Source organism: Eucyclogobius newberryi, unplaced genomic scaffold (genome assembly GCF_026437365.1).
Source record: "Eucyclogobius newberryi isolate DKJ021-1_F unplaced genomic scaffold, fEucNew1.0.hap1 SCAF_10, whole genome shotgun sequence".
In the NCBI taxonomy this organism is placed as follows: Eukaryota; Metazoa; Chordata; class Actinopteri; order Gobiiformes; family Gobiidae; genus Eucyclogobius; species Eucyclogobius newberryi.
In genome coordinates this window covers 10660664-10780998 of record NW_027315724.1, presented here as the reverse complement: position 1 = coordinate 10780998, position 120335 = coordinate 10660664, and the positions used below count along the sequence as shown (strand labels likewise).

The window sequence follows — 120335 nt, the reverse complement described above, 5'->3', positions numbered from 1 at the left end:
TCAGTGTTTTCAAGGACAAGTCACGCCTATTGGAATTTATCTGCGGAGCTCATATTTCACTCCAGGGTTCAGAATAAGCGGCATCGCATCGCAAAACGCGACGCAATTTCTCTCAAATGCGATAAGTTCGTCAGAAAAAAGGGCTTGTGTATCGCAGCTTTTGCGATTCAAAAATGTGTGTTCAATTGTATAACCAAAACCCCTAAAAGTACTGATCACTCGTCAATCGATCGTCAATAACGGCATGACACAATGTAGGATTCTGTGTTGACATGACGAGTCCCGCTGCTGTCTCAGATCGCGAGTCTGAAAGTGGGAGGAGCCACGTGCGGTAAAGTTTGCGTCAGATTCAGACTTATGATGTCAATAACTCCTAAACGCAAAAGTCTTTGCAAATTATTCACATGCCAAAATACTCATATTTACACTCCCAAGTGACGACAACCTCGTTTTAACAATCAGATGCGTATTTTGGGCTCAGTGAATGAGGCTCAGTGACTGATCCGAATGTGCAGCCGGAGCCGAGGAGTGCTTAGGAACCGTCATCAAATGTGAAGCCGGAGCTGAGACGAAGTACTTAGGGACCATCATCAAATAGCAAAACGAAAAATGGAAACGTTTTATAGCTGGAATGGAACGTCAAATAGAGCGGTACAATTTGAATAACACAATAAATACACCATGATGGCCACTACAGCAACCTTTATTTTTCCATCAGAAGCTTAACATTTTTTTTTTTGTGAGTGTAAAGACAATTAATATGTGAATAAGACTCCTGCAAATAGTCATCTGATTGATGATATGGAAGAAAGTTGTAAATAAGTTAATCTAACTTGGTGTTAATTAATTTGTTCAATAACTAATTTTATTTGCAAGTTTTCTTTTTGGGGGCTGGAAAAACGCAAAAATCGAGGACTAAACAAAGACGGATATGCTCGTGAGTGGTATCGAAAATTAGAACTCCGTGAGTTCTATTTTTGAGTGAAGATTTCATGAAAAAATATTGAAAGACGGCTCAGTAGCGCCACCTCAAAAATCAAATAACATGGGGCCAATGGGAGTCCGACGCCAAAAAAAGTGGCTGTAAAAATATGACGCTTGCTCCAAAAAATAGTTCATGGGAGGACATGTAAAAAATAATATCATGACCCCGTCCTAAGTCATACAGGAAGTCGGCCATATTGGATAAACTCTGCGCTGACAAAAGTGCACCTCGTCGTACATTTGGCATTTTCTCTTACAGTTTTCATCGAAATCACTTCAAACTTGGCGAAAAGACACAAAACTTAATAACAATGAAATGTTATGAATTTGAAGCTGATACGCCTTCGGGTATAGTCATTGTGATTTTTTTAAACAAAATTGCAATTTTTGGAAAATCAAAAAGAATATATACGTTTCTTAGTCTTACTTTTACGGGAAACTTTTAATAGAGCGTTTGTGTTTATTTCCAAGCTGAACGCAATAATATGCAAATGTAGAAGCTAGCTAATAAAATGGCTCTCTAGCGTCCTCTCCAAATTTGATTTTTAAAAATTCATAAAACACTATTTATTTATCGTAGACAACTGAAAATATTTTTAAGGAGGTAATCTGAAACCAGGCACAATTTTAAAAAAAATAAGTGACTCTAGCTTGAGTTTTTATAGCTTTGAGTGATGATTTACTAAATGCTAATCCGGGGCTAGCTGCTCTCCATTCATTTGAAGGTCCCATAACATGCAAAATCGACTTTTCAGAGCTTTTAACCTTCTTACATTGCTATTTGTGCTTCATATATGTACCCAGTGTTTTTTTGATTGATTCCCGCAGTTTTTAGCTCAGATCTCCTTTCCTCGAATCTCCAAACTGACGGGCGGTGGGTGCAAGACCGCGTCATAAGGGCAAGCACGCGTCATCATCCCCCCTCCCCCTCCCCCTCTCCACCCTCCCGCCTCCCGTCTGCCACCTCCCGCCCCCTTCCCCCCGGCTCCGCGCTGCTCCAGACTCCAGTGTCTCCCTACAAGCCCATTCTGCTTCGATTTATATCGCACTCTTTACTATCATCACAATGGTGAAGGTTTATGTGGCAGTTGATGCAGCAACCGGGAAAATAAACGGAGAGAAGTTCTATCCGATACCAAAAAACCAGGAAATAAGAGCGCGAAGGATCTGTTCTGCGCACACTGTAGAATAAACACGAGTTTTATTTAGTCTCAAAGTAGACTCTTTCTCACTCACTCGCGCCGAGCGGCGCACCGCGAAGCTTATGGCCCGTTCAGACCGGTGCGTCAAAAGCGTCCAGTTTACATTCAAAGTCTATGTAAACGCGCATCGAGCACCTCCTGCGTTTTTGCGGCGCGGCTTCCGCTTATTTGCGGCGCGATTCGCCGAGGAGCGCGGCGAGGCGGGCGCACTTTTGCGTTTTCCGCTCGAGACGCTTTGACGGGCGTATAAGCTTCAATGCATCAAAACGGTTCGCCGCAAATAAGTTCAGAATTTTGAGCTTTTCTGCGGCGCGGCGGTGCAGCAGCCAATCAGAGATGACGCTCCGGTGACGTACGTACGCATTTTGCCCGGGCAAAATCACGTTTGTCCCGGGCAAATGACACACATGGCGGACGAAACGCTGATAGTGGCGGTGTGCGGGCTGAAGGAGTTTTATGACGTGGGAACGATGGAGTACAGGAACAGGAGAAAGAAGGACCAAGCCTGGAGAAAAGTCAGTGAGGAGACGGGACTGTCTGGTAAGTTTTTACAGCTTTTAAACGATAAAAAAATTTGTTGATAGTTGATGGATCCAAATAATTTGTGGATCCATCAACTATCAACTCAGTTTTATTATTAATAATACTATTTTTTTCTAGTGTGTTTGACAAGTAAATGTGTTTATTCAGAGGAATTCTGCAGAAAGAGGTGGAAAAGCTTGAGGGACACCTACATGAAGGAGAGGAAAAAGGAGAGGGAAAAGAGGAGTGGGTCAGCAGCAGGGTCAGCAGCAAAGTGGCGCTACCCTGGGGTCATGTCCTTCCTCGACCCTTTCATCACTCCCCGTGAGTCTAGCGGAAACATGGAGAGAAGGGTCGAGGAGGCAGAGGACCCCAGAGAGCCTGAAGACGCAGCAGAAGGGCTCTCCGAATTAGGTTTGTTGTATGAAACTTTAAAAAAAATATTGGCTCCATATAAAATACGTATGCCTCATTAAATATGATATTTAATAAAGCAATAAATGTAATTGGCTGAAATATAACTGCTGTGCAATGTTCTTTTTGAAGATCAGGAATTGAATTGCCGCCCTTCTGGGCCTTCAGCTGCTGGCCATTCTGCTGCTGGCCCTTCTGCTGCTGGCCCTTCTGCTGCTGGCCATTCTGCTGCTGGGCCTTCTGCTGCTGGGCCTTCAGCTGCTGGCCCTTCTGCTGCTGGGCCTTCAGCTGCTGGCCCTTCAGCTGCTGGCCCTTCTGCTGCACCCACAGGTGTGTGAAATCCTTTGGTTTTAAAAAATAACAATTTCCTTTTTTTTTTAGCCCGTGTCATCTAAATTGCTATGTGTATTCTTTTTGTTTAGGCCCAGCGAGGAGGAGGAAAAGGCCCAGGGATCAGGAGCGCAGTTATGAGGAGTATCTGCTGGAGGGGCTTATGGCTCGCCATGCTACTGCTGCTCCCCCTCCTCCTCCTCCTCCTCGTGTCCCTTGTGGCGATGAGCAATTCCTTCTTGGTCTCCTTCCTCTCCTGAAGACGGTTCCTACTCAAAGAAGGGAAGAAATACAATTTGGAATTATCAGTGGGTATATTCCAACACTAGTTTTGATTTAAATTTTGAACCATTGGAGAATGTCGATTCGACATGAGCTGGAACCTTCTTCAGGAGAGGAACGAGACCATGATTTCTTCTACGTGTCCCTCAAGCTCTCCTCCATGCTATGTTCCTTCTTTCGCCTGTTCCTTTATTCCACCGTTCCCACGTCATACAACTCCTCCCTTCAAATTTTTGTAAATAGTTCTTTGTAATTGTGTTCTTTTTTTGTTGTTATTGTAAATAATAGTTCTATTTTTGTAAAAATAAATGTGTTTGTTATAAAACGTGTCTCCTGTATACCTCTGCACTTTCTTATATATAATCCTGGGTAGTTAAATTTTATTAATTTAAAGCTGTACTTAATGAATTATCCAAAATTTAAACTAATAAACAAAAAGATGAGCTAATCACTGCTTTATTGATTTAACTTTATCTCATTCTATGTAAACAGCCTGGCATTTGGGCTCAAACTTGACAGATCATGTGGTCTTTGCAGACGTTGACTATAAATATGAAAAACACTTTATAAAAACACCATATACAACAGGCTGTGGACAAATGTACATAAACAGACTCAAATTAAGCTCTTTGTTGTTTAGTGCGTGGCTCTTAAAAGAGCCGTTGTGGGTCAGTCCTGTGGAGGACATGACTACTCTCTGGGCTGCCATGGCACTGCTCCTTCTTCAGAGAAATGGGCCTTGAACGCCTCCCTCACCCTCAAGGCCTCTCTTGGATGCGTTATTTGCCCCGATCCGCCCCACACCTGGAAGTGGCTCCTCCTGTGCTCCAGCTCCCCACGCTCCAGGCACATGCTCCGGCGCTGTGGCCCGCATGAAATTGTGGAGGAGACATGTCGCCTTCACGCACTTCTCCACAATTTCAGGGTGGACTTCCAGGCGCCGCAAGAACATCCTCCACTGTGAGGTCCAGATCCCGAAGGCGTCTTCAACCACCAGCCGTGCCCGAGAGAGGCGGTAATTGAAGACCCGGTTTTCTATGGGGAGGCGCCCACTTCCAGGGAAGGGTCGCATCAGGTGTCTTTGCAGCGGGAAGGCTTCATCCGCCACAAAGACATGCGGCTGTGGGCCTCTGCCTTCAGCCCCGGGCAGGTTCTGGTCAGGGGGCAGCTGGAGAGTGCCTTCACGCAAGGCCTGACCAAAGGCTGAGTTGGACAAGATCCCCCCGTCACTCGTCCTCCCGTATCCCCCCACGTCGATTACCCGGAAACGATACCGGGCATCGACCACGGCCAGGAGGACAACGGAATGATCCCCCTTATAATTGAAAAAGCGGGATCCTGAGTTGGGAGGGGCCTTCAGCCGGACATGTTTCCCGTCAATAGCTCCACAGCAGAGAGGGTAGTTCCACCGCTCCTGGAACTCTGCTGCAATGGACCTCCAGTCCTCTGCTGTGAGCACAGCCATAAAGTCTGCCACGAGACAGTCCCAGATGACAGCTGCAACTTCAGGGACGATGGAGGAGACTGTGGACACACCAACCCTGAAGCTGCTGGCAATTGTCCTGTAGGAGTCTCCAGTGGCAAGAAAACTGAATAAAAAACAAAAAAAACAAATAAATAAAACAAACTATACATAGCCTGAATATAGTTTACTTGTACTTTTATCAAATATACCCCAATCAATTCTAAAATGGTGCACTAGAACAGGCAATATAAAGACATTTAAATAAAAATACACTTGCTGTTGTATGAGCGTCGAGCTCCGTTTAAATATAGTTCAAACACCATCCACTATTTACCCTGGTTACTTTTATTAGCTATGTATGAATACACTCTGTTATTACATGAATAATTACTGACCGAAGACAGATGGACAGGCGCTCAGCAGCTGGAATCGAGCGCCTGTAGTTGGTGTCCTGGTGGGTTATCCTCGCACCAATGCGGGACAACAGGTCGTCGAACTGGGGACGGGACAGACGAAAGTAGCACTGAAAGCGCTGGTCGTCGAGCCGCAGCTCCTGCAGCAAATGGTGGAATTCACCAAACTCCGTTCGCCTCTGTAGTATTTGGTGAACCCACGCACGTCGCCGCCGAGCCCGGCGCCTCCGAATGAGGGTTTTCAGAACCAAATACGTGAACACTTCTGTCTCTATATCCGCCCTTTTCACCAACAGAGAGAAGCCGCCAAACACAACACCTCCACTGCGCATGCGCGCGCGGCAAACGCGCGTCTGCTTATTATATTTCGTCTCTGCTCCGCTGCGTCGAGAACGCGGCGTATTTGCGTTTTTCTTCATGCGTACTTGCGTCCAACTTCGCCAATACGCGCAAATAGGCGTTTGCGGTCTGAACGGGCCATTACAGCACACAGCTGTGGGGCACACACTACGTCACGGGTGGGCGGGGCACACACGCGCTCTCAGACTACGTCACGGGTTGGGCGGGGGAGCCAGATCGCTCTTCGCAAGGGTGGGGGCGAATATCAAACCAAGCCGTTTGCATTTCCGGGTTGGTGAGGGGGTCCAAGGTCTGGGTGATATTTCTTAACTATTATGTTAAGGGTGTTGCACAACCCTTATTATTATCAATTATACACTTAGGATAGACTACGAAACGTGAAAAAAAGAATGTTATGGCACCTTTAATAGCTTAGCATTACCTCGACATTAGCTACTAACCATGCATTCCTATAGGTGCTGCTGTTAGCTTCACGCTATGCTATTGTAGTCCGGGTCATTTTGTAGTCCCACTCCATTTTTGTAGTTCGTCCTCTTTATTTGTCTTCCTGCTGCTTTCTTGGTGCGAAGTATCGCGAGATTTGGTAGCGCCACCGCAAGACTTATACATATATATATATATACATATATATATATATATATATATATATATATATATATATATATATATATATATATATATATATATATATATATATATATTTATATAATATATAACAATATATATATATCCATCCATACATTTTTTGCCGCTTATCCGGGGCCGGGTCGCGGGGGCAGCAGTCTGAGCAGGGACTCCCAGACTTCCTTCTCCCCTGAGCATCACTGCAGCCGCTGCACCGATCCGCCTGTCGATCTCACGCTCCATCCTTCCCTCACTCGTGAACAAGACCCCGAGATACTTGAACTCAACTCATACTTGTATATATATATATATATATATATATATATATATATATATATATATATATATATATATATATATAATATTTTATATATATATATATATATATATATATTATATATATTTATAGCAGTAAAAGTTATCACAGAGCTAAAATCAACACGTATTAGCTACCCCTCTGAAGAGGCACAAGGTACATTTTACGTTGTATTAAAGCACAAATGTTGTATTTTGTGTAACCAAATTTATGTGTATTTATGACAATGTCATATCAAGCTAACTTTTCCTCTGTTTGGCTAAGGTGTAAGAGCATGGCATTTAGCATTTACGCACTGTCTTTTTGTGTTTCCCAGCTTTTACGGTGTATTTGCAAGATTTACTGCCATTAAATCTAAAAATCATCAGTAAAGCGTCAACCTTCATTCTGGGGGTATGCTACATATTATATATTATAAGATAAGATAAGATAATCCTTTATTGTCCACACATGGGGAAATTTCATTGTTGCAATGCAGGTAGATACAGAGGAAAAGGACAGATAACTTATAGGAAGTTTAAAAAACACTCTTAATAGAAGAACTCTTATAAACAAAAACTCTTATAAACAAAAACTCCTATAGACAAAACCTCTCATTTCCTAATAAGGAATGGAGAGTGAAAATAAATAAAGATAAAAATAAATTAAAAATTAAAATTTAATTTAATTAAAAAAAACAGCTAGCTTAAGTCAAGATAATACTAATGATAATGGTAAAATAAGCACTCTATTTTCATCAGTTATATGCACATGAATGTGACATTATTGCACATAGTTAAGTCAGCATTGCACATGTTCAGGGCTAGCAGTGCCTGTTATAAAGTCTGTTATATATATTATTATATATATATATATATATATATATATATATATATATATATATATATAACCCTATATATATATATATATAGTGTGTATGTATATATATATATAAGGTATTATATATATACTATATAATATACATCCATCCATCTTCTGCCGCTTTATCTGGGGCCGGGTCGCGGGGGCAGCAGTCTGAGCAGGGACTCCCATACTTCCTCTCCCCAGACACTTCCTCTAACTCCTCCGGGGGGATCCCGAGGCGTTCCCAGGCCAGCTGAGAGACATAGTCTCTCCAGCGTGTCCTGGGTCTTCCCCGGGGCCTCTTCCCGGTGGGACATGCCTGAAACACCTCCCGAGGGAGGCGCCCAGGAGACATCCGGAACAGATGCCCGAGCCACCTCAGCTGGCTCCTCTCGACGTGGAGGAGCAGCGGCTCTACTCCAAGCTCCCCCCGTGTGACCGAGCTCCTCACCTTATCTCAAAGGGAGCGCCCAGCCACCTGGCGGAGGAAACTCATTTCGACCGCTTGTTTCCGACCCAAAGTCATGACCATAGGTGAGGGTAGGAACGTATACCGACCGGTAAATAGAGAGCTTTGCCTTTCGGCTCAGCTCCCTCTTTACCACAACGGTCCGATCCGCCTGTCGATCTCACGCTCCATCCTTCCCTCACTCGTGAACAATACCCCGAGATACTTGAACTCCTCCACTTGGGGCAAGGACTCCCCACCCACCTGAAGAGGGCAAGCCACCTTTTTCCGGTCGAGAACCATGGCCTCGGATTTGGAGGTGCTGATTCTCATCCCAGCCGCTTCACACTCGGCTGCAAACCGTCCCAGTGCATGTTGCAGGTCCGGGTTTGATGGAGCCATCAGGACAACATCGTCTGCAAACAGCAGAGATGAGATCCTGTGGTCCCCAAACCGGACACCCTCCGACCCCTGACTGCGCCTAGAAATTATGTCCATAAAAATTATGAACAGAACCGGTGACAAAGGGCAGCCCTGGCGGAGTCCAACATGCACTGGGAACAGGTCTGACTTACTGCCGGCAATGCGGACACAGCTCCTGCTCCGGTCATACAGGGACCGGACAGCCCTGAGCAAAGGGCCCCGGACCCCGTACTCCTGGAGCACCCCCCAAAGGACACCCCGAGGGACACGGTCGAAAGCCTTCTCCAGATCCACAAAGCACATGTGGACTGGTTGGGCAAACTCCCATGAACCCTCGAGCACCCAATGGAGGGTATAGAGCTGGTCCAGTGTTCCACGACCGGGACGACTATCGGTCGGATTCTCCTCTCCAGTACCTTGGAATAGACCTTACCCAGGAGGCTGAGGAGTGTGATTCCTCTGTAGTTGGAACACACCCTCCGGTCCCCCTTCTTGAACAGAGGGACCACCACCCCACTATATAATATACATATAATATATATAATATATATATATATATATATATATATATATATATATATATACACACACACATATAATAATATATTTTTTATAATATATAATAATATAATAAATATAATTAATATATATATATATATATATATATATATATATATATATATATATATATATATAATTGACATATATATACACACGGTCGTGAAAATGTTCCATGAAGTAGTTTAAAAGTTTGTGCTGTTTGTGAGGATGAGATGATGTAGGCGGGGGGATTAGAGGTGTGCTCTTTGCGGTGGCTCGTACGCCGCGGTCGCAAGGGGGGCGAGGGTCTTTAATTATATTAGGTTTCCTTGTGTGTCGTTTGGTGCCATGTCAATCTTTAATAAATACAAAACACATTTGTTTACTAATGTATTTAATAAGAATAATGAACATGAATGAACATGAATGAACTTGTTGAATAAATGTAAATCTGATTATAGCTATAAAAGTAATTTGACCTGCAGTCCTAATGTAACAAACATACAAATAGAAGATTAATACAACACAAGGAATCTGGTTTGATTTTAGCCACAGTTTGAGTTAAGTTTTAAAGCTACAATGTGGGAGTTTTGGAGTCCATGTACTGTTCATTATTATTATCATCATCATCATTATTATTAAATTCAGAATCAGAAAAGGTTTATTGCCATTGTCAAAGAACAGAATTCACAAACATCAGAACTTGCTTTGGTGATTCAGTGCAACATAAAACAATGAACAATGATAAAACAACCTGTATAAGTCAAATAGAACAAACTGAATACTGAATATATCTAGACTTTGTTCCCATGGCTGCACAGTCTTCTGGTGAAAAGGACAACTTTAGTAAACTCCTCCGTTCAGCTCCATCGTTGACTGAGAGACAACAGAACATGTCACATTATTAGATTATACAAGTCATAGAACATACACTTCAAATGTTTTAGATTATACAAGTCATATAACATACACTTCACATGTTTGTCCTGAAGCTGCTGGAAAACTGTTTTACAGACACATGTGACACTTTTGTGTCACATGTGCCTCTTTGTAGAACAAAGAGTGTGCAGTGTCTCTTTTGTAGAACAATTATTATTTAGTTTTTTTGGTCATAACAAAACTAACAGACATTTTATAAATTCAAATTACTGATTCTACTCACTGTTTACTTTTAGTTGAGGCACAAGTTATTATTAAAATACCTTTTGCTTATGGAGTCGTCAGGAGTTTACTTGAGATGACTCTGTCTGTAGTGACCTGTAGAGCTCTGGTCAGCACAGACAGAGACCAGACTCACTGGTCAGGACGGTCAGCTCTGCTCTGGACGGCTGCTTCACTCTGTAGAAGATGAGAAAAATAATCATTAGAACATCGATATATAATGTTGTAAAAACTGGAATATGTTATTGACACAATTACATTTCGCTCTGTAACACAAAAGTTCCTCTTTTCACATTCATTTTTAAAGCTAGAACCAAAAGTTGTTTACTTATGCATAAGTTTAAACCTTAGAAGTTAGAACATAATTCACACGTTTTCTAAATCTCTACATATTCCATGGAAGTAAATGACATTCATATAGAAAACAAGCGTGTGGTTTACTGCACACTTCATTATGAAATTGGTAATAAAATCTCAAATGTAGTCTCTGCCCCTATGAGCACCTTTACATTTATATATGTAAGATATTACCCATTTCAGCAGGTTATATTTGAATTATTGGTAGTTTTTGATTACACATAATACAAACACTCATCACTTTATTTACCCTTCTTTCTCTAATTTCCTTTGGGCTGTGCTTAACCTGTTGTATCTTATAACATTTTGTAGGAGAAATAATGAGTTATTTATTTGCAGAAGCCAATGCATCTTTGTGAAGCTAAACGTTCGCTTACGTTAGCTTGTGTTAGCTCGTGTCAACTTGTGTTAACTGTGTAATCGTTGATATACACCTCATATGGAACGATATGTGAAACGTGAGGAATGACATACAAACACAACTTACGTGTATCGTGGTCTCGTCGTGTCACAAGGAAAAATCTTTATTTAAGAAGAAAAACAGGTAAAACACCGATGCAATTCAATCTGTTTTTGTAATACCCAAAATCACTACAGCAATTGTCTCAAAGGGCAAATTATATACACAGGGTGGGGCTTGCCCTGCGTGGGCAGGTCCAGAGAATAGGTGACCCTGAGAACAAATGCAGTGTTTTTTCTCACCGCGAATCAACTTTGTAAACTACCTGAACACCTGAACATTAACAAATATACAAAAGAATATAGGTTTACACCTATAAACGTCACAAGGGTTTTCCTCTGGAGCCATAAAGGCTTCACACATTGTATGAGATGAATTTCAAGCATGAGAGCAGCCAATGTACCTGAATGGAATGACTGCAATAGTTAATTCGTAAGCACGCCTATATATTGACATACTAATAATTGGGACAGCATGTGCGTACAGGCTTTACCCACTGTATTAGTGGATTTAGAGATCATTCCAAGCTTCAGCGAGTCAGTGAGTGAGGAGACGTCTAACAAGGTGTGTGCATTGCAAAGAAGTATAAATAGTTAAACATTTATTTCACAAAATTCAATTCTGAATGCTCTCTTGTTTTTAAGATTATATCAAATTACCTTTTGAGTTGAGCTTGAGCTAAGACATAGGCCTAATTAAACCAGTAAAATATGTAACTGCCTATATATGTGTTCAAAGTCAAATGTGTTAAATCTAGACCTATACAGATCTTGACAAGTAAGCAAAAAACAAAAAAATCATTGGTTTTCACGAAAAGCTAAGATTGGAAGCAAACCATAAATTGACTCTTTCAATACGTGACCATCCATCATCTTCTTATCCAGGGCCGGGTCGCGGGGACAGCAATCTATGCAGGGACTCCCAGACTTCCCCCTCCCCAGACACTTCCTCCAATTCCTCCGGTGGGATCCCGAGGCGTTCCCAGGCCAGCCAGGAGACATAGTCCCTCCAGCTTGTCCTGGGTACTCCCCGGGGCCTCCTCCCGGTGGAACATGCATGAAACACCTTCCCAGGGAGAGGCCTCGGAGGTATCTGGAACAGATGAAGGAGCAGCGGCTCTACTCCGAGCTCCTCCCGTGTGACTGAGCTCCTCACCATATCTCTATGGGAGTGCCCAGCCACCCTGCGGAGTAAACTTATTTCGACCACTTTATCTGCGATCTTATCCTTTCGGTCATTACCCAAAGCTCATGACCATAGGTGAGGGTAGAATGTAGATTGACCGGTAAATCGAGAGCTTTGTCTTTCGACTCAGCTCCTTCTTCACCACAACAGTCTGATGTAGCGACCGCATCACTGCAGATGCTGCACCGATCCGCATGTTAATATCGCGCTGAATCATTCCCTCACTTGTGAACAAGACCCCCGAGATACTTGAACTCCTCCTCCTCCTGGCGCAAGCATCTTTCCTGTAGGTCAGTGTTTCGTATGCATCGTCCCTGATAAATAAACAAATAAACTAAAATAAAATAAAAGTTGTCGTTTAAAATGTAATAAACCCACAAACGGAATAAGTTCCCACCAAAGTAATAACTTTGCCTACCACAAATGTAATAATAATTCCCACAAATGTAATCATTATAATTTGTGGGAATTTATTACATCTGTGGGACAGTAAAAATCAGAGCTTACTACAAACGTAATACCTAAAGGAAAACCCATATAAAAGGCCTGTTATTAGGCCTGTGCCAGGAACTGGCCATGCAAAATTGGTTTCTTTTCATCGTTATTTTTCTCGGTGGAAGATGGCAAACTTGAAGTCCTCAGTGTAAGGTAAAACTTTTAGGTGAATAGGTCCGGCATAAAGTAGTAATCTTTAGTGGTAAAATGGTACTGTCAAAAACAGTAATATCAAATTGCCCCCCCTATATTTTGTATAGGTCGATCAGTGTAGCACTATCTATAGTTATTCTACTTGGCCTTAAAATTAGGGAGCAAAAACAAAAACTAAACATTGTATTTGCAAACTCTGTACTTGTTATGTGCACATAATTTTTTAACAAATCAATGTTAATATCACCAAGAACCAAAGTCAACCTCTTTCTACTCCTCTCAAACAACTCAGAGATCCTCTTATTGAACAGACCCAAACTACCACCAAGTGTTTGATGAACACAAATTATGAATATGTTTTTACTTTGAGTTTCAATTTTAAGACATTCCATAAAATGTTCAACTAAAAGGTCATATCTACAATGACGTTACATTCGAACCCTGCCTAAACAAACAAAGCAAACTCAACCTCCTCTTTTGTTAAATCTGTTCTGAAAAAAACATTTTATATCCATCCAGTTTTTCTAACAGTTCTTTCCCTCTTTTATCCACATCTCTGAGACAACGATGTGAATTTATCCTCAAATTTGTTCAAATAGTCTTTAATCTTGGAAAAGTTGCTTTAGAGACTCAGGCTGTTTTTTCATTTACACGTTGAAATCCTCCTCAGAATAATATTCTCAGTCCAACTCAGTGTTGCTATAGAAATGGACCTCTTAATCAATGTCATTTCCTATCTTTGTATTCTTCATCAAGAAAAGTCTTAAAGGTTGAATGGCCGATTTTTTTGGCCCAAATCTGAGTCTTATTTCCTCGTGGCGTGGACTGCCGAATAGTCCTGCCACGTATCAATCATAAAACGCAGCTACCGCTCACCTGCAGCCGCATGTGGCTCGTCCCCACGTTTCCGCGTTTCTAAGCGCATTGATCTATCATAATATAGTCCCCTTAGTGTACGGGACAAAATGAAGACGGAGAAAGACTGTTCGCGCTGACTCAGAAGAAGACGTAAATCTACGGGAGACGAGAGATGCGAGGCGATCCGTCGCACCAATAAACAAACGCACGTGTGTGTTGTATCAGTCCGCACGGGGGAGTGCGCATGCGCACTTCTGCCTGAGTTCTCAAATCGCCGATTTGCGCCTTTAAAGTGTTTGTTTTGTTCTGTTTTTATATTTTCTACTAGTCATGGATAAAAAAAGAGACATAAACAAGCTAATTAAACACCTGAGACAATCCAGCACATAACTGCAGGGTGCAAGATGCTGGCAGGGACAGCATACATGGAACGTCATAACCAGGTGGCTAGCATAGTGTACAGAAACATTTGTGCAGAGTACGGGCTGGAGACCCCAAGGACAAAGTGGGAAACACCTCCAAAGGTGATGGAGAACGACCGAGCAAAGATCCTCTGAGACTTCCAGATACAGACAGACAGAATTGTAATGGCGAACCAAGCGGACATAGTGGTGGTTGACAAGGGTCAGAGGAAAGCCGTGGTGGTGGACATTGCAGTACCATGGGATGGCAACATCCAGAAAAAGGAACATAAGAAACTAGAGAAATACCAAGGCCTCAGAGAGGAGCTGGAGAAGGCCTGGAGCGTGAAGGTATCATATTTGTTCGGACAGTTTTTGAGGAAATATATGACAAGCAGCTTTGACTGTCAATAATTATCTCTTTGCTACTGAAGAACTTAAAACTCGTAGGTCGAGTGTAAGCATTTAACTTGGTGGTGCGTCCTCAACGTCTTTGGCTCCTGTGATGACCCTGGCATAGGAGCGATGTGTAGTCTCCAGATATCACCACATCCTCCATTCTGTGTATTGCTTCAGCTGCTCCACTGCTTTCAAAGTCTTCAATCCTCTTGTCCTTACCTTTAATTACTTTTTCAGTTGTTTCACTTCATCAATCAGCTCTTCTGCTGTTCCACCACTTAATTTCACCTGACATAAAGTTCAGGGATGGTTTTACTTCTTCCATGTCCTTTGCTAGATGATTTGCCATTATTCTTTTTGAAGTGATGGTGTACAAGATTGTAGAAATAATCCTGTACCTTCACTACCTTCAACAAACCTTATCAGTTGTTCTTTTGGGATTTTTGATGGACTGAGAAAGCTGATCAGCATTTTCAGCCAGCTGCCAGCTTGCAGGTTCAAATAATGTTCAAAGAAATTACAATCACAATCCAGCATTAGCCAACTATTTTTCAGTTAGTCACACTCATCCCTTTGGAGCCTTTAGGGATCATCTCAAAATAGGTTGAAGCTTAAAAGACGATTTTTTTTCGCCTCTCTCTGACAAAAAAAATGTCTCAGACAAAAAATTGTCTGGCATCACATAAAATTTTACGCGTTGATAAAACGATAGTAGCTTGATAGACCTTGCTCACCTCTAGTGAACATCCCTGAACATATCCTTTGGTATGTTTATCAGTAGAAGTTATGAACTCTCCAAATAATGTCACCTGTCGCGCATGTTTGTTTACTTAATCCACATGTCTACGACCATCCCATTCAACCAAAATTGTGAGATGACCACATTGAGATAGTCTCAAGAGGATGCTCTAGTGAGAAACTAATGTTTCTTGTCAAAACCTGTAATTGTCAATTGCCTACGTTTAGACCTTAGACGTGCTGTCAGAATGACAGAAGCAGTACAGGTGCTTTCGTCTCAGTGAGAATCTCACGTCTTCTGTGATTGGCCGAACACACCCACTTTTTATTTAAAAGATGATCAATATCCTTATTAATTTCCTTCATTACAATATAGTTCTATGTGGAATTAGGACTTACTTTATACCTATACTCTCTGCATGTTTTTGGCATCAAACTTTTTGTTCTTGTATTTGTGTGTTGTGTTCGACCAGAGAGTTTCATAATAATAACGAATCAGAAACTAATCACCGACCACACTGTTCACTCCAAAGTTTCATGTCAGAGGTTCTGGTCCAGACGGGACGACGCTTGGATCCGGATCCAGACCGGAGTCCGCCTATTAGTGACCTGGGGCATAGACGACACCTCACTCCCTCTCCTCCTGCTAACACTACCGGGCTGGTGTAAATGTTCTGCTTAATATCCTTCATTCAAACATATATTGCGCGGTGATCGCTAACACAGGCATGTACGGGGCCCAGAGCTCTCATCTCGCCAGCCTCAGGGGAGAAAAGGAGCACAAACATGACTTCTAACAGCAGTACTAACAGTCTCTTTTTAAAATAAGTTCAATACCTGGAGAGTGTTTATTACAAATAAATGCAATTTGTGCGTTATATATTATAGCGCTGTGTGCGCTGCCACACTAGCAGCACAACTACGCTGCTGGCGCAGCAACAACCCTACTACGTTAGTGGCACACGCTGCGCTTGCACTTTGCATAAGTCAGGTTGCCAGACTAGGGGCCCTATTAATGCCTCGGGGCCCTAAGAGGCTGCTTAGTTCGCTTATAGGCTGGGTCGGCCCTGACCTGTGCACTGTTCGGCAGCATCAGTCACCCTAGTTCTCTCTGTGTGAAAGCAAGCAAGCCCTCCAGCTCAGCTCCGGCCTCTTCCTCTTCTCAAACAGAATTATTTTAATCAAAGAATGTCTCAGACACTCGGACTATCAGCACAGGAGCTAGGGCTGTGTACTTACCCCCTGCTCTTTTCCCTGTACACAAACTGCTGCACCTCTGGCCATGACTTCGTAAAACTAATCAAGTTTGAGAACGACACCCTCATTGGGCTCATCTTTGACGGGGATGAGTTTGTCTACAGGAGGGAGGTGAACCGGCTGGTGTCCTGGTGCAGCGGTAACAACCTGGAGTTCAACGCCCTTGAAGGCAGTGGTGATGATCGTGGACTTCAGGAAAGTCCCAGCCCCCCCTCACCATCACAGACTCCCCATCACTACTGTGGACTCCCTCCGCTTTCTCAGCCCCACCATCATCCAGGACCTCAAGTGCGAGCTCAACATCAGCTCCCTCATCAAGAAGGCCCAGCAGAGGATGTACTTCCTGCGGCAGCTGAGGAAAGCCAAGCCGACAGCTGAGATGATGGTGCAGTTCTACACGGTCATCATTGAGTCCATTCTCACCTCCTCCATTAGTGTCTTGAAATCTCAGTTGGACTTTGTACTTTTTTCTGTAGTTGGTGATTGTTGCTACGGCGCATTTGAACCGTCATTTGTGGGTTTTTGTGATTCCATCTGCTGACCTTACCAATAAAGGAATCTATTTTGTTGTATTGGAAAACCATTTATTTTGTTGTCCCATTCCATCCTCTGGAAACAGTGGCAGTAGCTCATTGTGTGGGGATGTGGCCTTTTCACACGGTGCACTTAGGTTTTCCAGGTGTGGTTGAATTTGTGGAGCATTTTCCTTTGATCTTTCATTTATAGAATTGCCTTTTCCATATTTGGGCGTCTGGACATCATGTGATTGACACATACAATGTTATTTTAAGATTAGATACATTTCACAAAACCTGCAAATCAAAGGGTTAGATAGTTACTATGCGAGTCATGTTTTAGCAAAGCAGTACACGACTCAACAGGCATGTTTGAGATTTATAGTATTTTAACTCAAATGCAACAATTTATATAAAAACTTGCAACAGAATTCTGACTTTTGTAAATTATAATCTCTGACAGTAAAAATGACCTGTCCTGTAGGGAAAAGGGTGGCATATTCTATAACTACAAACTTTTCCCAAACCCAGATAGAGATAGAGAGTGCTACATCAATCTGGCTTCACCCTTCAGCCAGTTTATGACGTAGGTTTGCTGTGAATCAAGTTACACAAACAGTGTAATCACAAGAATCATACAAAGGAAAATATTCACATGTAACTGATCAAGCCCACAGTTCATAGAATACCTCAGCTGTGCCAATGTGTGCTTTTATTCCAGGCACAATGAGCCCAGAAATAGAATACAACTCATTTGAATATTCTGTAAATGTCACTGGAACCTGTGGAAGGGTCAGGTCAGCAAACTCAAGATTAGAGGCAGTAAATCACATTTTAAATCACACAAATGATCCACAAACACTGAAGGGCATGTTTCACTAAGCAACCCTCTCCATTTCTCCAGGCTGGGGACTGGTTCAAAGGGGACACACAGCGCCCCTTTGTGGCTGGATTAAATCCACCGCCCAGTGCTTGTGCAAGGTTAGTGTTAGCAGTGTTAATAGTTAGAGCATGCACATTTACAGACAATCAAAAAAACAAATCCAACAGGACAATCACATCATACATAAACTCGCAAATTCAATGTTTTAGCTTAGCAGTTATTTGTACTCATTAACATACACAGTTGCGTATAGCGTAAGAGTACTCTCATATTTTAGCTGAGACATACACAACCTGCAATAAAACAGTTATATACAGATACATATAGCTTCGGTGCCTCGGGGACACTTGCCCGCCGCCTTGGAGCCTCTGGGGATGGTCGCCCCCCGGCGCCTCGGAGCCTCTGGGGCCGCTCACTCGCCGCTTTGGAGTCTCGCCTCCACTGGGGACGCTCGTCCGCCGCCTGGGTGACGCTCGCCGCCTCGGTAGCGGGGCGATGTTTAAGACCTTTGTACAAGTGTCACGAAACTAAAATATACTCTATTCTCTATACCAAAAAACTGGTCAAGAAAATATAACGTTTGTTCTTTTTATGAGATTTTTGTTTTAATTATTCATGTGCAATTACTGTCGTGATCACATGCAATGGTATTTATGTATTTATTTTTATCTTTATTATTTTTCCCCTCCATCCCTTGTTGGGTAATGGGAGGTTTTGTCTATGGGAGTTTTTGTTTATAGGAGATTTTCTACTGAGAGTGTTTTTCAAACTTCCTATAAGTTATCTGTTCTTTTCTTCTGTATCTACCACTGTATCTACCTGCGTTGCACCAATGAAATTTCCCCATGTGGGACAATAAAGGAATATCTTATCTTATCCAATATACTTTTAACACCTGTACTGTGAACCGTTCTGACCCTACCCCTTATCCTAACCTACCTTTCTGTTTGATGTGCTTGTTGAGTGTGTGCAGGGATTAAGCAACTAGAGAAGCTTTATTAAGCCCTACACGGAGAAGGAGAAGGGGATTTATGTGTGAATGTATAGGCCAACTCTATACCCAACTAACCAATCCATTCTGTCGATCCAGAGAACAAATACAATTCCAAATCAACCAATCTCAACATCACACCACAAAAACCAAAGCCTCTAAACCGACCACCAAACAAACAAACAAACAAACAAACAAACGTCACTTACCAGCACAGCCAGCTAGCTAGCTACCAGTCAGCCAACAACCACAGAACCAAGCTACAGACACCGCCAAAACAAGCCACAAACCACTCCTGAGTCCATCCCGACACCTCAGCCCCAAACTGACACGACCACGACAAACTAAACTGACTCGACAGACCAAACCGACACGACTGACTAAACAACAGGAATGGTTGGCGGGTTTTCCCGCCAACCTTTGCTGAGGCTGCTTTGGTGGCTGTACATTTTGTGTGGAATCTGTTGGACGCTGCTTCCATGTGCTCACGTCAAGCTCCCGCTAAACTCTCAAACAGGAAGTAGTGAACGGATGTGACGTACTTATAGGCTCCACCCCCCGCACCTGTGAAATTTATTAAGTCATTTTTTATTTAGTTTTTTAAAAATTTGGTCGGGACAATGCATGGTAATGAAACATACTATACATGCTGTAAACACGGCAGGCTGTAGCCATGGACGACGTCAGCCTGAATTTTACAACTCTCTCAAATAAAGAAACAAGAATATTACCGAAGCAAATACGTTTTGTTATGATCATAATCTTTAAATTAGATATTATATCCTCAATGTATTTATTGTTGCCTGTGCAAAACGTTAGAAATAAACAGACACAATGGAAAATAGAAAGGTAATAAAATCATTTTTAAAGTTCCTTTTTGAAAATTTGGAAATTCTATTGACCTAAGTCATAGCATTTATATTAAAATTAGGTTATAGGTTATAGCCTGTTTAATTGTGGTGTGTTCACTTGTATTTGTTTGATTAGATTAACAGAGACGTGACAAGGGTCGTCATACCACGGCCTGCAGTTACAGTGAATGGCAAATAGATGGCGCTCGTAGACCAACTACATAACAATAGCAACATTTTTAAACTCAAATGATGTTGTTCCTGATGTTTGTGTGTTTTTTCAGTCAAAAGACATCAAAGAAGCTGATACAGACCTGTCCAGTGTCTGAAGATGCTTTGCCTCCTTTGTCATGTGGACTTACAACACCCTCCGGCTGTGGGGATGAGCATGGACCTCTGACCTTTTCTTAGAGCTCCGTGTGTTGGCAGACACAGAGGAGTGAATGCCCGAGTGGAGAATGACGCTCCAGTGGCCAAAGCCGTGGGAATTGTAGAAAACGGACTTTAGTCTGTCTTCGATCATACAGGTACTTTTGGGCAAGCGCTACAGCCACGCCCTCTCTTGGGTGAAAACAAAGAGTATTAACAGATAGGCGGGAGATACAAACTGTTAAAATGTTATCGTTTTGCTCCAAAATACAACAAAATATTGATAATGGCGACACAGCAGCCATGAACGGAGAAACTGGTGAATATTTAAATTCAATGCTGATATCCAATCGTGTTTAACACTATATACCTCCTTCCCTTGGGATTTCATTAAAATATTGTGCTCAGATGACCAGAGCAGCGCCTTGTCAAGGTTTCTGTTTTAAGACTCCTTGTGCTCCTTGTGGGCCTCCATTTGGCTTCAGAATTCTTGTCTTATTTTAAACACTAATAAACCATCTCAAAATTCTTTAAACCCTCCAAGCACATCCAATTTTAGTAAACGGACAGAACATCAGGAATGTAAAAGAATGTAAATATTTAGGTCTAAGAAGTGACGCTAAACTTACTTTTAGAAATCATATTAAAAACTAGGAAACATACTGAAGTTCAACTTGATTGTTTTTAAACAAATTAGAAACTTGTTGACCATTGAGGCCTCAAATACATAACTAAATGCCGTGATTGTCTCACACCTTTGATATTTTTTAACAAGCTGGTCCCAGGCATGTAAAACATCTTTAAAACCAATTGAAATATTGTATAAAAGGGCACTGAAAATCCATGATAAAAAGTCTTGCCTGTACCATCCCTGGCCTATTCTTACTAAATATAAAAAGTTGAAAAAGATTCAGTTGTAGTCATCTGGACTCTGTTTTTAGGAAAAAAACTAAACGTTTCGACTCTCATTTGAGAGTCATTCTCAATCTGCGAATCAAGACCGGAAACTCAGATCTTACTCTGAGTAGGACCTGCCCATTGGGCGGGACCTCCTGTTAAAGGGAGTATTTAGTTTCACTTGAAACTGTAGTCTTTGTTTTCTGACTGGAAAGGTTGAAACTTAAACCACCGTTTCTTTTTAGGGACATAATTTGTTTATTTTTTTAAACAAATATTGCCTCTTTAACTCTTCTTTCAAACCATCTTTTCTCCCTGCTTAGAATCTTCACCTCACTGTCCTCGAGTGGTTAGTGGCTTTAAAGGTCCCATAACATGCAAAATCGACTTTTCAGAGCTTTTAACCTTCTTACATTGCTATTTGTGCTTCATATATGTACCCAGAGTGTTTTTTTGATTGATTCCCGCAGTTTTTAGCTATATTACAGACTATCTCCTTTCCGCGAATCTCCAAACTGACGGGCGGTGGGTGCAAGACCGCATCATAACCACAGGCACGCGTCACCATCCACCCTCCCCCCTCTCCACCCCCCTCCCCCCGCCGGTCTCCCGCCTGACGCCTCCCGCCCCCTTCCCCCCGGCTCCGCGCTGCTCCAGACTCCCGTGTCTCCCTACAAGCCCATTCTGCTTCGATTTACGACGAAACACGGCTCAAAGAGGCCCAAAACTTCCTTAATGATATCGCACTCTTTACTGTTATCACAATGGTGAAGTTGTGGCAGTTGATGCAGCAACCGGGAAAATAAACGGAGAGAAGTTCTATCCGATACCGAAAAACCAGGAAATAAGAGCGCGACGGACATAAGACTTTTTATATATATATATATATATATATATATATATATATATATATATATATATATATAGATAGATATATATATATATATATATATATATATATATATATATATATATATATATATATATATAGATAGATAGATAGATAGATAGATAGATAGATAGATGTATAGATATATCTGTTCTGCGCACACTGTAGAATTAATACCAGTTTTATTTAGTCTCAAAGTAGTGTTGATCTGAAGTTCTATCGTTTCTCACTCACTCGCGCGGAGCGGCGCGGGGGGCAGCTGACAGCTGTGGGACACACACGCTGAGACTACGTCACGACAATGCAATGACTGCTACATCAGTGTCAGGGCTTTGAATGATCACATCCTGGTGTCCAGAATCAGCTGCATGCTTAGCATGTCGTAAAAATCTTGTGTCTGCCTCTTCATGATCATTGTGCAATTCAGGTACGTCCAGTAGTGTGGCATTGCCATTTACAACTTGCACTGCTTGGCATATCCTTCCACATGCTAAGTGGAGTGTCAATGACTCGGTGACTGAGCTGAAGCAAGCAGTTTTCCAGCACTCGCAGATAAAGACTATCAAGGTTTCTTTGGTCTTTCCATGAGCAAGACATTTTGTCCACTGTTTTGGAATCTTTTGTTCTTTTCCATATATCTGTATAACCTGTGATCAAGCCACAGCCCTCCGTCCTCTTTCTGCCTTCTTGATGCTGATTTCTGGGTATGTGTCTGTGACAAAGTCAATTCTTGTGCTTCTATACATCCTCCCAAGTGATATCATCCTACTGAGGAGCAAGTCAGCTAATTCACTAAAAGTACACGGTATTGGTTTCAGAGACTGGATTAACGCCATCCCGTCAATGATTAGAGCACTAAAATCTGGTGGAATGGAAACTAGGGCATCTTCACTACGAGCTTCCAATAAGTGTAGCAAGACAGATTTTGTCGTTCTAGCCAGGCTACCATCAACACTTGCCAGGGGCAATGACATTGGCCCCAGGGAATATGACAGGATTTCTCTAAGTTGGATGTTTCTGTTTTGGCTGATGATCAGAAGTCTGCCAAATAAGCCTCTGTCATTCATGAGAACTGCCTCCTTACCCAATTTTGTAGATCCTTTGGTTTTGGCTTGATGAGTAAAGGTTTTAAGCTTCAGACTTTTGATGGGGGAGAACATATCTTTCTCTCTGTCTACCAGTCTTTCCTGCATGTATTTCTCAAGGGCGACTGTACCTTTTTCCTTAGCATTCAACAGATCATCTTTAACCTCAGCGGTTGCTTGGAAACCAGAACTGAGAAACAGTAATTCCGAGTGGTTGTCGAATGGATTGATCATGTTTACTATCATATTTGTCACTGACTTGATAGATTCTTCCTCCTTCTTTATCCTAGACTGATCAAACTCCTTTGAAGCCCGTACACTGTCAGTCAACCCAGCCATTGACTCACATTGCCTAGCAACTGCGGCTTTTTCTGGCTGTGCCAACATCCATTGCTGTATTGCACCTCTATTGACCGTTTGCTCGATTGCTTTGTCGCATGCAATTGAGGAGAAAACATGACTGTCCTGTCGCTGTACAGTCCACTCACCACGATGTGTGACACTTTCAAAGACATCAGGGTGACTCTCGGATAGGTTTTTCATTTCCAACCAGTATGCTGGTAGGTACCTGGCATAGTTCATCCGGTCATATGAAAAATACCAGGGCATCATCTCTCTGACAACAGATAAATGAAGGTCCCAACGAGACTCACGTGTAGCTCGTAGAAAGAGGAGTACCAGCTGCACCATGTCTATATAGGACGACCAAAACTGGAATGTTGGATTTCTTTGACCTTCATCTTCTACATACTGCGTGTAATCACCATTTGTAATCATCCTGTAATCATCATTTTGTCAGCAATTCCAGAGCTGAGGTCTTCTAGGAGGGATCCAGTTGTATGTTGAAGTGACATATCTCGTGTTGCTTCTTCATAGCTGTTAGCTTTTTCATCATCCAAAGAATTCAAGAAAGCTCTCCAACGGAGTCTTGGCAGGGCCTCATACATGAGCTTATGTGCTCTGATACTGCGATCATAGTGATGTCTAGAGAGGACACCATTTACTGAGCCTGTTGCAACAGCGCCTGATTCAATTAGGATATCCTGAAGACCAGCATCTTGATAATGTTTCCCAATTATTGCCAAGAAGGACATGAGTGTATGTTTGAAAGCGGATAATAGTCCGTTCAGCAAGGTATGGGTCATTCCATCGGATCTTTTGTGCCCGGTCAAACACCAAGACAATACATTTTAGATCAAGTGTGTCAGCCATGTCAAGACTTTGTTTGAAGATTGTCTTAACAGTACCCATATCAGTTGGTGATGCCTCAATACATGGTAAGTAGGAGATAGCTGATTTTGGAAGGACATCTCTCCTGATTGACATATTGAATCCTTTCCAAGTACACGTCGGGACATCTTTATCCTGGTTGACAGATTTGATACAAGTATACAGGCAATCAAGGAGTTTGGACTCACTTAATCCATCGCTCACACCAACATTTTCATGCGGCGATATACAAGCAAATTGAGGCCCCTTTGGCTTTTGTTTGTGATAGTGTTCAAGGTCAGTCTGTGGAACAAATTTCAGTCCTTTTGGAAACACAGGTCTTGACGAGGACTTATCCGTTTCCGAAAAGGAGCTTTGAACCATTATGCCATTTGTATAGTGGGTTGTTCCAGCTCCAGTTATGGTTTCCTCACTGAAATCAATATTGCCCCAAACTAGTACTGTGGGTCTTTCCTTACTGAAACCAAGTGGGACATCATTTCCTTTCAACAGCTGAAGCTGAGCTAGACTACTTTCCAGTTGAAATATTGTGTCAAATGACGCAGTATGACCTAGATTATTCAAGATGTCTAATACCTGAGAGGAGCCAGTTAAATGACGGATGGTTAAACCCAGAGGGCTAATGATTTTGGTGTCTGTCGACATCCATTTGAGGTTAAATAGACAATATCCTGACAAATTGATAGGATTCTTAGATTGGTTTCGTCTGGAATAAGCTCGTCACCCATAACAGGCTCGTTAGAAGCCCCAATAATCCAAGCAATTAACTTATACAACTCATCAGGGATGACCTTACGAGCATGGTCAACAGTTAAACTATCAGCGGTCAGGGACCACAGGGTTTGAATGACAGGATGATCTTTTAGAGCTTTATAAACAATGATACCAGCCCAAAACAGAGTTTTTTTTAAAATGTCCTGTGACTTGTCCATCCTTACTGTTGGCTTAAGTGGACTGGAAGATGACACATCTGTATCAGTTAATGTTGTCAATCCCTCGGTCTCTGATAATCCAGGAATTATCCCAATAACATCAGATGTAGAAAGGGTTTCTACATAAACAATGTCACTCATATTCCGCTGTTGTGGGCGTTGGAAGGTGATCTGTGGATAGACTACCGAGAGATGACGTTTCAACTGATCTGTTCTGAAAGCAGACAAAGAATATTATTTGAGTTTTTTTCAAAATATTTTTGGGAATCAAAATCTAAAAAAAAAAGTATGATGCTGGTCCTTTCTCATTGTCTTTCTCATGTTGGTATAAACAGAATAATGCACATTTGAATTTATATTGACATTTATACCACTTGGTGTCATTCTCAATCACTTCTACCTGGGTTTAAGCAGGGTATACAATAAAAAGTATTAGGAAAACCTTCTTACCTAGAAGATGTTGCATCAAGATCCTCATGCTTTTTCACCATTTTCTTGAACAGTAGAACAAGCTTATTCATTCTCATAATTTCACCACTTTCTATCAGCCGTTTCTCAATTACATCTTTGCAGAAAATGTTGTATGTTGTGGTGTACGGATGGTTTGGGGTGCTGAAAGAGACAGTAAAAAATGGTTTTAGAAAAAGGGAAAATTACATTTTTTCCAGGAAATGAATGGAGTTGACAAATACATACTTTCCAATGTTGTGTAACTCTAATAATTATTGTTATATAATGTATAACAGAGATAATCTGTGGCAAATCATAATGAAAATAACATAAATGTTCATTTTTACCTCATCTTCCCAACTGTCTTTGATAAAAAGCGAGTGTAGCTTTTATAGCAGTTGTAGTGGTAGTGCACTTCTATGGCGATGCAGTCTCTTTCTCTAATGTGGAGTAATATTGACTCATCCCGTTTCACTTCGGCAGCTTCTCTGAGTTTTCCTGCAAAAAATTAAAATTATCGTGAGTGCAAATCTATTTATTTCACCAGAAAATAAATTTTTACAAGCCTGCTATATTTCATGAAATGTTCTTGAATGAGAATTCACATACATGATTCAGTTTCAGCCTGGGCAAGTTTGTCTTTCTGTCGGTTTCCTCTCACGGTTATGAAGCAGTCCTTCTTTTTGCAAACTGCAGGAAGAATTGTGGTTTGTCCTGGGAGCTTTTCTACTCCACTACTCGCAGATCTGAGTCTTTTGGGCAAAATACAATCTGAATTCTCATCACTACTGGAATCTTTAATGATGACACAAAGAATAAAATCAATGATAAATAATTTATCACTTTATACACTATTAGTACACGCGTGAAGGTGATTGATTTCTACTCACCATTGCTAGATTTAGTGGGGGTTTCTGATGGTTTACACGTCTTTTTCCTTTTTCTGGAAAAAAATAGTTGCCGCTAATCGGTGTATCTCTTGTAACACGACGGGTGGTACTGCGGCACTGATCCTCCGAGTGTCTCGTATTCACAGTCCAACATGCTTTCCACTTTTTCAACGGCATTTGCTTCTTTTCCGCCGAGTTCAAGCCATTCCTTTGCAATCCTCCGAAAAGTATTCCATGTTGGTTTGGTTAGGACCTTAGTCTGCTCATCAAAAGTGTCGAGGATGTGCATACAGCACGGATATTCTGGTTCATGTCGCTGTGAAGATGCGGAACCTTGCCGATCAGCAGCCATGTTTGTTTACATACAAACTGCATCACGCAAATTGCGCGCAAGGTTTGCAAGGTTTAAAGGTGCCATAACATGCTTTTTTTCACGTTTCGTAGTCTATCCTAAGTGTATAATTGATAATAATAAGGGTTGTGCAACACCCTTAACATAATAGTTAAGAAATATCACCCAGACCTTGGACCCCCTCACCGACCCGGAAATGCAAACGGCTTGGTTTGATATTCGCCCCCACCCTTGCGAAGAGCGATCTGGCTCCCCCGCCCAACCCGTGACGTAGTCTCAGAGAGCGTGTGTTCCCCGCCCACCCGTGACGTAGGCCCCACAGCTGTGTGCTGTAAGCTCCGCGGAGCAGCACGGAGTGAGTGAGAAAGAGTCTACTTTGAGACTGAATAAAAACGTGTTGATTCTACAGCGTGCGCAGAACAGATATATCTATAGATCTATAGATCTATATATATATATTTATATATATATATATATATCGCGCTCTTATTTCCTGGTTTTTCGGTATCGGATAGAACTTCTCTCCGTTTATTTTCCCGGTTGCTGCATCAGCTGCCACATAAACCTTCACCATTGTGATAATAGTAAAGAGTGCGATATCATTAATGACGTTTTGGGCCTCTTTGAGCCGTGTTTCCTCGTAAATCGAAGCGAAAGGAGGGAGACACAGCCTGCAGCAGCGCAGCGCGGAGCCGGGGGGGAAGGGGGCGGGAGGCGGCAGGCGGGAGGCAAGAGGGGAGGGGGGGAGGGGGGGGAGAGGGGGGATGATGACGCGTGCTTGCCCTTATTACGCGGTCTTGCCCCACCGCCCGTCAGTTTGGAGATTTGAGGAAAGGAGATAGTCTGTAATATAGCTAAACACTGCGGGAATCAATCAAAAAAACACTCTGGGTACATATATGAAGCACAAATAGCAATGTAAGAAGGTTAAAAGCTCTGAAAAGTCGATTTTGCATGTTATGGGACCTTTAATCAAAGCTCATTGGTCAAAATAGCGTCACTGCCATATCACTGCATACAATTAGTCCGCCGCACTAACAAAAATAGGTCTGTCTTTGGGAACCGATTGCAAGAAAGCTGCAGCGAATATTTCTGTGGAATTTTATTTTGGGGGTTATTGTTACGAGCTTTATATTAAACAATGTCAAAATTGTATTCCCCACCTCGGTGGACCAGAACTAAATGATAGAAATTCTAGCAGATGGCCTATGACACAAAAGTGGACTAAAGTAAAAAAAAATGTTATTCTTATATTTAGCAAATTCTATATTCATAAAAGTACATTTTCATCATCAGTATCCCTTTTCCCCCCTGTTGTTATTAAACAAATTGAGACATATTTGCTAACCATCTCAAAAAGTTTAAACAAAAAAGCCATTTCCACCTATGAAAACTGTATGTCTTTGAAAAAAAAAAAAAGCGCGCAAGCGGGAGGGAGAGAGATTTTTTTCACGTTTTTCACTTGGGTTACACCTCACTTTTTGCAAAACCTCAGTTAAATTATGTAGAAAAGGCCTTTTTGTTAGCTCCATGGTCAAATCGCATGGTGTGCTGTCTGCTGTAAACACTGCACACTTGCTACGCTCCCGCCCACTTTCTACATGCTTCCAATCATATACCAGTTCAACAAAAATAACTGATGAGACAGCAGGTAAAGAGAACAATCATCCAATCTGAGATAGTAATAGTGCAGAGGAGAGAGTCAGTGTCCGCTCTGCACACGTGACACGTTTCACGTTTAAAAAATTTAAATATGAAATAAAAAAAAATAATAATAAATTGAGGCCATTGCAGGATTCGAACCCAGATCCCCTACACTCTAACCCTTCGATGTACCCGCTACTGGTCGGCACTAGTTCATATAGGGAATCGGGACGGAAGTTACTGAATCCAACATGGCGGCGACCAAGACCGGTCCATGGATCTATTATATTATCAGCTCAGGCAATAATTTTCTCTCTTGGATCCAAATCCGCTCTCTTGGGTCCAAATCCGAAGTGTACCCTAACCCTAATCCAGTGTCTGAAGCGTATTCAGGGCCGCCACATAATTAATAAGATAAAGATTTGGGCCGCCCCGAGGGCCGCCATATATTGGATTCTGTAACTTCCGTCCCGATAGCTTCCGTCCCAATTCCCTATATGAACTAGTACTGACCCTGAGCTAAACACTCCTGAGATGTGAGACTCGTGTTTGATATATTCTTAAATTACCAAATTCCCCTTTTTTAAGTCTCAAACACATCCGGGGCTTTTGGAAAAACATCCGGGACTCAAGCCCCAAAGCCAGCACCCCGCTCCGCCAATGAGTGAAATGATCAGAGGGAATTCTGAATCTCAGTGTGACTTGGATAAATAGCAAGTTTGGTAGAAGAATATGGAAGTAAGTTCGTCCTTGTGACTTACAGTGGGAGCAGGCGTGACATTAAACACAACTGTTGACCCAGACTTGTCTAAATCTGTGACTTCTACTGCCATTTCTTAAATGTATTATTTATTCATACAAGGGAGAAGGTCAAATATAAATTACAGAAAAAACAAAATCGCAATAAAATGAATATAAAACATCCAATTAAACAATCAATAAAGTTAACTAATATTAATTGTGTTTGCCATTCTGTTTGCATAAATGAGAAACTTTAGAATTTTCTTTGTCTTAACCCTTGTGCTACCCTCAAGCACCACTCTACTAAATATATTAAAACAAAAAAGAGTCGCAATTACAGAACTCTATACTCTGTATTTGGGCCTTGAAAACCCTGCCACGGACAACATAAATGGATATCTTTGAAACATACTTCTGGCAGATGGGAATAAGGCTATCACAAAAGACCAGATGATACAGTCTGCACAGACAATTAAGGACTGGACCGACACCATGACTAAGATACGGAAAATGGAAAAAATTACATATTAATAATATGTAATAGACTAAATTGAACTTTTGTTTTGGACTTTGTGCGCCATAACTTTCTTTTTTTACCACACCTTCCTAAATTATAAAAAAAAATTCTGGTCTTGCCCTGTTTGTTTTTGTTGTTTTGTGTGTTTTTTTATTTAGAAAAATGAAGCAAATGTGAATGAAGTGCTATGAATTCATTCCAGATGCACTGTATATTATTGACGAACCAAAATTATAAGCTCGAGTTAGCTTAGCGTAATAAACTGTAGAACCTTAAAATAATATCTCAAACTGAACCAAGGGTTACGTTTCCCTTCCTTATTTTTTATTCATGATCTACACTGCACAGGTGTCAAAGCCTTAGACCAAGCTTTAGAGCCAAACTAAACTCTCAAACTTGTGCTATAACATCCCCCGTGTTCCTGTGCGCTCCGTGTTTTCATAATAGTAACCTTAGCAGTGAGTGGGAGGTAAAGAGCATGTTCTGTATGTTTTTCTCATGGTGATGGTCACGTGCTGGTGTTGGCTTAGACCACACCCTGCAGAGACAGAGGAGAATAGTGAGGGAGAGGAGAAACAGGAGTATGGACAGAGGCAGGTACATGGGTTCTCTTACACTGCCCAAAACCACAGACTCCATGATTTCTACCACGTCGAACACAGCCAAGATGGTAACACAGGGAAAACTCCAGATCAACTCTGTGGAAAATGTGGAAGGTTAGTGAAATTACATGCAAAATATTTCAGTACAATGACATTTTTTTTTATAAATATGCTAAAATATGACATGAGCTTGGTTTTGAACAAACTTAGTGCTGGAATAGTTGTGGTCTTGACATGTTAAAGATGTTAAAGATTTAGTTACATTCAAATAAGGGAAAATTTACATATATTAATGCTTATGGAACTACCTTTTGGACACTTTAGAATGGGTATTTTGTATTTTGCTGCTTAAATGAAAAAAGTAAAAGCAGCCAAATTACATAAAAATTTAAATAGCTACAAGGTTCAAAGTTGAAATGCATCTTAGTGTTGGCATTGTGATCGAGACGACTGCAAAAACACAGACAACTGTATTACAAACTAAAGACAGCTAATCGAAGTAAATAAAAAAAAAAATCTTAATGTTCTGCCAGGTAAAAATTGGTATAAATTTAAATAAAATGCCACATGGCCACTTTTCAAAGATAAAAACATGACAATCTGCTGCTTTTTACAGTGAAATGTCACTATGGCTTATCAGTTTTGCACTTTTGAACAGGAAGTGAGTGAACTTATTTTTATTGTTAATCTGTTTTAGATTAATATTGCAGTTTACAATGATTTACAATTTAATGTAAAATTATAATCTACTTATTATGTTATAGTGAAATACCGTGAGCATGAAAAAAGCATGTCTTCATTAATCAAAAATGTATATTATTATCAAAAAAGTACATTTAAAACATAATTTAGTTAAGGACCTTTAGAGTTAAAAAAAAAAAGTGTTTCCACCCTATCATGTAGGGTAGAAAGGCGTACAGTTCAGAGTGTGTCTTTTACACAGGAGCAGAAAGATGGTGGTGTACATTAGACCGGCATAACTAATCAGCCACATCGGCAGGCTTCAGGTTACAAAGTGTTGTATACGACGGTGTGTACAGAGTAGACCGGGGTGATTACACATGCTTTGAGATGTGGAGAGTTTATCAATAGCTGTTAAATGTGAACTATACTTCATACTAAAAAAGTATGTGTATGTACAGTATGTAAGCGAACATGGAGTGAGTCAGAGAAGCCCTTGGAGAATCACTGAGCTCTTGGATACAGCAACAGTCCCAACGTACAACAAACCGCTATGGATAATGGATATACATGTTTATTATCAAAACCTAAAAGCAAATAAATGAATGCTCTCAAGTAACAGTAACAAAAATGTTAAACAATTTCAAACTTCTGTATAATAGGTGGTGTTTACGTTCTGAAACGTTTGATTCAGTAAGCCATGTTGAGTTAATTTTTCATCATTCTGAACCCATGGGTAGAAAAATGTTGTTGTACCTGTAGTTTATGGGATTCTTCTATTAGTTTATAAGTTCATGTTTCAGTCTAAAATATTGAAGCTCTTGTTGTAGTTTACAATGTGCACTTTGAACAGAATATATGGCAAATTTGTGCTGTTTTTTTTATACAAACAAACACAAAAAAGAACACGACCCGAGAGCAAAAGCAAATAATCATAATAAGTCACTGGGATAGGCTCCAGTCACCTGCGACCCCGAACGGGAACAAGCGGTAGAAAATAAATGAATAATAATAAAAATCAACATGAACCCAATGGCACAGTATGACAAAACATACAAGTCCCATTTAGTCCAAAGTCTGTCAAAGATGTCCATTTACAAATGATCTCTGAATGCCTTTCCCCCCATTTGTTTAACGTCCGTTACCATGTCAGTCTAGTCCTTCAGGTTTGGGGAGGTTTGTGTCAGCCATTTCATTGTGATGGCTTTTTTCTTGCTGCCAAAAGTACGTTCCAAATGTTTATTGTGTCCATGGCAACCGGTAAGTTTAAACCTGGAGGTTTAAGATTCAATTTACCGACACACACACACACACGTGCACACACACACGCGCACACACACCACACACACACACACACACACACACACACACACACACACACACACACACACACACACACACACACACACACACACACACACACACACACACACACACACACACACACACACACACACTTATATTTTATGCCTAAACTAGTATGAGCGTAGTTCCACTGTTCAAAAGGGAAACATAGGTACCGGGGAACATGGGTATCGGGGAATATAGCTATAGGTACGCACCCGGCAGAGCTAGCTAGCTCATATGTAGCATGGCTAGCCCAGTTCTCTGTGCTGTTTTTCTTCTATGGTTTCTGTGTCTGCTCCCATCTAGAAATATCGGGTCTCCCCACGTGAACTGGTAATGCTGTATAGACTGGTTGGGCCACAGCCCAACAGACATTAGCAAGCTAGGCAGCCATCATCCATGTATGTCAAATCTAATCATGCAAAATAAATAAATACATATTTTTTCCCTAAATCGGGCAGCCCTTCTATCATATTATCATTAAAATATACCTTGTGTTGTGCCTTTTAGAATAATTCTACATATTCCCTTTCCAGAAATAGTCCTGGTTGTCATTAATTGGTCATCGGTTCCAACACAGCTTTTGGATCAATTGTTCCTTGAGGATCAAATTTCTGGATTATTATGGTCTTGGTAAATAAAAAATCAAATCTCGGAAATACTTTTGCAGATAAGAATTCGGGGCGCCTGGGCTGTTGTGGCTGGGTGCTTGTCATCATCTCCCTCCTGTTCGTGGTCCTCACTTTCCCGTTCACTCTCGTATGTTGTGTAAAGGTATGCCACAGTTCATGTATGATATTGTTGCAACATTACACAAGGAAACAAAATCATTTCTCTCATTTAGGTTGAACAAAATGGATGTCTAATGTGTCAAAACATGTTGTCTGACTCTGTCTCTTGATGTGCAGATAGTGAAGGAATATGAGCGTGCAGTTATCTTCAGACTGGGCAGGATTATAGACAGAAAACCTAAAGGGCCAGGTGGGTCCCTCCTCATTCACCTGTGTGAAAACAAATCACTACTGTGTTCTGTCTATGGCCCGTGAGGGAGATGCCTGGTTTGATATTCAGCTATGCAAAATAAAATAAAAAATGTTAAAATGGGACATATTATTCAAAATCAGCTGTAATGAACTTTTGACCTTGTCACAACAGTATTTTTTTCATTAGTCTACTCAAAGGTGTATTTTGATTCTTTTATTTATGAGCAATCCTGTATTGTCCTGCAACTGAGGCTCAAATGCTCAGACAGAAAACTACTGTTTTCACCTATGCCCTATCCCCGCCCACATCCCTATACATGTGATTATTTGAAAAATGAAGACTCAGAGTGATACATGTAGTGTTCTAAAATGTCACATGGCCACTTTTCATAAATAAAAACATGTACATGACAATCTGCTGCTTGTTAGAGTGAAATGTCACCGAAGAGGCAGGTTCTGCACTTCTGCTTATTTGAACAGTAAGTCAAAGGACTGTTTCTATGATTAAGTTGTTTTAAATAAATATAGCAGTTTACAATGGACAAAATGTGAAATGGTAATCTACTTTGTTATATTTCAATACTAAGTACTTGAGAAAAACATGTCATGTTTCCTTTAAACAAAAGTAGAACATCTAAAGTCGAAATATCAAGTATAGATTTGACATATTGAAAAGTGATCAGACATTTATGATTCAAATTGAACAGCTTCAAGGTTTAAGTTTTAATCCGAGTAATCTTTTCAATTTATTTTTGTATATCACAAGTTACCTCGGAGGGCAACTAAATCCCATCTAAATCACAGGAAGGTTTTAACATCAATTGAGTGTGTTTGTTCATTTGTAATAACTGAATAAATCAAGTGTGTTTTGCAATAGGACTTTTCTTCGTCCTTCCCTGCACGGACACCTTTGTCAAAGTGGATCTGAGAACCATTTCCTTCGACATTCCGCCACAAGAGGTCAACATGACGCCCTTTTTACACTGGTCTGATGTGCTCCTGGTTATCCTGCCTTTACCCAAGTTTTTCTTCCTGGTGCAGATCTTGACTAAGGACTCAGTGACCGTTTCTGTGGATGGGGTGGTGTACTTCCGGATCTACTGTCCCATCTCGTCTGTGGCCAACGTGTCAAATGCCCACTCCTCCACCCGCCTCCTGGCTCAGACCACCCTAAGAAATGTCCTGGGCACCAAGAACCTGGCAGAGCTGTTGTCGGACAGAGAGGGCATATCAGTCAGTATGCAGGTGAGGAAAACAGCTCATTCAGAATAATGGACCACCAGGAAAATGTTCTCCTCTGTTGAATTGGTTTGGTAACATAATCCAAATGTCAAATTGGTGCAAAATTGTACCTTGTTTTTCCTTCCTACAAAGTTGTGGTTGTAATACTTTTAATTTAAGTTATTTTTTATGAACTGAAGGTCTAAAATATGTTTTTCTCATTAAAGGAAGCCTTGGATGAGGCCACAGACCCGTGGGGCATTAAGGTTGAGCGTGTAGAGATAAAGGACGTGAAGTTACCTCAGCAGTTGCAGAGAGCCATGGCAGCTGAGGCAGAGGCCAGTCGAGAGGCGAGAGCCAAGGTAAAACGGGGCTGGTGCTACAGTCGTAACAAGTCTAATTCTGACTGTAATCGACTGGGATTGCTGCAGAAAACCAGACAGGGACCTGCCCAAAGACATGTCTTTAACAGCCTCACCTGGAGGAAGTTCTACCAAATAAGCCAGGCTTAACTGAAAAAGTGTCTTACAATTTAGTCATAGCAGATTCACTGAGGGAATAATTAGAAACTGATGCAAGGAACCAAAATTATACAGAACATAACACACTTTATCCATAAGCTAATTAAGTTAGCCACTTTTGTGTAACAGCCCTCTGGTTGCTGAGTGATCACCAAACTAACTCTACCAGTGTTACCTAAAAATCAAGTTAAGATCAAAGGTAATTGTACTTGTAATGTCACTTTCAAATATCTTTAATTTATAATTAAATGGTCCGAGTTTCTTAACACTTTAAATAAGAATTTCTTAACATTTAAAAAGGTTGCAACAAAGCTTTGCCAAAAATAGCCAATATTAAAAAAAATAAGAGAACACTGATTTGCTCAAAGCCTGAGGGAAAAAGGCAAATTACAATGCCTAAGGGGACTTCTGCATTTTACAACTACTTGTGATAACAAAGCTGTTTTTCAGATCATCGCAGCAGAGGGGGAGATGAATGCCTCTCGGGCTCTGAAGGAGGCGTCTTTGGTGATGGCTGAGGCTCCGTCTGCTCTCCAGCTCCGGTACCTGCAGACACTGAACACCATCGCTGCAGAGAAGAACTCCACCATCGTGTTCCCTGTCCCCATAGACATGATAAATGCATTCATCAACAAACAGTGATGCATCAACAAAGCGCTTACACAATACTCCATGTACATACCTGAAGAGCTTACATAGATTTGCTCATTGCTTTACCAAACTACTACTGTGGTACAAAATATAGAAAATACATATGGCGCTTAAGTTAAGCTCATTACTCTACAAAGTGGCTCTGCTCTCACCTGATACAGCAGAGTCTGGACAAAAATCTGTGCTGTTGGTCTGGTGTTCCTCTTCATTCTGTTTCAAATGTCTGAGGGTCTTGACACGTGAAGGAATTTGGCTTTTGGGTGGACACTGCAGATATACTGTATCATCATATCAGTTTAGCATAGATTACAAGTACAACATGCCCTGCAAACACACACTTACATGTACTTTGTGATTTATTAGTTAAATACAAAGTGCGACAATGACAGTACAGACATTACGTCTTAATGGGCACGTTATAAAAGCCAGTTCAGCTACAGCTGCATTTCTGCAGGACAAATAAATAAATAAATATACACTTACAACAATAATATAATAATGCACATGACGTCATAAAGACATGCATTCTTATAAACATATCTTAGTCTGAATACAATCTTTTCAACTCAAGTCTTGTAAACAAGTAAACAACAGTGACATTAACACTCTGAATGTAAACAAAGTTGTAGTTGGTGAGAACAAACTGAAGGCTGAGTGGACATGGTCATGTCCACAGGACACAGAGTCAGAGTCCAACTGACCACTTGGAGACAGTACATTCTGCCCAAGACATTACTCATGGATTTATTTGTGTGGTAGATATTTTTGCTGATTGTTGTATATTTGTACTTATTATTTTGCACTGTCAGTTAGACGAAGAAATGATTTAAACAAAAACAATAAAATAAAATCAATCAAAGACGTGATGTATAAACTTGTATGGTCCTTGACACCTGAGATGACTTGTTTACTGCAGTGAGGTAAGAGCAGCGACCGTCATGCCTTTAGCCCAAGTTCCTTTTTACACTGAAATTTACATTTATTTACAACTGAAACGGGGACTTGTCGAGGGATGGATTTAACGTTCTGGAAAAGAAACACAATGAAGATTTGCTCCAAAAATACTTGGAGCTTGCTCTCATGCTGATGCTAAACCGTCTGAATTGGATGTTATTTGTTACTGTAAAAGATAGCACTATATAAGATATAATAAATAATAAGGTCTACTGTTGGTTAGATAATAACTTTCTAACTTCTACTCTAAAGTAGCTCTTATTCTCAGACCCTGTGTACAAGAGTAAGAGGTGTTAGGAAGACAGATCTGAGTATTTCTCTAAGGAGCTGAGCCGACAGTTCATAGTATCTCACAGATACAGACTTTGAGACGTGGCTGATGATGTCGGGTCTTCTCCTCTTTACCAGGACAAGAATGTCTTGTGTTGTGGCCCTGTGAGCCAGGAGCTGTAACATCATCTGATCCATGAGAAGTTTAGAATCCAACAGTACGATGAGAGTGACAGAAGCTACAGTAGCAGCATTAGTGGCATGCATCCCAGAGCTGCTGGTGGAGAGAAAGCACAAGCAAAGGCTTCTTCTTTGTCCATCGTCCTGAGCATTGGATCCAGATTTTACCTGCAGCTGTTGGATACAATTAGAGTAGATGAGGCACTGTCTTCAGGTTTGGTGATTCCCTTTGAACACAGCTGGACTGAAATGTAGTGATGAAGATGTGCGCAGTCTTTGGTGGTCACTGGTGGTAGGAGTGTGGGCGGGCGGGGGAGCCTGGGGCAGGAGAGGCCCGGTGAAGGGGAGAGGAGCACGGGGACATGCTGGGGCTCAGCTCCCCTGTCTGCAGCCTCCACAACAGCTCCTCATTCGTACGACTCAGACGCTTCTTCTCTTTGCTCTCCTGCTCCACATGCACCTGCAGGTTGGCATTGTCCTCGGACAGTTGTCTGAAACAGAAACAATGTGTATATTAATTTATCTCTTTACATAGATTTTATTTTATATTATTAACGACATATTATGCAATCAGCTTTCTCAAAGCTGTATTTTGAATGATTTAAGTAATACAGCATTGTCTACTCCTACCGCCTATCCCGCCCACTGCTCTGTACTTGTAATGCTAAACTCTTTACCTGCCAGGCATGGACATTTTACTGTTTAACACGTTTTGGAGCACATATTTGATATTCTAAACAAGGAGAAGGATGATGGTGTCAGAGTTTGGGGAAGAGGAGCGGGACATCGAGACAAACACTTGCTTGAGAGAGGACTGACATGTTCTCCCGTGGCCTAAATAAGTTGTAAATTAAACTATTTTTTTACATGCATATAGCTCTGCATATAATCTGTGCATCATCAAAGGGAGAATTCAAGTGGTCCCTTGTCGCCTGTAATGCTGCTTTGCTTTTTCATTTGAAGATGAAAAAGATGTCCGTCATTGCTTAGCTCTTTTTACCATGTCAAGCTCATATTATAATCCAAAAGACTATTTTATTGCGCAATTTTACAGCCTAGCCAACACTCACTGGTCGGTCTACGGCTCCTGCGACTTTCCGAGATTTAAACACAGGACCTCTTTTTCCCATAGTGACAGTCATACCCCTGGAATGATAAGCTAGAGAACCCATCCAATTTTTTTGTCTCTGAAAAAAGGATTAACATCGTCATCAGTTACTTCTGGTGTACTTCTTCTAGCACGTGCATACCAATGACTTTGATCTGAATTAGTTGTGTACTATTGGTGGAATGTCACATGCTTTGACAAGCTTACCGTTGACAAGAAAATAAGCCTCCTATTGAAGTCGTCAAGGCGGGGTATTGGGTAAAGTTTTCAACTAGCAATAATTGCGCCTTGGACAGACCACATGGGCTACAATACTGCCACTGCGCAAAGCTGACGTGTACTTTGAGAACGAATGGGCAGGGCTTGGTTCTTGCCACTTCCTGGTTATGGTAGGTCATTGAGGCCAGAGCCACGCACGCACGCACGCACACACACACACACACACACACACACACACACACACACACACACACACACACACACACACACACACACACACACACACACACACACACACACACACACACACACACACACACACACACACACACACACAGTCTTTGCAGGCCTGACCTGGAAACAGCAAGGTTCTTATCGATGCGCTCCTTCAGGTCCTCGTTCTGCTGCTGGAGAACCTGCAGTCTCTCCTCCAGATACACATTCTTTTCAGCCTGCTCAAAGACACACAGCACCACAGCACAACTTTACATGGGCTTCATACAGACACAATCTTAGTATGACACAAAATTACAATGATTACAAGATGTTTGTCATATGACCTATGAAAATTCAAGTAATGCACATGCACGCATGCAAAAACAGCATTTTGGAGCATACTAGTTTTTCCAGCTCAGTGATCTTCAGCTCCTGTTGATGGATCTGTTGGTTCTTCATCTCCAGAACTTCCTTCAGACTCTTCAGGTCCTCCTCTATGTGTTGATATGGAGCTAAGGCATCCTGGGAGAGACAGTTCCTCAGTAATATGTGCGTGATAATAGATCTTTTAGGCGTATGTGCAGACGTTACCACTATCTGTTCATCTGTACTTCTGCGCAGAGCCTCCTCGAAGCGCTTGGCTCTGTCTCTGAGGCTGCGGTTCTGAAATGTCAGTGTATCCACCTGGTCCTTTGCAGTGAGCACATGTATTATTAACTCAGTCATCTGATACATGAAACATGAAAGTGTGGACACAGCCGGTACCTGCAGGGACAACCTGATCTTCTCAAACTCCTGTTCCAAAGACTTTCTCTGTTGCTCATGGGCCATCTTCAGATCTGACACAAAATCATATTTCAAATGCCCCAGTGATACCAGCTGTACCGAATCTTAGATAGTTGATTATTGCCGTACTCTTGACAGTCCTGGTGTGCTCCTCCTGTAGAGTGGCCACTGTGTCGCTGTGGGCCGACTCCATCTCCATCAGGGACTCTTCATGGCTTTCACTCATTTCCTCAATCTGAGGGCACAACAGAATACACTTCTATTACTGTTCAACATACAATACCAGTATTGACTATTTAGAGATTGCCTTTTGGAATATTACTATAACAAGTATTCGACACGTGGAAGCATCGATTAGTTTATTTAGAACTCATGGAGTACTTCAGTTGCAACATGCACCTGCTGCTGTTGCTTCTGCTGCAGCTCCTGCAGCTCCTGCCTCTGCTCCTCCTGGAGCTTCTGTGTCTCCTGTGAGTGTGACAGGTTCAGTCTGTCCTCCAGCGCCCCCAGCTCTCTCTGCTGCTGTGCCCGCAGGCCCTCCAGCTCTGCCTGAAAGCCCCGCTCCACGTCTTCCTTCTCCTGCTGCAGCTGCTCCCAGTGGGCCACGCTGAACGCTGTAGTGCAGAAGAACACACGCACAGCCAAAAAACCTTTAAAGCCTGCATGCTGGGTTCTGAATTTAAATCAAAATGAAACCATACAGAAGAGGATCCGCACAGAAGTAAGAGCTCCCAATTTTTTTTATTTCGCACCACATGTGACGTTTTGGGCCATAAGCTTCAGACAAGGGAATTGGTATCCTCTTTTTGTATGTTTCCACACTGAACACTGCACACTGCACACTTACAAAGACAATTCAATTATTAAATAGTTGATGATTATTTTAATAATCGCTTAGTTGTGCTCAATTGATTAACATTGCAGCCCTATATGTAGTTGCATTTATCCCCATGAAGTAAATGTATTTGTTATATTAATTTTCCTCAAAGAATCCAAGCTATTATTTGTGGCAGCTAAGCTAAAAACAGAATACTTGATAACATAATCTTGAGTGGACAAAATGCCAGGTTGCCAACACTGTCTCCTGACTAGTGAGTCTCATTTATAATGGATGATCAGCTTGGTCTCTGTGGAGGCACACTTACCCACTTCATCCCTGAGTCTGTCCAGCTCCAGAGCCAGCTCCTGCTCCTTCACAACGGCACTCTCGCTCTGCAACACACAGCAAAGACACGCTCAACACGCTCTAAATCAGAGGGGTGACAAGCACACAGTTTTGTTTCACTGTTTATCTGACTATAAAAGGAGTCACATCATTTGGGCCAAAATAAACCTGATTTGGGTCTAGGTTTGGACACCAATCCAACTTGGGCCTTTGTCTTGGCATTGGGATCTGTCTCATTACCAGTGTGACATAGAGTCAATTATTTCTTTAGAGATGACATTTACTCCGGAATAATTATTTCCCAAAATGGACCATCTGTGCTTCAGTAGTGCAATAGCATTTTACATGTTCCAGTAATACCACAGACATAATGTAAGTGATTAGGAAACACAAGCCTGGTTAGAAAATAACTTTTCTAAGGAAGACATGGAAAGTAAAGTGTCTGAGCGTCTCACCAGAATGATGTCATCAGGCAGAGGTCCTACAGGAGTCATCACAGCCACACCTATTCTTTTACCCACAATGCCTAGATGGTGCCCTCAAAACAACGTAGTCTTTGTTGATAACTGGAGTGCGTTTTGGGGAAAGCCCGGGCTCATACGCAGGGATGGCATCCATCCGACTTCGGAGGGTACATCCCTATTAGTCCGGAATTTGACCGATAGTCTTAGTCGTGTTAAGTGACCATCTAGGGATGAGCCCCGGGCGCAGAGCAGCAGTGTAAGACGCTCCTCTGTCACTGAACTCTCGCCCGCTCTGTCACATGCGAAGTGTTCAGATTCAAGACAGATAGAGACTGTGTGTGTCCAGCGTACAAATAATGCCAAAAAGTCACATCTCAGAAAAACTATTTCAGGCGTCAGACCAAATAACTTAAGGAAAATAACAATCACAAATGACACAAATATACAAATTAATAAACACGTAAAATGTGGACTGCTAAACATCAGAGCAATTTCCTCTAAATCGCTTTTAGTTAATGAATTAATTGGTAACTATATCTTCTAGCTCTAACTGAAACGTGGCTTCAACAAGACGATTATGTCAGACTAAATGAGTCCACCCCACCCACCCATGTTAACTTTCAGACCGCCAGGAGCACAGGCCGAGGTGGTGGTGTGGCAGTGATCTCACACTCAAGCCTACTCATGAGCCCTAAAATTAACAATGCATTTCACTCATTTGAAAGCCTCTCCTTGAACCGACACCTTGACGTGGTGGAGGGGTTTGAGTGCCCGAATGATCCCGGGAGCTATGTTGTTGGGGGCTTCAAGCCCCTGGTAGGGTCTCCCAAGGCAAACAAGTCCTAGGTGACGGGTCAGACAAAGATCGGTTCAGAAGCCCCCTATGATGACGGGCTGGTGTGGGCTTGCTTATAGCCCCTCAGCTCAGCCGCCACGTGTTGGAGTTCACCCCGGTGGACGAGAGGGTCGCGTCCCTTCGCCTTCGGGTGAGGGACAGGTCTCTCACTGTTGTGGCGGCCTACGGGCTGAACAGCAGTGCAGAGTACCCGGCCTTCTTGGAGTCCTTGGGAGGGGTACTGGACAGTGCACCGACCAGGGACTCCGTTGTTCTATCTACTGGGGGACTTCAACGCCTACGTGGGCAATGATAGTGACACCTGGAGAGGGGTGATCGGGAAGATCCCCGATCTGAACCCGAGCGGTGTTCAGTTATTGGACTTCTGTGCTAGCCACGGATTGTCCATAACGAACACCATGTTCAAGCACAAGGGTGTCCATCAGTGCACGCGGCACCAGGACATCCTAGGCCGGAGGTCAATGATCGACTTTTTTGTTGTGTCATCTGACCTCCGGCTGCGTGTCTTGGACACTCGAGTGAAGAGAGGGGCAGAGTTGTCAACCGATCACCACCTGGTGGTGAGTTGGATCCGCTGGCGGAGGAGGAAGCCGAACAGACTTGGCAGACCCAAGCGCATTGTGAGGGTCTGTTGGGAACGTCTTGCGGAGCCCTCTGTCAGTAGGGTATTCAACTCGCACCTCCGGTAGAGCTTCTCCCATATCCCGGGGGAGGCTGGGGACATTGAGTCCGAGTGGACCATGTTCTGCCTCCATTGTTGATGCAGCTGCTCGGAGCTGTAGTCGCAAGGACTCCGGTGACTGTCGTGGCGGCAACCCCCTAACCCGGTGGTGGACACCGGAAGTAAGGGATGTCGTCAGGCTGAAGACGGATGCCTATCAGGCCACTCTGGCTTGTAGGTCTCCTAAGGTCATCGACAGGTATCGGCAGTCCAAGCGGGCCGCAGATTGTGCTGTAGCAGAGGTAAAAACTTCTCTGGTGCTGGGAGGAGTTCGGGGAGGCCATGGAGGAGGACTATCGGTCGGCCCCAAAGAAATTCTCGCAAACTGTCCGGCGTCTCAGGGGGGGGAAGCAATGCCTCACCAACACCGTTTACGGTGCGGGTGGAGGCCTGCTGACCTCAACTGGGGATGTCGTTGGACGGTCGAAGCTGAAGTCACTGAGGTTGTTCGCAAACTCCTCGGTAGCCGGGCTCCGGGGATGGATGAGATCCGCCCTGAGTACCTAAAGTCTCTGGATCTTGTAGGACTGTCTTGGCTGACACGTCTCTGCAACATCGCGTGGCGGTCGGGGACCGTGCCTCTGGACTGGCAGACCGGGGTGGTGGTCCCTCTGTTCAAGAAGGGGGACCGGAGGGTGTGTTCCAACTACAGAGGGATCACACTCCTCAGCCTCCCCGGTAAGGTCTATTCCAAGAAAGGAGAATCCGAACGATAGTCGAACCTCGGATTCAGGAGGAGCAGAGCGGTTTTTGTCCCGGTCGTGGAACACTGGACCAGCTCTATACTCTCCATCGGGTGCTCGAGGGTTCATGGGAGTTTGCCCAACCAGTCCACATGTGCTTTGTGGATCTGGAGAAGGCTTTCGACCGTGTCCCTCGGGGTGTCCTTTGGGGGGTGCTCCGGGAGTACGGGGTCCGGGGCCCTTTGCTCAGGGCTGTCCGGTCCCTGTATGACCGGAGCAGGAGCTGTGTTCGCAGTAAGTCAGACCTGTTCCCAGTGCATGTTGGACTCCGCCAGGGCTGCCCTTTGTCACCGGTTCTGTTCATAGTTTTTATGGACAGAATTTCTAGGGGTCGAAGGGTGTCCGGTTTGGGGACCACAGGATCAAACCCGGACCTGCAACATGCCCGGACCTGCAACATGCACTGGGACGGTTTCAGCGGCTGGGATGAGAATCAGCACCTCCAAATCCGAGGCCATGGTTCTCGACCGGAAAAAGGTGCCTTGCCCTCTTCAGGTGGGTGGGGAGTCCTTGCCCCAAGTGGAGGAGTTCAAGTATCTCGGGGTCTTGTTCACGAGTGAGGGAAGGATGGAGCGTGAGATTGACAGGCGGATCGGTGCAGAGGCTGCAGTGATGCAGTCGCTGCATCGGACCGTTGTGGTAAAGAAGGAGCTGAGTCGAAAGGCAAAGCTCTCAATTTACCGGTCGGTCTACGTTCCTACCCTCACCAAGGGTCATGAGCTTTGGGTAATGACCGAAAGAACAAGATCGCGGATACAAGCGGTCGAAATGAGTTTCCTCTGCCGGGTGGCTGGGTGCTCCCTTAGAGATAATGTGAGGAGCTCGGCCACACGGGGGGAGCTCGGAGTAGAGCTGCTGCTCCTCCACGTCTAGAGGAGCCAGCTGAGGTGTCTCGGCATCTGTTCCGGATGCCTCCTGGGTGTTTCAGGCATGTCCCACCGGGAAGAGGCCCCGGGGAAGACCCAGGACACTCTGGAGAGACTATGTCTCTCGGCTGGCCTGGGAACGCCTCGGGATCCCCCCGGAGGAGTTGGAGGAAATGTCTGGGGAGGAGGAAGTCTGGGAGTCCCTGGTTAGACTGCTGCCCCCGTGACCCGGCCCCGGATAGAGCGGTAGAAAATGGATGGAATGGATGGAGAAAGCCTCATGCTGTCAATCACATGTCCAAATATGAAAAACCAAAAAGGAGTTTTGTTCATAGATATCTACCGACCTCCTGGTCCCTATTCAGAGTTTTTAACAGAGTTTTCTGACTTTATATCAAACTTACGGAGGAAGTGGGATAAAATAGTTATAGCTGGAGACTCACGTGAACGTGAGTGCTGACGCTCTCAGTAATGCCTTCAGCGCCTTGTTAGACAGCATTGGTTTCACTCAAAATGTAAATAAACCGACTCACACTCATAAGCACACTCTGGATCTTGTCCTAACGTATGGAATAGATCTTAGTGACCTCATTGTCTTCCCTCAAAACCCTATATTGTCAGATCATTTCCTAATTACCTTTCAGTTTATTCTTAAAGATCATCCAGCCCCACAGAATAAAGTTAAAATGAAAAGGACAATATCTGAAAAATCGATCTCAAAATTCAAAGAAATAATAGAGCCAATTCAGTGACATGTCATGTGATCCTGCTGAGAACAGTTTTAGTCCCAGTATAAGTGATCAATTTGTCGACTTGACCATGAACTCTCTGAAGTCTGCTCTTGATGTTGCAGCACCGTTAAAACAGAAGGTCATTAGGCCAAAGCGCGCCTCCCCCTGGTACAAAGAAGAACTGCGTTCACAAAACAAAGAGTTAGAAAACTTGAAGAATTATTTCGTCACACCCACACAGAAGAATCGCTAAAAGCATGGAAAAGTTGCCTGCTGTCCTATAAGAAGGCTCTGCGTAAGGCCCAAACCAGATACTATTTAAATCTAATAGAAGTCAACAAAAGTAACACTAAATTTCTTTTCAGCACTGTAGCCAGGCTAACAAACTGTCACAGCGCAGTAGAGCCCTCAATCCCAGCTTCTCTCAGCTCTGATGATTTCCTCCTATTTTTTAACAATAAAATAAAAACAATCAGAGATAAATTAGATGAAATCACCCCCGCTATTAGCCCTGAACAAGCCCATCTAACGTCCCATATAAATCCACCTGTAAATTTCAAAAGGTTCACAGCTGTTGATCAAGCAGAGATAACTTCAGCCATTATGTCCTCTAAAAGCTCAACTTGTGTCCTAGACCCCATTCCAAGCAGACTCCACCCTATTCTTAATATAATAAATACTTCACTCGAAAGTGGCTATGTTCCACAGTCCTTCAAACATGCAGTCATTAAACCTCTTCTGAAAAAGCCTAACCTAGATCCCGACCTATTGGTAAACTACAGACCTATTTCAAATCTTCCCTTCGTCTCTAAAATCCTTGAAAAAGTTGTAGTAAAACAGCTTTGTCGCCACCTACAGGACAATAACTTATTTGAAGTTTTCCAGTCAGGGTTCAGAGCCCACCACAGCACTGAAACTGCGTTAGTTAAAGTCACAAACAATTTGTTATTAGCTGCTGCTGATGGACTGGTCTCAATCCTGGTTCTGTTGGACCTCAGACCAACACCTTGGACCTAGCGTTTGACACCATCGACCACAACATTCTACTGCAGAGGTTAGAATGTGATGTAGGTGTCGGAGGAACAGCCCTTAGCCGGTTTAAATCCTATTTATCTGATAGGTACCAATTTGTTAATGTAAACCAGAGCTCCTCACCTTGCTCTAAAGTAATTTACGGTGTGCCACAGGGTTCGGTACTCGGTCCAATTCTGTTTACTCTTTATATGCTGCCGTTAGGCAACATTATCAGAAAGCATGGCATTAACTTCCACTGCAATGCAGATGACACTCAGCTGTATTTATCAATGAAACCTGATCAGAGCGATCAAGTAGACAGACTTAGTGCTTGTGTGAAGGATATAAAAACCTGGATGACACTTAACTACCTGCTTCTTAACCCTGAACAAACTGAGGTCATTGTGCTTGGCCCTAAGCATCTAAGAAACGCTCTATCTGAGCAGATAGTCACACTGGACAATGTCAGTGTAGCCTCCAGTTCTACTGTAAGAAACCTTGGAGTCTTATTTGACCAGGAGCTCTCATTTAAAGCTCATATAAATCAAGCCTGTAAAACAGCCTATTTCCATTTGCGCAACATAGCCAAAATCAGAATGATCCTGCCTAAAAGCGATGCTGAAAAACATATCCATGCATTTATAACAACTAGATTAGACTACTGTAACTCCTTGCTCGCAGGGTGTCCTAAAAGCTCCATAAAAAGCTTTCAACTGGTTCAAAATGCAGCAGCAAGATTACTAACAGGAACTAATAGAAGAGAGCACATTACGCCGGTGCTGGAGTCTCTTCACTGGCTCCCCGTCGAGTTTAGAATCAAATTTAAAATTCTACTCCTGACCTACAAAGCCATAAATGACATGGCCCCATCCTACCTCAAAGATGCTATAGAACCATATCATCCAAACAGAGCTCTTCGCTCTCAAAATGCTGGCCTTCTGGTGGTCCCAAGAGTCTCTAAAAGTACAGTAGGAGGTAGAGCTTTTAGCTACCAAGCGCCTGTGTTATGGAATCAGCTCCCGGCCCATGTTAAATATGCCGACACAGTCTCTTCATTTAAGTGGTCAGGCCAGTTAGGAACAGAAATATAAACCCACAGCTTTAGCTATGCTGCCCTAGGAGCAACTATGCTGGGGGAAGTATGGCAGCTTGAGCACTATCCTCTTCTTCTGACAACTTATTCTATCAAACAATATTTAATTTTTAATTCCACTTGCAAACTGTTCACCGCCTTCTTTTTCTTTTTCTCACTCCTGAGGACCTGTGGACCCAGATGCCCCTCTCCTGGTGAAGAGTGGGTCCAGCTCGACTCAGACGGTCCCTCATCTGCATGAAGAGTGGGTCCAGCTCGACTCCGATAGTCCCTCATCTGCCTGAGGAGTGGGTCCAGCTCGACTCAGACGGTCCCTCATCTGCCTGAAGAGTGGGTCCAACTCCAGTCTCCCTCGCATCCGTCTGTCCGTCTGTGAGAGTCAGATCTCTCCTTCACTCTGGAACTCCTCCAAGTCTCTACTTTTTCCCAAGGAGGTTTTTTGTAGTTTTTCCTGGCCGAGAAGGAGGGTCTAAGGACAGAGGACTCTGGAACATCGTCCCTCGCCACCACAGACATTGTTGATTCATTTTTCACTGTGGCCCTCAGAGGCAACCGTTGTTGTGATTTTGGGCGTTACAAAAATAAATTGAATTGAATGCCCCAGTCTTCACAGACACCTCCCTGTTTACACCCTCCAGAGAGTATATGACATGCATTCCAATGACTAACCTCCTTCTACAATGTAATCCAAACAATCTCAGCAAATCACCAGAATGTGTTGTCATTAAAAAGATGTCAATTTATATATCATTTATAAAACATATATATATTATACACATCCAAATGTTGTGACGCATGCAAGAAATAACAGCTTTTTTAGCCAAATAAAATAATAAAATTGTCCTGGAGACCAACCCATGTGACTTATTTGTGGCAGAAAGTTCATCTTCTACATAATTTTTTGGCTAGATTATCAGTTTTCATCACGACATAACTACAACAAAATAAAGCTAAACAATAACAAACAAATCGGGAAAAATGACCGTACTCTGAACAGTATCCAGTTCATTTGTGCATCACCCATATGTAAAGGGACAAAAACAGCCTCTAGCACTTCACTCTCCTGGAACATCACTTCATTAACCTCTACAATGTCAGCATCAAAGTAATCAGTCTGGTTTTCGAGGGATCAGGAAGAGATTTGAGTCTCAATCCAAGACAGAAAAACAAGAGAGACATTACACTTACAAAGATGTATAAAATATTTCACGGACACGTCATATTCCCCCAAACACAGTTTTGTCAAGACTGCTCTAATCCCAACTTTAACCTAATTGTGAAAATAATCAATTGTCTAAAATAAACATTTGCTAGCATAGCCACCAATGCAAAGTGGCGTTTGTGTGGCAGAACTGGGATGGGGGGAAATTAAGCCTCTTGATATATTGCTCACTTAATGACTTAAATTAACAGTGTAATCTTACATGTTTGTAATGCCGTCATGACTATATATGAATATATTAGAAAAAGTCTTTAAAAACACAATCATGAACAGCCTGAATAAAGGACAGAGCATATCATATCCTATTACATAACATTACAGCAAATTCTGACATTTACAGTGTGTAAGACATGCTATGTTTGACTCAGCATCTCAGCCACAGCTTTCGTCTGTTCCTGCTCTGTCTCTAGGAAACAGCTGCTTGCTAACACACATGCGCACATCCTCTCATCATAACAGCGCTACAAGCCCCCCCCTTACACAGACATGGTTTTACCGCTCGGTCCAGGACTGGGTGAGGCAGGACGAGGAGCCGGCAGCAGCGGGGGCCCATGCTCTGCTAACGCTGGACAGCATCCCTCAGCCGTGAGAGCAGCCGTGCGAGCAGCCGTGCGAGTGAGAGGAGAGATGAAGGCTGTGGCTGAGGCGGAGGAGGAGAGAACACTACATCCTCACCTCATTCCTGGTGCTGCCGCTTGCACCAGAACAAAGGGTGAAGCCAAAGCTCAGCTCCGTTGGCCCTTCTGAGCGTCAGCGCTCAACGTAATGCTAAGAACAGACACCCACACAAATGGACTGTGGGGAGGAGGAGGAGGAGGAGCTGGGAACAATACGCAGCCACGTATGTCCTTTCTCAGTCCGCTCACTCATGTTTATATGGAGACAATCAAGTTTGTATTTATCTGTTGCCTGTTGCTGTGCAGTGGGATAATTATTTACCCCTTGGCATGATATTGCTTTGAATTATCATGACCATTCTCATGGAACAGACACAATCAATCTTCATTTTCATTCGATTGATGCTTAAGAATAAGTAAGATATGTCTTGGTACAAATTTTACTCTCTCTACAGCAGCATTAGCTATAGCAAATACAAGTAATACATGTGCTTGGAAACCTTTAGCTCAGAGCCTGACTTACTGTAAGAATATAAGCTTTGAGTGTTTTTGAGGATTTTGGGGGGAAGCACTTTCTTTGTATCAGTCCATTAATCCAGTGTTGACAGGCATGACTAATCAACAGTAGCCTGAAATTAAACCTAAAAATAATGTCCTACAATATCTGTCACTTTATCACTTTACAAATCCTTTATTTAATGTAATTCAAACACATATACTTCATAATACCATCAGAACAAAGCACAAACAGAAGAAAAATGCCCTAGACACTCGAAGACATCAGGCTTTTATTTCTGTCAAACTAAATATCAGAACAGCACACAGAAGCAACAGCCTCAGAGGTAATCACATTACTGCCCCTCACTGTGGGCGGAGCCAGAAGGCGGAGCAGCAGAGGGCAAAGGGAAGCAGTTTGGGAAACAGAGAACACAGAGAACAGGCTAGTCACCATGAACAAGCCTCGAGCAGCAGCACCAAGTAAGGACCCACATTCTGAGATTGAAAAACAGACTTTCTTATTCCCAATCCCAGTTCACAAAATGAGAGAAAGCATCAAATACCATCATCCTATGGCTATAAATATTGTTTTATGTTAGGCCTGTTCAACATTATTAATTTGACAACCTATGACAATTGAAGACAAAAAACGAAACAAGAGACAGAAATTTACTTTGTAAATTGTACATTGTACAATTACATTCTCTCGCTCTTTCTTAAACCTAGTCTGGTGCATAAAAAAATTTGACTTGATCTCACTTCCTAGACTTTTTATGATTATGATTTTTTTCCTCCTCTCCCATTGGACCAGATGGGAGAGCGTTGCGAGGCGAGAATACAACAAAAACATGATTTAAGAAAATATATTAATGTATTATGTCAATACAGTCCTGGGTTCAGAAAGTTCATGCAATTCAAAGAATATAAGAATTGTATAACTAGAGAGAGCAGAGTAATAAAAGGTAATATGTGGTGTTGATTTAACAATTTTCTGAATGAGTTGCGAATACCGCGAATAAGGCAATAAACCTTGAGCCAAACCCGGTTGTGCGTCACCGTCCACCATGAAAAGGAATGTTGGTCCGAACAGTCCATAAAGTTAAAGCTGGTTTACAGTCCATTGTCACGCTCCATTCGGTCACATTCCTCACAAACCTTTAGAGCTTTTTCAGAGTTAACCAGGGTCCAGGTGTGTCATGGGAATTAAAGTGATTTATTCCTGTATTGTTTGTATTCATTTACTAGGACAATAAACTATCAAATTAGGCTTGTATGCAAACATTTTTGTGCCAAACTTAAGCTGTTCCAAGCTATTTTAATCAGTGTTCCATAGTCTGTGTGGATCAACCAGAACTATGTAACTGCCTCCTGCCATGGCCACTGTGAATAGATACCTCTGGCAGCAGGGGAAAAAGGCAAACTCAACCAACAGTCAACGACTAGACTGACCCTAACCTCTAACCCTAAAGATAGACTTTGGAAAAATGGAGAAAATTCCATTCGTACTAAAATGGACGAATTGGACACTTTGTATCATTGGACTAAATGATTATGACTATGTTAAAGTTTGTGTGATATCTCTCTGCGTCTTGTTTTGTGCTCCATGTATGTTTTTCAGAAGAAACAATAAGAAAACCACATGGTTAATTTGCATTAACTCTGCTGCCAGCTCCAATCTCAGCGCTCCGGTGATGAAGGACATGATTTGGGGGAATTATGTGTTCTTTCTGTGACAGAGTAGAATCTTTGGATAACATTTGCTGTAACTTTTTTAGTGTTTTTGAAAGCTTGGGCTCAGATCTCCTGCTCCATAAGCGTGGGTCAAATTTGATATCATAGAGGACTCTACCGACTGCCCTAGAGCCCCTCTTGACACCTGGGGGCCCTAGGCAAAAAAGGCCCTACTCTACCCTGTTTGGTCTTTTCTTTTTGCTGCTGCTGTCACGTTACATCAGGAGACTGATTCACTCCTGCACCGAGGGTGCGAGTTTGGCAGGAGTTTTAACACTATTTGAACTTCATCTTATCTTAAATTTGGAAAACAAGATAAACATAACTCACATAGGTCTAATATTAGCTGCTTTGCATTCCCTCCGACACTATCAAAGTTGCCTTTGTTGCTTGTTAAGGAGCACGTGAGAAAGAGAAAAGGGCTGTCTTGTTCATTTTATCTGTATATTAATGTGTATTGTACGTGTTGTCCCCCCCTGTCTGTAAATACCCCCCCCCTTTTTTTTTTTTTAAATATATGTTCAGCGTCTTTGGGTCACAGCGCTATTTAAATAAAAGTTATTATTATTATTATTATTATTATTATTAATAAAACTCTCATTATTTTACTTCTTCGTCTTTCTCTTCTATCTCTTTTTGAAACTCTTTATGGAACATGCACTTAAATATCCCTGTCAAACTCTCCAATGTGTGTAAAGGTTTGACCGATAACGGGCCCTTGCCATTTGAGACGTTGCACGGGGGGGTCTCTCTAGAATCTCACATAGTTGACAGTTGAAAGTTGACACTGTAACAGATCATAAAGACAGTGACTATTAAACGGCCATGTCGTCCTCGGGGGCTCCTTCAGCTCGGGGGACCTGTGCAGTTACCAGGCTTGCCTATCGCATTTTGGCGGCTCTGGACTGCCCCAAATCAGACCTGTGTGTTTGGTGATGGAGGTGACAGTCCGCCCACAGTGCCTTTATCTCAGATTCCCAGTTTAGTCATGAAATTCAGTTTCCGGATTATAGGCCCCATTTTGAACACTTTGAATTGTTGATTGTATGACAACAGTGCTAATATTTCATCACCCATGGATAGGTTGGCTCTAAACACCTAAAATGTTAACTCGGGAATTACCCATTTGAGATAATGTGATCTCATTAATCATTTGTTTGAGGAAAAACGTCCCATCATTAAATAATTGCAACAACAACCAAGTATCCAAAATCAGCTCAGAGTGAAAGCTACAGTGTGAACAACAGAGAAGCTTTTGGATAAAGGTAAATCTCAGATTTGTGAACATTACCTTGTGGCAGAAGTGCTGTGTGGTGATGGTGAACACATCCAAACACAGTGAAGCCTTGTGCAGCTGAGCCTGCAGAGTCTGCAGCTGCAGAGCCTGCTGCTCACAGCGCTGCTGGAGCTGCTCCATCAGCTGTCTGTCTGTGTCCTGAGAGCGCAGAGAACCGTGGACCACCACTGTCCGAGCTCGCACTGAACACACATACACATACAGAAGCATCAAGAAAACGTAGTAAAAAGAGTAATGATGATGGTAAAGCCTGATTTATTTTGTTCAAATACATATCAAGACCACATTCTGTTAATTTTGGTCGCAAATGCGACAGAAGTGATGACATAATTCAGTAAAATGTATTGACAGTGCATATTAATGAAAGTCTGTGTCAATAATGCCAGATTATGGCAAAGGTGCTAATGTCCCTAAGTAGTTGTAACATAAAAGACAATTACAAAACATTGCAAGACGATGACACAAACACTGTGGGAAGTGTGCTAGTATTGCAACTGCTTTAGCTGTTGCTATGGTAACAGCAGGCAGGCTTGCAGCATGGCTTTAATACAATTCTCAATGAGCACCAAGAGAGTGCTGTACAGTTTAAAGAGACAGTGTATGTTTTTTGTACCACAGATATATTCTCACTTTAACTCCTTTAAATGGCCCAGAATCCTATTCCTTTAAATGTTTCTTAAGGAAGATTCTTAAATATGCCGACCATAATTCTAAATCCAAGCCAACATAATCTGTTTTGAAGGCATTTTGTTGTTTGCCGTTTGTAATGTAACACACATTAAAACATGAACTTACTGGGAGACTGTGGTTTGGGTGAAATAATTGTAAATCTCTTTGGCGAAGCTTTTGATGGAAGCGCGGCCTCAGGCTCCTCTTTTTTGGACACTACAACAAGCAGAAAAACACAATGTGTCACGGTATAATCTAATTTAACTTAAATGCAAAGTATCACATATTGCATCATTTTTATTATTATTATTATTAGGCCCGAGCGCCACAAGCTGGCGAGAGGCCTATTAATCTCGTAAGGCCGTGCGAAGCACGGCTGCGAAAGTGCGCACGTAGTGCGCACGAAATCGAGCGCGAAGCGCTCGCCCACTTCCAAACACTCACTAACGCACTCCTTCACTCATGCACGCCCCGTGCATACTAATTAGTAGTAGGAAAATGGAACATTACCGTTGTAAACGGGCGAAGCCCGTGCAAAAGTGCGCACTAAACGAGCACTTTACATATCATCCCCATATAAAGCACTCATTTGCGCTAAGTAGCTCACGAATACGTTCCCCATCTCTTGCATGTTCCGTGCATATAAGCATGTAATGCAAAAATTGAACATTATTACTGTATAGAGGGCCAAAAACACAAAGTGGGCGGAGCCCACTCAAAATTAACGAAAGTACCCGAAAATGTATAGTTTATGATATTTGAAAAATGGGAAACATTGTTTTCGCATCGGAATATTATTCTTTCTTCTTCTTCTTCTTCTTCTTCTTCTTCTTCTTCTTCTTCTTCTTCTTCTTCTCGGGACCAACCCCCCTATTTTTCACCCAGTGAACATTGACGAAAAGTCACAAAAATGTTCACATCTCTAAAAATCGTGCCTCTCTACATTCTGGCTATTTCCCTTTTCTAAAATAAAAAAAATTGGCGCGTCAGCGCCCCCAAATGTACCAAAAATGCATTGAGAGATGGGAAATGACCCAAAAAAAATCTGATCGTAGAATCATGAAATTTGGCGCAGAGGTAGATGGTGACAAGAGAAGTAAAAAATATTATTACGGCAACGCCGTCCGCCCAACCAAATGTCGGCCATATTGCTTCAAAAATGGCTAAACATGACTTCGGAGTTTTTCCAAACGTCGTACTTTTACGAACTCCTCCCAGGGCGTTGGCCCTAAAAAGCTGAAATTTGGTGAAAATGCTACTGAGGAGTGGGACATCAAAAGTTATCCAAATTACATTGATACCTCTCACGGTCTCGGTGCGGCGAAGCCGCAAACTGTAGCTAGAATTTCAGAAATCTCCCATATTTAAAATTTCTGCCGTTTGCGCAGATAAAGTCCGAATTGCGTCAAATTAGAATCAGTTGTTAAACTCTTTGCCCTAAACCTACTTGAAGTGAAATAAATTCATTTGGCGCCACAGCGCCCCCTACAGATTTTATATGGAGGTTAAATGTTTAGTTTTGCGAAATTATATGAAATTTGACACTCAATTTTAGCATCCCCATCAAAAAAGTCAATGAGACCCATGTCATAATTGTTATGGCGTTGCCGTAACGATGACCGAAACCTTTCATGTTATTCCAATGGGGAAATCGCCAGAACATGTTTACACTTTAGACTTTCACAAACTCCTCCCAGGGCGTCAGCCCTATTAACCTGAAATTTGGTGAGACTCATCTTCAGGACCATCAAAAGTTATCCACATTTTCATTCAAAGAGTCACGGTGTCTGTGCGGCAAAGCTGCACATTTTGCCAAGAATTCAAAATAAAATAGCTTTTTGATGGTAAAACAAAGGGGAGAAGATGTGACAGCGTCACAGATTCAGCAGTAGGCGTAATAAAAGGACAATTATGGCGCGTTAGCGCCCCCTCCTCTTGCGGCGTGGCGGCGGCGTGGCGAGGGCCGATCATTGCCGCTTGCGGCTATATTTATTATTATTATTATTATGTGTAGAAATATCCAGTGCATTGCATTATAAAAACTATCCACAGGCGGGTGCTGCTTCTCCCCTTTTTTTTTACAATAATTCCTTTCTACTTGTAATTGCTTCTTATGGCCACTGGGTGACGCTGAAAACGTGGTATCTGCCCTGCAGGGATCCAGACTGAAGAGGGCGCAAAGTAACAACAAAGAGGTTGCGTCGGCAAACAGCACCCTGTGCTCTGTAACTGTGATGCAACACACAAAACATATATAACAGACAGTGTGTTGCTAGGGACGTCACAAGGTTACATTTTAGTGTTACAAAGGTGTCCCAAATGTAACATTTACTCTTAATGTTAGCATGTATTGTTCAAATATCGTCTGAATATTGATATTGAGATCATGCTAAAATTCGTTTTTTGTCAAAATCACAAACGAATAGATACAATTGTTGGGAGAAGAAACTTTGCAATTTTACAATTATTAACAATATTGACTCAATAACCAAAAGTTAGTTTCATGAAATCATTCTTAATTAAAAAAAAATTACAAAAATCCTCATAATTTAGGTGTAATTTTCAAAAGTATAGCCTGAATTAAAAAGACTTCTCACAGTCATTATTTTATTGTTCTTATGATTGTGACCTGTATAATCATAACTACTGAGTTATGAATAATCTTAACTCACCATAAAGTCTTCAAACATTCAGTAAAAGTAAGAAAGCTAAAGAACTACAAGTTTTATACCAAAGGCCTAATGATCATTGGCCTACCTCAATATTAACATTTAATGTGTCCTATCACTGTTTGGCCAGTAAAACACAAACACAAAAGCGCCACCCAGGGATTAAGAAAGTGATGTGCAAGAAGGCATTTCAAGGTTTACAAATTTGAGTTTGAGATAATTTACTGTATTAGCTTTTTCAATTTTCACATCCATGTTTTGGTGCTTCTTTGATAGTCTCAACACTTAATCCTCAGAGTTATGTGTTTGGGAGGGCCTTACGCAGAGGGGAGCTGCGCTGTGGAGGCAGAGAGCGCCGCTGCAGGCTCGGGGCGTTCGGCGGATGGGGACGTCCTGCTGTAGGGGCTGTGTCAGCAGGGGGCACTGTGGCTTTGTAGAGAGGGGCGTCATCACTGCCGCTGCTGGGGTCTGCAGAGAAGACAAGGAAATCAAAGGGTTACATTGGAAGGTGATACATAAAATCTAAAAATCTACCCAACAAATATCTCCAAATCCAAATCCAGAAAAATATGTACATTCTGCATTAGCCTCTTTAAAATGCTCTGTCATCAGAATGGAGGCCAGTGGAGGCTAAGTGACTAGATAAAAGTCAATGTTTAATGATTAACGGACATCAGAGCTCGAGGCTAATGGGTTTACATCTTGACAGCAAAAAAATAAGCAACATTTTGAATTTCAAGGGTATTACTGTCAGTTCCCCAGCATACTTTTTTGAGCTTCATAAAAGCATAATTTGTGGTAAAGTATGTAACTATTGTGGGCTCGACTTTTCTGTATTTGTAAGTGTCTAATCTCTTATTACTAGGGGTGCAGCAATATGCAAATCTCATTCTATGATGCAATCAAAATGTTCACACCTCAACATTTATTGAGCTATTGAAGACCTTGACAAGTGTTTGTGAGAGTTCCATTGTAGAAAAAGTTTCAGATATAGTCAATCTGCAGATTGAGAATGACTTGGATGAGAGTCGAAACGTTTTGTTTTTCCAAAAAACAGAGTCCAGAAGATACAACTGAATGTTTTTCTACAATGTATTGTAATGTACACTACCTGCCCCACTGGATAACTGCTGAATGGTGATGATTTTTCAGCTGCAACGGTATTTAAATCCAACTGATGCAGTGAGTGACAACCATGTGGAAAGACAAATCCCGTGTTCAGTGTGTTTGAGAAGGGTCAAATCATTGGCATCGAGCAGAGAAAACATCTAAGGAGAAGCAGAAAACTAATCTACTCCAGATCTGAACCCCAGTGAGAGTGTTTGGGACGAGCTGGAGAAGGCTTTGTGCAGTGGTCACTCTCTCTGTGTGAAGAATAATGCAACACTGGATGGAAATAAATCTTTTAATAATATTAAAAGTTTTTTAATAATATTTATCCACGGTCAGACACATATTATTGAAGCTTATTGAAACTATGTCACAGCAAATGTGTGCTGTAATCTTAGCTAAATGTGTGTGCCCCTTTTTTCTTGTGGCCACTTTTTTAGGACAAGGCAGTGTAGTTCCCAATCAACAAGCTTGTAATTTCATATATTAGCCCACAATATTACTGTGAAACCTTTTACAATACCACAGGGTTCAGATTAAGGATTTTCACTTGTATAGCGGTGCTGCTAAACAATCCATTAATTTTTCGAAATTTGTATAGCAATTTCATAATTGCATAGCAAAACACGAAAGTGACTAACAATCAATATTTTCCATTGATATAACACGATTATTTATTGAAAATGTATTTGTAAACATTCTATTTAAAAAAAAATCTTAACAAATTAACTTTTAAACACTTTTTAAATATTTTTTCTTTAAATAAAACAGAAAACTTGCAAATAAAATTAGTTGTAGAACAAATTAATCAACACAAAGTCATATGGCCTTATTTACAACTTTCTTCCATATCATCATCAATCAGAAGACTATTTGCAGGAGTCTTATTTACATATTAATTGTCATTACACTCACAAAAAAATATGTATTAAGCTTCTGATGGAAAAATTAAGGTTGCTGTGGTGTCCATCATAGTGTATTTTATGCGTTATTCAGATTGTACCGGTCTATTTGACGTTCCATTCCATTTTTCGTTTTGCTATTTGATGACGGTCCCTAAGTACTCTCGTCTCGGCTCCAGCTGCACATTTGATGACGGTCCCTAAGCACTCCTCTCGGCTCCGTCTGCACATTCGGATCAGTGTAATTCACTGAGCCCAAAATACGCATCTGATTGTTAAAAACAAGGTCTTAGTCACTTGGCAGTGTAAATATGAATATTTTGGCTGTGTATGATCTGCAAAGACTTTTGCGTATGGGAGCTATTGACCTCGGAAGTCTGAATCTGACGCAAACTTTACCGCACGTGGCTCCTCCCACTTTCAGACTCGCGATCTGAGACAGCAGCGGGACAACACAGCGTCCTACATGTGTCATGCCGTTATTGACGATTGATTGACGAGTGATCAGTACTTTTAGGCGCTTTGGTTACACAATTGAACACGCATTTTTGTATCGCAAAAGCTGCGATACAAACACCATTTTTTATGACAAATGCATCGCATTTGAGAGAAATTGCGATACTGCTTATTCTGAACCCTGTACCATCACAGTATTTTGGTTATTGTTACATCCCTACATATTACACAAATAAGGTGAGAGTTTTTTAATTCATTGTTTCACGGACTTTCCTTGGCATTTTTTAAGAGGGGACGACGGAATAAAAATACAATTTTCACGTTATCAAATCACATCTCTACCATCCAGAAGTCAGAGTTGAATTTAAAAATATAATGTTATTCTAAATACATTTCTTGGATTCTTAGAATATAGGCCCTACAACCACCTCTCTACATTATATACATAATTATCAATGCAAAAAATTGAAAATAACCCTTATTATACTGAGCGGTGTACAAAAATGCCTTCAAAAAAGATGGCTCCAGCAAAAAGTAAATTATGTAAGATAAAAGATGCACCACAGGTGTGCAGACTGTTCATAATAATTATGATTAAATGTTGGCTAACTGCACAATAAAGTAGACTACAAAAAGTGATTACTTCATCAACGATATCAACGAAAACATTGTTGATTGTCTTTGGGTCACTGAAAAGCGCTATATAAATAAAAGTTATTATTATTATTATTATTTTCTTCTTTTTTTTCAGATTTTAGTTTTTTTTAAGTCGGCGGGCTCGCGAAACAACTTAGGCTGAGCAAAATAATATGTCTGTTTGCCGTAACCCGACCGACCCGGTATAAAACTGAAAAAAAAACAAAAAACAGCATTTTGTGGAAAAGACGCCAAATTCTTTTATTTTTCGAATATTTTGCCAACTCACCAACCGTTCTTTCCAAAAGCGTCGTGTAGAATAATTAAGTAGCGCTGGTCAACTTCTCTTTCATCCCAAGGGACAAATAACGCATTGCACGACGCATAAACTATAACTTTTCCTGTCCTCCATATGCTTCTGTATTGAACAGACCATGCAGGAGTGAACCTGTATTTCCTTCTATTTGTTGGTTTGCCTCTGTCAGCGCCACTGGGCTCGCCATCGCTCATGTCGTTCCCTGCATCATGGTGTGGCTTCATGTTAAATTTGACCTGCGCTTTGCATTCTGGGAGGCAAACAGCCCAGCAGCGTAATCACAACAAACATGGTGGCGCCCGTGTCCCCCGCATGTTCGGCATGTTCCCCCCGCTCGCCTTCGCTACCAAAATAAAGGATAACGGCGTACAATAGGTCGATTGAAATATCTTAAAATCGGAAGATTTTGTCTCAATCGGGTTGATCGAGACGTTTTCCGCCATTGACTGTTGAAGCCTGACCCCTGGCGGTCACTCTGAGTCAAAAAATGGCGATGATTTGGATCTTTTTTTGCCTTCAAAGTAAAAAAAATAAGAATTGACCTACCGAACAACTTGAAAAAGTTTGGGTCGGGTTACAGCAAAAATACAATTTATTTGGGGCAGCCTTATTAAAAACTCTCGCCTAATGAAAAATGCAACTGTTACATTTCATTAAAGCAGGATCTGATATCACTCACATGAATTTGAGTGGTTTTAAATTTTGTGATATCCTGTGCTTAATCCCAGTTTCTCTGTAGAAATCCCATCATGTTTCTGGAATATTTTAATGTTTTGTTCACAAATGTTTAAACTTTAATCATTTGTAAACAAAACATTAGTTTAATCTGTTGGATAGACCCTTTAAACTTTAAAGGGTCTATCCAACAGATAGACCCTAACACACTTGTTTTCCAACTTTTCATTCTCAAAAGGAATCCGGAGTAACCTGGACGCTAACAAATACTGCATCTGCAAAGCCAAGATATAATTACCTACTTCAATCACAAGCAAAATACCACGAAAATCATGGTCAATCCTTGTATCTTATTTTCCATTGTTTAGTATACATAAAGCAAGATAAACCAACAATGTCTACACACACACACACACACACCCACATACGCACGCACGCACGCACACAGCAAATATATTCTTGCTCTGTCTGCTTCTCTTATAGATCCAAGGTCAGGTATAGCGAACTCCTAGTGTCGTAACTGTCTCGGCCAAAAGTAATACCACCTGCTTCCTGACCCCTATATGGTCATGTTGTGGTCCAAATATTATTAGGAACAGACAGAGAAAAAGCATCTCCGTGGAAAGTCCCAAGAGGCTGGTCCCGAGAAGAACCACCCTTCATGAATATTCATATTCTTTGTCTTGTGTGTGTGAGGGAAAACTTTTCCAAGCAGACCGTCTGTGAGGGACAGCTTGCGGCTTCAATTTGTTTTAGTCTGTAATTGTTAGGGAAATAAATTCTTCTTCATACGACCAAGACCTGTCTGGTTTTCTCAGTTATATTGAATCCGACAGTCCCAACACCTGCGTCAGGCGCGAATTGGATGCCGCGGTCTGAATACCGTTTAAGCAGGGACTCTCAGACTTCCTCCTCCACAGACACGGGCCTCTTCCCGGTGGGACATACCCGAAACACCTCCCCAGGGAGGCGCCCAGGAAGCATCCAGAACAGATGCCCGAGCCACCTTAAGCTGGCTCAGCTCAACGTGGAGGAGCAGCGGCTCTACTCCAAGCTCCTCCCGTGTGACTGAACTCCTCACCCTATCTCTAAGGGAGCGCCCAGCCTCCCTGCGGAGGAAACTCATTTCGAACACTTGTATCCGCGATCTTGTCCTTTCGGTCATTACCCAAAGCTCATGACCATAGGTGAGGGTAGAAACGTAGACTGACTGGTAATCGAGAGCTTTGCCTTTCGACTCAGCTCCTTCTTCACCACAACAGTATGATGCAGCGACCTCATCACTGCAGCAGCTGCACCAATCCACCTGTCAATCTCACCTTCTGATGGTAGCTGTAAACACATAATTAATCTGTTTTTGAGGCTCAACTTTCTTCCCAAATTAAATCATAACGATACCTTTTTTGTGTCTCACACGATTCAGATTTCAAAATGTGTCTACAGTTTAGAAAACAACCAGGGTTTTGAGCGATTATTCAACTCAAATGCTGCAACTCTTCAAAACAAAGAACAGGGAAACATTTAATAAATCACAGCAGTTGTTTGTGCCCCTGGCTGCTGAGTGTGGAGGTATTGGAGGATTATAAGCAAAAAAACAAAACATTTGTATTCAGCTTTAGAATTTAATGCAGCTCTGACACTCATTTTACCAAACTGCACCAGACACAAATACAATATTCTGTTCCAAGTTAAGGTTTGGGGTCAAATTAGATTTTAGGTGTGTAAATAATCCGCTGCTAATGTCATTGATTTAAACACATTTAAAAGAATACTGCCATCTGTGCTCTAAATCAGTTTTGGCTGTGATGACAGATAAATGTCCTGTCATTCATTATTCAGTTCCTGGATCAATAGTTGTGATACAGCTCTAGCATAGTCAAGTTCACTTCACATTGTGCACAATACTTGTAATAACAGAATCAGTTTGAACTGTTTTGATGTAGTCTTCAGTAGGGGCTGATTTTAGAGCGACTGCCTCGGGCCTGTGCGAAGCCTCCTGTGGGACGTCTCTAACTGTCCTGCTGCAGCACAGTATTCTGCTGGGACTGGCACAGGCTTTTGTTCCACATGCGACTTACACAGAGAACGCTCAGTGCTTTTCTTAAATACACACCTGAGGATGGGTGTTGTTGCACTAGAGAAGAGACATAATAACTGATTCACCAGATTGTTTGAATTAAAAATATACAGATGGATTGATTCTTGGTTACCCCAATTTAGCAACTGTCACTACACATTCAAATACAATACTTCAAAATACAAATAACTAAGCTATACATGCACTATGTTTTCCAGGAAACTGTCTTGAATCTCTCTCTCTCTGCTGCTATTGTTGATTTGTGTGTTAGTATTACAAAAGTATTGAGTAAGTGGCCTTATGTCGGATACAGCTGGGGTTAGTTCTATGTTACCCCTTAAGCCAATGAAACAGAATCAGTGCAGTTACAGTATGGTCCCCTGGAGTCTTAAGTGTGAAGAGGCTATGATGAATGAATCAAAGGCGCTCAACAATATGTCACTGAAGTTTTAGATGCTACTTAACTTCTAATGACTGATATTTGTCACACCAAACAAACCTAATTTAAAAGGGCTTATAACAACTCTTATGGCCATTATATATATTGCAAGCAGTAACAGTAACAACCAGTACTGGGCAAGTTACTCTGACATTGTAATACATTATCAGTATTACAACATTACTGTAAAATGTTGCACTAATCACATTACTTTTGTAGTTCAACACATTTGTGGTTCCTAATTTTCAATATAGTATTGTACATATGATAATATTTGAATAAGTTGTGTCGGGGCTGTTTCGTCGGGGCCGACTTGTGGTGGTTTTTAGGGTGGCGAGTCACAAATCTACAAGTGAGGAACTATGTTGACAGCATGAAATGATTTGAACAAAATTGTTGTGTTTCTTTCACCGTTCCATCAGATGGAATTTTGTTTTTCAAATTTTTGTGTCTATCCTTTGAAATTACCAGCTTTAGTGACTTTTTTGTTTTTTGTTGCTACAGTTAGATAAACTTCTAATAAATCAGATGTTATGTTTAGACAGTTACTCTTACAATTATTCTTACTTGAGTTATAGTTCCCCCAAATACTTTTTAATCTTACCTGAGTCATTTCGTGAAGCTCTAACAATGTCCAGATGACTACCGAATATTTTCCTTTAAAGGAACACTCTTGGACAAGGAGGGCTTACACCAACTTTAGTTGAGTCATATTATTTTGAAGTAACGGTAAATTTACTCTTACTTGAATTCAATTATTGGCTATTCTCCCCACCTCTGATTTACAATGATACATTGATCACACACAGTAGGCCAGACCTAGGCTCAGGCTGCTCAGATCCACAGCTCCTTGTGTCAATTACAGCCACTTGGCGCACGTTTTGAAGAAAACTAAAATGAACACAGTAAATATTTCTACACTCTTCAAGGACACTTTGGAGTTAGTTAGGATCCCAAGCCTTCAGGGGCCCCTAAGCGGTTGCTTGGTTCGCTTATAGGCTGGGGAGGAGCGGTCAGTCTAAAGTTCTTTTCAAGGTGTTCTCTGCGCTGCATAAAAGGCACCCTAATAAAATGCCTTTGTAACTGGCATTTCAGAGATTGTGACGAGTAATATTTTGCCATTATCTACTCAGTAATGCAGTGGTCCCCAAACTTTTTGACTTGAGGGCCACATTGGGTTCTAAAATTTGGCCGAGGGGCCGGGCCAGGAAAATATGTGACTGACCGTGGCCAATCCAGTTACATGTCTACCCGGAGACATTTTGAGTTATTCACAGATTCTGAGAGTGTGAATTCAAAGCTTTCCAATGATGTCTCACTCATGTAGATCTGATAATATTTGAGTAAGTTGTGGTCATTTGAATGTTACAACTCTCAAACCCATTCACTGAGAAAACGGCCTCCAAAGTTTCTCACCGGAGTGAGCCCAGAGTCACAGGGGGGCTCATTTGCATCTCATTGAGATAAGCCCTCCCCCCTGTCACACTGACACCACCTCCCCCTACAGCTGTCACTCAAGACTCAAGAGGAGTGTTGTTATTGATGGTAACTGGACTTGAATCAGAATTAGAAGTTACTATATTAAAATGGAAATACTTGGATTACAAAAGGCCCCGAATAGAATCAAAGAATCAGAATGAGAATAGGGTTCATTGCATTTGACGATAAACATAATTCACAGGTGATTCAGTGCAACACAAACAACAAAAGATAAGATAAGATAAGATAACCTTTAATGTTTCAACGCAGTAGATACAGGGGGAAAGGACAGTAACTTATAGGAAGTTTAAAAAACACTCTTAATAGAAGAACTCTTATAAACAGATGCCAGGGCCAGGTATACGAAATGCAACGGGTCCATGGCTTTGAATATATGAGATATGAGATAATAGATATGATATGTACACCACCAGAGTCCAATTACATCAGAGATCACATCCTCATCCTCTTCTTATGGGCGGCAGTAGCTCAGTGGTAGAGTGCTCGTCTTCTGATCCAAAGGTCGGCGGTTCGACTCCCCGCTCAGTCAGAGCGGTCAGATCCACTGGCGGTGCGATCGCAGCTGCCTCATGTGAATACTGCCGTTGTGTCCTTGGGCAAGACACTTAACCCAACTTGCCCCCCAGTGTCTGCGTATATCTGGGGTGTGAATGTGTGTGTGAATGGGTGACTGGTTCCTTGATGTAAAGTGCTTTGAGTACCTTGACGGTAGAAAAGCGCTATATAAATGTGACCATTTATTTCTTCGTCTGTGCACTCTTCTGTGCTGTGACTCTCGGCTCTTGGCATCAAAGCTGTAAACAAATAACAGGACATTAAGAAATGGCTAACTATTTCACATAAAACACTCATTAACTATTTTTTTTTTTTTTAACACAATGTGAGAGTTTCAATATAAATACTTGAAGTGCTGATAACTCTTGATCTTTGGAAGCCGTCTGAAGAAGGGACTCAGATACTTCTGCCAGTCCAAGTTCTTGACAAACACTTTGCCATCCGCCGTTCCAACAAGCTGTGGGATACTGAGGTGAGACTCAGGAGAGCTGTTTTCCACTACCTGATGACAAGGGCGACACTGTAAAAAAATGAGAACAGAAGAAACATATCTTAAGCAGAGAGCAGCACTGAAGTTTTGCCAGGCTAATGTTTACACATTACAGTAGTCAAATAATATAAACTAACCTCAGCGATGTCTTCCAAAGTGTCAACCCTGGTCTTCATGTATGCTCGCTTGATAATCTGTGCGTGGCCTGCAGCTTCTGATGTGTGGGAGAAGCTGTTTCCACAGTGATCTGAAGCTTGATGTACAAACTGCAGGCTCACCTGAAAAACAGATGTTGCTTATGGTTAATTATACTCTAATCATTAAAACACGAAAATCACCAAAATAATGTTTTACACTTACCACGCTCCTTAGCAGACTTCACGTAGAGACAGGTCATGTCAGTCAGGGTGTCTTTGCCAATTCTGAAAAGGGGGATAAAAGGATTAGGGTTAACAGTAATATGGGAATAACACGCTTCACAGATAACAGTTCACATTGTGACGTTAACGGTGTATTTAAGATGCAAAACGCGGAGATATTGGGACATCTGCCCTCGGCTAGCGATGCTAGCTAGCTCACTTGAGATAACACTGCTCGTAAAAGCAAAACACTTGCAGAACAGCACACCAAAACATAAACATACACTCGAGTTTAAAACCGGCGCACATTAAAGTGATTAAAAGCGGGTGTTTTAGTCGCAAAGCTTACCTGGTTCAGCCGTCCTGTTGTCTCTCCCAACACCGTGCACAGAGAGACACACAGGAAGCTGATAATGGCCAGGCAAGCGCGTGATTGGTTCGAGTGACGCAGTGCGTGCGTGACGTGCAACGTACGTAAGCCACGTGACCAGAAGTGGAATCGGGAGTTGTAGTTTTTTTCTCTTCCCTCGCCGAAAAATAACCCGATAACATAGCAAAGTTTAGCTTACAACTTAGCTCCGAATAGCTGCGTTTAGCTCCGGGCTGTGGGGCTAACAGCCGGTTTAGCACCATAAAACAGACACAAAGCACGACCCACGGGTCAAGAAATACTACATAAGTATATAATTTGTACAGACAAAACGCCGAAAAATAACCCGATAACATAGCAAAGTTTAGCTTACAACTTAGCTCCGAATAGCTGCGTTTAGCTCCGGGCTGTGGGGGTAACAGCCGGTTTAGCACGATAAAACAGACACAAAGCACGACCCACACAACCCACGGGCCAACCCACGCCGAAAAATAACCCGATAACATGGTGATAACAGCAAGTAGTCACATTAAGCCCGTATTGCAGAGTGCACTGAAGCAACATGTTAGCTTAGCATTAGCTCCACCGGAGCAGACAAGTAAGATTCTAAAGTGATCACGAGACTGCCTTAAAACACAGCGTTAAAGCAATAATTTAGTAGTAAAGCAAAAGTGTACCTGAGTAAACAGTTCCGTTGCAATGTAGTCCAGGAAATGTAAGCTCTGAAGACTGTGCTCTGCAGACGGTCTGGAGTAATGAGCACGGAGCACGCAGCTGTAGCCATGCGGATCACAGCTGATTGGTGGAAAATGTAAACAACACGTTGGCTAGAAAAAGGTGACGCCCCCCAGGAGAGCAGGAAAAAGACCAGAAAACTCCACATTTTTAACAGCTTAATGTATACGTTTAAGACAACCAATAGTGTTATCTGAAGCACACAGGGGCTTATTCATAACTTCAACTAGCACATTCTGCAAAAAAATGAAAATCACAAATTTGGGAAAAAAAAAGTAAAATGCTGTTTTTCTCAGTTTCACCGACGCCGACATGGTCCGACAATTGCCGTGGCGAGTCACATATGGTGTGTTTGTGTGAACTAATGAATTACTATAAATTACACACAAGATTTGAACTGTAACTTGTAACAAAGCAACAAATGCAAGGCTCAATGTACAAATTGTTTTCCAAATGCATTAAATAATGATTAATTATCTACTGGCTTCTACTGTCCACAAGAGTCTTCTTCAGTGTGTCAAACACTTGCGCTTCCTGCTTGATTGGCCCCGGTGGCCAATAGATTTTCTTGTGCGCGCACTAAGTGCGAGCAGTGCACTATGTGCGAGTAGTGCGCAGCTGCGCAGGCGCGCAGCTTAGAGGGAACAGTGGCCATCTCTTGGGGAAATGTGGGCATTACAGGCGAAAGGTAAAATGAACGGCCAGCCATAGTATCGTGAGTTTGAATCCCGACTCCGACATTTGCTGCATGTCCTCCTTTCTCTCTCATCATTCCCCTTCCTTTCTTTCTACTGTCTAATAAAGCCTATGGCAAAAAAGAAAAATATATATATATTTTTTACATTTTTAATATAACTTGGACGAACTTGGCGGGCCGGATTGAAAGGCCCAACGGGCCGGATGTGGCCCGCGGGCCGTAGTTTGGGGACCACTGTAGTAATGCGTCATATTACTGTGTTACTGAAAAATGCAATATAATATTGTAATTTGTTACGTTTGTAGCACTTTACTCCCAACACTGGTAACAGCAAGAACGTTTCTATTCCAGACAAATATCACAACTATGATATGACAAAACTAAGAATAAAAAATATGTACTAAAAACGAAACAAAAATCAGAGCGCACTAGTTCCAAGTCTCAACATGAATATGCACTAGAGACACACCTTGTCCTCCAAAATGTAAATATTAAGTCTGTAGAAAACATCTCATCTCAGTAACAAAGTCAATGATGCTATTGATTTAAAAAAAACATAATAAATTAACTCATTTACCTGACTTCTGACTAGGTTCTTGAATAACTGGAAACAACCATTTAAAAAAGTTAACCATGTATCTGAGTAAAGCGTAAAAATAATGTTTTTGGATATCAAAATAGAAAAAAAGGATAACTGGATAATTTGGTCCAAATCCACATCATGCATCAGGTTGGTTCAGCTGCAGTTACTCATCTTTAAATCATCTGTAATCTCTAAAATATAGTGAGCTCGCTCTAAACTTCAAACAGGTTCTGCCTGAGCAGTCCCACCCATTCATGTTCTGATCAAATCAGGAACAGAGGGGCACCCATAACACACAGGATTGTACAGGCACATACAGGTTCATTTTCATTCATTTTGTTTCTCAGAAATCATCATCATCATCATCATCATCATCATCATCAGCAGCAGCAGCAGCAGCAGCAGCAGCAGCAGCAGCAGCAACAACAACAACAACAACATTAGGGAAGGGGAATCTAAAATGAGGGAAAAAACTGAATGTTTAAAGAAAAAATGTCATTTCTAGACACTCAAAGACTCTTCACATTGTATGTATTAACGCACTTGGTGGAGGTAAGATTCTATTATAGCCGCAGCTGCCCTGGATCAGACTGATGGAAGAGAAGCTGCCAATGTGTGCCATCACCCCCTCCGGTCATTCACTCACACACCTGATCCATGCTCGGCGATGTGGATGAAGTGTCTTGCCTAAGGACACAACAGCATTTCATCTAGCGCCACACTGCAGTCCCCCATCCAAATACCAGGCCCTGGCCTACTTAGCTATTACAGTGAGCTGACAGGATTCAGGGCTCAGAATAAGCGGTATCGCGTCGCAAAATGCAACGCAATTTCTCTCAAATGCATTCGTCAAAATTGATTTGCAGCTTTTGCGATACAAACTTTATGTTCAATTGTATAACCAAAGCGCCTCAATCGATCGTCAACAACGGCATGACACATTGTAGGATGCTGTGTTGACTTGACGAGGTCCCGCTGATAGCGGCGTCTGAAAATGGGAGAGCGGGAGGAGACAACGGCACGCCGAGGGCGATGAGGGGCTTTCACGAGCGCAGCGAGACCAAGCCCCCAGCAGCCAAGATGGCCGCCCATTCAAGTCAATAGGAGTTGCTCAGTGTCGCATGTCGCCAGTTAGCCTTTAGCTCTCCAGCGACGTGCGGCCCAAGTTTCCATACCACGTGATTGCGCTGACCAATCAGAGAGTTACAAGAGCAGCGCAAAGCCCAGTGTGAGATAAAGCGAAATATTAAACTACTGGTTTTAAGAAAACTGAAGGATTTTGAAAAAGTTGACCAGAACACGAGGTGAGGAGAGAGCAGAGAGCAGCTGTCACTGCGTCGTCATTAAATCAAGCCGTTTTCACTCTATTAAAATATGAGCTTCGCCTTAAATCCAGCTCATGGTCTAAAGCTGCTGCTTCTTCACTTTTACATCAGAACATTTGATTATTAATGCAATTTGTTTTTTACACGCCAGTTTGATATTATATACATAGTGCAAAACTGTACATTTTGTATATGTATTGACCAAAATCTATTTATTGTCATGACTCAATATTTTAGTGTTATTATTCAGTGTTTTGTGGTTTATCGCAAATAAATATAAAACCATAAAAAATGTCTAGTTTGTAAACTTTTTCTCTGACAATGGAAATAATTCTGATTCTTAAGTACATGAAACGTATGATCTAAGATTGATTTCTTAAATCACGGATTTTTTTATCTGCCAAATGCTAATCATTCTACAACATGTCAAATGTATCACAAAAAATGCTTAAGTCATGATAAAGTCAGTATTTATGCTAAAGTCATGATGAAGTCAGTATTTATGCTGCTTGTGTCATACAGATAAAACACTGATGGATACGAAACGTAACATCATAAATTTATACTCGGCAAAACGTTCCATTTCCTCACTTTCTTTCCGCAGCATTTCTCACGTTCTTTCAGTTTTTCAGGCAAAACTATTTAAAGACATCGCTTCTGAGCAGTAGATCCACGGCCCTCAGATCCGTGGTGGTCATTAGTTCCATGATTTGATCAGTTATTAAACTCATAGATCCATATTTTTACGCCTGTAGCTCAGTTGTGGCATTTGGGCTATTTCAAGGCATCTCGGCCCATTCACTTCACCTACACGCGCTCTGATTGGTCTAAACGGTCACGAGCTGGGTTAGAGCGGCGCGCTAGAGCGTAGCCGAAGCTACCAGCTTAGAATGCGTTTTAAAGACAACTGAACAATCTTAAAATTAAAAAAAGTCAATGACCCAAAAATAGGTAAGAATTGTCGCTATATCCGATATTTTTGAAAGCTCTAGGTGCTTTTACAGCTGAACACGAGCAGTTTTTCGTTCTCGAGGGTAAAAAACCTTTCTGGGCCGCGGGATTTCTTTGGCTGCAGTACCAATGGAGTGGCCACTGGGGGTTGTAACGACATGCTGCGGCTAGCCATACCCTATCCAGATATTATAATAGATCCATGAGCGAGACGGGGCGCTCATCAAAGTCCCTCGTCGCTCATCAAAGCCCCTCGTGTCCCTCCTCCCACTCTCCCGGTGGCTCCTCCCACTCTCCTGGTGGCTCCTCCCGCTCTCCCGTTTTCAGACTAGAACAGGCTTCTGGGGGGGTCAAACTCACTCATGTCCAGGACAAAACCAAGACATGTTGTGTCTGGAAAAATCCAGACCCGTAAGAGAACTCATTCTGATACAAACAGCTCAAACTTGTGAGTGTAAAGACAATGAATATGTAAATGAGACTCATGCAAATAGTCATCTGATAATGATATGGAAGAAAGTTGTAAATGAGGCCATCTGACTTGATGTTAATTAATATAGTGTTTAAAAGTTAATTTGTAAACGGTAAAATAGAATACTTACAAATACATTTGAAATAAATAATCTTGTTACATCAATAGAAAATATTGATTGTTAGTAATTTTCATGTTTTGCTTTGCAACTTATCAAATGTCTATACAAATTAAAAAAAATTAATGGATTGTTTAGCAGCACTGCTATACAAGAGAAAATCCTTAATCTGAGCCCTGGGATTGTGCATTGGCAAGCCGGTTTGGCCCTGGATAATTTGTCAACTTGTTTAGTTGTAGCACAAACTAAAACCAAATTTAGTTCAAGGTAACACCTCTGGGTTAAGTGCCAATACACAGAAGGCAGAGGAGAGCTAAATGTGTCAGAATCCACATGGGAACATATAAAACCCTGAGCAGATGTCAACATTGACTTCAAATCTGCCCGTCAGCAGCACTCACTTAACAAAAAGAAGTGTAAAACTGCTCCAAAAATTACATCTTTAAGAGAGGAGAAGCATGTGAGTAGGGCTGCAACGATTATTCGAGTTAATCAAATAATTCGATTACAAAAAAGCTTTGATTATTATTTATTGATTCGATGCTTCGTTTAATTTACATATTGTATTAAAAACACGTGAATCTGTGGCGCGCGGAGCGCACGGAACGACTTGTGGCCCTTTTGTTTCCCGCGGAGCTTCTTCCTGAAGCAGCTGGAGCGCAACAGAGAGAGCGGCGTGTTTTAAACTCACGAGTGAGACACATGGATCTATTATAGGTGCGACCGGGAGTTTTGTTGTGTGAAAGAGCAGGTGCCGCAAGCTGCCGCGAGCAACCACCACTAGTTCCGCGCACCGCCCGCCCCAGCGTCCCGCCCGCCCCAGCACCCACGTGTCCTCACCGCGCCACCCCGGACCCCGCTCCACACTCGCGCTCCACAGTCTGCTTCCCAGTCACACTTGTACGTTTCAAACATGCCACACGCTCGTCTGCGGTGCCTTGAAACGGTCAACTCGGCGGTCAACACATCTATGGAAACAGCAGGGGGACCACGACCATCATAATAATCTGATGTGAAACAGAAAGTCCGCGATGACGCGGAGCCAACGCCGTAAAGTGACAAAATGCTAAATGTAGAGCCACCGCTCCAAACACCAGCATCACTGTCTCACACAATGTTTTACAAACTAATGTCTTATTTTAAGTTATGTGACAGAAACACAGATGAATTCATACTGTAACTGTTACAAACAGTCTGGTGACAAGGTAATTAGCCCTTTATGTATTTTCTTTATATATTATTTATGTTCAAACAGAACACTTGGACTGGTGAAGTGAAATGTTGCTGTTTTGGGGACAAACTTATGTGAAATTAAGAATAAAATGTGTTTTTTTTTAGGCAGAAACTCAATGTGTTATTTGTTTATTACAATGAACTATACCATTTATTTAAAAAACGATTTAATATGCTTTTAAATGGTTTACGGATTGTACAAAAAAATTAACCGATTCATCGATTAATCGAAGAAAAAATCGATAGATGAATCAATTGCTAAAATAATCGATAGCTGCAGCCCTACATGTGAGCATAGCAGCTTGAATAGAAAACAATATTAATAGACGGAGCAGCCACTGGCAGCTTGCTTTGACTAAGGTCCACACAGGATATTGGTGATGTTCTGATATAGTTTTTGAAAAAGAAGGTTACCGTGTAGGTTTCTTTATTCAAGAAGTAGAAACTCAAGGAGAACAATTGGCTGAGAATCTGTTGTTCCCTGTCCATACAGGGAACAACAGATTCCCAGCCAATTGTTCTCCTTGAGTTTCTACTTCTTTTCAAATATAGAGAAATTGTATCCCTTTCAGCTTATGCTAATGCTCAAAGATTCCCCTTAAGTTTAAGAACACGCTGAAGCATTAAGCAATAATATGCACAGAGAACTGCTGCTGCTGGTATTTTATCACACATGGTTTTCTTTATTCATTGTAAATGAGTTTCTCGCTTGCCTTTGCTTTAGTGCCACATTCTTAAACATAATCATTCAATCCATGGTATGAACACTCTAAACTGGCATTGTTGCTATGAGTGTGGCACTAATAATGGCCAAAGCGTGGTCCAGGCAACATACTGCAGTGTCCAGCACATGGTCCAGCACTTTGGAAACAGCTGGAAACAGCACTGCATGTTTAAACTCTGTATCAAGTAAAAGGTATGTGTCTTGAAGATTGGTGCAGAGGATAAAGGTAAGATTATAGTTTATCTACTTGTTGTTCTCTATATTTGATCAATTTTAGGAAGTAGTCATAGATGAGCATGTGGAGTATAATGTTGTCAAATAAATCTGCAAAAGACAGAAGTGTTTTGAACGTAGTGTGGCAGCAACCGTACTCACGTCGAGAGACTCGGAGGGCGTCACTGTGGCCACTCTCGTTGGACTGATTACTGGACACAGAGGAGACGCTGGAGCTGCGAGTGAAGCCAAAGGCGGCGAGGCGGGACGGAGGCAGAGCAGAGAAACCTGGGGGGCGCAAACCTGACTGCCCCGGCTTCAGCACCATGGACTTATGACTGCTGGCCACGCCTGACTGCCTCTGATGTTCTGCTGCAAAAGAGGATCAAAAGCTTTATACCATTTCATAGAGCAGTATGTGGGTATAGTCAACCACTACTGCAAATGTTTTCCTTCGGATTGAAATTCCTTTAAAACAGGTGAAGATATTGTCTACCTGCTCTCTCCTGGTAGTCCTGTGTAGATGCAGCGTGTTCTGTGTGTCCAGGCCTCTGAGCAGCCTGTTGGACTCTGCTTTTGGCAGCAGGCTGTCGGGCCCCTAACCCCAGCTGAGGTCTCAGAGCTCTGGGGGAACGGTACACGCTGCTACTGCCCTCTTGGGAAACATTCTGCAGGACAGTTATGTAGTCACATTTTTAGAAACCTTGCTTGTTGGCAATCATAACTAAAGGCAATGATTCTATTTTTCCTCACCTCTTGATTATACTCAGGCATATCTTCATGGACACTTCCTGACTTGCTGCCCAGGATGTTTGCGGTTGTGCCTGTATTTGCTGTAGCCTTGTTCCCAGTCATGGATCCCCCTGGAGGGTAAAAGCCTGTCTTTTGGATCTCATGTCGATATTTATCAAACAGGATGTTGGAGGATGTAATCGTTGATGTAGCCTTTGCTGGTGTTCCATAGTTGGACACGTCTGATTTGGCTTGAGGATTCTTGCGGACGTACGTGATGATCTTAGGCCTGACATTTTTCTTGGGTTCTTCTTTTTGAGGAATTGAGAGCGATTTGGGGAGACTCGTGTTGGGACAAGTCTTTGGCAGTTTGATCATTTGACCCAGGGGGGAATCACTGCGCTCTTGACTTGGTGCTCTGACACTTTGGACTTTGGCTGGTGAGTTTGGTGAATACCTTCTTCTTGGTGAAAGCGATGCATTTCTCGTTGTATTAGTCGTAATATTCCGACTAGGGCTTCCCCATGGCTTCCTTTGCTCTAAATTTAAATTACTCATGGCTGCTGTGTTTTCCAAAGAGCCATTCCTTTTGATGCCGTTATCAAAGGATGGTGGCTTTTTCATGGAATTCTCAAATGAAGGCTGCTTCCTAAACCCGTAGCTGAAAGAGTTCTGTTTTTTTAGTGCATTGTTATAAGTGCCTTGCTTATTTGTGGCTTTTGGTTCCAAGGAGGACTGACTGCGTCTTATCCCGGTTTTGGCTGGACTTGCTGTGCTGTGGTGCTGTACTGCTGGCGTTTCATCTGCTTGTGTGCCTTTGTCCATTTTACTATGGCTTTCAATGCTGTTTACATGAGTTTGGAGCTCATGATCACTTCTTTTATCACTTTCAGTATTGTTTCTGAATCCATCTCTTTTCTTCTCCTGAAATTCCCCATTGCTCATTTGTGCTTTAGAATGTGCTGCTGTATTCAGATTCATGCCCGCATCTTTAGGTTGAATTGTAGATATCTTGGCCTTTTCAGATACCTCTGAAGTGGTATTAGGTACATGCAAGGATTCAGTTGTTCTCCCGGTACTTTCTATGGCTGAGATTGTGGACAGACAAGTGAAGTAGATGTCTGTCTCTGAGCTTATTTCAGACTGTGCGTGTGACTTTTCATCTGTATTATTACTTGCTGCTTGTGCTGTGGTATTGCTTTTTGAATGGAGCTGCTTTGGAAGTCCTTTGTGTTCCTTCAGTCCAACTAAATCTTCTCCGTCATCAAGTTCTTGACATTCCAACATTTCAAATTCTGCCAGTGCCAGGTCCTCGCATATGGAGTTCTCTTCGAAAATGTTGGCTCTTTGCTGCGATGTGGTGGTGGTCCTCAACTTAGACAAAGCAAACAAATCTTCAGTCCTGGTTGCATTATCCTTTTGGATATCATTAGCATTAGCATCACCCGCGCCCTCTCTGGGCCCAGCATGATGATGGTTGTTGTTCCCCACCTCACCCGGAAACAGAGACTCTCCTTGATCACACATTTTCTATGTTTATAGCTCCATGAAGTGCTCTGTCAATCAGTATAAGCATCTGAATGAATCACCTGTCTTCTACTCAGGTTTTAATTGCATGGATACTACTCGAAATACATTTTCCTGTTTTCTTTCAGAATTCCAAATATTAATCTTGCTGATACGAAACCTGTACAGAAACGATAAAACACAAAAGTGTAGCAATTAATGATGACAATTTACCAACAAATAAAACATTGACTGGGTGAGAGATTAATTGTATTTCAAGAACTATAACACATTCGTGACCAACCCTTTATTCCTTCACCTCCACCTGTAATGTTTTATATGGCCATCAACTTTCAATACCTCTTCATAGTAACACCAGTAAGCTTTACATTCAGAGGAGTTCCATTAAAGAATAACTGCTCTTTCTAAATATGGTCAGTCACAAATGTTAATAGAAATGATAGGAATAATAAAATCCTCACATTTGTAAATACTGTGGTAAATCAGATATTGAAAAAAATTTGCAGTGGTGATGTATCAGGCCTTCTCTATACATTCCAAGAATTTAACAGTTATCTATAGTAGTTATCTTTCCTACGTTCCATTCCTACGCAATTGATTCTGTCTGACAGCTTATGCTTTAGAAGCGACTTTGACCTTGTGGTTAATTTTGTGGAGTCATCAAGTCATAACGTGCTGGTTTAATCGAAAGAGAAACCTGGAGCACAGAACATTTTCACATAAATATATCCACAGCTCAGTATGAAACCAGATGGACTGCTCTTCCTACATTCACACGGTCAGAGTGTCTAAGTTTAACAATCAAGAACCCACTCTGCTGCAGTACAACGCAACACAATCAGGATGGTATTTACTGTACATCTCTGAATGTGCCGTGTGCAGGAAATCAAAAGAGGGATCAATGACTGGGAGTTTTCTCTGAACAGAACAGAGACATGGACAGATGCTGTGTCAGCAGCTGCACTGCAGAACCGCTCAATGCACAACCAGAGCATCACTACTGCACGTTTGTTACTACAGAACAGTTTCACTCTGGGGCAGGACCACAGGGACAGATATCCATTGGAGGTTATTTATTTCAAAATCCATAGTTTATAAACTTGATTATGATGATTATAACAAAGCGAGAGCATGTTATTGGTCTGTTTAGCTGATGAAGAGCAATTATAAAACTTTGAAATGTTGCCAAGACTAGTGATAAGGTAACATTTTAAAAGTCACCCAAGCTTTCCATAACACAAAGGAAACAAGACCAAAGTACCGGTAGTGATTTTCTAAGACCTATTATTTAGAACAGAGTGAAAAGAATCATATCAGACATTTCAGACATATCTAACTGCAAATTATGTTTTGATATTGTGTCAAATACAATGTTTTAATCATTTAATTATCATTTCATAATAAGGCTCTTTCTAATAATTATTTTAGTAGTCAACTTATACACAGCACATTATACACATTATTAATCAAATAAAGGTTCAAATGTGGTAACTGAAGCCTTCCAGATCGAGAGTATTATGATTTTTTTTTACATTTTTATTTAATAATGCTGTCTGTTATAAAAGGTCTTGGGTTTTAGAGCGTGAATAGTCCAGACAACCATTGCGATTATTAAGACAACTACGAATATGGTCTTATAGTCGACTAGGCACAATTTGTCCATTCATTGTTGCAGCCCTATTTAGTATCATCATTTTAAGTGTCCATTTAAAACATATTCCTTTACTTGACTTAATGATGTTGAACACATTTAGATTATCAGTTCCCTCTAGACATAAACAGCTCATGACTGGGCTTGCACTAATGAGCTTGACAGGGACAAATTGCATGTATTTCGTGTAAGTGTCACTTGAGGATGGATGTGGACTCTTTCTGCTCTGGTCAAGATAAGTCTCCTCCTTCATATGATTTGTTAAGACTAAATCAAAGGCCAAGCTGAAGCCACAAGATCTGATGACACAGATATGATGAATGTGGTTCATTTGTGGGGCTTGAGGATTTCAGACCAGAGATTTTGAGATAATATGACCAAATAGAGCTAAAACTCAGCTGTGCCACAAAGGCTTCTGCTTGAGTAGATTAGTTGAGCAGTGGAAGTTGACATGTAAATATAACAGGTGTAAGTGGACAGAAAGCGTGTAATAAGTGAATAAATGGTACAGAATGTTTTGTTTGTGACGTTTACTGTGCTATTATGTTGACTGCCATAAGAGATAGTTTGTTTTCAAATTTGATCAACTGAACTTACGATTTTAACAGCTATTTTGATTGAATTACTGGACACAAATATGATAAAGAAGAAACTGTACCAGCTATGGATTCATAACTATATCAAAAAACACTTTCTTATCTGGGAGTTCTTATTCCTCACTCCAAAGATTTTTACTTTTTATCAAAATGGGTTTGACAAACATAAATTTATACAAATAGCCTAAACTTTTATTTTTTAATTGGAGCTGCCTTAAGTAAAATAGTTTCAGGTTCATTATTATAAGGGCCATTTTTATAGGATGGAATTTAGAAAATACAGCTTCTTATCTGCAAATATCGATAGAAATGTGTCTGCGGGAGGTTATATTCTAGCTTGAGTTGAGAAAAAGATTTTAGGTTCCCACCAGAGAAGAGGTCCTGGATCTTCTGTATACCGGCGTCCCTCCATATTTTAAAGCCTGAATCTGTGCATGACACTGGAAAATCAGGATTATCATAAATAGGTGCTAGAAATGAATGTTGTTCCACTATTATCTGGGAGTTCTTGAACCATATCACTGTTTTAGCATGTCTAGAAACACAGGATGTTTAGTAATCCTGAATCTATGCTTTGACTGAGCGATAAGTCCTGCTGAATTGTTACAGTAGATATTACAGCAATCCACTCACTTGGAAGATACAATAGCGCTTGCTCAAGCTCAACAGGCATTTTACCTGCTGAATTAAAAGCCATACTATTACCTCCCCCTTAGGGTTAGGGTTACTCATCTGGAGAATGTCTGACATCCTTTCATTATGAAGAAATTAACACAAGCCACAGAGTAAAACATTTTTAATACAGTCCCACTAGGACTACAGCTTCTTTATGTGTGACTAAAGCATCATCATGTCCTGCTGACACCCTGTCACATACAGTCATATACAGTGTGAGGCCATAAGCACCATCAAGGTCTCAGTGTAACAGACCTGTTTATACTGTGAAGCAGGACTCACGACAACCACAACTACATCAGGTTAAAACAGAACTAGGTTGGACTAGGACTAGACTATGTCAAAATCAAGTCTAATACAGCTGAGAACACTTGATTAAACCAGAGCCAAGTGAAACTAGGACTAAACCACTCAATTTCAAATATAACCAGGACTTAATAGGCTGAAAAAGGCAACCAAACCAACAACACCAAGTACGACTGTCAGAAACGATTATGTTTAGTGATTATTTTTCCAAAAAGTAGTCAAATGAGAATTCCTTTGGTATAGGCCTTGAGACATTTTAAATACATTATCAACTAAGTCTTGTCTTCTACAAGAAAATTTACAAATAAAGTGAATTATTGATGAAAATCAGTGATGCTTTATAATTTGTTTTACATTTAGATTCAAATCATATCACAGTCTTTGTTATGTGTTTTTGAGTCCGTACAATTCACATAACAATTACGATTATGAAATAGTATTATTTTTACAGCTGAATTTAACTATATTTAATAATACAGCTTTTAACCAGCTAAACCAGGACTGATCTAGATTTAGACTTTAAACGAGGGCAAAAGATGGAACCAACACAAACCAAGTTTAAAACTTTATGGACTAAACCATGGACGCTTGCACCCTCCAGCCCAAAGCCTGCCCCTGTCACTCCTGCCTTTCTGTTCTCCTCTCCCCTCTGCTGTTACAGTTGATAGCGCCCCCACAGCGACACCATTATGGCAACAGCGGGACAGAGGGAAATGTATTTTCCCGCTAACAACATGCTTTTATGTGTCCCATCCCCCTCCGGGACCTACCAGCCAACGTTCCCCTCACCTTTACCTTGCTCTAAGCACTTGTTTTGAACCTGCAACACAAAGGGCTTGATCAGAAAGAGCACATGTGTTTTGATGAAATGATAAGGTGGTGTTTATAGACTTTAAACAAGGATCTTCATCAATTATTGAGCAAGAGAGAGAGGAAATGGAAGGCTCCAAATTAAACGCTTCACTGCTCACACGCTCTTTATGGAACCAACAGAGCTACATAATGAAATAGAAGTCTGACATTGCAATTACTGGAAAGCAATTAATGCAGAATAAATTGACTTTATTTACCTTTTTATTTACGATTATTCACAAAATCAGACTCATAAACTCAGGTCATAAACGTAGAGCTAAATTTTTTTACATAAACCTTTTTTTTTTTTAAATGAATGCGTACATGAAAATCTGTTGCTTGTAGGGCTACAACCATCCAGCAAGTATTCTATTAATTAATCAATTAGTTGTTTAGACAGCAAAATGCCCATAAATATCAAATTTTTACAAAATTTTACCAAGATAAAGCTAAGGAGATGTTGTTTGAGGACATCCTGAATCTTGATATAATGTATATTTACAGACAAAATAGGATTTTGATCAGTAACTCTAAATGTACATGTTTCCTGTGTATTTTGGAAGTGCAGCCTCACCTGCATCGAAAACCCCTTCTCTCAGCACATGGCATGTTTTCAGTCAGTGGGTGGGTTCTGCAGTTTTAATGGTCCAGTTTCTATTATTAAGCTGTTTTAGATCATTATAGTCGTTTACCATGAATTAAATGTTAAATAATAATATACAGATGATTATAGTTTCGTGCCAATATCTCATGCTATATAGAGCAAAATGCTATATCTTATATAGATAGATTGCTAAAGGCGTGCTCACAACCTTCAATGACTCCTCTACCAACATGTTCAGGAGAGGTTTTATTTGTCTAAATACCACGTTGATCATTTATATAGTAGCTTATAATAGAAAAAAAGCCAATTACATAGTTTCTAAAGCGTGTATGCCTCACATTATCTGCAAAAGAGTTATGAACGTTATTCACTCCCTCTGCCTTACATAATGTCAGAAACAAACCACATCAGAGAGCATCAGTGAGTACCCAGCGTGACGTCCCAGTGCTCTCATCTGCCCTTGAAGCTTCTGAATGTAATTATTCTTCCAATTTCTCTAAACTACAAAAAGCACGTGCACCTTTTAGTCCGTAAGTAAAGAAAACATTTTAACTAACCTGCGAAAAAGGCAAGTTTAACACCATAAGTAATGGCCCAGGCAGCTCTCAAAGGTAAAATAACACTTCAAACGATATACGACATTTTCCTCTCGAAGAAAATAAATGAAAATGCAGCTAGCCAATAATAGCTTTTTAGTAAGAAAGAATGAAGCTAGCATCAACAGGAATGCTTCGCAATGCGTTGGAGACGTTATTATCTCACCTTATTGTGTGTAAGAAGCGGGAAAATGTGTGAGGAATTGTGGGAATATAAGAATACTTACCGTTTCGACAAATGCAAAATACATATGAAAAGAAAGGAAAGGTTAAGGGTGGTAGACAAATAGCCCGGAGCAGGAGGTTTTAGTCCGCAGCATCGTTGGAGAAAAGCGGGAGTGGAGCGGGGAGAGGAGGAGGCGCAGGAGGTGAGCACAAGTGCTCTACGCCCATGTGTGGCGCGAGCGAGCAGGCGCGAGGCCACCGGGAGCATAGGCACGAGCGCTGGTCTGGAGCTCCCCCTGCCGGCCAAACAGTGGACTCCAATAAATAAAGCAAATAAAGCACTAGTTCTCAAGAGTTTTAGTCTCGAGTACAACCAAGTTTGTCTCACACTCCGGCCGTGTTTGGCTAGTAACTAAATATAAAAAATAGTCAAATAAATGTTTATTCTGTCAACTTTCAACTAGGGATGCCATGAGTAATCGGTTAATCGATTATCAGGATTAATCACACTTCACAGTATAATTGTAAGAACCAAAAAAAAGTAAATAAATAAATAATAATAATCGTGACAATTTTAGGAGCAAAAAGCCCTAAAAATGTAGTCCAGACACTAACACTGTAGCCCAAGCCCATCACAAGCCCTAAAGCTTTAGCCCAAGCCCTAACACTGAAGCCTAAGCCTTAACACCATAGCCCGGGCCCTATGACTGTAGCCCAGGCCCTAAGACTGTAGTCTGGGCCCAAACACTGTAGCCCAAGCCTTAACGCTGTAACCCATGGCCTTAACACTGTAGCCCAAGCCCTAACACTGTGGTAGTCCATGCCCTAAAACTGTAGACAAAGCATAACACTGTAGCCCAAGCCCTCACACTGTAGACAAGGCCCTAACACCGTAGCCCAAGTCTTACCACAGTAACATAAGCCCTGAAACTTGAAGCCCAAGCTCAAACACTGTAGCCCTGACCCTAACATGTTGCCCAACCCCTTGCACTGTAGCCCAGAAACGAACACTGTAGCCCAAGCCCTAACACTGCAGCCCAAGTCCTAAAGCTGTAGCCCAGAAACGAACACTGTAGCCCAAGCCCTAACAATGCAACCTAAGATCTAACACTGTAGACAAGGCCCTAACTGTAGCCAAGACCCTAACACTGTAGCCCAGACCCTAAGACTGGAGCCCAAGTCCTAAAATGGTAGCCCAGGCCCTAACACTGTAGTCCAGGCCCTAACACTGTAACCTAGACCCTTACACTGTAGCCCAAGCCTTAAGACAGTAACCTAAGCCCTAAGATTGTAGCTTAAGCCCTAAAACTGTACCCGAAGCCCCAACACTGTGGCCAAAGCCCTAAAACTCAAGCCTAAGCCCTACCACTGTAATCAAGGCTCTAACACTGTAGCCCAAGCCCCAATTCTATAGCCAAGACCCTAACACTGTAGCCTAGACCCTAAAACTGTAGCCCAGGCCCTAACACTGTAGCCCAGACCCTAACAGGTTGCCCAACCCCTTACACTGTAGCCCAAGCCCTAACACTGTAGCCCAAGTCTTACCACAGTAACATAAGCCCTGAAACTGTAGCCCAGGCCCTAACACTGTAGTCCATGCCCTAACACTGTAGTCCAAGACCTCACACTGTAGACAAGGCCCAAAAACTGTATTCCGGGCCTTTACACTTTAGTCCATGCTCTAACCCTGAGCCCAAGTATAACACTGTAGCCCTAGCCCTCACACTGTAGCCCAAGACAAAACATTGTAGCCCAGACCCTAACACTGTTGCCCAACCCCTCACACTGTAGCCCAAGCCCCAACACCGAGCACTGTAGCCCAGTTCCTATCATTGTAGCCCATGCCCTTACACTGTAGCCCAAGCCCTAACAGCGTAGCCTAGGCAATAACACTGTAACTCAGGCCCAAACACTGTAGCCCAAGCCTTACCACAGTAACATAAGCCCTAAGACTTGTAGTCCAAGCCTTATCACAGTAACATAACTGACTTAACCATGTGCAATTCCGTCATATTCATGTGCAATTATTCATGTGCAATTACTGTCGTGATCACATGCAATGGTGTCCCATTCATGTGCATATAACTGATGAGAATAGAGTGTTTATTTTTTCATTATTATTATTATTATTAGTATTATCTTGTCTTACGCTAGCTGTTTTTTATGTTATATATTATATATTACATTTTATTATTTGTTTGTTTATTTATTTATTTATTCATTTATTTATTTATTCATCAATTTATTTATTTATTATTTATTTATTTTTATCTTTATTTATTTTTCCTCTCAATCCCTTGTTGGGAAATGGGAGGTTTTGTCTATAGGAGTTTTTGTTTATAAGAGTTCTTCTATAGGGTTTTTCAAACTTCCTATAAGTTATCTGTTCTTTTCCTCTGTATCTAACTGCGTTGCAACAATGAAATTTCCCCATTTGTGGACAATAAAGGATTATCTTATCTTATCTTATCTTATAAGCCCTAAGACTAGCACAAGCCCTAACACTGTGGCCAAAGCCCTAACACTGCAGCCATAGTTCTAAAGCTGTAGCCCAGGCCCTAACGCTGTAGCCCAAGCCCTAATAATGCAACCTAAGCTCTAACACTGTAGACAAGGCCCTAACACTGTAGCCAAGACCCTAACACTGTAGCCCAGACGCTAAGACTACAGCCCATGTCCTAAAACGGTAGCCCAGGCCCTAACACTGTAGCCCAGGACCAAACACTAGCCCAAACATTAATACTGTTTCCAAAGCCCTAACACTGTGGCCCAAGCCCGAACCCTGTAGCCCAAGCCCCAACTACTATAGCCCAAGCATAACACTGTAGCCCAAGCTATCACACTTGGGGTACAGGGCCCTAAAACTGTAGGCCATTTTAGGGCTAGGCTGGTGCCAGGACTAAGCCCAGAAAGGAGGGCTTTGATACAGATTAGATTCTGGGGCCTTTTCCTTGGTCCTTTTGGACCTTTTGGGGAAAGACAGATGCCAAGTCTTAGCCCAGGCGGGCTTTGATACAGACTAGATTCTGGCTAGAACAGACTCGACTCTTAGGACTCGGGCTTGTTACTTTTTCGACTCTTTTGGGGCCAAGCTGTTGCCAACCTAGCCCAGAACGGAGGGCTTTGAACTAAGCTGGACTGCGGGGTTTCTGGCCCGGCCCTTTTGGCCCTTTTGGGGCTTGGCTGGTGCCAAGACCCAGAAAGGAGGGCTTTGATACAGATTAGATTCTGGGGCCTGTTACCTGGTCCTTTTGGCCCTTTTCGGTCCAAGCTGGTTCCAAGACTGGACCAAACAAGCTCTGGCCTGGTCCTTAGCCCAGAAAAGGGGCTCATATACAGGCTAGTCTTGGGGGCCTGTTTCTTCGTCCTTTTGGCCCTTTTTGGCGGAATGCTGGTTCCAGGACTCAGCCCAGAACGGAGTGATTTGATACAGGGTAGACTCTGGGAGTTCTGGCTTGGTCTTTTTGGCCCTTTTGGGGAAAGGCAGGTGCCAAGACTTTGCCCAAAAAGGAGGTCTTTGATTCAAGCTAAACTCTTTGGCCTGTTTACTGGTCCTTTTGGTTCCAGGCTAGTGCCAAGACGTGGTCAAAAATAGAGGGTTTTGATTCAGACTAGAGTCTGGGTGCTCTGGCCTATTTCTTTTGGGCCTTTTGGGGCCAGGTGGTGCCACGACAACCCAAAACGGAGGATTTTGATTCAGGCTCTGTAGCTGGTTTCTTGGTCCTTTTGGCCCTTTGGCGGTCAGGCTATTGCCCAGTCTTAACCCAGAAAAGAGGGTTTTGATCCAGGCTAGACTCTGGGGGCTCTGGATTTGTCCTTTTTGCCCTTTTGGGCCAATGTGGTGCAAAGGCTGAGCCATGATAGGCGTGTTTTGATACAAGCTGGATTCATTTGCCTTTTCCCTGGTATTTTTGGACCTTTCTGCGCCAGGTTGGTAACACGACTTGATACAGGCTAGATTCTGGGGACTGTTCACTCGTCATTTTGGCCCTTTTGGGGCCAGGTTTGTGCCCAGTCTCTGCCCAGAAATTAGTGCTTTGATTCAGGCTAGACTCAAGGGCCTCTGGCCTTGTTCTTTTGGCACTTTTGGGGCCAGGTTGGTGCCCATTCTTAGCCCAAAACAGACTGCTCTGATACAGACAAGACTCTGGGTATTTTTCTGTTGTCCTTTAGCCCTTTTGATACAAGCTTGGTACCCAGACTTAGCCCAAAAAGAAGGGCGTTGAATCAGGCAAGATTCTGGGGTCTGTTCCGTTATTGTTTTTTGCACCTTTGGGGCCAGGCTGGTGCAGATACGTAGCCCAGAAAAGAGGGCTTTGATTCAAGCTATACTCTGCGGGCTCTAACTGGGTCCTTTCGGTCTTTTTAGGGCCAGGAAGTTGCCCAGTCTTAGCCCAGAATTAAGTGCTTTGATTAAGGATAGATAATGGGGCCTTTTCTCTGGTCTTTTTGGTCCTGTTGGAGTTAGAGCCCCAGAGCTCCCTGAGACTAGTCTGAAAAAGCCTTCTTTTCTGGTCTAAGTCTTGGAACCAGCCTTGACCCAAAAGGGCCAAAAGTGCCAAAAGGACCAAGGAACAGGCCCCAGTATCTAGTCTGTATCAAAGCCCGCCTTTCTGGGCTAAGTCTTGACACCAGCCTGGCCCCAAAAGGGCCAAAAGGAGAAGGCAAGAGCCCCCGCAATCCAGCCTAAATCAAAGTCCTCCGTTCTGGCTTAGGTTGACAACAGTTGGCCAAAAGCACCAGGCCAGAGCCTTTAAAATCTAGCCTGTATCAAAGCCCTCCTTTCTGCGCTAAGACTTGGCGTCTGTGTTTCCCCAAAAGGGCCAAAAGACAGTGCCAGCCTAAATCAAAGCCCTCGGTTCTAGGCTAGGTTGGCAACGGCCTGGCACCAAAAGGCTCAAAAGGCCCAAACCCGAGTCCCAAGAGTCGAGCCTGTTCTAGCCTGTATCAAAGGCCTCCATTCTGGGCAAAGTATTGACCCCAGCCTGGCTCCAAAAGTGCCAAAAGGACCCGTCCAGTTCCCCCGCAGTCCAGCCTAAATCAAAGCCCTCCTTTCTGCGCTAAGACTCTGCGTCTGTCTTTCCCCAAAAGGGCCAAAAAGACAGAGCCAGCCTAAATCAAAGCCCTCGGTTCTAGGCTAGGTGCGCAACAGCCTGGCCCCAAAAGGGTCAGAAGGAAAAAGCCATAGTCCCAAGAGTCCAGCCTGTTCTAGCCTGTATCAAAGGCCTCCTTTCTGGGCTAAGACTTTACACCTGCCTTTTCCAAAAAGGGCCAAAAACACCAGGCCAGAGCTCCCAGAGTCCTCCCTGAATCAAATCCGTCCTTTCTGGGCTAAGTCCTAGAACCAGCATTCCGACAAAAAGGGCCAAAAGGTCGAAGGAACAGGCCCCCGAGTATAGCCTTTTTTAAAGCCCCCCTTTCTGGGCTAGGCCTTGACACCAACCTGGCCCCAAAAAGGCCAAAAGGACCAGGCCAGAGCTCCCTGAGACTAGCCTGAATCAAGCACTCTTTTCTGGTCTAAATCTTGGAACCAGCCTGGACCCAAAAGGGCCGAAAGGACCAAGGAACACGCCCTAGAATCTAGTCTGTATCACAGCCCGCCTTTTTGGGATAGGTTGGCAACAGCATGGCCCCAAAATGGTCAAAAGGACCAAGCCCGAGTCCCAACAGTCGAGCCTGTTTAAGCCTGTATCAAATTAATCCTTTCCGGGCAAAGAATTGGCCCCAACCTGGCCCGAAAAACGCCCAAAAGGACCCGGACCAGAGCCCCTGCAGTCCAGCTTTAATCCAAGCGCTCCTTAACCCTAAAAAAGGGTCAAAAAGAACAAGCCCGAGTCCCCAGAGTCGAGCAAGTTCTAGCCTGTATCAAAGCCCTACTATCTGTGCTAAGACTTGGCACCTGCCTTTCCCCAAAAGGGCAAAAGGACTGGGCCAGAGCTTCAAGAGTGTACCCTGAATCAAATCCCTCCTTTCTGGTCTAAGTCTTGGAATCAGCCCTGACCCAAAATGGCCAAAAGGACCAAGGAACAGGCCCCAGAATCTAGCTTGTATCAAAGGCCTCCTTTCTGGGCTAGCAGCCTGGCCCTAAAAGGGTCAAAAGGACCAACCCAAGTCCCAAGAGTCAAGCTTTTTATAGCCTGTATAAAAGGCCTCCTTAATGGGCAAATAATTGGCCCAAGCCTGGCCCCAAAAGGGTCAAAAAAAGAACAAGCCCGAGTCCTAAGAGTCGAGCCTGTTCTAGCCAGAATCTAGTCTGTATCAAAGCCCGCCTTTCTGGGCTAAGACTTGGCACCAGCCTAGCCCCAAAAGGGTCAAAAGAACAGAGGCCAGTTCCCCCCCCGCCTCTGTTTTGGGCTAGGCTGGCGACAGCCTGGCCCCAAAAGTGTCAAAAAGACCAAGCAAGAGCCCCCAGAGTCGAGCCAGTTCCAGCCTGTATCAAAATCTTCCATCCTGGGCTAAGACTTGGCACCTGCCTTTCCCCAAAAGGGCCAAAAAGACAAGGTCAGAGCTTCAAGAGTGTACCCTGATTCAAATCCCTCCTGTCTGGGCCAAGTCCTGGAACCAGCATTCCTCCAAAAAGGGCCAAAAGGACCAGGCCCGAGCCCCCACAGTACAGCCTGAATCAACACCCTCCGTTCTGGGATAGGTTGGCGACAGCCTGGCCCCAAAGTGGTCAAATGGACAAAGCCCGAGTCTCAAGAGCTGAGCCTGTTCTAGACTGTATCAAAGAAATCCTTTCTGGGCAAAGAATTGGCCCCAGCCTGGCCCCAGAAGGGCCAAAAGGACCAGGCCAGAGCCTTTTTGGTCCAGCCTATGTCAACGCACTCCGTTCTGGGCTAGGATTTGGCATCTGTCTTTCCCCAAAAGGGCCAAAAAGACCCGGCCAGAGCTGCCAGAGTCTACCCTGAATCAAATCCCTCCTTTCTGGTCTAAGTCTTTGAATCAGCCCTGACCCAAAATGGCCAAAAGGACCAAGGAACAGGCCCCAGAATCTAGCTTGTATCAAAGACCTCCTTTCTGGGCTAAGTCCTGGAAAAAGCATTCCGCCAAAAAGGGCCAAAAGGACGAAGAAACAGGCCCCCGAGATGAGCATGTATCAGAGCCCCCCTTTCTGGGCTAAGTCGTGACACCAGCCTGGCCCCAAAAGGGCCAAAAGGACCAGGCCAGGGCCTGTTTGGTCTAGCCTGTATCAAAGCCCTCCTGGGCGAAGACTTGGAATCTGTCTTTTCCCAAAAGGTCCAAAACGACCAAGAAACAGGCCCCAGAATCTGGTCTGTATCAAAGCCCTCCTTTCTGGTCTTAGTCTTGGAACCAGCTTGGACCCAAAAGGTCCAAAATGACCAAGTAACAGGCCCCAGAATCTAATCTGTATCAAAGCCCTCCTGTCTTGGCACCAGCCAAGCCCCAAAAGGGCCAAAACTACCGGGCCAGAGCCCCAGCAGTCCAGCCTAATTCAAATTCCTCCGTTCTGGGCTATGTTGGCAACAGCCTGGCCCTAAAAGGGTCAAAAGAACCGACCCGAGTCCCAAGAGTCAAGCTTTTTATAGCCTGTATAAAAGGCCTCTTTAATGGGCAAAGAATTGGCCCAAGCCTGGCCCCAAAAGGGTCGAAAAAAGGAACAAGCCCGAGTCCTAAGAGTCGAGCCTGTTCTAGCCAGAATCTAGTCTGTATCAAAGCCCGCCTTTTTGGGCTAGGACTTGGCACCAGCCTGGCCCCAAAAGGGCCAAAAGAACAGAGGCCAGCCCTGGAGTCCAGCCTAATTCAAATTCCTCCGTTCTGGGCTATGTTAAGATAAGATTATCCTTTAATATCCACACAAGGGGAGATTTCGTTGTTTCGTTGAACAGGAGGAAAGGACAGATTATAGGAAGTTTCAAAAAACACACTCTTAATAGAACTCTTATGAACAAAACAAAAAACTCTAATTAACAAAAACTCCTCACCTATCTTAATAGGGAATGGAGGGGGGGAAACAAAAATAGATAAATAAAAAATAAAAAAGATAAAGATTAAAATAAAAACAAGATAATAATAATAAAATAATGATAATAGAATAAAATAAAATAAAGTAAAAACAGCTAGCACAAGACTAGGTAATACTATTAGCAGGTAAGTAAACAGAATAAAAACAAAATAAAACACTCTTATTTACAGGTATTGCACATGTTCAGGGCTAGCAGTGTTTGTTATAAAGTCTGACAGCAGCAGGAAGGAAATATCTGCGAAACCTCTCCTTCACACAGCGAGGGTGGATCAGTCTGTCACTGAAGCTGCTCTCCAGAGCGGACAGAGTGTCCTGCAGGGGGTGAGACAACTTCTGTTGGCAACGGCCTGGCCCCAGTAGGTTCAAAAGGCCCAAGCCCGAGTACCAAGAGTCGAGCTTGTTCTAGCCTGTATCAAAGGCCTCTTTTCTGGGCAGATAATTGACACCAGCCTGTCCCCAAAAGGGCCAAATGGACAATCCCGAGTCCCAAGAGTCGAGCCTGTTCTAGCCTGTATTAAAGACCTCCTTTCTGGGCAGATAATTGACCCCAGCCTGGCCCCAAAAGGGCCAAATGGACAATCCCGAGTCCCAAGAGTCTAGCCTGTTCTAGCCTGTAATAAAGGCCTCCTTTTTTCGGCAAAGAATTGACCCCAGCCTGGCGCCAAAAGGGCCAAAAGGACAAAGCCATAGTCCCAGGAGACCAGGCGGTTCTAACCTGTGTCAAAAGGCCTCCTTTCTGGGCTAAGAATTGGCACCAGACTTGACAGCCGCCTTTCCCCAAAAGGGACAAAAAGACCAGGCTAGAGCTCCCAGGGTCTACCCTGACTCAAATCCCTCCTTTCTGGGCTTAGTCCTGGAAAAAGCATTTGGCCAAAAAGGGCCAAAACGACAAAGGAACAGGCCCCAGAATCTAGCCTGTATCTAAGCCCTCATTTCTGGGCTAAGAATTGGCACCAGCCTGGCCCCAAAAGAGCCAAAAGGAGAAGGCCACAGCCCCTGCAGTCAAGCCTAAATAAAAGCCCTCCGTTCTGGGGTAGGTTGGCAACAGCCTGGCCCCAAAAGGGCAAAAAGACCAGGCCAGAGCTCCCTGAGACTATCCTGAGTCAAGCCCTCTTTTATGATCTAAGAACTTTTATGATCTAGTCTTGGAACCAGCCTGGAACCAAAATGGCCAAAAGGACCAAGGAACAGGTCCCAGAATCTAGCCTGTATCAAAGGCCTCCTTTCTGGGCAAAGACTTGGCACCTGCCTTTCCCCAAAAGGGCCAAAAAACCAGGCCAGAGCATCAAATCACTCATTTCTGGGCTGATTCCTGGAACAGGCATTCCTCCAAAAAGGGCCAAGAGGACGAAGAAACAAGCCCCCAAACTAGCGTGCATTGGAGCCCCCCTTTCAGGGCTAAATCCAAAAGGACCAGGCCGGAGCCTGTTTGGTCTAGCCTGTATCAAAGCCCTCCTGCGCTACGAATTGTATTTTTCTTTCCCCTAAAGTTCCAAAAGGACCTAGTTACAGTCCCCGGAATCTAATCTGTATCAAAGCCCTCCTTTCTGGGGGAAGTCTTGGCACCAGCCAAGCCCCAAAATGGCCAGAGTCCCAGCAGTCCACCCTAATTCAACGCCCTCCGTTCTGGGCAAAGACTTAAAATCTGTCTTTCCCCAGAAGGTCCAAAAGGACTAAGGAACAGGTCTCGACTCTAGCGTGTATTTAAGCCCCCCTTTCTGAACACCAAGTCTTGACACCAACCTGGCCCGAAAATAGCCAAAAGGACCAGGCCAGAAGTCTAGCCTGTATAAAAGCGCTCCTTTCTGGGCTAAGACTTGCCATCTACTTGCCCAACAAATATGGTTTTAGTATCTCTTGTACTTTTTTCAGAACACACAAATAACTGTTCATGGTCTGAAAAGGCTTTTGGAGCAATAAAAACAGTAAAAATTGCTATAGCTAAAATATGCAATATGATAAGTTCAAACTTTAAACGATATGTTGTGCAGATGTACAAGCCCTTCTTGCTCAGAAAGTATGGGTTATATATCTCTTGTATTTTCTTCAGAACTCAGAAATTGTCTGAAAATGCATTTGAAGCAATAAAAAACAAAAACAGCTATAACTTCAAACCTAATACAATAGACTCAAACTTTAAACTGTATATTGTGTAAATTTACAGGTCCTACATGCCCAGCAAATAGGGTTTGAATAGCTTGTGCACTTTTTTTAGGACTCACAAACAAATGTTCATGGGCTGAAAAGGCTTTTAGGGCAATAAAAACAGTAAATACTGCTATAACTCAAAAAGGAAATATGATAGGTTCAAACTTTCAAATACATGTTGTGGAGATGTACAAAGCACTTCTTGCTCAGAAAGCATGGGTTAGATACCTATCGTGGTTTCTTCATAACTCAAAAATGATCTGAAAATGCTTTTGAAGCAATGAAAAAAAAAAACTGCTTTAACTCCAGAACCTAATATGATAGACTCAAACTTTAAACTATATATTGTGTAGATTTCCAGGTCCTACTTGCCCAGCAAATAAGGTTTGAATAGCTTTTGTACTTCTATCAAAACTCACAAACATGGAGCAATAAAAACAAAACAGCTATAACTCCAGAACCTAATATGATAGACTCAAACTTTAAACTAGATATTGTGTGGATTTACATGTCTTACTTGCCCAGCACATAGCTGTTTTTGTTTGTATTGCTTCAAAAGCATTTTCTGATCATTTGTGAGTTATGAAGAAACTACAAGAAATATCTGACCCATACCTTCTGAGCAAGAAGGGCTTGTACATCTGCACAACATGTCTTTTAAAGTTTGAACCTATTATATTGCATTTTTGAGTTATACCAATTTTTATTTTTTTATTGCTCCAAAAGCCTTTTCAGCCCATGAACAGTTGTTTGTGAGTTTGGAATAAAGTATGTGAGCAATTCAAACCCTATTTGCTCGGCATGTAAGAAATGTAAATCTACACACTATATAGTTTAAAGTTTGAGTTATAGCAGTTTTTACTGTTTTATTGCTCCAAAAGCCTTTTCAGCTCATCAAAAGTTGTTTGTGAGTTTTTAAAAAGTACAAGAGCTATTCAAACCCTTTTTGCTGGGCATGTAGGACCTGTAAATCTACACAATATATAGTTTAAAGTTTGAGTCTATCACATTAGGTTTGAATTTATAGCTGTTTTTGTGTCTATTGCTTCAAAAGCATTTTCAGATAATTTGTGTGTTCTGAAGAAACTACAAGAGATATCTAACCCATACTTTCTGTGCAAGAGGGGCTTGTACATCTGCACAACATGTCTTTGAAAGTTTGAACCTATCTTATTGCATTTTTGAGTTATAGCCGTTTTTACTTTTTTATTGCTCCAAAAGCCTTTTCAGCCCATGAACAGTTGTTTGTGAGTTTCGAAAAAAGTGCAAGAGCTATTCGAACCCTTTTTGCTGGGCAAGTAGGACCTGTAAATCTACACAATATATAGTTTAAAGTTTGAGTCTATCATATTAGGTTTTGGATTTATAGCTGTTTTTGTGTCTATTGCTTCAAAAGCATTTTCAGATAATTTGTTGTGTTCTGAAGAAACTACAAGAGATATCTAACCCAAACTTTCTGTGCAATAGGGGCTTGTACATCTGCACAACATGTCTTTTAAAGTTTGAACCTATCTTATTGCATTTTTGAGTTATTGCAATTTTTACGTTTTTATTGCTCCAAAAGCCTTTTCAGCCCATGAACAGTTGTTTGTGAGTTTGGAATAAAGTATGTGAGCAATTCAAACCCTATTTGCTCGGCATGTAAGAAATGTAAATCTACACACTATATAGTTTAAAGTTTGAGTTATAGCAGTTTTTACTGTTTTATTGCTCCAAAAGCCTTTTCAGCTCATCAAAAGTTGTTTGTGAGTTTTTAAAAAGTACAAGAGCTATTCAAACCCTTTTTGCTGGGCATGTAGGACCTGTAAATCTACACAATATATAGTTTAAAGTTTGAGTCTATCACATTAGGTTTGAATTTATAGCTGTTTTTGTGTCTATTGCTTCAAAAGCATTTTCAGATAATTTGTGTGTTCTGAAGAAACTACAAGAGATATCTAACCCATACTTTCTGTGCAAGAGGGGCTTGTACATCTGCACAACATGTCTTTGAAAGTTTGAACCTATCTTATTGCATTTTTGAGTTATAGCCGTTTTTACTTTTTTATTGCTCCAAAAGCCTTTTCAGCCCATGAACAGTTGTTTGTGAGTTTCGAAAAAAGTGCAAGAGCTATTCGAACCCTTTTTGCTGGGCAAGTAGGACCTGTAAATCTACACAATATATAGTTTAAAGTTTGAGTCTATCATATTAGGTTTTGGATTTATAGCTGTTTTTGTGTCTATTGCTTCAAAAGCATTTTCAGATAATTTGTTGTGTTCTGAAGAAACTACAAGAGATATCTAACCCAAACTTTCTGTGCAATAGGGGCTTGTACATCTGCACAACATGTCTTTTAAAGTTTGAACCTATCTTATTGCATTTTTGAGTTATTGCAATTTTTACGTTTTTATTGCTCCAAAAGCCTTTTCAGCCCATGAACAGTTGTTTGTGAGTTTCGAAAAAAGTGCAAGAGCTATTCGAACCGTTTTTGCTGGGCAAGTAGGACCTGTAAATCTACACAATATATAGTTTAAAGTTTGAGTCTATCATATTAGGTTTTGGATTTATAGCTGTTTTTGTGTCTATTGCTTCAAAAGCATTTTCAGATAATTTGTGTGTTCTGAAGAAACTGCAAGAGATATCTAAGCCATACTTTCTGTGCAAGAGGGGCTTGTACATCTGCACAACATGTCTTTTAAAGTTTGAACCTATCTTATTGCATTTTTGAGTTATAGCAGTTTTTACGTTTTTATTGCTCCAAAAGCCTTTTCAGCCCATTAACAGTTGTTTGTGAGTTTCCAAAAAAGTGCAAGAGCTATTCGAACCCTTTTTGCTGGGCAAGTAGGACCTGTAAATCTACACAATATATAGTTTAAAGTTTGAGTCTATCATATTAGGTTTTGGATTTATAGCTGTTTTTGTGTCTATTGCTTCAAAAGCATTTTCAGATAATTTGTGTGTTCTGAAGAAACTACAAGAGATATCTAAGCCATACTTTATGTGCAATAGGGGCTTGTACATCTGCACAACATGTCTTTTAAAGTTTTAACCTATCTTATTGCATTTTTGAGTTATAGCAGTTTTTACTTTTTTATTAATCCAGAAGCCTTTTCAGCCCATGAACAGTTGTTTGTGAGTTTCGAAAAAAGTGCAAGAGCTATTCGAACCCTTTTTGCTGGGCAAGTAGGACCTGTAAATCTACACAATATATAGTTTAAAGTTTGAGTCCATCATATTAGGTTTTGGATTTATAGCTGTTTTTGTGTCTATTGCTTCAAAAGCATTTTCAGATAATTTGTGTGTTCTGAAGAAACTACAAGAGATATCTAAGCCATACTTTCTGTGCAAGAGGGGCTTGGACATCTGCACAACATGTCTTTCAAAGTTTGAACTTATCTCTTTGCATTTTTGAGTTATAGCAGTTTTTACGTTTTTATTGCTCCAAAAGCCTTTTCAGCCCATGAACAGTTGTTTGTGAGTTTCGAAAAAAGTGCAAGAGCTATTCGAACCCTTTTTGCTAGGCATGTAGGACCTGTAAATCTACACAATATATAGTTTAAAGTTTGAGTCTATCATATTAGGTTTTGGATTTATAGCTGTTTTTGTGTCTATTGCTTGAAAAGCATTTTCAGATAATTTGTGTGTTCTGAAGAAACTACAAGAGATATCTAAGCCATACTTTCTGTGCAAGAGGGGCTTGTACATCTGCACAACATGTCTTTTAAAGTTTAAACCTATCTTATTGCATTTTTGAGTTATAGCAGTTATTACGTTTTTATTGCTCCAAAAGCCTTTTCAGCCCATGAACAGTTGTTTGTGAGTTTTGAAAAAAGTGCAAGAGCTATTCGAACCCTTTTTGCTGGGCATGTAGGACCTGTAAATCTACACAATATATAGTTTAAAGTTTGAGTCTATCATATTAGGTTTTGGATTTATAGCTGTTTTTGTGTCTATTGCTTCAAAAGCATTTTCAGATCATTTGTGTGTTCTGAAGAAACTACAAGAGATATCTAAGCCAAACTTTCTGTGCAAAAGGGGCTTGTACATCTGCACAACATGTCTTTTAAAGTTTAAACCTATCTTATTGTATTCTTGAGTTATAGCAGTTTTTACGTTTTTATTGCTCCAAAAGCCTTTTCAGCCCATGAACAGTTGTTTGTGAGTTTCGAAAAAAGTGCAAGAGCTATTCGAACCCTTTTTGCTGGGCAAGTAGGACCTGTAAATCTACACAATATATAGTTTAAAGTTTTTCGTCTATCATATTAGGTTTTGGATTTATAGCTGTTTTTGTGTCTATTGCTTCAAAAGCATTTTCAGATAATTTGTGTGTTCTGAAGAAACTACAAGAGATATCTAAGCCATACTTTCTGTGCAAGAGGGGCTTGTACATCTGCACAACATGTCTTTTAAAGTTTGAACCTATCTTATTGCATTTTTGAGTTATAGCAGTTTTTACGTTTTTATTGCTCCAAAAGCCTTTTCAGCCCATGAACAGTTGTTTGTGAGTTTCGAAAAAAGTGCAAGAGCTATTCAAACCCTTTTTGCTGGGCAAGTAGGACCTGCAAATCTACACAATATATAGTTTAAAGTTTGAGTCTATCATATTAGGTTTTGGATTTATAGCTGTTTTTGTGTCTATTGCTTCAAAAGCATTTTCAGATAATTTGTGTGTTCTGAAGAAACTACAAGAGATATCTAAGCCATACTTTATGTGCAAGAGGGGCTTGTACATCTGCACAACATGTCTTTTAAAGTTTGAACTTATCTTATTGCATTTTTGAGTTATAGCAGTTTTTACTGTTTTATTGCTCCAAAAGCCTTTTCAGCCCATGAACAGTTGTTTGTGAGTTTCGAAAAAAGTGCAAGAGCTATTCGAACCCTTTTTGCTGGGCAAGTAGGACCTGTAAATCTACACAATATATAGTTTAAAGTTTGAGTCTATCATATTAGGTTTTGGATTTATAGCTGTTTTTGTGTCTATTGCTTCAAAAGCATTTTCAGATAATTTGTGTGTTCTGAAGAAACTACAAGAGATATCTAAGCCATACTTTCTGTGCAAGAGGGGCTTGTACATCTGCACAATATGTCTTTTAAAGTTTGAACCTATCTTATTGCATTTTTGAGTTATAGCAGTTTTTACTGTTTTATTGCTCCAAAAGCCTTTTCAGCCCATGCACAGTTGTTTGTGAGTTTCGAAAAAAGTGCAAGAGCTATTCGAACCCTTTTTGCTGGGCAAGTAGGACCTGTAAACCTACACAATATATAGTTTAAAGTTTGAGTCCATCATATTAGGTTTTGGATTTATAGCTGTTTTTGTGTCTATTGCTTCAAAAGCATTTTCAGATAATTTGTGTGTTCTGAAGAAACTACAAGAGATATCTAAGCCATACTTTATGTGCAATAGGGGCTTGTACATCTGCACAACATGTCTTTTAAAGTTTTAACCTATCTTATTGCATTTTTGAGTTATAGCAGTTTTTACTTTTTTATTAATCCAGAAGCCTTTTCAGCCCATGAACAGTTGTTTGTGAGTTTCGAAAAAAGTGCAAGAGCTATTCGAACCCTTTTTGCTGGGCAAGTAGGACCTGTAAATCTACACAATATATAGTTTAAAGTTTGAGTCTATCATATTAGGTTTTGGATTTATAGCTGTTTTTGTGTCTATTGCTTCAAAAGCATTTTCAGATAATTTGTGTGTCCTGAAGAAACTACAAGAGATATCTAAGCCATACTTTCTGTGCAAGAGGGGCTTGTACATCTGCACAACATGTCTTTTAAAGTTTGAACCTATCTTATTGCATTTTTGAGTTATAGCAGTTTTTACGTTTTTATTGCTCCAAAAGCCTTTTCAGCCCATGAACAGTTGTTTGTGAGTTTCGAAAAAAGTGCAAGAGCTATTCGAACCCTTTTTGCTGGGCAAGTAGGACCTGTAAATCTACACAATATATAGTTTAAAGTTTGAGTCCATCATATTAGGTTTTGGATTTATAGCTGTTTTTGTGTCTATTGCTTCAAAAGCATTTTCAGATAATTTGTGTGTTCTGAAGAAACTACAAGAGATATCTAAGCCATACTTTCTGTGCAAGAGGGGCTTGGACATCTGCACAACATGTCTTTCAAAGTTTGAACTTATCTCTTTGCATTTTTGAGTTATAGCAGTTTTTACGTTTTTATTGCTCCAAAAGCCTTTTCAGCCCATGAACAGTTGTTTGTGAGTTTCGAAAAAAGTGCAAGAGCTATTCGAACCCTTTTTGCTAGGCATGTAGGACCTGTAAATCTACACAATATATAGTTTAAAGTTTGAGTCTATCATATTAGGTTTTGGATTTATAGCTGTTTTTGTGTCTATTGCTTGAAAAGCATTTTCAGATAATTTGTGTGTTCTGAAGAAACTACAAGAGATATCTAAGCCATACTTTCTGTGCAAGAGGGGCTTGTACATCTGCACAACATGTCTTTTAAAGTTTGAACCTATCTTATTGCATTTTTGAGTTATAGCAGTTTTTACGTTTTTATTGCTCCAAAAGCCTTTTCAGCCCATGAACAGTTGTTTGTGAGTTTTGAAAAAAGTGCAAGAGCTATTCGAACCCTTTTTGCTGGGCAAGTAGGACCTGTAAATCTACACAATATATAGTTTAAAGTTTGAGTCTATCATATTAGGTTTTGGATTTATAGCTGTTTTTGTGTCTATTGCTTCAAAAGCATTTTCAGATAATTTGTGTGTCCTGAAGAAACTACAAGAGATATCTAAGCCATACTTTCTGTGCAATAGGGGCTTGTACATCTGCACAACATGTCTTTTAAAGTTTGAACCTATCTTATTGCATTTTTGAGTTATTGCAATTTTTACGTTTTTATTGCTCCAAAAGCCTTTTCAGCCCATGAACAGTTGTTTGTGAGTTTGGAATAAAGTATGTGAGCAATTCAAACCCTATTTGCTCGGCATGTAAGAAATGTAAATCTACACACTATATAGTTTAAAGTTTGAGTTATAGCAGTTTTTACTGTTTTATTGCTCCAAAAGCCTTTTCAGCCCATGAACAGTTGTTTGTGAGTTTCGAAAAAAGTGCAAGAGCTATTCGAACCCTTTTTGCTGGGCAAGTAGGACCTGTAAATCTACACAATATATAGTTTAAAGTTTGAGTCTATCATATTAGGTTTTGGATTTATAGCTGTTTTTGTGTCTATTGCTTCAAAAGCATTTTCAGATAATTTGTTGTGTTCTGAAGAAACTACAAGAGATATCTAACCCAAACTTTCTGTGCAATAGGGGCTTGTACATCTGCACAACATGTCTTTTAAAGTTTGAACCTATCTTATTGCATTTTTGAGTTATTGCAATTTTTACGTTTTTATTGCTCCAAAAGCCTTTTCAGCCCATGAACAGTTGTTTGTGAGTTTCGAAAAAAGTGCAAGAGCTATTCGAACCGTTTTTGCTGGGCAAGTAGGACCTGTAAATCTACACAATATATAGTTTAAAGTTTGAGTCTATCATATTAGGTTTTGGATTTATAGCTGTTTTTGTGTCTATTGCTTCAAAAGCATTTTCAGATAATTTGTGTGTTCTGAAGAAACTGCAAGAGATATCTAAGCCATACTTTCTGTGCAAGAGGGGCTTGTACATCTGCACAACATGTCTTTTAAAGTTTGAACCTATCTTATTGCATTTTTGAGTTATAGCAGTTTTTACGTTTTTATTGCTCCAAAAGCCTTTTCAGCCCATTAACAGTTGTTTGTGAGTTTCCAAAAAAGTGCAAGAGCTATTCGAACCCTTTTTGCTGGGCAAGTAGGACCTGTAAATCTACACAATATATAGTTTAAAGTTTGAGTCTATCATATTAGGTTTTGGATTTATAGCTGTTTTTGTGTCTATTGCTTCAAAAGCATTTTCAGATAATTTGTGTGTTCTGAAGAAACTACAAGAGATATCTAAGCCATACTTTATGTGCAATAGGGGCTTGTACATCTGCACAACATGTCTTTTAAAGTTTTAACCTATCTTATTGCATTTTTGAGTTATAGCAGTTTTTACTTTTTTATTAATCCAGAAGCCTTTTCAGCCCATGAACAGTTGTTTGTGAGTTTCGAAAAAAGTGCAAGAGCTATTCGAACCCTTTTTGCTGGGCAAGTAGGACCTGTAAATCTACACAATATATAGTTTAAAGTTTGAGTCCATCATATTAGGTTTTGGATTTATAGCTGTTTTTGTGTCTATTGCTTCAAAAGCATTTTCAGATAATTTGTGTGTTCTGAAGAAACTACAAGAGATATCTAAGCCATACTTTCTGTGCAAGAGGGGCTTGGACATCTGCACAACATGTCTTTCAAAGTTTGAACTTATCTCTTTGCATTTTTGAGTTATAGCAGTTTTTACGTTTTTATTGCTCCAAAAGCCTTTTCAGCCCATGAACAGTTGTTTGTGAGTTTCGAAAAAAGTGCAAGAGCTATTCGAACCCTTTTTGCTAGGCATGTAGGACCTGTAAATCTACACAATATATAGTTTAAAGTTTGAGTCTATCATATTAGGTTTTGGATTTATAGCTGTTTTTGTGTCTATTGCTTGAAAAGCATTTTCAGATAATTTGTGTGTTCTGAAGAAACTACAAGAGATATCTAAGCCATACTTTCTGTGCAAGAGGGGCTTGTACATCTGCACAACATGTCTTTTAAAGTTTAAACCTATCTTATTGCATTTTTGAGTTATAGCAGTTATTACGTTTTTATTGCTCCAAAAGCCTTTTCAGCCCATGAACAGTTGTTTGTGAGTTTTGAAAAAAGTGCAAGAGCTATTCGAACCCTTTTTGCTGGGCATGTAGGACCTGTAAATCTACACAATATATAGTTTAAAGTTTGAGTCTATCATATTAGGTTTTGGATTTATAGCTGTTTTTGTGTCTATTGCTTCAAAAGCATTTTCAGATCATTTGTGTGTTCTGAAGAAACTACAAGAGATATCTAAGCCAAACTTTCTGTGCAAAAGGGGCTTGTACATCTGCACAACATGTCTTTTAAAGTTTAAACCTATCTTATTGTATTCTTGAGTTATAGCAGTTTTTACGTTTTTATTGCTCCAAAAGCCTTTTCAGCCCATGAACAGTTGTTTGTGAGTTTCGAAAAAAGTGCAAGAGCTATTCGAACCCTTTTTGCTGGGCAAGTAGGACCTGTAAATCTACACAATATATAGTTTAAAGTTTTTCGTCTATCATATTAGGTTTTGGATTTATAGCTGTTTTTGTGTCTATTGCTTCAAAAGCATTTTCAGATAATTTGTGTGTTCTGAAGAAACTACAAGAGATATCTAAGCCATACTTTCTGTGCAAGAGGGGCTTGTACATCTGCACAACATGTCTTTTAAAGTTTGAACCTATCTTATTGCATTTTTGAGTTATAGCAGTTTTTACGTTTTTATTGCTCCAAAAGCCTTTTCAGCCCATGAACAGTTGTTTGTGAGTTTCGAAAAAAGTGCAAGAGCTATTCAAACCCTTTTTGCTGGGCAAGTAGGACCTGCAAATCTACACAATATATAGTTTAAAGTTTGAGTCTATCATATTAGGTTTTGGATTTATAGCTGTTTTTGTGTCTATTGCTTCAAAAGCATTTTCAGATAATTTGTGTGTTCTGAAGAAACTACAAGAGATATCTAAGCCATACTTTATGTGCAAGAGGGGCTTGTACATCTGCACAACATGTCTTTTAAAGTTTGAACTTATCTTATTGCATTTTTGAGTTATAGCAGTTTTTACTGTTTTATTGCTCCAAAAGCCTTTTCAGCCCATGAACAGTTGTTTGTGAGTTTCGAAAAAAGTGCAAGAGCTATTCGAACCCTTTTTGCTGGGCAAGTAGGACCTGTAAATCTACACAATATATAGTTTAAAGTTTGAGTCTATCATATTAGGTTTTGGATTTATAGCTGTTTTTGTGTCTATTGCTTCAAAAGCATTTTCAGATAATTTGTGTGTTCTGAAGAAACTACAAGAGATATCTAAGCCATACTTTCTGTGCAAGAGGGGCTTGTACATCTGCACAATATGTCTTTTAAAGTTTGAACCTATCTTATTGCATTTTTGAGTTATAGCAGTTTTTACTGTTTTATTGCTCCAAAAGCCTTTTCAGCCCATGCACAGTTGTTTGTGAGTTTCGAAAAAAGTGCAAGAGCTATTCGAACCCTTTTTGCTGGGCAAGTAGGACCTGTAAACCTACACAATATATAGTTTAAAGTTTGAGTCCATCATATTAGGTTTTGGATTTATAGCTGTTTTTGTGTCTATTGCTTCAAAAGCATTTTCAGATAATTTGTGTGTTCTGAAGAAACTACAAGAGATATCTAAGCCATACTTTATGTGCAATAGGGGCTTGTACATCTGCACAACATGTCTTTTAAAGTTTTAACCTATCTTATTGCATTTTTGAGTTATAGCAGTTTTTACTTTTTTATTAATCCAGAAGCCTTTTCAGCCCATGAACAGTTGTTTGTGAGTTTCGAAAAAAGTGCAAGAGCTATTCGAACCCTTTTTGCTGGGCAAGTAGGACCTGTAAATCTACACAATATATAGTTTAAAGTTTGAGTCTATCATATTAGGTTTTGGATTTATAGCTGTTTTTGTGTCTATTGCTTCAAAAGCATTTTCAGATAATTTGTGTGTCCTGAAGAAACTACAAGAGATATCTAAGCCATACTTTCTGTGCAAGAGGGGCTTGTACATCTGCACAACATGTCTTTTAAAGTTTGAACCTATCTTATTGCATTTTTGAGTTATAGCAGTTTTTACGTTTTTATTGCTCCAAAAGCCTTTTCAGCCCATGAACAGTTGTTTGTGAGTTTCGAAAAAAGTGCAAGAGCTATTCGAACCCTTTTTGCTGGGCAAGTAGGACCTGTAAATCTACACAATATATAGTTTAAAGTTTGAGTCCATCATATTAGGTTTTGGATTTATAGCTGTTTTTGTGTCTATTGCTTCAAAAGCATTTTCAGATAATTTGTGTGTTCTGAAGAAACTACAAGAGATATCTAAGCCATACTTTCTGTGCAAGAGGGGCTTGGACATCTGCACAACATGTCTTTCAAAGTTTGAACTTATCTCTTTGCATTTTTGAGTTATAGCAGTTTTTACGTTTTTATTGCTCCAAAAGCCTTTTCAGCCCATGAACAGTTGTTTGTGAGTTTCGAAAAAAGTGCAAGAGCTATTCGAACCCTTTTTGCTAGGCATGTAGGACCTGTAAATCTACACAATATATAGTTTAAAGTTTGAGTCTATCATATTAGGTTTTGGATTTATAGCTGTTTTTGTGTCTATTGCTTGAAAAGCATTTTCAGATAATTTGTGTGTTCTGAAGAAACTACAAGAGATATCTAAGCCATACTTTCTGTGCAAGAGGGGCTTGTACATCTGCACAACATGTCTTTTAAAGTTTGAACCTATCTTATTGCATTTTTGAGTTATAGCAGTTTTTACGTTTTTATTGCTCCAAAAGCCTTTTCAGCCCATGAACAGTTGTTTGTGAGTTTTGAAAAAAGTGCAAGAGCTATTCGAACCCTTTTTGCTGGGCAAGTAGGACCTGTAAATCTACACAATATATAGTTTAAAGTTTGAGTCTATCATATTAGGTTTTGGATTTATAGCTGTTTTTGTGTCTATTGCTTCAAAAGCATTTTCAGATAATTTGTGTGTCCTGAAGAAACTACAAGAGATATCTAAGCCATACTTTCTGTGCAATAGGGGCTTGTACATCTGCACAACATGTCTTTTAAAGTTTGAACCTATCTTATTGCATTTTTGAGTTATTGCAATTTTTACGTTTTTATTGCTCCAAAAGCCTTTTCAGCCCATGAACAGTTGTTTGTGAGTTTGGAATAAAGTATGTGAGCAATTCAAACCCTATTTGCTCGGCATGTAAGAAATGTAAATCTACACACTATATAGTTTAAAGTTTGAGTTATAGCAGTTTTTACTGTTTTATTGCTCCAAAAGCCTTTTCAGCTCATCAAAAGTTGTTTGTGAGTTTTTAAAAAGTACAAGAGCTATTCAAACCCTTTTTGCTGGGCATGTAGGACCTGTAAATCTACACAATATATAGTTTAAAGTTTGAGTCTATCACATTAGGTTTGAATTTATAGCTGTTTTTGTGTCTATTGCTTCAAAAGCATTTTCAGATAATTTGTGTGTTCTGAAGAAACTACAAGAGATATCTAACCCATACTTTCTGTGCAAGAGGGGCTTGTACATCTGCACAACATGTCTTCAAAAGTTTGAACCTATCTTATTGCATTTTTGAGTTATAGCCGTTTTTACTTTTTTATTGCTCCAAAAGCCTTTTCAGCCCATGAACAGTTGTTTGTGAGTTTCGAAAAAAGTGCAAGAGCTATTCGAACCCTTTTTGCTGGGCAAGTAGGACCTGTAAATCTACACAATATATAGTTTAAAGTTTGAGTCTATCATATTAGGTTTTGGATTTATAGCTGTTTTTGTGTCTATTGCTTCAAAAGCATTTTCAGATAATTTGTTGTGTTCTGAAGAAACTACAAGAGATATCTAACCCAAACTTTCTGTGCAATAGGGGCTTGTACATCTGCACAACATGTCTTTTAAAGTTTGAACCTATCTTATTGCATTTTTGAGTTATTGCAATTTTTACGTTTTTATTGCTCCAAAAGCCTTTTCAGCCCATGAACAGTTGTTTGTGAGTTTCGAAAAAAGTGCAAGAGCTATTCGAACCGTTTTTGCTGGGCAAGTAGGACCTGTAAATCTACACAATATATAGTTTAAAGTTTGAGTCTATCATATTAGGTTTTGGATTTATAGCTGTTTTTGTGTCTATTGCTTCAAAAGCATTTTCAGATAATTTGTGTGTTCTGAAGAAACTGCAAGAGATATCTAAGCCATACTTTCTGTGCAAGAGGGGCTTGTACATCTGCACAACATGTCTTTTAAAGTTTGAACCTATCTTATTGCATTTTTGAGTTATAGCAGTTTTTACGTTTTTATTGCTCCAAAAGCCTTTTCAGCCCATTAACAGTTGTTTGTGAGTTTCCAAAAAAGTGCAAGAGCTATTCGAACCCTTTTTGCTGGGCAAGTAGGACCTGTAAATCTACACAATATATAGTTTAAAGTTTGAGTCTATCATATTAGGTTTTGGATTTATAGCTGTTTTTGTGTCTATTGCTTCAAAAGCATTTTCAGATAATTTGTGTGTTCTGAAGAAACTACAAGAGATATCTAAGCCATACTTTATGTGCAATAGGGGCTTGTACATCTGCACAACATGTCTTTTAAAGTTTTAACCTATCTTATTGCATTTTTGAGTTATAGCAGTTTTTACTTTTTTATTAATCCAGAAGCCTTTTCAGCCCATGAACAGTTGTTTGTGAGTTTCGAAAAAAGTGCAAGAGCTATTCGAACCCTTTTTGCTGGGCAAGTAGGACCTGTAAATCTACACAATATATAGTTTAAAGTTTGAGTCCATCATATTAGGTTTTGGATTTATAGCTGTTTTTGTGTCTATTGCTTCAAAAGCATTTTCAGATAATTTGTGTGTTCTGAAGAAACTACAAGAGATATCTAAGCCATACTTTCTGTGCAAGAGGGACTTGGACATCTGCACAACATGTCTTTCAAAGTTTGAACTTATCTCTTTGCATTTTTGAGTTATAGCAGTTTTTACGTTTTTATTGCTCCAAAAGCCTTTTCAGCCCATGAACAGTTGTTTGTGAGTTTCGAAAAAAGTGCAAGAGCTATTCGAACCCTTTTTGCTAGGCATGTAGGACCTGTAAATCTACACAATATATAGTTTAAAGTTTGAGTCTATCATATTAGGTTTTGGATTTATAGCTGTTTTTGTGTCTATTGCTTGAAAAGCATTTTCAGATAATTTGTGTGTTCTGAAGAAACTACAAGAGATATCTAAGCCATACTTTCTGTGCAAGAGGGGCTTGTACATCTGCACAACATGTCTTTTAAAGTTTAAACCTATCTTATTGCATTTTTGAGTTATAGCAGTTATTACGTTTTTATTGCTCCAAAAGCCTTTTCAGCCCATGAACAGTTGTTTGTGAGTTTTGAAAAAAGTGCAAGAGCTATTCGAACCCTTTTTGCTGGGCATGTAGGACCTGTAAATCTACACAATATATAGTTTAAAGTTTGAGTCTATCATATTAGGTTTTGGATTTATAGCTGTTTTTGTGTCTATTGCTTCAAAAGCATTTTCAGATCATTTGTGTGTTCTGAAGAAACTACAAGAGATATCTAAGCCAAACTTTCTGTGCAAAAGGGGCTTGTACATCTGCACAACATGTCTTTTAAAGTTTAAACCTATCTTATTGTATTCTTGAGTTATAGCAGTTTTTACGTTTTTATTGCTCCAAAAGCCTTTTCAGCCCATGAACAGTTGTTTGTGAGTTTCGAAAAAAGTGCAAGAGCTATTCGAACCCTTTTTGCTGGGCAAGTAGGACCTGTAAATCTACACAATATATAGTTTAAAGTTTTTCGTCTATCATATTAGGTTTTGGATTTATAGCTGTTTTTGTGTCTATTGCTTCAAAAGCATTTTCAGATAATTTGTGTGTTCTGAAGAAACTACAAGAGATATCTAAGCCATACTTTCTGTGCAAGAGGGGCTTGTACATCTGCACAACATGTCTTTTAAAGTTTGAACCTATCTTATTGCATTTTTGAGTTATAGCAGTTTTTACGTTTTTATTGCTCCAAAAGCCTTTTCAGCCCATGAACAGTTGTTTGTGAGTTTCGAAAAAAGTGCAAGAGCTATTCAAACCCTTTTTGCTGGGCAAGTAGGACCTGCAAATCTACACAATATATAGTTAAAAGTTTGAGTCTATCATATTAGGTTTTGGATTTATAGCTGTTTTTGTGTCTATTGCTTCAAAAGCATTTTCAGATAATTTGTGTGTTCTGAAGAAACTACAAGAGATATCTAAGCCATACTTTATGTGCAAGAGGGGCTTGTACATCTGCACAACATGTCTTTTAAAGTTTGAACTTATCTTATTGCATTTTTGAGTTATAGCAGTTTTTACTGTTTTATTGCTCCAAAAGCCTTTTCAGCCCATGAACAGTTGTTTGTGAGTTTCGAAAAAAGTGCAAGAGCTATTCGAACCCTTTTTGCTGGGCAAGTAGGACCTGTAAATCTACACAATATATAGTTTAAAGTTTGAGTCTATCATATTAGGTTTTGGATTTATAGCTGTTTTTGTGTCTATTGCTTCAAAAGCATTTTCAGATAATTTGTGTGTTCTGAAGAAACTACAAGAGATATCTAAGCCATACTTTCTGTGCAAGAGGGGCTTGTACATCTGCACAATATGTCTTTTAAAGTTTGAACCTATCTTATTGCATTTTTGAGTTATAGCAGTTTTTACTGTTTTATTGCTCCAAAAGCCTTTTCAGCCCATGCACAGTTGTTTGTGAGTTTCGAAAAAAGTGCAAGAGCTATTCGAACCCTTTTTGCTGGGCAAGTAGGACCTGTAAACCTACACAATATATAGTTTAAAGTTTGAGTCCATCATATTAGGTTTTGGATTTATAGCTGTTTTTGTGTCTATTGCTTCAAAAGCATTTTCAGATAATTTGTGTGTTCTGAAGAAACTACAAGAGATATCTAAGCCATACTTTATGTGCAATAGGGGCTTGTACATCTGCACAACATGTCTTTTAAAGTTTTAACCTATCTTATTGCATTTTTGAGTTATAGCAGTTTTTACTTTTTTATTAATCCAGAAGCCTTTTCAGCCCATGAACAGTTGTTTGTGAGTTTCGAAAAAAGTGCAAGAGCTATTCGAACCCTTTTTGCTGGGCAAGTAGGACCTGTAAATCTACACAATATATAGTTTAAAGTTTGAGTCTATCATATTAGGTTTTGGATTTATAGCTGTTTTTGTGTCTATTGCTTCAAAAGCATTTTCAGATAATTTGTGTGTCCTGAAGAAACTACAAGAGATATCTAAGCCATACTTTCTGTGCAAGAGGGGCTTGGACATCTGCACAACATGTCTTTCAAAGTTTGAACTTATCTCTTTGCATTTTTGAGTTATAGCAGTTTTTACGTTTTTATTGCTCCAAAAGCCTTTTCAGCCCATGAACAGTTGTTTGTGAGTTTCGAAAAAAGTGCAAGAGCTATTCGAACCCTTTTTCTAGGCATGTAGGACCTGTAAATCTACACAATATATAGTTTAAAGTTTGAGTCTATCATATTAGGTTTTGGATTTATAGCTGTTTTTGTGTCTATTGCTTGAAAAGCATTTTCAGATAATTTGTGTGTTCTGAAGAAACTACAAGAGATATCTAAGCCATACTTTCTGTGCAAGAGGGGCTTGTACATCTGCACAACATGTCTTTTAAAGTTTGAACCTATCTTATTGCATTTTTGAGTTATAGCAGTTTTTACGTTTTTATTGCTCCAAAAGCCTTTTCAGCCCATGAACAGTTGTTTGTGAGTTTTGAAAAAAGTGCAAGAGCTATTCGAACCCTTTTTGCTGGGCATGTAGGACCTGTAAATCTACACAATATGTAGTTTAAAGTTTGAGTCTATCATATTAGGTTTTGGATTTATAGCTGTTTTTGTGTCTATTGCTTCAAAAGCATTTTCAGATAATTTGTGTGTTCTGAAGAAACTACAAGAGATATCTAAGCCTTACTTTCTGTGCAAGAGGGGCTTGTACATCTGCACAACATGTCCTTTAAAGTTTGAACCTATCTTATTGCATTTTTGAGTTATAGCAGTTTTTAAGTTTTTATTGCTCCAAAAGCCTTTTCAGCCCATGAACAGTTGTTTGTGAGTTTCGAAAAAAGTGCAAGAGCTATTCGAACCCTTTTTGCTGGGCAAGTAGGACCTGTAAATCTACACAATATATCGTTTAAAGTTTGAGTCTATCATATTAGGTTTTGGATTTATAGCTGTTTTTGTGTCTATTGCTTCAAAAGCATTTTCAGATAATTTGTGTGTTCTGAAGAAACTACAAGAGATATCTAACCCATACTTTCTGTGCAAGAGGGGCTTGTACATCTGCACAACATGTCTTTTAAAGTTTGAACATATCTTATTGCATTTTTGAGTTATAGCAGTTTTTACTGTTTTATTGCTCCAAAAGCCTTTTCAGCCCATGAACAGTTGTTTGTGAGTTTCGAAAAAAGTGCAAGAGCTATTCGAACCCTTTTTGCTGGGCAAGTAGGACCTGTAAATCTACACAATATATAGTTTAAAATTTGAGTCTATCATATTAGGTTTTGGATTTATAGCTGTTTTTGTGTCTATTGCTTCAAAAGCATTTTCAGATAATTTGTGTGTTCTGAAGAAACTACAAGAGATATCTAAGCCATACTTTATGTGCAATAGGGGCTTGTACATCTGCACAACATGTCTTTTAAAGTTTTAACCTATCTTATTGCATTTTTGAGTTATAGCAGTTTTTACTTTTTTATTAATCCAGAAGCCTTTTCAGCCCATGAACAGTTGTTTGTGAGTTTCGAAAAAAGTGCAAGAGCTATTCGAACCCTTTTTGCTGGGCAAGTAGGACCTGTAAATCTACACAATATATAGTTTAAAGTTTGAGTCTATCATATTAGGTTTTGGATTTATAGCTGTTTTTGTGTCTATTGCTTCAAAAGCATTTTCAGATAATTTGTGTGTCCTGAAGAAACTACAAGAGATATCTAAGCCATACTTTCTGTGCAAGAGGGGCTTGTACATCTGCACAACATGTCTTTTAAAGTTTGAACCTATCTTATTGCATTTTTGAGTTATAGCAGTTTTTACGTTTTTATTGCTCCAAAGCCTTTTCAGCCCATGAACAGTTGTTTGTGAGTTTCGAAAAAAGTGCAAGAGCTATTCGAACCCTTTTTGCTGGGCAAGTAGGACCTGTAAATCTACACAATATAGAGTTTAAAGTTTGAGTCCATCATATTAGGTTTTGGATTTATAGCTGTTTTTGTGTCTATTGCTTCAAAAGCATTTTCAGATAATTTGTGTGTTCTGAAGAAACTACAAGAGATATCTAAGCCATACTTTCTGTGCAAGAGGGGCTTGGACATCTGCACAACATGTCTTTCAAAGTTTGAACTTATCTCTTTGCATTTTTGAGTTATAGCAGTTTTTACGTTTTTATTGCTCCAAAAGCCTTTTCAGCCCATGAACAGTTGTTTGTGAGTTTCGAAAAAAGTGCAAGAGCTATTCGAACCCTTTTTGCTAGGCATGTAGGACCTGTAAATCTACACAATATATAGTTTAAAGTTTGAGTCTATCATATTAGGTTTTGGATTTATAGCTGTTTTTGTGTCTATTGCTTGAAAAGCATTTTCAGATAATTTGTGTGTTCTGAAGAAACTACAAGAGATATCTAAGCCTTAAATTCTGTGCAAGAGGGGCTTGTACATCTGCACAACATGTCTTTTAAAGTTTAAACCTATCTTATTGCATTTTTGAGTTATAGCAGTTATTACGTTTTTATTGCTCCAAAAGCCTTTTCAGCCCATGAACAGTTGTTTGTGAGTTTCGAAAAAAGTGCAAGAGCTATTCGAACCCTTTTTGCTGGGCAAGTAGGACCTGTAAATCTACACAATATATAGTTTAAAGTTTGAGTCTATCATATTAGGTTTTGGATTTATAGCTGTTTTTGTGTCTATTGCTTCAAAAGCATTTTCAGATAATTTGTGTGTTCTGAAGAAACTACAAGAGATATCTAAGCCATACTTTCTGTGCAAGAGGGGCTTGTACATCTGCACAACATGTCTTTTAAAGTTTGAACCTATCTTATTGCATTTTTGAGTTATAGCAGTTTTTACTGTTTTATTGCTCCAAAAGCCTTTTCAGCCCATGAACAGTTGTTTGTGAGTTTCGAAAAAAGTGCAAGAGCTATTCGAACCCTTTTTGCTGGGCAAGTAGGACCTGTAAATCTACACAATATATCGTTTAAAGTTTGAGTCTATCATATTAGGTTTGAATTTATAGCTGTTTTTGTGTCTATTGCTTCAAAAGCATTTTCAGATAATTGGTGTGTTCTGAAGAAACTACAAGAGAAATCTAACCCATACTTTCTGTGCAAGAGGGGCTTGTACATCTGCACAACATGTCTTTTAAAGTTTGAACATATCTTATTGCATTTTTGAGTTATAGCAGTTTTTACTGTTTTATTGCTCCAAAAGCCTTTTCAGCCCATGAACAGTTGTTTGTGAGTTTCGAAAAAAGTGCAAGAGCTATTCGAACCCTTTTTGCTGGGCAAGTAGGACCTGTAAATCTACACAATATATAGTTTAAAATTTGAGTCTATCATATTAGGTTTTGGATTTATAGCTGTTTTTGTGTCTATTGCTTCAAAAGCATTTTCAGATAATTTGTGTGTTCTGAAGAAACTACAAGAGATATCTAACCCAAACTTTATGTGCAAAGAGGGGCTTGTACATCTGCACAACATGTCTTTTAAAGTTTGAACCTATCTTATTGCATTTTTGAGTTATAGCAGTTTTTACGTTTTTATTGCTCCAAAAGCCTTTTCAGCCCATGAACAGTTGTTTGTGAGTTTCGAAAAAAGTTCAAGAGCTATTCGAACCCTTTTTGCCTGGCAAGTAGGACCTGTAAATCTACACAATATATCGTTTAAAGTTTGAGTCTATCATATTAGGTTTTGGATTTATAGCTGTTTTTGTGTCTATTGCTTCAAAAGCATTTTCAGATAATTTGTGTGTTCTGAAGAAACTACAAGAGATATCTAAGCCATACTTTATGTGCAAGAGGGGCTTGTACATCTGCACAACATGTCTTTTAAAGTTTGAACCTATCTTATTGCATTTTTGAGTTATAGCAGTTTTTACTGTTTTATTGCTCCAAAAGCCTTTTCAGCCCATAAACAGTTGTTTGTGAGTTTCGAAAAAAGTGCAAGAGCTATTCGAACCCTTTTTGCTGGGCAAGTAGGACCTGTAAATCTACACAATATATAGTTTAAAGTTTGAGTCTATCATATTAGGTTTTGGATTTATAGCTGTTTTTGTGTCTATTGCTTCAAAAGCATTTTCAGATAATTTGTGTGTTCTGAAGAAACTACAAGAGATATCTAACCCAAACTTTCTGTGCAAGAGGGGCTTGTACATCTGCACAACATGTCTTTTAAAGTTTGAACCTATCTTATTGCATTTTTGAGTTATAGCAGTTTTTACTGTTTTATTGCTCCAAAAGCCTTTTCAGCCCATGAACAGTTGTTTGTGAGTTTTGAAAAAAGTGCAAGAGCTATTCAAACCCTTTTTGCTGGGCAAGTAGGACCTGTAAATCTACACAATACATAGTTTAAAGTTTGAGTCTATCATATTAGGTTTTGGATTTATAGCTGTTTTTGTGTCTATTGCTTCAAAAGCATTTTCAGATAATTTGTGTGTTCTGAAGAAACTACAAGAGATATCTAAGCCATACTTTCTGTGCAAGAGGGGCTTGTACATCTGCACAACATGTCTTTTAAAGTTTGAACCTATCTTATTGCATTTTTGAGTTATAGCAGTTTTTACGTTTGTATTGCTCCAAAAGCCTTTTCAGCCCATGAACAGTTGTTTGTGAGTTTCGAAAAAAGTGCAAGAGCTATTCGAACCCTTTTTGCTGGGCAAGTAGGACCTGTAAATCTACACAATATATAGTTTAAAGTTTGAGTCTATCATATTAGGTTTTGGATTTATAGCTGTTTTTGTGTCTATTGCTTCAAAAGCATTTTCAGATAATTTGTGTGTTCTGAAGAAACTACAAGAGATATCTAAGCCATACTTTCTGTGCAAGAGGGGCTTGTACATCTGCACAACATGTCTTTTAAAGTTTGAACCTATCTTATTGCATTTTTGAGTTATAGCAGTTTTTACTGTTTTATTGCTCCAAAAGCCTTTTCAGCCCATGAACAGTTGTTTGTGAGTTTCGAAAAAAGTGCAAAAGCTATTCGAACCCTTTTTGCTGGGCAAGTAGGACCTGTAAATCTACACAATATATAGTTTAAAGTTTGAGTCTATCATATTAGGTTTTGGATTTATAGCTGTTTTTGTGTCTATTGCTTCAAAAGCATTTTCAGATAATTTGTGTGTTCTGAAGAAACTACAAGAGATATCTAAGCCATACTTTATGTGCAAGAGGGGCTTGTACATCTGCACAACATGTCTTTTAAAGTTTGAACCTATCTTATTGCATTTTTGAGTTATAGCAGTTTTTACTGTTTTATTGCTCCAAAAGCCTTTTCAGCCCATGAACAGTTGTTTGTGAGTTTCGAAAAAAGTGCAAGAGCTATTCGAACCCTTTTTGCTAGGCATGTAGGACCTGTAAATCTACACAATATATAGTTTAAAGTTTGAGTCTATCATATTAGGTTTTGGATTTATAGCTGTTTTTGTGTCTATTGCTTGAAAAGCATTTTCAGATAATTTGTGTGTTCTGAAGAAACTACAAGAGATATCTAAGCCATACTTTCTGTGCAAGAGGGGCTTGTACATCTGCACAACATGTCTTTTAAAGTTTGAACCTATCTTATTGCATTTTTGAGTTATAGCAGTTTTTACGTTTTTATTGCTCCAAAAGCCTTTTCAGCCCATGAACAGTTGTTTGGGAGTTTCGAAAAAAGTGCAAGAGCTATTCGAACCCTTTTTGCTGGGCAAGTAGGACCTGTAAATCTACACAATATATAGTTTAAAGTTTGAGTCTATCATATTAGGTTTTGGATTAATAGCTGTTTTTGTGTCTATTGCTTCAAAAGCATTTTCAGATAATTTGTGTGTTCTGAAGAAACTACAAGATATATCTAAGCCATACTTTCTGTGCAAGAGGGGCTTGTACATCTGCACAACATGTCTTTTAAAGTTTGAACCTATCTTATTGCATTTTTGAGTTATAGCAGTTTTTACGTTTTTATTGCTCCAAAAGCCTTTTCAGCCCATGAACAGTTGTTTGTGAGTTTCGAAAAAAGTGCAAGAGCTATTCGAACCCTTTTTGCTGGGCAAGTAGGACCTGTAAATCTACACAATATATAGTTTAAAGTTTGAGTCTATCATATTAGGTTTTGGATTTATAGCTGTTTTTGTGTCTATTGCTTCAAAAGCATTTTCAGATAATTTGTGTGTTCTGAAGAAACTACAAGAGATATCTAAGCCATACTTTATGTGCAAGAGGGGCTTGTACATCTGCACAACATGTCTTTTAAAATTTGAACCTATCTTATTGCATTTTTGAGTTATAGCAGTTATTACGTTTTTATTGCTCCAAAAGCCTTTTCAGCCCATGAACAGTTGTTTGTGAGTTTTGAAAAAAGTGCAAGAGCTATTCGAACCCTTTTTGCTGGGCATGTAGGACCTGTAAATCTACACAATATGTAGTTTAAAGTTTGAGTCTATCATATTAGGTTTTGGATTTATAGCTGTTTTTGTGTCTATTGCTTCAAAAGCATTTTCAGATAATTTGTGTGTTCTGAAGAAACTACAAGAGATATCTAAGCCAAACTTTCTGTGCAAGAGGGGCTTGTACATCTGCACAACATGTCTTTTAAAGTTTAAACCTATCTTATTGTATTCTTGAGTTATAGCAGTTTTTACGTTTTTATTGCTCCAAAAGCCTTTTCAGCCCATGAACAGTTGTTTGTGAGTTTCGAAAAAAGTGCAAGAGCTATTCGAACCCTTTTTGCTGGGCAAGTAGGACCTGTAAATCTACACAATACATAGTTTAAAGTTTGAGTCTATCATATTAGGTTTTGGATTAATAGCTGTTTTTGTGTCTATTGCTTCAAAAGCATTTTCAGATAATTTGTGTGTTCTGAAGAAACTACAAGATATATCTAAGCCATACTTTCTGTGCAAGAGGGGCTTGTACATCTGCACAACATGTCTTTTAAAGTTTGAACCTATCTTATTGCATTTTTGAGTTATAGCAGTTTTTACGTTTTTATTGCTCCAAAAGCCTTTTCAGCCCATGAACAGTTGTTTGTGAGTTTCGAAAAAAGTGCAAGAGCTATTCGAACCCTTTTTGCTGGGCAAGTAGGACCTGTAAATCTACACAATATATAGTTTAAAGTTTGAGTCTATCATATTAGGTTTTGGATTTATAGCTGTTTTTGTGTCTATTGCTTCAAAAGCATTTTCAGATAATTTGTGTGTTCTGAAGAAACTACAAGAGATATCTAAGCCATACTTTATGTGCAAGAGGGGCTTGTACATCTGCACAACATGTCTTTTAAAGTTTGAACCTATCTTATTGCATTTTTGAGTTATAGCAGTTTTTACTGTTTTATTGCTCCAAAAGCCTTTTCAGCCCATGAACAGTTGTTTGTGAGTTTCGAAAAAAGTGCAAGAGCTATTCGAACCCTTTTTGCTAGGCATGTAGGACCTGTAAATCTACACAATATATAGTTTAAAGTTTGAGTCTATCATATTAGGTTTTGGATTTATAGCTGTTTTTGTGTCTATTGCTTGAAAAGCATTTTCAGATAATTTGTGTGTTCTGAAGAAACTACAAGAGATATCTAAGCCATACTTTCTGTGCAAGAGGGGCTTGTACATCTGCACAACATGTCTTTTAAAGTTTGAACCTATCTTATTGCATTTTTGAGTTATAGCAGTTTTTACGTTTTTATTGCTCCAAAAGCCTTTTCAGCCCATGAACAGTTGTTTGTGAGTTTCGAAAAAAGTGCAAGAGCTATTCGAACCCTTTTTGCTGGGCAAGTAGGACCTGTAAATCTACACAATATATAGTTTAAAGTTTGAGTCTATCATATTAGGTTTTGGATTTATAGCTGTTTTTGTGTCTATTGCTTCAAAAGCATTTTCAGATAATTTGTGTGTTCTGAAGAAACTACAAGATATATCTAAGCCATACTTTCTGTGCAAGAGGGGCTTGTACATTTGCACAACATGTCTTTTAAAGTTTGAACCTATCTAATTGCATTTTTGAGTTATAGCAGTTTTTTACTGTTTTATTGCTCCAAAAGCCTTTTAAGCCCATGAACAGTTGTTTGTGAGTTTTGAAAAAGTACGAGAGCTATTCAAACCCTTTTTGCTGGGCAAGTAGGACCTGTAAATCTACACAATATATAGTTTAAAGTTTGAGTCTATCATATTAGGTTTGGGATTTATAGCTGTTTTTGTGTCTATTGCTTCAAAAGCATTTTCAGATAATTTGTGTGTTCTGAAGAAACTACAAGAGATATCCAAGCCATACTTTCTGTGCAAGAGGGGCTTGTAGATCTGCACAACATGTCTTTTAAAGTTTGAACCTATCTTATTGCATTTTTGAGTTATAACAGTTTTTACTGTTTTATTGCTCCAAAAGCCTTTTCAGCCCATGAACAGTTGTTTGTGAGTTTCGAAAAAAGTGCAAAAGCTATTCGAACCCTTTTTGCTGGGCAAGTAGGACCTGTAAATCTACACAATATATAGTTTAAAGTTTGAGTCCATCATATTAGGTTTTGGATTTATAGCTGTTTTTGTGTCTATTGCTTCAAAAGCATTTTCAGATAATTTGTGTGTTCTGAAGAAACTACAAGAGATATCTAAGCCATACTTTCTGTGCAAGAGGGGCTTGTACATCTGCACAACATGTCTTTTAAAGTTTAAACCTATCTTATTGCATTTTTGAGTTATAGCAGTTTTTAAGTTTTTATTGCTCCAAAAGCCTTTTCAGCCCATGAACAGTTGTTTGTGAGTTTCGAAAAAAGTGCAAGAGCTATTCGAACCCTTTTTGCTGGGCAAGTAGGACCTGTAAATCTACACAATATATAGTTTAAAGTTTGAGTCCATCATATTAGGTTTTGGATTTATAGCTGTTTTTGTGTCTATTGCTTGAAAAGCATTTTCAGATAATTTGTGTTTTCTGAAGAAACTACAAGAGATATCTAAGCCATACTTTCTGTGCAAGAGGGGTTTGTACATCTGCACAACATGTCTTTTAAAGTTTGAACCTATCTTATTGCATTTTTGAGTTATTGCAGTTTTTAAGTTTTTATTGCTCCAAAAGCCTTTTCAGCCCATGAACAGTTGTTTGTGAGTTTCGAAAAAAGTGCAAGAGCTATTCGAACCCTTTTTGCTGGGCAAGTAGGACCTGTAAATCTACACAATATATAGTTTAAAGTTTGAGTCTATCATATTAGGTTTTGGATTTATAGCTGTTTTTGTGTCTATTGCTTCAAAAGCATTTTCAGATAATTTGTGTGTTCTGAAGAAACTACAAGAGATATCTAAACCATACTTTCTGTGCAAGAGGGGCTTGTAGATCTGCACAACATGTCTTTTAAAGTTTGAACTTATCTTATTGCATTTTTGAGTTATAGCAGTTTTTACGTTTTTATTGCTCCAAAAGCCTTTTCAGCCGAATAACAGTTGTTTGTGAGTTTTGAAAAAAGTGCAAGAGCTATTCGAACCCTTTTTGCTGGGCATGTAGGACCTGTAAATCTACACAATATGTAGTTTAAAGTTTGAGTCTATCATATTAGGTTTTGGATTTATAGCTGTTTTTGTGTCTATTGCTTCAAAAGCATTTTCAGATAATTTGCGTGTTCTGAAGAAACTACAAGAGATATCTAAGCCATACTTTCTGTGCAAGAGGGGCTTGTACATCTGCACAACATGTCTTTTAAATTTTGAACATATCTTATTGCATTTTTGAGTTATAGCAGTTTTTACTGTTTTATTGCTCCAAAAGCCTTTTCAGCCCATGAACAGTTGTTTGTGAGTTTCGAAAAAAGTGCGAGAGCTATTCGAACCCTTTTTGCTGGGCAAGTAGGACCTGTAAATCTACACAATATATAGTTTAAAGTTTGAGTCTATAATATTAGGTTTTGGATTTATAGCTGTTTTTGTGTCTATTGCTTCAAAAGCATTTTCAGATAATTTGTGTGTTCTGAAGAAACTACAAGAGATATATAAGCCATACTTTCTGTGCAAGAGGGGCTTGTAGATCTGCACAACATGTCTTTTAAAGTTTGAACTTATCTTATTGCATTTTTGAGTTATAGCAGTTTTTACGTTTGTATTGCTCCAAAAGCCTTTTCAGCCCATGAACAGTTGTTTGTGAGTTTCGAAAAAAGTGCAAGAGCTATTCGAACCCTTTTTGCTGGGCAAGTAGGACCTGTAAATCTACACAATATATAGTTTAAAGTTTGAGTCTATCATATTAGGTTTTGGATTTATAGCTGTTTTTGTGTCTATTGCTTCAAAAGCATTTTCAGATAATTTGTGTGTTCTGAAGAAACTACAAGAGATATCTAAGCCATACTTTCTGTGCAAGAGGGGCTTGTACATCTGCACAACGTGTCTTTCAAAGTTTGAACTTATCTCATTGCATTTTTGAGTTATAGCAGTTTTTACGTTTTTATTGCTCCAAAAGCCTTTTCAGCCCATGAACAGTTGTTTGTGAGTTTCGAAAAAAGTGCAAGAGCTATTCGAACCCTTTTTGCTGGGCAAGTAGGACCTGTAAATCTACACAATATATAGTTTAAAGTTTGAGTCTATCATATTAGGTTTGGGATTTATAGCTGTTTTTGTGTCTATTGCTTGAAAAGCATTTTCAGATAATTTGTGTGTTCTGAAGAAACTACAAGAGATATCCAAGCCATACTTTCTGTGCAAGAGGGGCTTGTACATCTGCACAACATGTCTTTTAAAGTTTGAACCTATCTTATTGCATTTTTGAGTTATAGCAGTTTTTACTGTTTTATTGCTCCAAAAGCCTTTTCAGCCCATGAACAGTTGTTTGTGAGTTTCGAAAAAAGTGCAAGAGCTATTCGAACCCTTTTTGCTGGGCAAGTAGGACCTGTAAATCTACACAATATATAGTTTAAAGTTTGAGTCTATCATATTAGGTTTTGGATTTATAGCTGTTTTTGTGTCTATTGCTTCAAAAGCATTTTCAGATAATTTGTGTGTTCTGAAGAAACTACAAGAGATATCTAAGCCATACTTTCTGTGCAAGAGGGGCTTGTACATCTGCACAACATGTCTTTTAAAGTTTGAACTTATCTTATTGCATTTTTGAGTTATAGCAGTTTTTACGTTTGTATTGCTCCAAAAGCCTTTTCAGCCCATGAACAGTTGTTTGTGAGTTTCGAAAAAAGTGCAAGAGCATTTTCAACATGTATTTTAAAGTTTAAACCTATCTTATTGCATTTTTGAGTTATAGCAGTTTTTAAGTTTTTATTGCTCCAAAGCCTTTTCAGCCCATGAACAGTTGTTTGTGAGTTTCGAAAAAAGTGCAAGAGCTATTCGAACCCTTTTTGCTGGGCAAGTAGGACCTGTAAATCTACACAATATATAGTTTAAAGTTTGAGTCTATCATATTAGGTTTTGGATTTATAGCTGTTTTTGTGTCTATTGCTTCAAAAGCATTTTCAGATAATTTGTGTGTTCTGAAGAAACTACAAGAGATATCTAAGCCATACTTTCTGTGCAAGAGGGGCTTGTACATCTGCACAACGTGTCTTTCAAAGTTTGAACTTATCTCATTGCATTTTTGAGTTATAGCAGTTTTTACGTTTTTATTGCTCCAAAAGCCTTTTCAGCCCATGAACAGTTGTTTGTGAGTTTCGAAAAAAGTGCAAGAGCTATTCGAACCCTTTTTGCTGGGCAAGTAGGACCTGTAAATCTACACAATATATAGTTTAAAGTTTGAGTCTATCATATTAGGTTTGGGATTTATAGCTGTTTTTGTGTCTATTGCTTCAAAAGCATTTTCAGATAATTTGTGTGTTCTGAAGAAACTACAAGAGATATCCAAGCCATACTTTCTGTGCAAGAGGGGCTTGTACATCTGCACAACATGTCTTTTAAAGTTTGAACCTATCTTATTGCATTTTTGAGTTATAGCAGTTTTTACTGTTTTATTGCTCCAAAAGCCTTTTCAGCCCATGAACAGTTGTTTGTGAGTTTCGAAAAAAGTGCAAGAGCTATTCGAACCCTTTTTGCTGGGCAAGTAGGACCTGTAAATCTACACAATATATAGTTTAAAGTTTGAGTCTATCATATTAGGTTTTGGATTTATAGCTGTTTTTGTGTCTATTGCTTCAAAAGCATTTTCAAATAATTTGTGTGTTCTGAAGAAACTACAAGAGATATCTAAGCCATACTTTCTGTGCAAGAGGGGCTTGTACATCTGCACAACATGTCTTTTAAAGTTTGAACTTATATTATTGCATTTTTGAGTTATAGCAGTTTTTACGTTCTTATTGCTCCAAAAGCCTTTTCAGCCCATGAACAGTTGTTTGTGAGTTTCGAAAAAAGTGCAAGAGCTATTTGAACCCTTTTTGCTGGGCAAGTAGGACCTGTAAATCTACACAACATATAGTTTAAAGTTTGAGTCTATCATATTAGGTTTGGGATTTATAGCTGTTTTTGTGTCTATTGCTTCAAAAGCATTTTCAGATAATTTGTATGTTCTGAAGAAACTACAAGAGATATCCAAGCCATACTTTCTGTGCAAGAGGGGCTTGTACATCTGCACAACATGTCTTTTAAAGTTTGAACCTATCTTATTGCATTTTTGAGTTATAGCAGTTTTTACTGTTTTATTGCTCCAAAAGCCTTTCAGCCCATGAAGTTTCGAAAAAAGTGCAAGAGCTATTCGAACCCTTTTTGCTGGGCAAGTAGGACCTGTAAATCTACACAATATATAGTTTAAAGTTTGAGTCCATCATATTAGGTTTTGGATTTATAGCTATTTTTGTGTCTATTGCTTCAAAAGCATTTTCAGATAATTTGTGTGTTCTGAAGAAACTACAAGAGATATCTTGTAGTTTTATTGCTCCAAAAGCCTTTCAGCCCATGAAGTTTCGAAAAAAGTGCAAGAGCTATTCGAACCCTTTTTGCTAGGCATGTAGGACCTGTAAATCTACACAATATATAGTTTAAAGTTTGAGTCTATCATATTAGGTTTTGGATTTATAGCTGTTTTTGTGTCTATTGCTTCAAAAGCATTTTCAGATAATTTGTGTGTTCTGAAGAAACTACAAGAGATATCTAAGCCATACTTTCTGTGCAAGAGGGGCTTGTACATCTGCACAACATGTATTTTAAATTTTGAACCTATCTTATTGTATTCTTGAGTTATAGCAGTTTTTACGTTTTTATTGCTCCAAAAGCCTTTTCAGCCCATGAACAGTTGTTTGTGAGTTTCGAAAAAAGTGCAAGAGCTATTCGAACCCTTTTTGCTGGGCAAGTAGGACCTGTAAATCTACACAATATATAGTTTAAAGTTTTAGTCTATCATATTAGGTTTTGGATTTATAGCTGTTTTTGTGTCTATTGCTTCAAAAGCATTTTCAGATAATTTGTGTGTTCTGAAGAAACTACAAGAGATATCTAAGCCATACTTTCTGTGCAAGAGGGGCTTGTACATCTGCACAACATGTCTTTTAAAGTTTGAACCTATCTTATTGCATTTTTGAGTTATAGCAGGTTTTACTGTTTTATTGCTCCAAAAGCCTTTTCAGCCCATGAACAGTTGTTTGTGAGTTTCGAAAAAAGTGCAAGAGCTATTCGAACCCTTTTTGCTGGGCAAGTAGGACCTGTAAATCTACACAATATATAGTTTAAAGTTTGAGTCTATCATATTAGGTTTTGGATTTATAGCTGTTTTTGTGTCTATTGCTTCAAAAGCATTTTCAGATAATTTGTGTGTTCTGAA

At 40.3% G+C, this 120335-nt stretch overlaps 2 protein-coding genes, 1 non-coding gene and 1 pseudogene across 6 annotated transcripts; 1 reads left to right on the top strand and 3 right to left on the bottom strand.

Annotated features, from left to right (window-relative positions):
- Positions 1–4358: 4358 nt before the first annotated feature.
- On the bottom strand, positions 4359–5944 carry LOC140372420 (uncharacterized; annotated as a pseudogene).
- Positions 5945–30437: 24493 nt separating this feature from the next.
- On the top strand, positions 30438–36022 carry stoml3a (stomatin (EPB72)-like 3a). The gene is made up of 7 exons (XM_072457631.1): positions 30438–30582; positions 33167–33270; positions 33405–33477; positions 34357–34439; positions 34521–34724; positions 34928–35062; positions 35672–36022. The coding sequence occupies exons 1-7, from the start codon at positions 30450–30452 to the stop codon at positions 35861–35863; spliced, it is 924 nt and encodes a 307-aa protein (XP_072313732.1). The 5' UTR covers positions 30438–30449; the 3' UTR covers positions 35864–36022.
- A 1229-nt stretch (positions 36023–37251) lies between these two features.
- mtus2b (microtubule associated tumor suppressor candidate 2b) lies at positions 37252–80799 on the bottom strand. Of its 4 annotated transcripts, none has more exons than XM_072460528.1 (15): positions 80664–80799; positions 73651–75316; positions 73394–73565; positions 73060–73269; positions 56283–56429; positions 53419–53508; positions 52618–52805; positions 40751–40817; positions 40005–40219; positions 39735–39840; positions 39585–39658; positions 39411–39509; positions 39222–39341; positions 38958–39058; positions 37252–37767 (listed from the first exon to the last, which is right to left on the bottom strand). In XM_072460528.1, exons 2-15 carry the CDS (start codon positions 75154–75156, stop codon positions 37560–37562), a joined length of 3303 nt encoding a protein of 1100 aa, XP_072316629.1. In that variant the 5' UTR covers positions 75157–75316; positions 80664–80799; the 3' UTR covers positions 37252–37559. The 4 variants fall into 4 exon arrangements, with proteins under 4 accessions (XP_072316629.1, XP_072316644.1, XP_072316652.1 ...); XM_072460543.1 differs by having other exon boundaries at positions 38958–39055; XM_072460551.1 differs by having other exon boundaries at positions 73060–73266.
- Positions 38576–38716, bottom strand: LOC140380650 (U4 spliceosomal RNA). The gene has a single exon (XR_011931182.1). It is a non-coding gene; the product is annotated as a U4 spliceosomal RNA (small nuclear RNA).
- Positions 80800–120335: the final 39536 nt, after the last annotated feature.

Excerpts from the sequence above, each read along its gene's own strand:
- mtus2b (XM_072460528.1), bottom strand. The coding sequence starts at position 75,156 with ATGTGTGATCAAGGAGAGTCTCTGTTTCCGGGTGAGGTGGGGAACAAC. Across the intron at positions 53,509-56,282 it reads ACAGCGCAGCTCCCCTCTGC|TGTCCAAAAAAGAGGAGCCT; the intron begins GTAAGGCCCTCC and ends TGCTTGTTGTAG. Across the intron at positions 40,818-52,617 it reads CACAGCACTTCTGCCACAAG|AGCGAGAGTGCCGTTGTGAA; the intron begins GTAATGTTCACA and ends TGTGTGTTGCAG.
- stoml3a (XM_072457631.1), top strand. The coding sequence starts at position 30,450 with ATGGACAGAGGCAGGTACATGGGTTCTCTTACACTGCCCAAAACCACA. Across the intron at positions 33,271-33,404 it reads CTCTCGTATGTTGTGTAAAG|ATAGTGAAGGAATATGAGCG; the intron begins GTATGCCACAGT and ends CTTGATGTGCAG. Across the intron at positions 35,063-35,671 it reads GTCGAGAGGCGAGAGCCAAG|ATCATCGCAGCAGAGGGGGA; the intron begins GTAAAACGGGGC and ends GCTGTTTTTCAG.